The 142,388-nt window shown below is 49.4% G+C and overlaps 2 protein-coding genes across 4 annotated transcripts; one reads left to right on the top strand and one right to left on the bottom strand.

The window, feature by feature from the left end:
• The first annotated feature begins 14,583 nt into the window (after nucleotides 1-14,583).
• On the top strand, nucleotides 14,584-15,731 carry KCNJ1 (potassium inwardly rectifying channel subfamily J member 1). Its single transcript, XM_014891116.2, has one exon. The coding sequence runs from the start codon at nucleotides 14,616-14,618 to the stop codon at nucleotides 15,729-15,731; it is 1,116 nt and encodes a 371-aa protein (XP_014746602.1). The 5' UTR covers nucleotides 14,584-14,615.
• A 10,550-nt stretch (nucleotides 15,732-26,281) lies between these two features.
• On the bottom strand, nucleotides 26,282-117,655 carry FLI1 (Fli-1 proto-oncogene, ETS transcription factor). Of its 3 annotated transcripts, XM_088177778.1 has the most exons (10): nucleotides 117,040-117,655; nucleotides 115,123-115,204; nucleotides 67,320-67,528; nucleotides 55,101-55,255; nucleotides 51,237-51,440; nucleotides 45,304-45,369; nucleotides 32,771-32,836; nucleotides 31,558-31,620; nucleotides 30,428-30,475; nucleotides 26,282-28,842 (listed from the first exon to the last, which is right to left on the bottom strand). In XM_088177778.1, exons 2-10 carry the CDS (start codon nucleotides 115,159-115,161, stop codon nucleotides 28,313-28,315), a joined length of 1,380 nt encoding a protein of 459 aa, XP_088033904.1. In that variant the 5' UTR covers nucleotides 115,162-115,204; nucleotides 117,040-117,655; the 3' UTR covers nucleotides 26,282-28,312. The 3 variants fall into 3 exon arrangements, with proteins under 3 accessions (XP_088033904.1, XP_088033906.1, XP_088033905.1); XM_088177780.1 differs by lacking the exon at nucleotides 32,771-32,836 and having other exon boundaries at nucleotides 117,040-117,570; XM_088177779.1 differs by lacking the exons at nucleotides 115,123-115,204; nucleotides 117,040-117,655 and adding an exon at nucleotides 103,806-105,139.
• Nucleotides 117,656-142,388: the final 24,733 nt, after the last annotated feature.

A 142,388-nucleotide genomic window follows, 5' to 3' on the forward strand; every position in this document is an offset into this window, starting at 1 on the left:
AGGTAAGGGTTTATGTTCTATTGCTTCCCCACCATTTTCCTCTAGGGACTGTGCCTTCTCTCTCCTTGTACAAATTTGTCATGTCAGGACTACAGCAAGGGAACGAAAGATTTGGTTTTTGGGTTTTTTTGTGGAATAGCATGTGTGGATTCTAGTCTGCCTTGTCACTGGCTCACCTCTCCTTGGGCAGTCCTTTGCCAGTTCTCTGCCTCCATTTCTGCTCCCACTAAGCAGCTACTGAGGAGAACACTACAAAAGAAAAATTCTGCATCTGCTGGAGTCACCTCAGACAGCGAGTGCAGGTGATGGCGATTCAGGCATTGCTCCTCTCGGGGAATGCTGAATGGATTTCTGACACTGATATGGGGCTAGAAGGGCCCTAAACCTCAGCTCTATGAAAAACTAGAGTGGGATAAGCTGGTACAAGCTCAGAGCACGTTAGATCTGTGTGGGAACTGCCAGCACTGCTGTTTAACCCTGTGTTAGCAGCAGCCACCTGGGCTTCAGAGTGACTTAAGTAACTTCAGAGTAACTGAGGGGCTAATTAAGTGTGTAAGTGAACAGGTAGTGAGCATCAGCCCTGCTGAACTGGGAGGTGTTTCAGTTCCCCAGAAGCAACAGCTCAGAGCAGAAGTTCCCCCAACTCAGCTGCAGGAGATGCTCAGAGCTCCAGGAACAAGGTTGTCAAAACTTCAAAAGTTAAGAAAAGTAACCGCCCTTAAATTCTGTTCCATTTTGGGCAGGACAATGTGTAGTGCATGGTTCACTTCCTTAATCTCACAGTCAGTTGCTTTTCTCAACCCCTATAAACATCAGCAGGGAAAGAGAAAAATCTGCATATGTGTTAGTAATAAATTTAAAAATCAGGGCATACCACTTAAGGGTTGACTTGTCAGAAAATGGTAATTAAAAGTGTTCCAGCTGACAGTGCTGCTTTAATGAATTATTAGTAATGTTCTTGGAGAACATTTGATGAAAGACACCATAAGAACTCTTGCTTAAACAAACCAATTTTCTGCATCATGCAACTTCAGTGCACAAGAGGGAGAAAATGTCCCTTGTAGAATTACAGAAACAACCAGGTAATGGTTTGAATGATCATGAAGGAACAAGTGGCCATTCAAACTCAGCCTGTATTTGCTATACCACAGCCTTTTTCCGTAGGTGTTTATCTGAGAGCTGCCACTCTTGAGTTAAAATCTGTCCCAAAAGCCCAAAGAGGTGCAGTGTAAGAGCTTCTCACAGTTACAGGTGTTCTTCATGCACAGGGCAGTGCCCCTGAGCCAGAGCCTTGGGCTCTGGGTCCCTGGGCACAGCTGGGGCAGCTGGATCCCACCAGGCTTTGCCTGGCAGAGTCTGGGGGAGCTGGACAAGGCAGCGAGAGCACATGGGTGAGGAGATGGATGCAGAAGGCATGAAGCTCTAGGGATGGGCTCTTTGAGTACCTAAATCACTTGTCCAGTGGCTCTTTGTGCCTTTTACTGCTTGGCATCTACTACAGCTCCTGCAGGAGGTCCTTAATTCCAGACATAATCAAGGTTGGGAAGGAGACATTGAGGGGAGAGTGTGTGTGGAGACTTGGAAGCACAGCCCTGCTTGGTGGGAGCGATGTGTGGAGTGGGGAATGATGAGGGCAAAGGGCACTGAGCCTTAATCATGGATTTGTGTTTGGGTGGGAAGGAGATGATGGGGGGACAAGTGGGGGTAAGAGGCTCTCATGCCTCATTTCCTTGCCATGGGATTCTTGCTGTGTTCCACCTCCATCCAGATTTTTTTGTCCTTGACAGGAGAAATGTAAGAGTGCAGCTCTGGAAATTCACCTCTCTGGCAGAAGTCCCGTGGACCCACCCCAGCACTGGTGAGCAGCACATCCTGGGGAACTGCGGGTTCTGGCAGGGGTGGTGGTGGGAAAGGCACTTCCCAAGAGGAGTTCAGAGCTCCAGAGGGCTGTCCTGGGTTCAGCAGCTCACCTCAGCCCCCTGTGACCAAGGCACATCCCTAAATCTCTGGAATACAGCAGGAATGAGGGCAGTTTGACACTGGAATGGAACTTCCCCTGCCCCAGGAGTGCCCGCTGTGTGTTCCCTGGGCAGGCAATCCCAAAGCTGCACCAGCACCACACACCCTGCCTGGGCTGCAGCTCAGCCTGCCCACAGGGAAAAGGAGCTTTAGAGCTCATTTCCAGAGCTCTGGGTGCCCCCAGAGATCTTGAGGAGTGCTGTCCCCAGAGCAGGAGCTGATGAGGGCACAGCCTCCCTGCTGAGCCTCACTCAGGTAAGGGCTCGTTCCCTTCTTGCTTTCACCGGTGTGCTGGTTTGGAATAGTTTGGGGTGTGGTGAGGAGAAAAGCAGGGCTCGGGAATCTGCTTCCCCTGCAGCATTCCATGAGAAAGGCAAGGGAGTTTAACTTGGCTCAGGCTTTAGCAAACTCTCCCAACCGCTGTGTGTGCTGTGGGCAGAACTGTGCCCAGAGGAGCCCAGAGTGGGGAACAAGCAGCCAGGGACTGCTGGAAGCCCTTGGAATGCCCATCCCAAAGGGAAAACCAGTGTACATGTACAAGTGACATGTGCAGCACAGGGCAGAGCTGCTGCGCCCTGTGTGGCCACCCTGTGTGTGGATGTTTGTTCATATTGAGAGGAGTCCCTCTCACTTCCCTTTTTGGTTCAAATTTGGGGGCTGTGTCTAATCTTGGCAGCCTGGGTGAGAGGAGACACCCTGAAGAACAGCTCCTTCAGCCCTCAAATATAAACTGCAGCTCTGGTGCCTCTCTTAAATGAGCTGCCTGGGCTCTTCAAACGTTTGAAGGGGTAAAGTGAGGTGAGAGTAGATCCTTCATGGGTTTTACACCACTTTAGTAGAACTCTGGAAAGCTCAAATACCATCCCGAGGTCTGCTGCATAATTGAATCCTACATGAAGGGGCACAACTGATACAAGATTTTTAAAAGCTCATTAATGGCTGAGGTCAGAGCTTCGGTTTTGGAAGGAATTTAGTCCCAGGTTCAACTTAGGCACTTAACAGAAGCAGAAACTTAAAATAGGAATCTTGGTACCTAGAACTGCTTGTGTAGCTGCTGGTCCAGGGAAGTTTGAAGCAATTCACTCTGAGATTCCAGTTTCTGAGAACTGAGAGGAATTCTGAGGCCCCAGAGTCGCTTGAATAAGTTCCCTCAGGTTGTTGGAATGAATCACCACCATAGAAAATTCCATCGAGATTTAAGCTCCTAAATGAGTGGGAAGGATGTGAGATGCCTGGACAGGCTAAGCTGTTTTCCCCTGGAAATGCAACAGTGGGATATATGTAAAGGGAGTCCAAGAGGTCAGCATTGCTCTCACTTTTCTGTCTAGTTCTGTCTGGAACATAAGGAGCTCCTGCAGGAACTGCATCAGGTGCTGAACAATAAGATGCTGAAAAAGCCACTGGGCACTTGGTGATGGTGTAATTTAAATACAAGCCTTGCACAGTGTGGGAGTTCATCATAAATCTAAACTTAAGACTTTAATTTGCAAAAGGATCTGCAAATCAGCTTTATATTTGTCCCCCTCCAAAAGCCATTGTATATTCCCTCTGTTTCACTCCTTGTTGAGAGTACTGAGATATTATACACAGAGAACTTTTTTCCCTTCACAGATAATAAACAGGTGCCAGCCAATATAGCAATGGAGCATCTCTTACTGAGACTCTCCTAAAATCTGTGCTCCATTCCAACTCTGACTACAGCAAGCTGATGCTGTTACCACTCCACAATTCCAGACTCAAGAGGTCACAAAACTTTACAGTCATTGAATTTGTCCACCCAGCCCACTCATCCCTCTTCTATCTTATGAGCAGGTGGGAAAACAAGCACAAAGAGGAGAATAATTGTCCCATAGTACACCAAAAAAAAAAAAAAAAAAGGTGGAAAGTTGGGAATTCAGCTCAGCTATTTGGACTCTGGGGAATGCTTTATCACTTGACTGCACTTCCTAGGTCCTGCAGCCAAAAGCCATGTGATTAGGACAGATTAGTTTGGGTTTGGGTGAAGACAGAATCTATTCCCTAAGTTTACTCCTTGCTGTGAAATAGCAAGGAATGAATGTACTGAATGCTGGTCTCTGACCTTGGTAATAAGTTGATTTAATTGGATTTGATTTTTCAAATGTAGCATCTCAAGTCAGCCAGAAACTCTGGAATTAGCATAGCACATCTCGGCACAGGAGAGATTTTCAAGCGGCAGAAGGAGATGAAGTCCGTGCCCAATGAATTTCAAATTACACTGAGGATGAACTCAGCCATATGCATGTCAGACCCACATTGGGCAGGCTCTGAGTGCAGCAGGCAGCACAGTTATTAATGGCTTACATTTGCTATTAGGAATGCAAAGTGGCTGCTTTGCACCCAGTTTGTTCTGATGTCTCCTCACATCAATGACCCATGTGACGGGTCAATAATTCACTCCATACACTCTGCAAGGCAAGAATGTCTTGCAAGTCAATTACACTCATAGAAATAATTAGGAGCACAAAAGTAACTGGAAGATTGGGTAGAAAAAGCCTTGCTGGTGAAATATTGCATATCCCAGGCAAAGCTGAGTGTTCCTGCCTTTAGATCTGCAGCTCATGCTCCCCAGCACTTTCCAAGGGCACTGAGCATGCCCCTGGCAGCAGGAAATGGCCTGAAAAGGGGCAATTTTCAGTGCCAGTATTTCAGGGAATAATCAGGTGTCCATGTAACTAAAATCTATTTTCTTTCTGCAGGAGATGTATAAAAAAGTAGGACATTAGGCAAATAGCTGCCTGCTGAGATCTGATCCTCAAAATTGTTCCTGAAATTTGTTTAGCCTCCATGGCATTAAATTGTAATAAATCCCAGGAACATTTTAACCAATCTTCTGGGCACAAGCAGACTCTAATCCACACAGACAAAATCGGCTTCATCAGACCCTGTACCAAAGAGCACAAAATGCCTTTCCCAGCTCTGAGCTCATCTGGGAAGTTCTGGAGCCAGGCTTCTCACAGCCTAAGTCTTGGGCTGAGTCTAAAGGCCATGGCAGGGGCTGCAGGCTGTGCTGTGGTGCCTGGAATTAGGGCTGTTATCCACAACTCCTCATTCCCCAGGGAGAGCTGATGGATGGAAATTGCCGAGATGAGATTGAAATGGGACTAGGTGTCGAAAATCATGGGAATCAGGCTCAGGAAGCAGGAACAGGACAAAACCCATCAGTCCCAGTGTGGAGCACTTTGATGGACAGGAATCCTCCCAGGCACTGCAGGTTTGGTGTCTGATGTGTGACTGTGCAGCCTGGACTGGCTAAGGTGCAGCAGCAGCCAGCAGGGACCCGACTGCCAGGGAGCTGCTGCACCTCAGGAGAGCAGGGCCAGGCAGCAAAAATGGAAAATCAACAGGTAGTGGCTGATGAGCTTCAGTGCCAGCTCAGCTCGTCACATGGGCAGACACATACAGGAATTCATAGGGCAGAAAACCTGTATTATCCTAAGGAAAAGTGCATCTGTTGAGGAATGCAGCTAATCCTTTCCCTTTTGAGCAATTCTGTGGGGTCACCAGAGCTTTCTTTGCTTTCTGGATGTACAGTGAGAATGAAGAGGTTGCATTCTCACCCCCAGATGTTCCCATTCCCATGTGTTCCCATTCCCTGACTTTGACTGCAGATGTCAGGGAGGGTCTTTATGCTTCTGAGGTGAAAAGCGAGTTCAAAGGCTGAAGTACAAATTCTATTAATGGAGAGGAAATCTGGAATGATGTTCTTTTCAACACATGTGCTAGGAAACTCCTGAATGAGAGGTAGGACCCATTCAGAGGAACCTAGCACATGATCATGAAGCACAGGGTCTGTTAATATTCCTGTCTAAGAAAAAGTGATCCTATGTACAAAAATTCGGGAAACAAGGACAACTTGATTACAAAACAAAGCCAAATCCAAGCAGCAGCAGAGCCAGGAACACACAGAACAGTAGCAGGAGAACCAAGTGTAGAAAAGCTCTCTGTAAACAATGCATTTGTGGGATTTACTATCAGAGTACTGTTATTTAATGAAGGGGATGAGAGGTGCTAAGTAATGAGCAGCACAGAACTCAGGCTGCAGTGCAGCCTTTAATCCCTGGCAAGTGAGACAAGCAGAGCTGGAAATGTTTCACACACAGCTCAGTGATGTAAAGGATCCAAGGGAAGAGCTCCACACACACTTTGATCTTGAGAGAAAGCCTTCCTCACTTTGCTCTGTGTTTACGTGAAGAAAGGGATAAAATGTGAAAGAACTTCCTTCTGTGGGAAACAAATAGCAATAAATTCTATTTATAGCCCACCAGTGCTCCTGAAAGGTCTCAGAATCCCTGACAGCTGTGCCCAGGGATCACTGCAGTTACTACTGAAGCAACTGTAGTACTCTAACAGGGCAGGGCAGTAAAATAACACCTGGTGAAACCCCAGCCTCAGCCTTAAAATAGCCTCACAGTTGCATGTAAAGTAGAGAAATGATTCTTATTTCCTTTGCAGACAGGGTCCAGGAGTTAGAGAGAGATGGAAACATTTGAGTGCACAGTCAGAGCCCCAGATCAACAACTGCTGTTTCCAGGCCAGTGAATCCTCACATGAACCATCCATCTCAGGGGGGCTGGGGGGTGCAGCTACCACCTCCCACATCCTACTGTACGTCTCCAAGTCTTTCCTCCCCAGCCCTGCTGTGTGGGAAGTGCTCAGGGGCTGGCATTCCCAATGGAAACCTGGCAAAGCAGGGTTTGAGCCTGGCTTATCCAGAGCAGTGTGACAGACCTCTCTGCTCTGCTTGGGTCATTGGCACCAAACCAGCACAGCACGGGGGGAGTTTGGCCACTTCAGAAACCAAAGTCACCTTGATAAGCACCAAAGGCTGGGCTGCTGGAATTACAGCCTTAGGTGAGGACAGTGCTCTTCACATTCCACCAAAATATTCCCAGTCTGACTGGGAGAAATGGCAGCAGAGCAGGGATCCCCAGGGTGCCCTTCACCCCAGGGGTACCTGCAGCTTCTTGGAGTCTGTATCCTAAAAACACAGAGCAGCTCTTCCTGCTGCAGTCCCACCCAAGGCAGGGCCTTATTTGCCTTTCCCTGACCTTGCTCAGTCTCACACACAGGGAGTATCCCAAGGCACATCACAGCCTGCCCAGGGGATGCAGTTTGGCCATGGCAGGAGCAGCCAGGCTCTTGGGTGTGTTCTGAGCACCCCCTCACTGTGCCTCTGCTCCAGAGCTGGAATTGGCTGCTCTCTGAACTGCTGTGGAGACACTTTATGTCAAACAGTTTTGCTGTCTTGTTTTTGTCCTTGTGCAGAGCCCAGGCAGAGGAGCTGCAATGCCCCCCCTGTGCCCTGAGAAAGCAGAACCCTTTCCCAGCCCACTGGGTTCTCTGTGCCCGGAGCTGGGGCAGAACCACAGCAATGTCACCTTAAATCCACCAGCTCTTTGGAAAGGAAGCCTGTACAGGAGCAGAGCTTTTATCTGCCAAGGCAGTGCTGGGGTATCCTGCCAGCAGAGCAGGGCTGGACCTGTCAGTGCTCACAGGTGGCTTTGCCTTGGCAAAGTCTGTCCCCTGCTGTGTCCCCAAGCCCAGAGCCAGCTGCCTGCGGGCTCCTGCAGCAGCTGGTGACTGACACTTGACATTGCCAGCCTGGAGAAACAAAATGGGAGTTAATGATTCAACCCCTTAAATGCCTCAGCAAAGAACACCAGAATGGGGAATGTGCAGAATTGGCTCACATGACTCTGCCCATTTCCCCTGTGGCTTTTTGGGGGTGTTTATGCAGCATTTGCCTTCCAGCCCTCGCTGCTGAGGGTTCACTGCATTCAGATCAATCCCACATGTCCAGGTGAGAACCCATTTCCATCTGCCCTTCTCACACATTCACAGCGCAGTCCTTTTATCTGGCAACACAAAGCAGAAGTAACTACACAAAACCTGCCTTTCTCCATTAAAAAATCAGCTAAAAGCAAAAGGCTTTTTGTTCAAGGCTTCTCAGCCCATCAAAATCAATTCTCTTAAAGTAGAACACAAATCTAATACAACACTGGGGTAAGTTAAATTCCTATTTTTTTTCTCATGCAGCCACAAGATGTCACACACTACTACAACGAGAATTATTTGTGGGGATTTTTTTGGCCAAATTAAAAATCCCGAAAGATATAATTTGCTTGAGGAATCATTTCTCCTAGACAGCAATTTCCTACTAAAACTTGTATATTTTCAGTGGAAACCTATTTGTCTGAAAATAGAAATTAGTTCTGTTGAGAAATCCTGCTAGAAAGAGTTCAGCTCCCAGTTCTCTGTGTCCAGAGGTAACGTCCCAGCATGGCTGCACCCTGATCTGGTGCCTGGGAATTCTCTGTCCCAGCAGAGGGGCAGTGGGAGGTTCAGTCCAGATGTGGAATTAACCTGGCACTGCAAAAATATCCAATAATGATGTTTTTGATGTGAAGTGATTGTTGCTGAGTGCTGGCAGATGGTTTTGTGCAGCCAGAGGTGTTTCCAGAAGGACACTGGGCCAGGACAGGAGGAAATGCTTCTGTTCCTCCACCAAACCCTTCCCAGTGTTTGTGTATGGGATGTGTCCTTTGCTCTCAGTCAGCTGAAGCCTTTAACCCTCCCCCAGAAAATGCAGCCCTGGATTAATTTCTGTGCAGCATTAATTACAGTATTATTATTTGCTAACAATGGCAGTAATGTCTTTATGTTGTAAATCCTTTATTTATACGTCTGAAGTAAATATTTTAACCTTTGAGGACCCCAAATGCTCCTTAGCTTTCAGGAAACAAGATTTGCTTGAGTCCCCAGTGCTGCAGTGCCTGTGCTTTCATTTATTCACTGGCCTGTGTTCCCATGAGGGAATTATTTCTTCCCCTCAGATTTGTGGGGGGAACTGCAGCCCAAACCATGTGTACAGGGCACAGCATTCCTGGGTGGAATTAGTGACTGTTTGTTATCACAAAAATATGATTGAAAGGTGGCTCCAAGGGGCACCCAGGTCACACTGGAGCTGCTCAGCAGCAGCACATCAGGTGCCAAACCCTACAAAACAGGTACAAGGCACAGTGAGAGGATCTCATGTCAGGCAGAGGGGCAGAACCCCCCTGGCAGGGCAGGGCAGGGCAGGGCAGGGCAGGGCAGGGCAGGGCAGGGCAGGGCAGGGCAGGGCAGGGCAGGGCAGGGCAGGGCAGGGCAGGGCAGCACTTCTGAGGGTTCTGAGTCCCTTGAGCAGGCAGCTCCTGTAGAGTCCCTACACCCCACAGGTGTCAGAGCTGGCATGGCTCTGTTCCTGAAAGCCAGGGCATGAGCAGGGGAAGGGAGGGGACAGTGCATGTCCTGGTTATGTCCCTGCTGGGCTGGGCCAGCCCTGCTTCAGGCAGGTCTGACACTGGAGGATGGAACCTCCCCCCTTCCCCCACCTAAGGGAGACAGTTTGGCACTTCGGGGTTTCTTCACTGGGTGCTCTCACAGAAATCTGGGGTGGGAAACACCTCTTCTGAGGATATCCCATTTCCCAGTGGATGTTATGGGTATCCCATTTTTCCAGTGAATGCTATGGATATCCCATTTCCCAGTGGATATTATGGATATTCCATATTCCCAGTGGATGTCACAGCTGATGCCCAGCCCCCAGGCAGGCAGGTATCCCTCTGCCTCTCCTGCATGGAGAAGGGCAGCTTGGGCACCTCACAGTAATTCTGTTTAGCAGGAGAGAGGGCAAGGCAGGGGATAAGATCCTTTGGGGTATCCACTTGAAATTCCACTTGGGCTTTAGGCAAATGCAGTCACTTGGGCTGGAGCTGTGCCAAGGCTCCAGCTTAGCACTGAGCCGGATGGAAGGATCACATTTCCCACATGGAACTGGCATTTCAGGCGACACTCCGGAGGCACAGCCACAGTGCTCAGTGCTCCAAGCTGCTGCCAGGGATAAATATTCCATGGTGACACTGCCAGGGCCAAGAAGGAACCTTGCCAGTGCCAGCAGGTCTGGTCCCTTGGCAGATGTGTCCCTCAGGAGGATGCTCAGAGCATGGCTCAAAGCAGGTTCTGTACAGACAGACCCCAAGGCCAACTGGCTGCTTTAGGGACCTCAAATTTCCTTCCACTCCAAATTGATCCAGCTCTCTGTGACAGTCCTTGATTCTGATTTTGATATAAGAAACAAGACAGAATGATGCAACTGCTATCCCATCCCAACAGGCTCATTCCTGCTTTCCATCCCATCCCAACAGCCTCACCCCTGCTCCCCATCCCATCCCATCCCATCCCATCCCATCCCATCCCATCCCATCCCATCCCATCCCATCCCATCCCATCCCATCCCATCCCATCCCATCCCATCCCATCCCATCCCATCCCATCCCATCCCATCCCATCCCATCCCTCTCCTCCCCAAAGGGCTCACTAGTGAAGCAGCCAGCAGATAACACACCATGAGAGTAAGTGTTAGAGTTTGCTATTCTCATAAAAACGGATTTGATAAGGTATTAGGAATTGGATATTTCACATACTTTGTTCAGAGAAAGTTCAACAAAAAGAAAAACACAGAAAGGACTGAAAAAGATCTGAATTTTGTAAAGAACTGAACAGGACTGAAAAAAAATATAATCCTTTAACTCTGTATCCCCTTTCTTCTACCTAAGCTGCTTAGAACTTCCTCTGAATCCCTAACAAAGATGTATTTCTACAGCAGAGTGCAGGCTCAGGGAGCTGCTCTGTCTCCCCCTAATGATCCTGTAGTGCCAGCCTGGCTCCCACCCCCACTGCTGCCAGGGAGGGAGGGAGTGTGGAGCCACAGACACCAGAATTCAGGGAAAGAGCAGGAGAAGGAACCTTGTTCTTGTCAGGCCCCATCAAACATTCAACACCTCTTCCTTCTTCCCCTCTGATCTTCTCAAGGGCTGCACGTGGCTGGGATTAAAGCCAATTCCATGGACTAAAACTTACTCAAGGAACAATTGAATGTCATTATCTCTCACATCCAAAAATTTTCAAAACAGACCAGTTGAAAGGAAGTAAGAGCAAAGAGATGTTATTTACTCCTCAATAACATTCCTGAGGGAGCAGAGAGCTCCAGCTGCTCAGGAACTGCAAGGATTGGTGTCATCCACTTGCAGGGCTGCAGAGAACAGGCAGAAATACAGCTCTCAGATATTTGGGGTGGAGGCACTGCTGGAGTGCTTGGAAAGCTGAGGATGGAAACATGGAAGTTTCTGCTTCCTCTGGTGATCCTCTTGGGAAATACAAGACTGGGCCAGGGAAGTGGAACCTCCTTGTTTCCACAGCTAACCTTGACAGGTCATGTTTATTCATGGAGTTTTAATTGGTGAATATCCCCCTGTGAAGGAACTTGAGCAGTGCACCCTCTATAAACACTTCATGCCTGGGGACAGCAGCACCTTCCCCACATCCCACAACACAAAATTCCACACTCTAGACAGACAGCAGTGCCCTGTTTATTTGGGCCCAACAGGAAATATATCCTGGTAAACATTAGCTAGGATGTAGTTGGACACCTTTGCTGATGTGAATTAAAAGGCCTTTAATTGCTGTATTATATAACTTGCTTTATATAATCTTCTCCAGACAGTCGGTGATATACTCACAGCATGCTTATCCAGGAGGGAATTTTTCTCCTGCTGAAGCAAATCAACACATTTCAGCTGTGTGTGGGGGCAAGGGATTTGTTGAAAGGAGAATTCCTTTGTCATCCTGCCTGAAGAGAGGTGTAATTCTTCTGCCTCTTTGATCTGCTCGGGGGTAGCTTAAGCAGGGCCTGTAAAGGAGCCTCAGAAGGGACCATGGGTGATTTAAATAGGCAGGGGGAGAATGGTGGAGCTGGGGACCTGTTTTCAAGGATCCAGGCTGAGCATCTTGTTCTCAGCTCTTTTGTGGTTGTTATCTCTCCAGTTGCATGTCCAGATCCTCACTCAAATTCCAGCAGGTTTCCAGTGGAGGCTGGATCAGAACTGTGATTTAATTTATCATGACCCCTGCTGTGAGGACATGGGCAGATTAGAAACCAGAATTCCTGCAGATTTCTCCCCTTCCCACCTATTCCCTGAGGTTGGGAGCCTCTCTATGCCCAAGGAGTGCATGTGCAGCTCACCATGTACAAGGTGAGGCATCTCAAAATTTCACCCTGCCATTGTTCACACTCCTGCAGAAAAGGACAAAATGAGCACAAGAGCCAGCTGAAGTTAGGTGCTTTTGCACAGTAAGTCTAAGTCCTGGAAAATTTCTTGGAATAATGTGTTACACAGGAATATTTTATTTCTGCTCAAGCTATGCATTAACATGGACATATTAAAAGTGCATCAGGAAAATACAAATTGAGAATTGTTCAGGAAGATGTGACCTCATTCCCCTTTTCTCAAATACAGGTTTAAAGTTTAACCTCTCTCAGCTCTATTTGCAAGCAGTAAACGCAACAGCAAAAGGGTGAAAAGGTACAGTACAAAGTGACCTTCATTTCTTTCTTTTATTGAGCAGGGGAGGAAGGTGATTCAGACCAAGTGCAGAAAGAAGGCAGCTGTAAGAGGCATAGAAATAAGTTTATTCTTAGGGCTGCTGATACTAACAAGGACATTAAATAATAGAATTACTTCTGCCTTTACAAAATGCAATTAATTTGTACCTAGACTCCGTCCTTGATAATTTAATATTTTCTCTTTGCTACTGATTGACACATGTGAAGGTGTTTTCTGGTGCCTCTGACTGGGTCTGATGGGAGAATTACTGCTTTAGCCAGCTGAGACATCAGGCAGCTTCTCTAAGTTAATATTACAGGGCAAAGGGACAATGCCAAACAGCAATTCTTGACTTCATAAAGCTGTTGTGGTGGCAAGGGGACCCTCAGAGGGGGCACTTTGTCCTCTCTAGTGTCAGCTGCACAACTGGCACACACACTTCTTCACTGTTTCAATGGCTACAGTTAAATGAGACAAATTTCACAGTAAACTCCCAGCAGTGTCTGACTGCTCACTTGGGATTATCCTCATTTTGGATATATGACATTAGACCTTAGGAGAGGTAACCAGCTCTTGCCACAGTTACTTAAGCACATGAAATCAAGCAAAATATGGGCAGTCCACTTGCCACCAATTTGAGCCCAAGCATTTTTCTGCTGACCAAAAGGAAGCCTGGGAGGGCTGGTGATAGGAGCAGGGTTGGAGATAAGGGTGTAGCATCTTTAGCTTGCTCTAACAAAGTCATTCCTAAGGCTTGTTTTACTGTCCCTTCCTACTGGGAAGGTAAAGCAACAATAGAAACACAAAGCCCTCGATTTCTGATTCCAGGTGAACTCACAGGTTTTCCCAAAGGAAGCATCCCCATGGCAGCTGCAGGAACCCAAGCCTTCACTCTGTGTGGCTGGGGATTCTCCTCCTCAGAACACCCCCGTGTGAGTCAGCACTGGGAATATTTTCCCCTCAAGTTCTTACTTTGTTTGGAAGCTGCAGCATTTTGCCCCAGGGCACACGATCACAGCACACAGCTCATTCAGCCACTCCAGCGGGATTTTGTTCAACAAAAGCTAAATAAAAAGGCACACATGGATCCAGGGCAGGCTCACTGTGCACTAATCCAACATCCTTTCTGGCAATGAAACACATTTTATGCTTCAAGGCTGATAAACCCAGAAATCAATTATTTCTAAGAACTCCTAAGTTTTGGGTCAAAATCAGGCCCTAGGATGGTCCATGAACATCCCAGGCAGTGCCTGACTCTGCAGGGCATCAGCCTCTCCCCACATCTGTGTGTCTGAGCAACTCCATGACTGGGAATTTTTCAGATGTAGGTTGATCCAAATTCCAGTCTGAACACATCTGCAGCATTTTCTCCATCAATGATTCTTATTTCCTGTGCCTCTGGTTAGCATGGTCAATCATAAAGGACAAAATAGGAGGGACACAGAGCTACACCTTCCTTTAAAGGATAAGTTTCAAAATCCATTCTTAGCCTTAGCATCACCTTTGTGGTGAGCAAACACCCAAATTTCCTGCTGGAGTTTAATCTTTTCTTTTGTTCTCACTTAATAATCCTATTTGAGATGCTAGTGTGATTCCAGGGTCTGAATTTCACACATCCAAACCCCATCTCTAACCACGCTAAAAATAACTGTGTGTCTGGCCTTAATAAAGCCTTCTGCATCTGCTCCCCTTTGTCCCTAAATTTCCTATCCACATTTCATCCAGGGTCTCCTAATGTCGAGTTACACACAAAACTGCATCAGCAGGCCAGGATTCATCTCCTAAATGGCAGAAAGTTCTCCAAACTCTGCAGGTTTCCCCACACATGCCCACGATGGAGTTATTGCTGCTCCAGGCTTCACTTACACAACAGAGCACAGGACAATATTAACACTTGACTGACTCAGAGTTTATTGAGCAAGCCTAAATGATTATTTTTTGCTGGAATGCTCCTTAGGCAAGGAACCCTGAGTTTCCTCACCAGCTTACTGGAACTCTTCCCCACCAACTGTGGGAAAATATGCAAATTATATAACTTTGTCCTGAACAAGCGTCTTGAGCTTGTGTCAGAGTTTCCCCCTGGCCTGCAGGCAGAGATTTAACCCCGCTGGTGGTTCTCTGTCCCCCTGCAGAGCACTGTCAGCAGCGGGGATGTTCAGCTACCTGCGGGAACGCTTCAGCAGCCACCTCCGGGAGCGCAGCCGGCGCCGCGCCAGGCTCGTCTCCAAGGATGGAAGGTGCAACATCGAGTTTGGCAACGTGGAACAGTCCAGGTTTGTCTTCCTGATCGACATCTGGACAACCATCCTGGACCTCAGGTGGAGGTACAAGATGACCATCTTCATCTCGGCCTTCCTGGGCAGCTGGTTCCTGTTTGGGCTGCTCTGGTACGTCGTGGCCTACATCCACAAGGACCTGCCCGAGTTCAACCCCTCCATCAACCACACCCCCTGCGTGGACAACATCAACGGCCTCACCTCAGCCTTCCTCTTCTCCCTGGAGACCCAGGTGACCATCGGCTACGGCTTCAGGTGTGTCACGGAGCAGTGTGCCACCGCCATCTTCCTGCTCATCTTCCAGTCCATCCTGGGCGTCATCATCAACTCCTTCATGTGCGGGGCCATCCTGGCCAAGATCTCCAGGTCCAAGAACCGGGCCAAGACCATCACGTTCAGCAAGAACGCCGTCATCAGCAAGCGTGGGGGGAAGCTGTGCCTGCTGATCCGCGTGGCCAACCTGCGCAAGAGCCTGCTGATCGGGAGCCACATCTACGGGAAGCTGCTCAAGAGCACCATCACCCCCGAGGGCGAGACCATCATCCTGGACCAGGTCAACATCGAGTTCGTGGTGGACGCTGGCAACGAGAATCTCTTCTTCATCTCGCCCCTCACCATTTACCATATCATAGACAAAAACAGCCCCTTCTTCCACATGGCAGCAGAAACCCTCCTGCAGCAGGACTTTGAGCTGGTGGTGTTTTTGGATGGCACAGTGGAGGCCACCAGTGCCACCTGCCAGGTGAGGACGTCCTACATCCCCGAGGAGGTGCTCTGGGGGTATCGCTTCGCTCCCATCGTGTCCAAGACCAAAGAAGGGAAATACAGAGTGGACTTCCAGAACTTCAGCAAGACAGTGGCAGTGGACACCCCTCACTGTGCCTTCTGTCTCTACAATGAGAAGGAAGCCAAAGCCAAAGAGAAGAAAGGTTATGACAATCCTGGCTTTGTCTTGTCTGAAGTCAATGAAACCAGCGACACAAAAATGTAGTGCCAGGTATTCGTGGGACTGAGTTTTCAGAGAGAATGAAGTCTTGAGATGATTAATAAATAATTCAGTAAAACAAAACAAAAACACAGGTTTGGGTTCGCTCTAACCCAGCATTTGTTTTCTCAAAAGCCTCCAATCAAAGAGGAGCAGCAGACCAGTGATCATTATTTAACTACACTATATATATTTCACAGAATTTATATTTTTATATATATGGGACATTTAATGAAGCTGCTATGTTGGAATGTCCAACTCACCGAAGTTTTCAGGGGCATGCAAAGGTGAGCCTGAAAAGATGGAAAGAAATTTTAGGACGTTAAAAATACATGGCTGCTGGAAGGGGAATGTGAAAAGGTGAGACAGAAGGCAAAGCTAAGGAAACCTAAGAGACTTAGGAGCCAAAACCTCAAAACAAATTCTGGTTGCCAAAGTCCTCTATGCAAACAGACACTCTGGCCCTGCAACTTGAGCACCTTTGAATGTTCTGAAACAATTCCTTCCCTCTTTTCTTTGGGGCTGCTACAGCTGCAGGACAGAGAAGTAAGGGATGGGACAAGCTTAGGAAATGGACAAGACAGAGCTTGGGCCAAGCTACTGCATCTCCAACTCCAAAATGTGACTTCTCCCCTCTGGAACCCTTTGATTCTTTTCAGGGGAAAAGAGCCAAATGGAAATGAAAACTGGAAAACCAAGGAGAAGCCGAGACCCACTCTGGGACAAAAGAAATTTTGCAGCTTATTCCCAAGTGCCCCAGCCTTCAGCTGCTCTTCACTGCCCCAGGAGCTGCCTGGATGGGGAATAGGGAAACACGTGAAGACAACTCTCCAGAAAGGTGGGGAGATGGAGAACACATTGATTCCTTCACACCTGGCAGAAAGCACTCCACTGGGAGAACAGAGGAAATTCTCAGCTCTGGATGTATCCTTCCAAAAAATCCCCAATGCAAACTGAGATTATCTTCCCCTTTGAAGCACAAAGGTTTTGTTCAAACAAAAACACAGCCCAGGAGCCTCCTACCAACATTTGGCTTCAGATTGGGTTCCAAACTGTTCATTTCCCCACAGCCAAACGTGCATCCCTACAGGAAACAAGTTCTGCTCAGTGGGAGCTGAGTAGTGCTCAACATTTTCTGGGGATGATTTTTGACATAAATGCAACAAGAAGCTTCAGTACTTTTTAAGTGAATTTCTGCTTTCTCACAGTCAGGTTTTTTCTTCCCCAATTCATTCTGTTTCTGAGAGTTCTAGTGGCAGACCAAAGAGTTTTTGGGAACTCTTCCCAGTGATGTAACTCAGCTCATCAATTTTCAATGCTGTGGTAAAATGGAAATAGTGTTAAAAGCTGCTGGACTAAGTGGTTTTAAAAGAAAGGGAGAATTCAGCAGGTCAGATGATGCCAAGAGAAAGTTGTGCTGCAAATGAGCACGGTGTGAGTATGGAAATCAAATTCTGGGAGCCAGGAGTGTTCAGGTCCCAGTCCCAGTGTGGTGTGAACTCCTCTCTTGGGTCAGAACAACTCAGTTTACTCTGCATGTCTGATTTGCCATCTGTAACACAGAACATAAACACTGACATTGTACAGAGAGCGATGTTATGAACAATTATGTCACTAAAGCACTTTAAAAACCAATTCTCAATCTTTCCTCAGTGCACCACTGTCACACCTTTCTCCACCTCTGGATGGAAAGGTCGGCACACAAAGTTCTGCTCTCAGCACACATGAGAGCTACCAAAAGTGGCTGCACCAGGCCAGAACTGTGAAAAGAGAAGCAGGAGTGAGACCCTTGAGGTAACTCACAGACACTGCCTGATATTTTAATTGTGCTGGATTGCAGCCTTGCAAACCAACAGTGTAAAAAACACTTTACAGTTCCAATCACCACAGCACCTTAATGCCCCTCACATCATCAGCTTGAAGGACAGTTTTGACCCCCCCAAAAAAACATCAAGAAATCAGTGGCCAAGCACAGAAATCTCGGAGGGAGCAGGGAAGTGAAATGATGTGTCCAGAGTCCCAGAGTGGTCTGAAAAAGCAGCCAAAAGGCTCCTCCATCCTTCCAGAGCTGCTGCTGCATTTCCTCCCAAGGCTTCCTGTACAGTTCTCTGGGTGTAATGCCCCCAGAAAGTGGCACTGTCAGGGCTCAAGGCTTACAAGCTACACCTCTTACACCTCCAAGAAGATCAAGATGCCTTTAATAGAAGCAGAAAATGTGTCCCCACTGGACAAAAGTAGCAAGTCCAAGGCAAATCCATTTGAAAGGTCAAACCTAGCAGGGCAATGAGGAATCAGGGAATATTCCTGCTTTAAGTACAGGTTTGGGATGTTAGTGCTACTGGGGAAAATAAACCAAACACTGCAGTGCCTGTCCAAGAGGTGGTGCACACCCTCCAAAGCTTAGGGGGTCCCTAAAAAATGCACTTCCAGTACTGCCCTTGGAAAGCCTCATCAAAATCCTGAACCTCAGAGTTCTTGCTGAGGCAGTGATGGAACTCTTCACCCTGTGTCTGCAGTGTGAGCGTGGGGATGTGTTGGTCCATTTGCAGGAGTATGAAGTGCTAGCACAGCTCAAAGAGAAGACACCTGAACCCCTGCAAGGGTGTTTGCCTGGTGCTCCCCTTCCTGACAGTCACACCTGCCTGGGAACCTGCAGCACAAGGGAGCTGCACCAGGAAAAGGACAGCTTTGATCTTTTGTGTGTTTTGGTGTTACTGGAAGGGAACCAGGAGCAGAGGAAATTTGGGGGATGGATCCAAAGCTGACAGGGCCATGGCTGAGCTGTCAGGCTCCCTTAGAACGGGATCATACTGGGAGCTGACCGGGAATCCCAGAGTTAGCCTCTGCTGGTTGTCACCCCAGGAAGCCCTGCCAGCCCCACAGCAGCAGCAGATAGAGCTGGGGCAGAGCCCAGCAGCAGCACAGCAATGAGTGGAATTTCCTCTGGCTGTCCAGGGAGAGCTGTTTGTCACTGGGCAGATAAAGGTCCTGCCAGGAAGGAGGTTATCAGGGACAGGCCACTCCAGAGGAAAGCTATTTTGGGGGCTGTCACCCCTGCTGCCATTAAAAGAAAGTTCAGTTAAGAGGATGAAAATAAATTTAATCTTGCTGAGCAGAAGTGGCTGGAGGGAGCCACAGAGCTGATACTGGAAGACAAAGGATGGGTTTGGGTTCTTCCCCCTGACAGGGCTTTGCTGCTCCAGCTCTGCCCAAGCCTTGCAGGTCCCTGCTCCCTTGGCTGCCCATCCTGCCTTTGTCCCACAAACCAGGATACCCCATCGACAGCCTGGTCCTTATGCTGCAAAGGTCTAAGGAGAAAGTCCTGCCCCTTCAGGAGAGCAAACAGACCATTCCTGCTGGATTAAGGCCTAAAGGATTTCCCTGGCAAAGCCAAGCAGCCAGGCTTGGGAACAATGTGTCTGCACTAAACTTAATTTATCTTCTCATTTCACAAACAACATGTTTCTTCTACTGTATTTATTTTAAACATTCATTCAAGCTGTGCATAATATTTCAATCATTTTGAAATAGATTTACCCTCCTGCTGGCAAATGAATAAGGCATCCTGCTGACTGCTGGAGAAAGGGCCATGAATTAAAATAACTGCTTCTGGTAAACTGACATGTGCTGGTTTGCTGTCTGTCTGCACACATGCTCTGGGAGGAACTGGTGAAAAGACAACTCTAAATAATAATAACAACAATAATAATAACAAAAAACCCTGGCACACTGTTCAGACGCTCCCAATGGCTTGCACTGCTGGCTTGGGGCAGCCCACTGCTCACAGGCTGCCAGTGCATGCCTGGGTAGCTCCTGCCTGTACACAATTCCCTGGAAACTCTGCTGTTCACCCACAAACGAGTCAGCAGTGAGCAAAGACACCAGAGGCAGCAGCTGAAGCGTCCCATCCCCTTCCTTCTCCCCAGGCTGAGGTGGTCACACCTTGGGAACAGCCAGAATTTCTGCCTCATTTTCCCCCCCAAAATCACCAAATCACCCCAGCCTTGATCCATGGTCATGGTGCTCGTCCAGCTCCTACTCTCACAGGAGCAGGGAGAAAACAGCACCAAGCCAGGAATGTGAGCAGAGAAAGGGAAGCAGAGGGAAACTGTGCAAGATCCTAAACCCTTTGGTGAATTCTCCTGCTCCAGCTCGAGGAGCTTCTGACACTATCAGCACTGGCCCTAAATCACATTTACCCTGTGACAGCATCACTGGAACAAGATTGAGGAAGGCTGAAGCTCTTTCCGTGGCTGCTCAAATACACACAAAAGATAATTCCTGAGGCCAAGCTGACATTCCTGTGGTAGAAACATCTGCCTGGGGACACTTGAACAAACTCAAACTCACTGCTGCACATAAATTCTGCCTGCTCAGGGGAGGTGGATGAGAGAGGGGAGGCTGGAGATGAGACAAACTTACTTGGGGTCTCCTTTTTTTTATTCTGTTGGCCAAATTTAAGCACAGAAAGCATCAAACCCTCACTCTCCTGGGTAACCACATCCCAACCAGCTGGGCAAAATCACCATGTTAATCCATTGTGACAGCCCAGCATGGAGACAGGTGGGGAGCACGGGGATATTGGGGAGCATGGGGATGTTGGGAAGAACAGGGATGCTGGCGACAATTGGGGAAGCTGGAGAGCACAGGGATGTTGGGGACCATGGGGGATGCTGGGGGGCACAGGGATGCTGGGGACCATGGGGGATGCTGGGAAACATAGGGATGTTGGGGACCAATGGAGATGCTGAGGACCATCAGGGATTTTGGGGAGCACAGGGATGTTGAGGACCATGGGGGATGTTGGGGAGCACAGGGATGCTGGGGAGCACAGGGATTTTGGGGAGCACAGGGATGTTGGGAAGCACAGGGATGTTGGGAAGCACAGGGATGCTGGGGAGCACAGGGATGTTGGGGGCCCTCGGGGATTTTGGGGAGCACAGGGATGCTGGGGAGCACAGGGATGTTGGGGGCCGTCGGGGATTTTGGGGAGCACAGGATATTGGGGACCATGAGGGATGCTGGAGAGCACAGAGATGCTGGGGGCCATTGGGGATTTTGGGGAGCACAGGGATACTGAGAGCCATCGGGGACGCGAGGGATGCTGCGATGCCCGCGGTGTTTTCTGTGCCGCTGCCACAGGATGGCACCGCTCACCTGCGGATCAGCCGCTCCGCCGCCCCAAACTCCGCAGGGCCACCGCGGCAACCTTGAAAAGCAAAGCAAGAATTTATTGGGACTGTTCTGCGTTTTATTACACAAAGTTCAGTGCATTTAGTGGCTCGGTTTTGGCACGGGCCGTGCTAGCAGGATATATTTAGCCCCTTCACAGAAGTGCTGGGAATTCTGGGCGGTGAATTGGGAGGTGATGTGTGAGTGGAGGGCTGGGGGCTGTAAACATCGGCTGCTGCTGCACCCAGAGCCCAGCCGGGGGATCAGGAACGGCGAGGTCGGGGCTGCAGAGACCCATATTCCATAGGGAACTCTACTCTGGAACGTCTGACCAGACACTGCTCGCTGCTCTGTGCCTCAGTTTCCCCAGCTGTTAAAACCTCACAGCTCAGTGGTGCTGGGTTAATGCTTGGATTCCATGACCTCAGAGGGCTTTTCCAATCTCACTGATCCCTTGATTCTACCACAGACCACCTGGGCACTGCCCCGAGGCTTTGCTGTGTTCGTTGTGCAGCAGTGCCCAAGGTTCCTGCTCAGATGAAGCTCCCCCGAGCTCTGGAAGTGCTCCTGGTTCCCCAAGGAGTCACTGCCACTGGCAGAGCCCGCAGAGCCACCACATCCCTTGGGATGGGTCTGGAAGCAAAGATCACACCCCCTTGTGCTGCTGTGCCTGGAGCTCCACGAACCATGACTGTGGGACTATGGAACTGTGGAAATATGGAAACATGAAACTGTGGAACTGTGGAACTGTGGAGCCATGGAACCATGGAATTATGGAGCTATGGAACTGTGGAACTGTGGAACTATGGAACTGTGAAACCATGGAACCATGGAACTATGGAGCCATGGAACCATGGAATTATGGAACTGTGGAACTGTAGAACTCTGGAACCATGAAACTATGGAAACATGGAACTATGGAACCGTGGGACTATGGAACTATAGAACCATGGAACCATGGAACTATGGGACTATAGAACCATGGAACTATGGAACTGTGGGACCATGGAACTATGGGACTATGGAACCAGCCCATAATCCCAGGATGGTTTGGGCTGGTAAGGACCTTAAAGGTCATCTCCTTCCACCCCCATACCCGACCCCCTGCTCCCCTCTATCCCTCATGGAGAAGGATGCTGCTCCTCAAATTCTCACAGCAGTGTTGGGATGACAGTACTCTTGGGTCCTCAGAGCTTGGAATATGCTGGCTGAGAATTTTGGGGAGCTGCTTGGCTCCCTGTCAGCCTTGAGCCTCCAGAAATGGGGCATTAAGGGAAGTTTTAAAACCTCCACAGAAACATCTGGCCCAAGCTGAACCCCCTTCTTAATTTGTTTTACCTTAACACTACAATACACTATTATATCAAATATCAGTATATATACACACACAATTGTATAAATATGTATGTCTATATATACTGTTCTACACAATATACATAAATCTATATGGAATCACAGAGTGCTTTAGGTTGGAAGGGACTTTAAAGCTCATCCCATTCCACCTGCAGCCATGGGCAGGGACACCTTCCACTACCCCACATTGCTCCAAGCCCCATCCAGCCTGGCCTTGGGCACTTGCAGGGGTGTGACAAGTGTATATATGTGATAGATGGATAGAGAGAGAGAGAGAGAGAGAGAGAGAGAGAGATGTATGTATTATACATGGGACCTGAGGGAGACAGAAAACCCAGGGAAGGTGTTCAGGTTTCTACAGGTACCCTCTGCCAACACTCCCAGCACAGCCCCCTGCAGCCACTGCACAGAGACACTTGGGACACCAACCCTGTGCTCCCAAGGGCTGGAGATGTCCCTGCCCAGCCTGGCCTGCAGGGAGGAGGCTCTGCTGTGGCCTGAGCAGCAGCAGAGAGGGGAGGTGCATCCACACTGGACTTCACAGCTCCAGAAGACAGAAACTTAGGGAGAAGCCAAAGCAAATAACAAGTTTCCTGGAAAGGAAGGAACCAGCTCTGCTGGTGAAATCACACCAAACTGCCAGAGCCCCAGGCTCCTCATCTTCCCTCACCATTGCAGCTTCAAACAGGAGCTCCAGGACTGAATCCTGTAGTGCCTGGTTATGAGCAGCAAGGTCCTTTCCCCCAGAAAACCTCCCCTGCCCAAAGCCCTTCCTGCTGCAGTTATTGATGGGGGTTGGGGTGGCTGCTCAGCCTCAAACCCAGCTGTGCCCATCCCCTGCCTGCACTGAGCACATCCCTGGGGCTCCCTGGGGCAGCTCTTGTGGGGTGCAGGGCTGATGGGCTTATTGCTGTCATGGCCTCAAAACTGCTCTGCCTTTGGTCTTCACATTCAGTGGGTTCGGTATCAGGCTCTGTTTGCTGTTCTTGGAGCCTGAAGAGCTGATTTTTGTCAAGGATCTCTAACTCTGTTCTGATATAATAGAAGAATCTGAGCTTCAGGTGCAGGGATTTCTATCTCTGTAGTGGAAAAAAATCATAACACACAAGTTAAATGATGTGTTGTAATTCTCCACACGACCTAAATCAGAGGTCTCTCAATTCCTTTCTGGTACAACAGAAAGGTCTGAGATTTATTTGCAGCGAGTTCTGATTTCACAGATGAAAATTGTCATGTGTATGTTATGCTGGATATTGTGCAAAAATATACAAATAAGGTCTTTGAAGTGAATTTATAAATGCCAGGCCTTGCACTGCAGCTCTGATTAACACCAAATGCAGCCACGCTCGGTTTGATGTGGGAGAACAGACTTTGGTAGGCAGCAGGCTGAAGTCTCACTAACTAATTTCCCAGAAGTTATTAAAAATACTGGATCAGCACAGCAAAGCAGCCTGTAAAAACTATTATTGTAATAGGATAATGAAGAGAAGCTGGATGCCTTCATCCAGCAGTTACAGACTGATGGGTCTTTCCTTGTGACACAGAGGTGGGAAACAGCAGCTGGGTTCATCCCTCCTTTGAGCACAAAGCTTCAGGCCAGGGCATTTACTGCCATGGATGTGGATGAAACATTGCTGGGCAAGTCCAGCCTCACATTAAATATTTACATCCACAGAAGTCATGGCAGATTTCCCCCATAATTAATGTCTCATTTGGGCTGGAGTGCACTTGTTGGGCACGAGTATGAGAAATCTGTCTTTGTCTTTGCTAAGGGAAGGTCTTGGCACAGGGAAATCCCTCCCCTTTGCCACAGTACTCTGTTAGAAATCTGCAGCTGTCTGGAAGCTCATCCTCAGGGCTAAAATACAATTTTTAGGTGTATGAAGCAGGAAGGCACAGTGTGCACAGGGGGTGAGTTCTGGCCTACAAGGACTCTGGACAGGAGTGATCTCTGGAAGGATTTGCTATCCCCTGGTTTAGAGCATCTAACAAGTGCTTCAGCTGAGAGCTCCATCTTCCAGTGGGGATTAAAAATCTGCTTCAAAATCCAGTTCAAAGCAGGTTCTAAACCTGCTGGCTGTAATTAAGCAAGAGGAATTCACACACACAGAGGCAGGAGAAGCTCAAAGAGAGAAAAGCAGCACGGAGGTCCAGCCAAGAGAGCCACAGCTCTGAGCCCATAAAGCCATCACTGATTCTACTCAATGTACAGGCTGCATCTCTATTTATAGATAGAGGAGTGTCGAGTTAATTCCAGTTTGGCATGTTTGAACTAGATCCCATTCAGGGTGATGTGACAGAAATCCTGGGGAAATACCAGATCCCTGGAAATCAGCAGCTGAATTCACCCTGACTGCAACGGGAGCTGGGTTTCCTGGGGAGCTCTGAGTCCTGAACATCAGTGCAGAGAACATCGATGCTACCCCTGCTGACTCCTAGCTCACAGCCATGTGATCCCAACCATCTGTCTGCTCAACTTTCTGACTGAAGCCTGAAATACTTGAATTCCATCTGCCTTGTCCTCCTGGGAAAAGCAGAAAGTAGCATTAGGGCTGCCAAATTCCTTGTTTGCTTTGTCCCAGTGTGATCCAGAAGCTTGGGCTGGGAGGGGAGATCCCCCTGTTCCCACTCCTGGCACTTCCAATGTGGCAAAGCCAGGCTGGTTTTGAGGGGTACAAGTTATCTGCTCCAATCTCTGTCTTATTACTCTTTATATGAAGAATGTAAATTATTAAGATCCTATGCAAATGCTCTAAAAGGCGCCTGGGAAGTGCCCCAGCAGTGTGAGGCTGTCTGGCACTCTGGGGTGAGAGCTCCTTGCTCTAAGATCTCTGGATTCCATGGGAATGCCTGGAGTGGGAGGCAAAATCTGTCTAAAGCTAAATATTAGCAAATACTACAAAAAATTAATATCTAAAGCTAAATATTAGTGAATAGTAGAAAGGATTAATACCAGCAAATACCCTGAAGGGAAGGATGAAGGAGGCAGAGAAGACCTGAGCTGGGATGCTGCTGATCACCTCCCATCTCAGGGGGCTCCTTTGACACACTGGGCAGTCAGAATCAGATGCTTCTTAAATTGTTGGTTATTTTCTAATGTCTTTTTTTTTCGCCCCAAGATTCCTGCTGGCCAAATTTTGCTATCAGGGACATCTTTGCACCCTGATAACCTTCAGATTCTGTCTTTAGACGCTTTTGTGCAATCTCATCTTCTGATTTTCCTATTACTGGCAGGCAGGCAGGATACGGTGTTTAAATAAAATACTTGGTATTTCCACTGATGCTGCACAGCCAGAATTAATCTCGCTGGTGCTGCAGTGGAAAACAACGGAGATAAGCAACAAACCACTCGCTCTTGTGACTAAATTGAGCAACTCTGGTGGAATCCAGAGAGGGAGCAGCTCTGGGGTGCTGGAAGTGGCCCTTTTCCCGAGCCAGTGCAGCTTTGTCCTGGCGCTCAGCAACAAAAGGTTGTGTGCAGGAAGGAAGTGCTGTGCTTGTGCAGCCCTGGCTTCCCAAGGCTTTATCAGGTCTGCAGGAGCTCCAGATATCTCTCAGGACCACCGTGCAAAGCTGCAGGAAGTGCCTCGGCCTGACCTTTATCCACAATCAGAAGATTCCTTGGCAGAGCTTGTTTTTGCAGCCTCCACCTCAGGAATGCTGCGGAGCACTGGCTCTCCTGGGGTTTGGGGATAGGTGGGAAACAGGAGCGGGCTGGGCACACACTGACATTCCTGGGGGGCCCCGGGGCACCCCAAGAGCCCCTCGGCAGTTCAGCTTCTGAGCTTTGGCTGCCCTTCCACTTTCTCTGTCTCTCCCTGGACAAAAGCCAGAGCCTGGGTTTTAATCCCTTCAACAACCAAACCGAGTCTGATCAACTCTGGCAACAATTTTCTGGAGTGAGTGGGCAATACTACAGGGATCAGGATGGGTTGCCACTGCTGTGAAGCTGCTTTCTTTCCCTTTTTAGCTAAATTTAATTTCAAGTGCATGCAAGTGTGAGAGGGGAGGGAGAGAGTGGGACAATGTGATGCCTTAGTGAAGAAAACCACCATTTATTTTGTCACTTTTTTTTTTTTACATCATCTTCTTCATACAACTGTTTCTTTGTAACATTAATACATTTAAAAAAAAAAAAAACAACCCACCAAAATAGCTTGCAAAATTATATATATTTTAATATCCAAAAAGTACATTGCATATATATAGTAGCAAAAGCCCCATTTCCATGGGTAGTTCCTTCATACTTAAACTTTGCGATTATTGCAGAAATGTTACTTAAAAACACCCCGAAAGCACTAAGACCTAACTGTATTAGCTTGATCTTCTCTTCCCACTGTTAAATAATGGCATCAGTGCTTGTGTTCAACGTTCTGAGCAGACTCCAATGCTCTGGTTTCAGACTCCCCTCCTGCAATCGGATGCACATGGACCAAATCCCGCCCCCACAGAGTCCCAGGGGTTGGTCTAGACTAGATAGTTGTGATCCTGTTAATTGGCTGCCACTTAATACAAGTCAGCTAATGGGTTGTACATGGAAATCTCGCCCCCCAGACATCTGTTCCAAACCCCAAACACTTGTGGTTTACCCTCTGTTTATGGCACCAAACCGCTGCTTGTGCAGCGTCACATTCACATGTGCAGAGCTGGGGATGGCTGAGAGCTCTGGAAGGGGTTGGATTTCCACAGAACCCCCAGCAGAAGCCATCAAAAAGAGGAGTATTTCGTTGTTTTATCTATGAAGTGGTTTTAAGATCTTCCCAAAGTTCAGGATTTGGGTGAAAAGCAATCACAGAATATTGCAATGGCTGCCTGGAGATGTTGGGCCTGTTTTCAATCAGTCTCAATGCAAACCTGGGAGTAAGTGGAGTTAATTTGCAGACAGCTACAACAGACTAATACAGAAAATCCTCTCCTCTAGACAAACCCAGGGCAATCTGGAAGGTTTCTGGCCACTTTGGGGGTTAGTCATGGATCCAATTGCAGGACCAAGCCTATCTCCAACAGATACATTACTCATGTCTTATTTTTTATTTTTTTTTAGCAAAAAGTACAAAGCTACAGCCCAAATGTACAGATTGAAAAGATGTACAAATTACATTAAAAAAATAAACAAAAAAACCCGAGCTGATAGTAAAAAAACAAACCTGCATTTGTGACCGAGGTCAACTCGTTTTATTTACTCTTTCCTTTAAAACTGTGAGATATAGGGAAAAATAACTCTGCATAATTTATACAGTAATTTGCCTTCTGGTTTGTTGACCCTTGTTTGGACGGTCTGACAAACGCACAGCGTTCGCGAATCGGTGCTTCCAGAGCCCGCGGCTCGGGCGGAGCCAGGGACCTGCTGTCGATTATTCTCCTCACTTCTGCTCTCAAGGAATGTCTGTGCTTGACTTTGCCTCACACTTTGTTCTGGTTTCTGCTGCTTTCTGAGTTCACACACAATTGAATGAAGTTGTACTCTAGAAAAGTTCCTTCAATGCCCTTTACTTCTTAAAATATACATGTACATATATATATATATATATATATATGAATATATATATATATTTAATTTCCAGTTGGGTGAAAATCCTCCTCTGCCTTAGAGCTAAGATTCCAGTTGTGGTCCCCTGCAGCCCAACGTCCTCCACTGAATGGTAAAATGGCCAGTGAGAAAAAACCCATTGTGGTCATCTTCTCCTATGACCCACTGCTGCACCTATGCCTTGTCAAAAGCCTTTGAATCCTTAAAAATTCCTCTCATCCAAAAGCTAATAATCATTCCAGGGAATGGTGAACCATCTTCATTGTCATATCCTACAGAGGACATGAGCCTTAAACCCCAAAGAAAACGCTGAGTACTGGCCCACAGGAGCTTCCATCTCTCAGTTCAAGACACAAGAGTCAAAGTTACAAAAGTAAAAGGTTTGGTCCAGGAATAACAAATATCCAGTTTTAATTCTTCCCCAGAAAGGCCACAATTATCCATTGAGGGTCCCCCCAAACACCATAAAAATCCCAGGAGTAAAGAAAAAGTCCAACCAGACTGCTCAAGGCCACTGGCAGATCAAAGCATTTTAGTAATAGCTGCCCAAGTGTGGTGTGACGTGGGCATTGGGGTGGCGGGGCACGTTGGGGTTGGGGTAAATGCTTCCTGCAGGGGAGGTCCAATAGGGGGAGGCCGCTCCAAAGAAACTGGATGATGTGACAGGCATGGAGGAGGGGTGTGGGGGCACAAAGTTCACCTTCTGCTGGTGGGCATGGTAGGACGGCATGTAGGACAGATCCGACGGGTACTTGTACATGGAGGACTCGGTGGGGTGGGGCTGCAGGGCCTGGGCGATGCCGTGAAAGTCAAATTTGTAGGCATACCTCTTGCCATGCACTTTGGTCATAATGTTCTTGTCGTAGTAGTATCGCAGCGCCCGGCTCAGCTTGTCGTAATTCATGTTGGGCTTGCTCTTCCTCTCGCCCCAGCGCCGCGCCACCTCGTCGGGGTCTGTCATCTTGAACTCGCCGTTGGTGCCCTCCCAGGTGATGCAGGTGGCGTTGGAGCTGTCCGACAGCAGCTCCAGCAGGAACTGCCACAGCTGGATCTGCCCGCTGCCTGCACACACAGCCAAGGGGAAAGGAAATTGTAACAGCGGTGGGGATTTGCACCACTTAATGAGTGGTTTGTCTCAGTCTCTTTTGCCTTCACTCAGAGCCACGATTAAAAAATACACGATAGAAATGGTGTTTTCTCGTGTTTGGGCTTGGTTGTTTAATAAACCTTATCAGTAAGTGCAGAGTGTTCAACAACACTTCTAGCTACCTGCTAGAAGCGAGCAAAATGGAGAAAGATGCAGCTGCTACAAGGTCTCTTAAAGCTAAACAGTCCAATAGAGAATTAACACCTATATTATTTATACTTTTAACCCAATAACTAAATTCTCATGACCCTCAGTGTGACATTGACTGACCAACCAGAAACCACTACCTGAAATCGTGAAGCGGAAAGAAGATGAACAAAGAAAGAGACACCACCCAAAATCCTCCACCTTGTCCCATACCTATTACTGTACTGTAAAACCTCAAATTTAAAACCCTTCACCATGTGAAATCACACATTTCTATTTCACTACACACCTGTGATTTTAACTCCATCACTCAAATTTGGAAGCCTTATCCAAGGCCTCAGGTCCAAAGCAGTGTTCTCCAGGGGTCAGTGCCTGACAGCACAGAAAGCTCAAAATCCCCAGGTTTCTGGGATCCAGCAGGAAATGACTCGGGGTTCCTGCTCCGGGCACACACAAAGGCAGGAAACAGAAGGACTATCTCGATCTCGACTGGGAACTGCTCCTTCAGGCCTTAGAAAGGCAGCCCCAGGAGTGGATAAACTGTTCCCAGCAAACAAGTTACTCAGCCCTTTGTTCTGGGCCTGGGCCTGAGGTCACATTACCTTTCATAATGGTTGCCTTTGGCCTTAAAACCCTCGGGCTATTCATAAACAGGGCTTTCTGTGCCACTGCTCTGCAGAGCCTTCACTGCCTGCTCAGCACAGTGTGCTTCACCCCTGCACTGCTCACTCTTTGCCATGGAGATTGTTTTGGATACCTCCACCTCTCTTTCCAGTGGGTCATCTGAGTTACATAGGATAATTTGTTCCCCAGATGACTCCTAGTTTTACTCAGTGTAGTTGTGCAAGTGGTTAAGAGTAAATTAAGAGCCTTAGGAGGATGTTTCCTTACAGGCATCCCATGTTGCTCAAGCAGGATTTGCTTCAGACCTTACTCCCTAAAATCAGGGATTATTTACTGCAGATAATGTGCTAAGGACAGTTACACTGAGACTTTCAGAGATATTTTGTGTCTTTCTTCCTGTAACCCACAGCAGGCAGTGAAAAATTAATCTGTACTGCAAATCTGAGACCAGCACTTAAGTCCCCTATAAAACTCTTCTTAGGGAATGCTGGCTTTGGGTCAGAACATCCAGGATGGTGATTTTGTCCCGACAGAGGTGATGTTGCACCATGTTCCTCACTTTCCTGTAAGGATTTTGGCAAAAGCCCTTGTGAGGTCACAGCTATTGAGTTCAGTGGCTCTCACAGGTCCCCCCAAGGGTGCAGGGACAGCAGTGGAGGCTGGAACAGCAGCTCCAAAGGAAAATTCAGCTCTTTAATAAGGGGGGTCTGAAAAGTAAAATGAACTCACCTGGATTGGCAAGACGGCTGCTGGTGGGCCCCAGGATTTGGTAGGGATCTAAAAAATAAAATAAAGTAAAATAAAAAAATCACCCAACAAAATTTAAAGGATGTTTAATCAGAAAGAAACTCCAGGTCATTATGTTTTTTTCTAGAAACCAAATTTTCATTTTCTTTCTTTACTCTTTCTGCCCCTTTTCCCAGGGCCTGCAAGTGCTCCTTCTTTCTTTCTTTCTTAGCAAACAACCACCAAGTATTTCTGGAATCCAAAATGGCACAGCCACAGTTCCTGGCACTGCTCTCAGAGCTGCCTGCTTTTGCAGTCTGGGATGTCCTTGCACTGTGTGGCAACCAGAAAACAGCAAACGTGGAAAAAAACCCCTGTGGGATGGGAGAACAGCCACAACGCAGGAGCAAATGTATTTCTCCTAACAAGAAAGAGCTAAATGAAAGGAGAGCAGATGAGATTTTCAGATTCACTTGTTAGCAGCTGAGCTTGCTGCCCTGGGAAAGCAGGAAATATTCACCCAAGTCTCTCTCTGTGAAGCAAACACAGCATTAGAGAGATGAGAGTAACAGGAGTTTGTCACTGGCTCCACCAAGGCTGAGTGGTTCTTGAAAACCCCACAAAGCATTTATTAGGAATGAATTCCTTCCCTTTCTGTGGGGCCTCCTCAGCCCTAATCTCCACACTTTTCCTCTGTCTCTCTCTGCTTGTGGTGATTTGGATCTGCAGCGTTTGCTCGTGAATTGACTCGGTGCCAAGAGAACCAGAGGAAGGGGATGGAGAGCAGCTGTGGTGGGCAGGGAAGGTGGGAAGGCAGCAGGAGCACCCCCGGCCCTGCCCTGCCCTGCCCTGCCCTGGGGCTGCTTCCCTCCTCTGCTCTGCTCTGGGTCGGGGAAGCCCTGCTGGGATCTCTGGAGATGCTTCCAGAGGGAAGGGAAAGGTGGGATGCTCCAAGGGGACACTGCAGATCCTGGCACTGGGATGTTCCTTTGGCTGGGCAGGGCAGAGCAGCCACACTGAGCCCTTTGGGAAGGGCTGCTGGCACAGCTCAGCCTCTGCCCTGAGCCTGTCCCTGCCTGGGGCTGCTCCACAGTGAATTCCCCCAGTCCAGGGTTCCCAAAATCCACTCTCACCTGGCTGGGGCCGCTGCTGCTCCGTTGTCTTATTCACGTTTTGTGTCCCTGCCACAGGAGGGCCTGGAAAGAGAGAAGGGGTTTATGGGCACAGAGAACAGGTACAAAGTACAAAATACAAAATATGTCCCACACGAATCACAGCAACTGCAAGGGAAAGGTTTGCTCAGACTAAGAGCTGGTATTTTGGGGATTGCACCATAAAATTAAGAGATTCCATAGAAATTTAAATTTTCAGTGCAAAATGAAAATACACCAATAAGGAAAGCATTATACAGATATTTACAATTTGCCAAATAGGCAGTGAGACAAGGAAAATATTATGTATATACTTCATTAATTTTCTGTCTTTTATTGCAACTGAACTTCCACTCTAGTTTGCATCCATGTTGTGAACAAAAAATTGGGTTATATATGTACAAATTCCGACCTCCTTCCATGTTGGAGCTTTTCCCACATTTTGTGCAAATGCAAATTCTTTTTTAGGCAAAAAAAATCAGTTGAAAATATCATGGTGATTTGTATAAGTCCCTCCAGCAGGAATATCTGCTCCTCCTCTTGCTATCATTTCTCACAACAGAAAACTGTGACTCCAAGCAAAATTCTCACATTGGGGTGAACACAGCTCAGGAAGCTGCAGAGCAAGGGGAAGGGGCTCTGCCAGGTGCTGCCCCGTGGATTTCCAGCAGGAGTGCCTTGCTGAGGGTCAGATGTGCCCACCCTGCACAGGGAGCAGCCCCAGCAGTGGGGTAGGGGACAGTGGCTCAGAGCCAGCAGCCTGTGCCAGCTCCAACAGGGACTTTAGGGACACAGAATTGGTCTGGGATGTGACCCCCCTGCTGGGAATCCAAGCACTCCAAACCCAGTAAGAACAAGAGCTGGGCACCTCGAGCAGAGGGGCCCCATCTGCTGGACTTGGCCTTTCTGGGAAGTTGGCAAAAACTCTCAGATCTGTCCCTAAAACCATCCCAGCATGGGGCAGGCCTCTGTTAACAGGGTGCCTGTGAGAGGATTTGCTCCTGGCCCCTTAACCAAACCCTACAAGTGTTACTCTGTCCATGACATCATTCTACTTCTCATCTGTCCCCAATTCTACCTCTTATCTGTCCCCAAATCTTGTGCCCTTCTGACACTCCTAACACAAGCCAGCTGTGCCCAAGTCTAATTTTAATCGTCCATTGCACAGTTTGTGATTCCCATTGGGACAACTTACTTTTGGAGAGGCCAGAATTCCCATTACTGCCCCATCCTGTTCTCCTGACTGCATCATAGGAGGGATCTAATGACAAAAGACAACAGGCACAGAGGGGTTGAAATGAACTTCTACAAAAAAACTTTGTAAGAATCTGACTTTGCTCTGTGGTCCCAGCTAGCTTGGCTTCTGTAGGGCTGTGCTTTTTACTCTCCCACATCTCCAGTGCTCCCCTAGCCCCTCACAGAATATAAACAGGGCTGTAAATGCAGCAATGGGGCTCTTTGGGCAATTCTCAAGCCTGACATGTTTTGACCATGAAGTGCTATCATTGCACTCAGTGGAATTCAGTGTGACCCTTCCTACCCAAAAGGAGAAAGGAGACTCCTTTCTCTTAGCCCAAGATTCAGAGGAGGCAGAGGAGGAGGAGGAGATGAACCCTGTTATTAGTTCACAGAAATTAAATGAGGGGTTTAAATTTGGAGAGGCTGAGGATTGGAGGTCACAATAAGCAGGGGGTTTCAAGGAGAGGAAAAGGAGGAAAAGCATCCTCCAGGGACATGCCAAGTGCCCCTCTGGCCAGCACCTCCTGCCTGTGGGGCTGTGCAGCTCCCTGAGGATCCATCCCAGGCGCTGGCACATTCCTCCAGCGCTGGGAAAGCCGCTGAGGCTTTGAAATTACAGCCTTGCAGTTACTGGCATGGAAAGGAAAACACAGAGGGACGGGAGAGGGGAGGGTGGGGGAGCCAGAGAAGGAGGGAACAGAGGGGAATGGGGGAAAACAGAGCTCCTGTAATCTGCCTGTTTTTATTTTTATTTTATTTGTTTGCTTTTTTCCCTTTTTGCAGAAACCACAAAGCCCACTGCAAATAGATCAGACTGGAAAACAAACCTCTGTGGTTTCAGCTGGGACAAAGAGTGGGATGGGACAGCTGGGGAAGAGGGAGGTGACAGCCCCACCCCTGCTGTCCCAGCAGGGACACCTGCCCCATTCCAGACCCTGCCCCACTCCCAAGGACGAGGAGCAGGAGCACTGGGCACTGCCTTGGTGCTGTTGGACCTTTCCCCAGGCCCAGTGTCCAGCAGCTGTCCCTGCTCTGAACGAGCTCCTGTTCACAGAGGGGCATTTTCCTGACTGGAAAACCATCCTTTAATCCCAATTTATCCCAGTGAGACACAGCTCTCGCCAAATCAGGAGAGCAGTGATGGGGTCTGAGGCAGTCCCTGCCTTTTCCCATGTCCTCCCTGCAGCCAGGCTCTGACTTCCATTGCTCCCCTGGGATATCCCTCTGAATCAGAACAACCAGAGCTAGCAGAGCCATGTTTGGGGAAACGCTTTGAAAAACCCAAGTTCTGCACTGAGAAAAGCAAAACCTTCAGCAGTGTCCACCAATTGAGATGTTAATGTGCATTTTGGTTTGTTCAATCAATAAACAGTTCTTTAATGTACCATTAATGGAAATGCCATATGATGACTGTTAAAAGAAAGGCAGCAATTCTTTTTCCAACAGAAACATTCTTTTCAAAATAGGGAAAAATTTTCTTCCTAGAAAGTAGCAGAACTCACTGACAATTTTCAATTTTCTCTGATTCTTTTTGAGGCCAGATCATTGACTCAAGGAAATTAAATGCTGCAAAGAGGTTGCTTGATCCAGAGTCATCAGCGTGTTTTGAGTAAATAAATATGCCATGATTTGGAGAGATGATCTTCCTCCTCCGATTTAATCCAGGCTGACTGAGTCCCTTTGCCTCAGATTTTCCTCTATAAATATGGATTATGGAGCAAAGTGTAGGAATATATAGGGGCAGCCTTGTATTATAGGATGAGATTCAGCCCTGAGTGTGACTTTGCCACAATAAGAAGGGTTAAATATGATAATCAGCCATACAGGCCCTGCTATTGAAACACTGTGTGCACTCAGCTACTGCAAGTTTCCAACTCTTTCTTTCCTCTTAAAAAAAAAATTAAAAGAAAAAATCCAAATGCAGGAAGCTATTTTTATTTCACAAAAATCTCTGCAACGTGAAAGAACCACACCAGGCCTCCTGGCTTCCAGGGCCAGGCTCAAAAGCTGAATGTGTTTAAAGCAAAATGGAAAAGGCAGAGCCAGGGAACCCATCCAGAGACTCAGGTTCCTGCAAAAACAGGATCATTCCCAGGACCTGACACCCAGTGGCTCAAGGAGATCCTACAGAACTCCAGCCAGACAGTGACAGGGAGAGTCTTATCTGTCATTTAAACCATTTGGATTTTGCACCGAAACTTGCCATGGGATGGAAATTCAATTAAAAGACTTGGACTGGGGTTCTCTCCTGGTGTAAATCAGCAAATGGCTACAGTGGAATGGGGGCACATTTATCCCAGAAAGGATCAGGTCCCCATGTCTGGTTTAGACTTAAAAGGCCCTGTGGAACAAGAGCCCTATGACAAATGTGTGTTCAATACAAAATGGAATTAAAGAGCAGAAAATAAATCATAGATGCTTTCAAGAACTGTCATTCTGCAGCTGTCTGGTTTATGTCCAGAAATTCCCCAGCATGAATGCTCAGTCTATTAGGAGGAAGGTAAAGGATATTAATAATGCTTTGCACTTTCACAGCACCTTTCAACCGAGGATCTCTCAGCTTTGCAAACATTCGCACTCACAGCACGCCTGGGAAGGAGGTTAAATAGAATTGTATTTATTTGCAGGAATAACTGCATTTTCTGCAGCTTCAGCTGCCTTTTCCAAATGTACTGCCTTTCCCAGACATCAGGCTGTGTGGGGCAGGCTGCAGCACTGCTCTCTGTGCCTGGGCTCCACTTTGTCTCCCCAAATCTCCCTCCCCTTCTTCCTTGCCACTCTCTGTGCCCAACTCCCCAGACAGCCCCTATCCCCCCTGGAGTTCTGGGGCATATTTAGTCTGAACAGACTGATAGATATTGCTGGGGGCAGATGGACAGACACACAGACTCCTTTCCCAGGAAACCAGCCTGAAAATCCCCAGGTGGATTCCCACACCACGATCCCAAATCCTTGTCGGTCCTTTCAGCCTGAGTGCAGCCCAGTGAGCAAGGCTTTAGGGAGTCTGGGTTTGAGATATGATGTATAAGGGAGCAAACCCTCTCTGATAACCTTCAAAAAAAACCCCAAAAAACCCTGGTGTTTTATAAATCTGAGAGTTTGGGACTGAGGAGAGGCAAGGAGGGTTTTCACTGAACAATGGGCTCACAGTTCCTGAGCTGCTGGGAAGTGCTGACAGCCCCTTCATCCTGCTCCCTCCAGAGCACCTTTCTCAGTCAGGCACCACTTTGTGCTACCAGGCCTGCTGAGGCTTTCCAGGACAACAGTGAGCTTTGGGCCTGGAATATCCACATTTTTAAGGCCTTTATTTTTCTAGGATAGATACATTGGGGCTGGGTCATTTGTAGACGCTATAGGGGAATCTTATTTAGAATGCCACACATGCTGCCACTACAGGCAAGTCTGGGAAGGAATGGAGAGCCCAGGAATGTCTGGAGCTGGTACCTCCAAGGAAATTTGGCAGCTAGAGGATGGGAAGGGCAGAGCCAGGAAGGGAGACAGGGGGAAGGCAGACCCAGGTGTCCTGGGGGATCCAGACTTGTGAGGTGGCTAAGTGGTCACTGGGCCTGTATTTTGTGACAACCACTTTATAGGGAGAGAGGGGAAGGAGGGTCAGGTACCTGGGGAATTCTGTGGATCTCACAGACTGCTTCAGATTTGCAACCTTCTCCTGATTTGCTTCACTGAAATCTCTAAAGCCAAGTCCTGCCTGGAAATGCCTGTGCTCCCAATCTAGGTGATTCAGGTCATTCCAGAACAGCTCCTCCCGCATTCCAGGTTTGGCCCATGGATTCTCCAAGCAGAACACAGGCTAGGTTTTGCAAGGAGTCCTCCTGCTTCAGAAGGAGGAAAGGAGCCTGGTGTGGTGGCTGGAATTTAAATTAGCTTCACTAAATGGGGAAAGCAGACACAGGTGTCCTGGAGGCTGCAGACCTGTGATTAATCCCAGTGGTCCCTTGAGGTCTATTTGGCAGCAGTGATGGGGAGAGAGGGAAAGAAGGGCACAGGAGCCCAGGGCCTTTCCTGCCCAAGTGAGGCTGGGAGTGGTGGCACTGCCCCTGTGCCTTGGAAAAGTCCCAACATGGAAACAAACCCCAAACCCCTCTCCTGCTGCAATCCCAGCACATCAGCCAGGTCTGCCCAGGTCTGTGTGTCCAGCCCTGCTTATGCCCCTCTCCCCTCCTGGAGATCCCATCCAGGAGCTGGGGTGCTGCTCAAAGCCAGCTGGAGAGCAAAACCCAGACTGCAGCTTTGTGCAGGGACCAGGGAGCCAAAACCACCTCCAGCTCCTCCTAGAAACAGCCCATGGACCAGGTTAAATGGTGGCAGCAAACATTAAAGCTGTGTCCCTGCCTGGCTCCATGGACACGTTCTGAGTGCACCACATACACAGGAAAATGCTGACTGTTACACAAACACACACAGAAGACATTTCTGACTGTTACACACACGCACAGAGAATATTTCTGACTCATACACACACACACACACGACACCTCCTGCACACACACAGGACATTTCTGATGTTGCACACACAGAGGACATTTCTGACTGTTACACACAGGATATTTCTGACTGTTACACACACAGAGGACATTTCTGACTGCCTCACACCCAGTGCAAACCTCCCAGGGTCAGCAGAGGGAGCTCCAGCTGCTCTCAGCACAAAGCTGTGAAGGCTCTGGGCTCTCAGCTGTCTGTAGGTGTGGGCAGGGTGGGACAGGGACTAGAGCAGGGTCTGAGGATTCCTGTGGCCTTTTCCAATGGCTCTGCCAACTTCCCATCACATTTACCCAGGTCCAGGGACATGTGTGTCACAACTGAGCACACTGAGGACTCAGAACCTCTCAGCATCACTCCTGTGAGGAGCTGTTTTCAACTTACTTATATCTGCTAATTAAACAATTCATTAGCACACGTGCCACATGTCGTGCTCTTTGTCCTTCCAGGCCAGTGTTACTGTGACTGTTCCCATGGTTACAGGAGACTTCCCAGTCTTCCAGCACCAAACTCTTTCTCTTCCCCTTCAAGACACAATGTGCTGTTCCTTGAGCTAAGGAACCACCACTCCCAGGGTCAGAGGTGGAAATCAGTAATTCTAAGTCTCTTCACTAAGAGGAAGCAACACACTGAGTACAGAATGATTTCAAAGTTACTTCTATTTGACATTATCAGGCTATTTGATTATTTCACAATTGAAAAATATTATCAAGGCATCTTTTGCATCCACCTTGGTGCACTGTTGGACCCGATGAACTCAGAGGCCTTTCTAACCTGAATAGTTCTGTGATTCTCTGATTCTTCTACATTGCTGTTAAGCTGTTTCACAGATCCCAAATCCAGGCCTGGAACAGCACTGGGTTTTGACCTGAAGTCAACTCAAACCAAGTGAGAAGGGACTGCCTGCTGGATTTAGGTGAGAAATCTGCAGCAGAGATGGATGTGAAGAACAGATTTAGCTTGGGGAGTGTCTGAAAGTAGCTGAGAGCCTGGTTATGAATTGCTGCTTTTATAGAAATACAGATCAGAGGGATCAAACATTTCTGATTGAACTCCTGTTCTAAATCAGTGATGGATTAAAGCCCTGTGGCTGAAGCCCACTCATTGCAGACAAGATCTGGATGGTATAGAAACAGAACTGGGATTCAGTATTCCTGTCCCTGGCAGTGCCCAAGGCCAGGTTGGACAGGGCTTGGAGCAGCCTGGGACAGTGGAAGGTGTCCCTGCCATGGCAGGGGTGGGGCTGGATGTGCTTTAAGGTCCTTCCAACCCAAGCCATCCTGGGACTGTGATTTCCAGAGGGGATTTCCTGAGCTGGCCCAGGCAGGGTGAGCTCAGACAGGGCTGCCCTGTGCCCTGGCCCTGCTCAGAGCTGGGAGCAGGGAAGGAGCTCCCCAGGGCAGCCCAGAGCCCCAGCTCTGCTCCCCGTTCAGATTAAGGGAGCAGGGAAGGAGCTCCCCAGCACAGCCCAGAGCCTCAGCCCTGCTCCCCACCCAAACTCGGGGTCACTCCCTGCCTGCCCCCAGCCAGAGGAGTAGCCCCCAGTGGTGCCTGTGGCTGCAAAAACATCCCCGAGCCTGCAGCGCTGGCACTTCCTGAGCCACGTCTGCCTCACCCCTGCAAGCCTCACAAAGACACTTTATGAAGAAAAGGAGGAAGTAATGGGAAGATTTTTTTTCCTTGTTGTTGCTTTTTTTAATATCAGCAGCAGAAATCCCAATGCGCAGTGCACAGAGACTGAAGAATGTGTCCTGAGGATCCCTCCCAGAGCCAGCTTGGAAAAGCAGATGCTCTGCAGGCAGCAGAGATGTTCCTGAGCTCTGCAGGGCTGCAGGCACAGCCAAGGCACAGCTGCACATCCTCTGCACACCTACAGAACCACCCAAACCACGGCCAGCAGCGGGCAGGAATGTGCCCACAGCCCTGCGTGGGTTTTGCCCCCAGCACTGGGGTAAAACAAACAACTGACAGGCCTGGAGGTGGCTCTTGTTTGAAAAGCGCTCAAATGCAGAAGTAAAAAAAGCCCAAACCTCATATCCATGGAGAAAAAGGCCACGCACACATGAGAGAAAAGGGAAGACACACATGCACAGCCGTGGCAGTTTTACAGCTTTTAAGTCATCATCAGGAAACAAATTAACTCTTGTTTTAGGAAACAGCCCCAGCACTTCCAAGGCTCTGGGAGGGAGCGCCTGGCACCCCAGCAAACACAGGACCTCCCCCCAGTGCAAAAACACTCCTTGCACTGCACCCCAGGCAATAATAATGGCTCTTTTGCTGGGGGAAAAGGAAGGATAATGGTTACTTAGAAAGTGCTCCAGACAAGCTGTCAGGTTGAATTCAGAGAACTGGAGTCTACTCTGGGACAGCGCTGGCTCGGGGTGATCCCTTGTGAGTTGGGTTTCCTGCCTGCTACAGCTTAAAGACAACGATTCTTTGTTTCCAGTTTTTCTGGTGAAAAAACACACGCCTGCCTCCGAAGAGGGTCAGGGAGAAAGCAGACAAAACACTAACTCTGGAATTTCAAAGGAAAACAATTAAAAAAAAAAGAAAGTATAAAAAGCAAAATCCGAGCACGCTGGCTACTGTCTCCCCTGAACTCATAAATCCCTGCTTGGCCACACAGCCAAAATGAAAGGAGACCTAAAAAAGCCTCCCCTTTTTCTGCTGCCGAGCTAAAAATGGGATATTTCATCACCAGGCACACAAATATCATCGAGAAATGTTTTAGCAAGTACAGACAATTATGGGGGCACAAAGCTGCAACTGCTTTTCCTCTGCCACAACTGAAGATGGAGAGTTTAAAACCTTTGCTGGAAAAGGGGCTGCACTGACACATTCAGAGGAGAGTTTATTGAACGTGGTCAATATTTTTCACTTTAACCTTTTAGATCTGAAAAATGGCCTTTTCAGGAGAAGGGTTTTACGCAGGAATTGGAGAGTATTTTCCTGAGGGAACTCTGCTTATGCAACCACATTCCCTGTGGTCTCTGCCCTTCTCTCCCCAGTCCCTCAAAATCTGAACCTGTCACTCCAAATTGTCACTCAATTTGACAAGTGGGAGAGAAGAGTTTTGAGGAGTTCCTACAAATTTAAAGGGAACAGAGGCTGCAGCCCTAATGGTGAGACAAGCAGCTGCACAGACTCGTATTTTGTGAAGTACCAGGGAATTGGAGTGAGAGAGATTTTAATTGATGCTCCAACGCCAGGAAACTTTCTTAGGGCCCCACAATGAACATTGGGACAAAGCACCAGGAAATCACGTTGGATTTCAGAGTTCACTCTGAAATTTATTTATCTTCTTAAATTTGCCAACAGCCCCACCAAACACACACCTTGTACCCAAACAATGTCATTGTTCACACAACTTCTATAATGTGAGCATAAAGATGGGATAGCCACAGAATAAACCTTTCAAATTCCCCCCTCCATCCCTGTTCATTCATTCACACGGAGATTTCTTCCCTCTTTGAAAGGTACCACATCCCTTTTTCCTGTGCTCTGCTTGAGTTTGGGCTGGATTTCTGAGACTTTGCGCTGGTTTGTCACTGCTCTCAACCAAATCTGAAAGGTTCAAGAAGGATCCCATCCCTTTCTTCAGCTCCCTGGCAGGAGCCAGGTGGGAGTTGGGATTTTTCCCAGGAACAACTGGAGAACAAGAGGAAAATCCTTCAGGCTGTGCCATGGGAGACTCAGGTTGGAATTTCTTCATGGAAAGGGTTGGTAAACACTACCCAAGGAGGTTTGGAGTCCCCATCCCTGGAGGTGGCACTCAGTGCTCTGGGCTGGTGACAAGGAGGGGATTTGGCACAGGCTGGACTCGATGGTCTGGGAGGGCTTTTCCAATTTAAATCTTCTGGGTTTCTGGAGTTCTATTGCCTTGGGCTGAGCCCAGCATGTGCAGAGGATAAACCTGTGCAGAATGCAGCTTTTGAACTGAGATCCTGAATGAGCTGGAGACAAAGAGCCCCAGGAACCCCTCTGGTTAATCCTCACCTGTGATGCTGAGTCTCCCTGTACTAACCTGGGATCACCACACATCCCAGGCCAGGCATTCCCACAGGTTCATGGACACAGAGACTTCACACATCCACACACCAGGATTCTGCCTCCTTGGGAGCCCCCAGCTCTGCCCTGGCTTCAGCTCCTGCACGGCATTTTGCTCATGTATTAAACACATGAATTACACAGACCCCAACACACTAAAAACTTTAAAACCGTGCTGGAGCGAGGCCAGAGAGCTCAGAGCCCTTTGGGGACACGGCCCTTTGGCCTCCCAATGTTGTTGTACCTGAATATTCTTTCCATTTCCCCATGGAAACCTGCTCAAATGACACCATTCTGCAGGAGAGCAGTTTAAGGTCTCCCTGGGCTCAGATTCCTGTCCCTGTCTCCAGTACCCACAGCAGATCACTCACTGCTCCAGACAGCCCCAGAAAATGCCCCAGACCATCTCTGCAGTGGGAGGGGGACACAGCTCTTTCCATTCAGCCACCAGAGCAGCCTCCTTTCATTTTCCAGAAAACTGCTCTCCAGCCAAAAAATACTGGTGATTTTCATGAGAGCAATTTACTCCTCAGAGGCAGCTGAAGACAATTTGTCCCAGGGACGCTCAGTCCCATCCTCTGGAGTGTTCCTGAGGCTGGGAAGGGGAGAAGCTGAGGCAGCAGGAGCAGGACAGGGGTTCTACCTGTCTGCTGTGAGAACACTCAGCTGCCCTGGGCCCCAGCTGGGAGCCTGACAGGATCTGCTGTAAAGATTCCCAAGATTCCTGCTGCAGAGATCTGCACTCCAGCTCCCCTAGAGCAGAGCTGCATTCCTTCTGTGTGCAGAGCTGGCACTGCAGGGAGGAGAGGGCACAGAACAGAAGGGAAAAAGGGACTCAAGTCTGCAGCTGCAGCCAGGGCAGCAAACCCAGCACTGGGACATGGGCCAGGCTCCCTGTGCTCCCCATCCTGCCATGTGCTGCATCTGGAACATCTGTAGCTGTCTGTGCTGCAGCTGCACCTTTTTTTTTTTTTTTTCTTTTTGACGTGTGAATTCTTTTTCTCCAGCAGTGGATGGAACATGTTGTGTGAAGCAGATTGTAAATGTATGCAAAGGGCTCCTGTCTCTCCCTGGAATCTGCACAAGCAGGTTATCTGCACTAGTTATGTAGAAAAATTACAGGAGGAGTGAGGGAAATGGAATTTTTTTCCTATCTTTGGCATGTTTGGTGCTATTTCATCACCTGCTTTTGAATCCTCAAGGGAAGGTGGTTAGAAAAACTCGTCTGTTTTTATTCACAGGCATAGAGAGGAGAAATATTTACAGGATTGGTAGATTCCAGATGCATTGACATGAACAAAACTGTCTAATCTTTTGAGGTGTTAAAAAATTGCAAAAAAATCATAATTTTTAACCTGAAATTCCTTTTCCAAAAGAAGATCATCTTTTGGAGTGAGAATATCAGCTTGAAGTGAGCCCATTAAAAAGGAAACAAGGAAAATCCTGTTTCCTAAAAAAAAAAAAAAAACCAAACAGACTGAGGAATTCCAAGCCCAGTTTTATGAGCATTGTGAGTTTGTGCTGTGCTATTGGATGAGCCATTTCATTCTGCTCCCCAGCTCCTTTCCTGCCAGCCTGTTGTGCTCTCCTGTCTCTTTTCTCAGCAGTAACTTCAGAGGGTTGGAGTGGGGCAGTTTATGCTACACCAGCATCCAGTGTGGAAGGAATGATGGAATTTATGTCTTATAGGAAGAAATGGGGGAGGAATAGATGGGATTTCAACATTTCTACGTAGTTCTTAATTTTTATTTGCCTCTCCCCTGGGTGTGCTTTGTCCTTTATTGACACATGATGAAAGTTCCATGTGAAGCTGAGGGCTCCACGCTGACAGCAGTGAACCCAGAGCTCTGTCAGCTGCACTACAGAGACACTCTGGAGGCCACTAAAAATGCAGGGGGAGGGACATGTTCCCCTCAAATTTCTTTTAGCCTGAGTCACTCAAGGCCCAAGTCACAAAGTGTTTACAAATTCAGAGGAGTGCAGTTCTACACAGAGATTTTCTCTTTAAGGAAAAAAAAATTAAAAATCAGACTTTTCTTGGCTTTATTTTTAGCAACTGCCTGGCCTGAGACAGAATGAGCAGAGGTTTGGGTGTAGGGGGAAATTGTGAAGGAGCACATGTCCCTATTTGATTCACACAGGAGCAAGCCCAGCTTGGATGAAGTTTAAAGAGCTGATTTTTAATGTCAGAGCAGGGCCCGAGTGGCTGTGTCCCTGCAGTGCCCCTGTTTTCATCCACTGATGCTGCTCAGAGGACAGAGCAGTGGCCAGGGAGTCAAGTGGGCATTTTTTTACACACTGGACCAAAGGAGCTGTGGGAGCAGCAGCCCTGATCTGGTGTGCAGGGCCATGGGGATGAAGTGCAAGGAGGAAGGAGCACAGAGAGGAGGCAGCCAGACCCTCCATGAGGAGCTGGTTCAACCTGGGCTCTGTTTGCTGCAGCCTCTCCGTGCAAGGGGAGGTTTTGTCTCTCCGGCTGCTGCAATAAAAGAAAACTTTCTGCCTTTCCCCACTGCTCTTTAAATCCAAACTTGTGGCTCGTCCATGGAGCCACGTTGTCCTGAAGAGCAGAGAGGTGTTTGTACCTCACAGTTCATTTGTGACAGTGACATTTGGCACAGGGACAGGCTGGCTCCAGGAGGGGTGGGCAGATTTCAGCCCTTCCCAGAAACTTCTCAAAGGAGGAACTGAACAGAGCACAGGGAACAAATCCAATGTCCCTGCAGATGAGAGGAAGGAAAGGAAAGGAAAGGAAAGGAAAGGAAAGGAAAGGAAAGGAAAGGAAAGGAAAGGAAAGGAAAGGAAAGGAAAGGAAAGGAAAGGAAAGGAAAGGAAAGGAAAGGAAAGGAAAGGAAAGGAAAGGAAAGGAAAGGAAAGGAAAGGAAAGGAAAGGAAAGGAAAGGAAAGGAAAGGAAAGGAAGGAAAGGAAAGGAAAGGAAAGGAAAGGAAAGGAAAGGAAAGGAAAGGAAAGGAAAGGAAAGGAAAGGAAAGGAAAGGAAAACCCCATTTAAGGCTCCTGTCCCTACACACTTAGTTACAGACTCTACACAGGAGTTAGAGAGCACAGAACAGATTTTTGCTCTTTATCACCCTACTTGGCCTTTATCAATTCAATTTCTCTGTAGGTAAGGGATGTGCTTCATCCTGTCCCTGCCCATGGCCATGGACTGGAACCAGATGATCCCCTCCAGCCCAAACCACTCTGGGATTCTGTGATCACACCCATCACACCAACACTCACAACTTCATCCTGACTGAGAGTCCAGTTTGTCAATAAAAATAAGACCAAGGAGCAGGGCTGGAGCTGCAGAGGAAAACCTGAAACACCTGACTGAAGGACACACAAACAACTCCAAAGCCTGAAGGAGCCTCAACAGGGTTATTAACTTTCAGACTTCAAGGTTTCTAAGCTATAGCTGCATGGTCAGAATTTCTACTGGACAAAAAAAATAATAAAAAGTTTTACTTGAAACAAGAAAGAAAAACTATTCCAAAATCAAAGTCTCAAAAAGATATATTTGGTCTTCCTTGCTGGTTGAAACGAGCTACAGATCCATGGATGGGTTTGGAACACCTGAGTGGCCTTTACAGTAGTGAAATTTATTGTGAGAAGATTTTATCCTTTCAACTGTGAACCCAGAGAGAAATAGTATCTCAGGCCTTGCTATCTGTGTGAGATTCCAAATCTCCACATCAGGAATAGAGAATGTGCCAGCAGATCACCAGCTCAGCAAAACACAAGTGTGACAGTGACACGTTTGGTGCCACGGTGCTGGCTGGACAAGCAGAGATGACATTTCCAGCCTGGGTGGGGCTGCACGGTGACAATTATTCATTTTTAACTGTGCTGTGAATGCAGAACTTTTTCATGCCAAGGATATTATTGACAAGGTCTAGTTTTAACCCAGTCAAACCCAGGACATTAAAATGCAAACCACTGACCTTCTTTGGTGGCCAGACGTGAGGAATCTGTGTGGGATGGAGTGTTGTAGACCAGCAGTGAGCTACCTGCAAGGCAAAGAAATGCAGTTAGAGCAGTCTGGGCACACTCTGCCGTGGGGAACCATGAGGGCAGGTAGGAAATGTTTTTAATGGCATGAAAAAAACTTATTTTGATGCTAATTAGACACATTTTCTATGAAATGAATCTAAAATCTTGGTGGCTGCAGGTCACACATGCTGCTGTTTTCTCACTTGCAAAAAATAAAGATATTTGTCTCCTTCACCCAGTGCCTTGATGTCACCCATTGGAAACTGATCTTAAAGGGTGAGGCTGTAGAGGTACAGAATCTATCCTAGAAATGCCTGTGGCACAGATTGGGTGACAGGATAAGGAAGAAGCTTTTCTCTCTCTGGCTGTGATAGAGAATTTTCCTGTTTGAGGAACAGGCAGGAGAAAAGACACGAATTGCAGTGTCAGGACCTGGCCATTTTTAGAGTGTCACATGCTTGGTTTGGGGCCAGCAGCTGCACAGCTCCTGCTGGGATTCCAGCATCTCCTGTGCTCTGGGGAATTTGGGAGCAGCTCTGGGTTCAGAGAGGCCTTTCCATGCAGCTCCACTGACACACAAGTGCAGCACAAAAATAACCCCTTGGAAGGGTGTGCTCTGCTCAGCCTGTAGGGAAATGTTCCTTTCTAAGCATTTCCCTCCTGCAAACTCTGGTGCAAATGGAGGACGAGATGCTGGGGGTTCAGGGCAGCCAGCATGAAATACACATTTCATGGCTGTCTGGTTAAGTGTGCTCACATAACCCCTGGGCTCACCTTCCTGCAGCTCCTTGGAGCACCTTGTGCTGGGCCAGTGACAGCCCTGGTGTGGCTGGAGCAGCACCAGTGCTGCCCTGAGCGTGCTTTTACAGCTCTCAGATAAATGGGATCCTGCCCCTGAGCATCCCCAGCCCCTCAGCAGGGCAGGAACAGCTCTGCAGGTACCAGAGCACCAGCTGGGCAGGATCTGGTGGATCTCGAGCAGGATGTGAGCCCTGCAGGCCCACGTTCCTCTGGTGCAATGATCCCACATGGCCTCAGCTGCCCCTCAGAGCATCTCTCTGTGCTGTGGGAGCTGAGCTTTGGGCACTTCCTTGCCAGATCTGAGCCACTGCAGGTGCTGGGTGCTGCAGTGGAATTCTGTCCTTCCCCAAAGGCAGAGGCTGCACAGGACAGTGAGGACACACAGGCAGGAGATGTTGGGAAACAAAGCTGCTCGCAGGGAGGGGAGAATGGATGGTACCAGATGCTGCGAGCCAGGGGATGTTTCCAAAGACCAGGATGGATGGTGAACCAGGAGGTGAAGAGTTCAGAGGGATCCCAAGGGCACCCTGGCTCTGAAAGCTGCCAATGGCCAAAAGGATTGGCTGAAATATTTGGAGAGATTGGCTGCTGGAGGAATTGAAACAACTCTGTCCACGCAACTCATGTTTTCATCAGATGGTTTCTGGCTTTAGCATTTCTCTCTTGAATATCTGTGGGGAAACTCCTGTCCACCACTCTCTCCTTTCCAGGTTATTTAAAGCAATCCTGAGTGCAACGCCCAGCCCAGCTTCCCCCTGCCAGACAGGGAAGTGCTGGGGAATTCAGAAACGTGGTTTTCTATGACTAAATGGGCTGCAAATGAGTGGCTGGGGCGGTGGGGGTGGGGTGATGAATAGCACTGAGAGAGCAGGATCAACCTATAGCTACTTTAGGCTAAAAAATGCAGCCCGAGCCACTGGAAAGGACCGGCGCCTCCCCCGGTTTAATTGCTCCAAGTTCTCACCTTTGCCCGGCAGTCTGAGGTTTCTGGTGGGAACACCACAGAGAGAGAAATGTGTTTCCTATTAAGAGTTTCAATGGAGGAGGGAAAGGGAGAAAGGCAGACCTAGATCAGGACAGAGGGAAGCAGACAGACAGACAGACAGACACACGCCAGGCTGCTCCTCCCTCTCTCCTTCGGGGGCAGAGCTTTGGCTGTGATGAATTTTCATTTTTGTTCCTGTTCCCCCTCCCTGAGTCAGCGACACCATGGATGGATCAGCCCTCTCTGGCATGGTTAATGCAATAATTATTCTCCTATAATTAATGTTTAAACACGTTATCCTATGGCACCCTCACCCTTCCCTTTCTTTTATTTCCCTTGTGTTCATTACAAAAAGATGGAGAAGGACTGAAAACCAGGAGATTTTTTTTCCCATAAACCCTTCCCTCTCACAAGGCAGCTCATCCTTCAGAGGGGCAGCAACATTTTGGTTCCACAGACTCGGGGTCTATTTAATTTGAAAGTCTTTTTTACCCTCACCTTCCCCAGTCCTGGGGCCCTCCCTGCACAGCTCCTGCTGGAACCCAGGTTTTGCTGAACATTAACACACGGTTCAGAACCACTGAGCACTTTTCTGCTTCTCACCACAGCCTCATTCTTTCCCCTTCAGGCTCTTCTCCTTGGCCCCCAGCACCGGGGGGGGGGGGGGGGGGGGGGAAAGGATGGAGGTGGCAGCTCAGCATCCTTTGATCTTCATCCCAAACACAGCATGGATGCATCCAGAACTCCCTTCCCCCTGCCCAGCAGCTGCCTGGAGAGGATTCACCAGGCAGAATGTGCTGGAGAAAAATCAGTCTGGAGCCCCAAGGTGTGTGGGGATGGACAAAAAGAAGACAAATCAAGGTGTGGTTTCACGATTTCGGAGAGGGAACTAAAATAAACATGCAAAAAGAGATGATTGTTTGAGGGGGTGGACAGGGAGCTCCCTGAAAAAGCCACTGAGATGTTTTGGGAGGCTCCAAAGAGTAGAGAGTCCTGCAGGACTGGGCTCTGCACTCTGAAATCTGAGGATCAGAGATGCCGGAATTCCTGCCAGCTTCAATGGCAACAGGAAACAACTGCACCCTTCTGATCCCAGCCTAAGGCAAAGATTAAAGGTGCTGTGGGATGAGTTTGGGTTACTCTCAGCTGCATTACATAGCTCACCTAGAACCTTCCATTGCTAAAACTGAGACTGAGCTTTTGTTGAGGTCATGCAGATGTTGTTGATTTATTTTTTCAGTCTGGACTCAGATGTGCCAAAATAATGTATTTCATAGGCAGCTTTAAGCAAATTTTCACTCTGATCAGGAGTGTAAAATGCTGAAAACCTTTTGGGAAAGCTCATTTTCAGGGGATCTCCTTGTTGAGTGAGCAAACAACTCAGAAAGTTCAGATCAGCTTTGTTTCTTGGAAAACAGACCCCAAAGCTGAGGGTTCATGAATCATCACATATCCAGCTTAACATCCCAAGAGCACAAACACCTTTAGAGAGCCTGGGCAGAGGCAATCCAGCCTGCAGGTCTGCAATTCCTCCAGATCTTCCTGTGCTTGTGGCCATCACCTCTTCCCTACCCTAAACAGGAGCAGAGCTGAATGTCTGTGTGACAAACACCCTTCCAAAAGGGAAAAACTCATGAAAATAAAATCCCACGTCCCCATGGCACTGAGCTGCGGGCTCAGCACTGAACATCCACTGGAAGCTGGTCTGGAAAAGCCATCAGCCCCTCTGGAAGGTGTCACTCCACAGGGAGACACCCAGCACTCCCAGAGCAGCCTGTCCTGGGGCTGGGAATAGCTGCAGGGAAGGAGGAATGCTCTGCCCAGCTCCAGACAGGAGCTGCTCTAATGAGCACATCTGGGGCTCAGCACACACAGATTCATCATCCTAAAGCTGGGGATGCACTGGGTCTGAATTCCCTGTGAAAAAGGAGTGAGTAATCTGCCTGAATCCAGCAAAGTTCCTCGGGTTTTGCACTCAATAGCACAGAAATCACTGCAGGCACCGCCCTGGCAGGACAGGATATTTTGATGGTCATTATTGCAGCAGCACTTAAATATTGCAGCTGCAGCAGGGCTCCAGAGCTGGGCTATGGCACAGCCCCTGCTCCACACATCCACCACCCCAAAGGAGGGAGAAGGCAGGATGGCTGGTGCCACCTTACAGAGAGCAAAACCTCCTAGTTTCAGGTGTCTAAAGGCAAGGTGTGAGCCAGGGGCTGCTGTCCTGAATGTCAGCGTGCCCTGGTGCTGCCTGGCTGGACACGGAGAGCAGTGTGACCAGACTGCAGCATCCAGGGCTTGGTGGCATCAAGCAGGAAGTTGCTCCTGAGCAAATGGGCAGCAGCAGATGGTAAAGGTGGGCACTGAGCCCAGGTTTTTGGGCTCACACCGTGAAATCAACACTGCATTTCCTCTGATAGTGCCTTTGGACAGGCCAAACAATGGGACACAAGCACTGGGGATGATCGTGGAGATGCCACCTAGAGAATTTCACTCCTCTGCCAAGCTTTCCAAATTCAGCCTGCTCCTGTGCTTTGAACCCATCCAACTCCATCTCTCTGTCAATTCTCAAGCCTTATCAATAAGACAATTCAAGTGTCTCACTTGCACGTTTATCTGGTGGGAATTCAGAAGAGTTTCTGGTTACAAAGTGCCCGATTTCCCCAGCCCCAGTCTGCAGGTTTGGCCAGAGCACTGCTGCTGCACAGAACTGCCTTCCCATCCCAGCAGTGTGCAAACCTTTGAAAGCTTCCTGTGGGCCAGCAGCTCTTTGCTGATGAAACAGAATTAAATTTGCCAATGATTGTGGATGGGAAATTATTTTATTGGGACAGAAACTGTTCAAATCCAAGGTTTTTTGTTGTGAATCATTTCCTTGGCTTGACTTCTCAAGAAAAATAAAGGTGGGGTTTCCAGAGGCACCCATCTGTGATCTAACTCCTGTGCTGCTGGAATCTGTGAAACTCCCACTGATTTTAGGTAGAGGGAGATCAACTTTCCAGCAAAGTTGGAAAAAGTGCCCTAAATTCTGTATCATTGCTTCACTGGCCAGAAGAGACACCTTCAGCTGCCTTTCCATCACAATTGGATTTTCTAGTGGAGAAAATACACTTCTTCCTTTCTCTCCCTGCACTTCCACCTTGATTTATGGCACCTTCTCCTGATTTTTGAGTGCTTAAATAACGATACTCCTATGAAAGCTGTTTCACTTGGAAAAACAGCAGAGCATGTGGGGCCCAGATCCAGTCCTCTGGCTCATTACAGCACCATTACCCTTAGCACACCTTGGTGAGGGAAGGAAATGCTTTTAGCTCCGTTTATAGATGAAGAGGAGACATTTGGAAGCTGTGAATGTGATGATGATTGCACAGAAGTCTTGGAAAAGCTGAAATCTAAGACTCTCAGCACCCATCAGGTGCATGTGCCATCCCTGAGGTGATCATTCCTGTTTGGGTGCTGGGATAAAGCTTTTACAGACTGCTCACAGCTCCTGGGTTTGGGGCTTAATAGAGCCAAAAGGGGAATTGGATCCATCCCATACTCAAGTGTGGGGCAGAAAGGAGCAATACAGAGCTTCCATAACCTTTTTCTCAGAGTCCTGGGTCATTTGCACAACATCTGCTCCAGCACATTTACATACGGGGAATGATTTTTGGGTTTTCAACTCTCTCCAACAACCCTGGGCCTCCAGGAACATGGGAAATCTCCAGCCCTGGCCAGTTGTGGGTCCTGTTTATGGGGAGGGCACAGCCCTCTAACTGCAAAGCTATGGAATCATCTGCCTGAGACAAATCAGTTAATGTCAGCTTTAATCTCCATGGCAAATATGTGTATTTTTATCACATAGCCACAGATGCTGTTATCTGTAAGACTTATCTAATCTCCTCCAGGGCCCTGCTCAGTTCTTCACCTCCCTGATAGCACCAGTAGCTCCCTCTGTGTTCATCGGAACTTTCCAACCCAATTTTGTTCCTTGTTTCCCAGTTGGTTCTCTCTGCCTTTCTATGATCATTTCCCCCCCTACTCCTGCAGGAGGAGCCCTGGGGGTTCCACAGCCCTGGGCAGTGCCAGGATGGGGCTGGCATGGGCAATACTCACTTTCCCTGAGGTAGCTGAGGTGAGACAGCAGGATTTCCGTGTTGTAGGGGGAGGTGGTGCGCAGGAAGTCGTCCTTGTTCATCTTGCAGAGCTCTTTGCCATCCATGTTCTGGAAGATGGTGGTGTCGATCTCCATCAGACCGTACTCCTTGATAGCCCATTCCAGCCACTGGCGCACGTGCTCCTGGGTCCAGAGCGTGGGGTCTGCCAGGAGAGAGCACGGGGTGGGCACGGGGTGGGCACAGGGTGGGCACGGGGTGGGCACACACAGGATGGGCACACAGGGTGGGCACACACACACAGGGATGGGCACACAGGATGGGCGCACACATAGGATAGGCACACACAGGATTGGTACACACAGATGGGCACACAGGATGGGCACACACAGGATGGGCACACACAGGATGGGCACACACACACCCCCCCAGACTCCCTGCAGCCCTGGCAGAGCCACTGTTTCCCCAAGCAGATACATTGAATTTACCCACCCCCATCCCACTGTGGCAGGGAAACAGTGCTGTGCAGGGAACCCACAGCTGGCACAAGAAACCCTGAGCATGATCAGCAAAGGGACTCCGAAAATTAAAATAAAATAAAATAAAATAAAATAAAATAAAATAAAATAAAATAAAATAAAATAAAATAAAATAAAATAAAATAAAACAGTGTTGCTAAAGCAGAGCAGCTTGTCTGGGTGTGAGTCAGTTATTCCCCCTGGGGCAGGAATACAGTTCTATCCCCACTGTCCCTGTCACCCCCCAGCTGTGGGGGCAGGGTGGATTTGTGCTCTCTGGGCACCCCTGGCTGCCAGCACAGCTCCAGCTGTGGGATCTTTATCCAGCTGTGCTGACGTAGGAGCGCTCTGAGCCTGGCTGCAGCTCTGGGCCCAGGAGATCAGTGCCTACAGCAGTGGTTGTTAAAAAAAGCAATCAGCCTTTGAATTTGGAGAGGACATCAGATCAGAGAGCCCCAGCAAGAGCTGGTACCACATTCCCCTTGGCAGAGTCCTGTCAGAGCTATCAGCATTGCCAGATGTTTCCTGTGCTGCTGCTGCTCCCCACCTATCCCAGCCCCAAGTCTGAGCTGCACATTCATGTTTTGCTGCAGCTGCAGAGGGTTGCAAAAAAGTTCAAACTTTGGAGATGTCTGATGTGTCATGAACAGCTGGGCCAGCTCTGAGACAAAGCTCAACCACCTCAGATCCTGGGAAGATGAGAGCATGGATCAGGAACATGCACAGGGCTCTGGGGGAGCAAGAAATGCCTCAGCCAGGATTTTAGGGGATATAAAGCAATGCCTCAGCCCAGGGCTGTGACACAACGGCCAGAGCTGCTCTCACTCTGTCACTAAAGTCCTGTGCCTAGAGTGGGTCACACCCCAGGAACAGGAGGCCTTAGATGTGCCTAGAACTATGGCTCCATGGCTCCATGTCACATTGTGTTTGAAGGAGGCAGGGAGGAGGGAGAGCTCTTTTGTACAGGATAAAAAGGATTTATTACTCTGGGGAATCCGGGGGGCAAAAGACAAAAGAGCAAGGGTGCAACAACTGCAATATGGGGGAAGTTCAAGGGGAAGGTACAACTTAATAGCAAATTGGAGGAATTATTGGGAGGAATAAAGGGTAGGGTTCATAAAGGCATTGTCTAATGAGGGAGGTAGGGGGGAAAAGTGGGTGACATGGACTAATGAGATGTCCAGTTTTAGGGGATTTCCAAAGGGGAATTCCAAGCAGGGGGCTGGCACAAAGCAGGATTGACAGGGAGTTCAGGATAGATTGACAGGGTGGGTAGGAGGGGATAATTTTGGACTAAATCATTAGCTTGGACAATAACAGAACACACTGCAGCAGGGCTGGACGTTGTGTGCCCAGGCTGAGGGCATCCCTGGGCACACAAGCTCAGGAAGTGCCCACACCTGATTCCTGGGCACCTGAGCCCGGGAATACCAGCACCAAACTGGGAACTGAGACCAATGGAACTGAAATTATAACTGAGACCTTTCCCCAGTGAATCTGCAGAAAACCTGGGCTGCTGAAAGCTGAATTCAGAACACGGAATTTACGACCCCACACCTTTGCAAGTCTGCTCTGGGAACAACAGATGGATTTCCTTCAGGTTTTGGCAATAGTTAATTAAAATTCTGCTTTCTAAGCACTGGCAAAAGGCTGTAAATTTTACAATGCAAGTATTCAAGGGAAGATTCTTTTTTATTCTTTAATTGAAAGACTTGTTTGTCTTGAGTTTTGAAAACAACCCAGTATCTAGAGGGCAGAGTGAATTTGTGGCCTTCCTTTAAACACTGTAAAAGACATTGAATGGTGTCTGAAAATCTGCCTACTTGAAACAGGGCTTAGAGCTCATTATTACTACTATTGTAAGCCTAATGTGACATTATTCTTGCTTATCTTTGCCCTAATGCGCTATAAATCTCCATTCTGGATTAAATTAAAATATCCAAATGCCTTTCTTGGATGACTTGGGCCTCGTCTGTGCAGCCAGAGATCTGGGATGATGTTCATTATTGTCTTCCAAAGTCTGGTAAATCTCTGCTCTTTCACAAGTATCTCAAGGCTTTGATTTGTGGATGCTCATAGGGAAAAGTCCTTTTCTTCATTTTCCTTCAAAGAGGAGATTCCAAAACTTCTCTTCCACTGGGGGCAATGGAAGTAATTTCCCCTATTTCAACAATGTTAAACTTTAGCTCACTCTTGGGTTTTTTAATATGCAGGATAAATGCTCCCCCTGGAACATCTTTAATGACACAGGGGCTGGCTGGTGCCAGCTTCACCTTTCCAGGCAGGGTGACACTGGATTGTGCTGCTGTCCCCAAGCAGCTCAGCCAGTCTCCCAAACATCAGCTCCAACGGGACTTAGAGATTTGCCATCAATCTTCTATTGGCTTCTCCTCACTACATTCAGTTTGAGCTTTTCCTTTTCATCCTAAATGGCAAACAAATGCTTGGGAATTGTCATCTGCTCAGAGAAAGGAGCTGAATTCCACGAGTGCATTTCCTTCTGCCAGCTCTGTCTGCCTGGGCTGGCCCCAGCTCCTGCCCTGTGAAACCCTCAGAGCCAGGGCGAGTTCTGGGTTGAGCACTGGGCCAGCCCTTGGCTCCTGTGCTGGAAACTTCCTGGCCCTGTTTGTGTGGATATTGTTTATAAACTTCACAGGGAAACAGCTCCTCACTGCAGGTCAGCCTTCACCCTTGAGCTCCCCCCACAGCAGCTCTCACCCCTGAGTGTCCAAATGCATCCAGAGCATCCTGCCAGCTCCAGGCAGCAGATGTGGATACCAAACACAAACAAAGCTGGACAGGAATGTTCCTGTGTGACAATTTTTGGAAGGATAATGCAGTTCCTGCAAAATATAATTTTTCTTGCTTTCTACTTCTAACAAAAAAAATGGAAACAAAATAGCTCGTTTTGAATCAATCAGTGTGACTTGAAAGTGCAGCTGGATCCTGAGAGCACCAGGGGAGTTATAACTCGGGCCCACTTCTTTCCTCTTTGATCATCCCCTGCGTGTCCCAGGAAGCAAATTCTCCTCTAACACATGGCAGAAGATGGATTTGATTCAGCACACCAAAACAACACTTCATTCCAGGAAAAAAATTAAAATAAAATAAAATAAAATAAAATAAAATAAAATAAAATAAAAATAAAAGTAAAAGCACTAATTATCTGCTGCCCATCCTGATTCAGATCATGCACTGGGATATGGGGATTCCCACTACCCAGAAACTCTTTTGATATTTTTTACATGGTTTGTAAGAGAGAAAATTCCTCTGGGAGCAGATAAACAAAAGAAACAAAACTCTCTTGCAGGCAGAGCAAGGAGAGCAGCCCCAGAGCTTGGCAGTACCTGCAGGGACAATGACCCTCCTCTCGTTGGTGGTCATGTTGGGGGGAGGCCCGTTCTTCTCATCCATGTACGTGCTGTAGCTCATGGGCGTGGACTCGGTGCCTGCTCCCACCAGCTTCCCACACTTGCTCACACTGCAGTCCACGGGGGACTCCCTGCAAGGAAAAGGGAAAGCTGGGTCAGATCAGAGCCATGGGTCAGTCACCATCAGTGTCCTGGGCCACCCTCACTGCCGTGGGTCACCATCACTGTCCTGGGTCACCATCACTGTCCTGGGCCACCTTCACTGCCCTGGGTCACCCTCACTGTCCTGGGTCACCCTCACTGCCCTGGGTCAGTCACCCTCACTGCCCTGGGTCACCATCACTGTTCTGGGTCACCCTCACTGCCCTGGGCCACCTTCACTGTCCTGGGCCACCTTCACTGCCCTGGGCCACCCTCACTGCCCTGGGTCACCCTCACTGCCCTGGGTCACCCTCACTGCCCTGGGTCACCATCACTGCCCTGGGTCACCCTCACTGCCCTGGGCCACCCTCACTGTCCTGGGCCACCCTCACTGCCGTGGGTCACCATCACTGTCCTGGGTCACCATCACTGTCCTGGGCCACCTTCACTGCCCTGGGTCACTATCACTGTCCTGGGCCACCCTCACTGCCGTGGGTCACCATCACTGTCCTGGGCCACCTTCACTGCCCTGGGTCACCATCACTGCCCTGGGTCACCATCACTGTCCTGGGCCACCTTCACTGCCCTGGGTCACTATCACTGCCCTGGGTCACTATCACTGTCCTGGGCCACCTTCACTGCCCTGGGTCACCATCACTGTCCTGGGCCACCTTCACTGCCCTGGGTCACCATCACTGCCCTGGGCCACCTTCACTGCCCTGGGTCACCCTCACTGCCCTGGGTCACCATCACTGTCCTGGGTCAGTCACCCTCACTGTCCTGGGTCCTGTGTCACCATCAGTGCCCCCTCCAGCCCTGCAGCACAGGACAGGTCTGGCTCACACATGGACATGGGCCCAAGGGGGGACATTTGGGGATATGGGATGTAGGTACAGGCCATTCCTGACCTGTCCCTAGGGGTCATAAAGGGGTCTGTGGGGCACAAGTCCCACAGGGGATCTCTGATAATGCAAGGTGGAGTCTCCAAGGGAATGACTTCCAGACAGGGCAATGTGTGCAGAGGCTGTGGAATCCCAACATTCCCAAAGCAGGTGAGGAGCCATCGCCCATGACACCGGTGTGTTATACCCCACCCCCTCCTGCCTGGCTGCTCAGTTCATCCCAGCAGTCCTGCAGGCAGGCTGGGTGCTCCTGGGAGCCCTGGGGAGCTCTTCCATCCTTTGTGGTGCTAAAACTCCCCTGGTGTTTCGGTGGAGCCTGGCAGTGGCACACGGGTGCTCTGCTCACCTGCCCTGAGGTGTTTCTGCAGAGCTCAGGGACACGGGAACAGCCCTTTCATGGCATTAACAAAAAACCCAAAACAGCCACCCAAAGTGACAGAGCTGTCCCCAGAGAGCATCCAATGGCAGCACAGAGTCTGATTTATACAAAGCTTGTCTGTCCTTGGAGCCTGCCAGAGCTCCAGGAGCATTTGGATAATGCTCAGGGACATGCTGGGATTGCTGGGGTGTCCTGTTGAGGGACAGGAGATGGACTTGGGGATCCTTGTGGGTCCCTTCCAACACAGCCTGTCCAATTATTCTATTGTTCAATTATTCAATCATTCTGAAGTTCAATTATTCAATTATTCTGTTATTCTATTAGTCTATTATTTAATTATTCTATTATTCTATGATTCAGTTATTTTCTGATTAATAGTGCTGGTGAGGAAATCTGGGAATCTCGATGCCCCAGGTATGAGTCAGGAACTTCAAATGGTGTGAAAAGGGCTCTGGCCCCAGTTTAACTACTGAGGTGCTGGAACGATAAAGAGGGCACAGCCAGCAGCTCAGGTGTCCCCGTGCTAAGGCCTGGCCCACTGCAGACCCTTGGGAAGACTCTGGGAGAATTGTGAGCCTCCAAAGCCCAGAGAGGGAGCAGGGACTGAGCTTTTCTGCAGCTGCAGGAGCAGCTCCTGCCTTTAGTCCCTTCAAAGCCCAGCTCTGAGCCTGCCAGGCACACACAGCACATCCCATCTCGAGGGACTTCCAGGGAAGGGAACATTGCCCTCACCTTCCCAAGGGGGGAATTACTGCACAACCTCTGCACAGAGCAAGCCCAGGCTTTAATCCAAAGCCATTTCCAGGGCAGTTTAGGCCATGCTTTAATCCCAGAGCCATCCTCCTCCTCTGCAAGAAGCCAAGAGGTCTGGGAGGGAACCATTCCCTGCAGGGTAAGAACAGTGACATGCACAAATCCCACCCTCCGAGCTCAGCTGACAAGAATTCCAAGCAGGATACTAAACAAATTTGTCTCTTAACCTGAACTGGGGCGGGGGGGGGGGAGAAGTGCCTGAAATTCAGTTATCATGGCCAGGAGATAAATGCTCCACCGAGATATTCCAAGGCAGATGGTAATTTTTTCCTCATGTCTGACGAAGGGAATGTTGCTTGAAAATGGAAATAAGATGTATAACTTACACATGTTTGAATTTAGGGGTTTACTATTTCGCCTACTGTTTTTCCAGGCAGGGAACCAAAATCCGCCTTCACAGAGGCAACTGCTGAAGGCTCAATGTCCCCAAGGCAGCTGGGGACAGGCTGAGGAGCTGCAGGGACATGGGGATGTCACAGGGAATGCAGCAGGGATGATTCCCTGTGGGAATGCTCCTGCCAGGTGTGCAAGGTGCCTGTGCTGGCAGGAAATGGCCCTGGGGCAGCAGCGAGGAGCTGAGTCCTGCTGGGCATGGCTGGGCTGGGGAGTGACAGGGGACAGCCGAGATCTGGGTGTGACAGAGAGATCCAGGTGTGACAGTGATCCAGGTGTGACAGCCATCCAGGTGTGACAGAGTGATCCAGGTGTGACACCATGATCCAGGTGTGACAGTGATCCAGGTGTGGCACCATGATCCAGGTGTGAGGCTGTGCTCAGGGATGTGACGCTGTTCTCCAGGATGTCAAATCCTCCCCCAGGGTTTCAGACTGTGCTCCAGGGTGTCACACGATGTCCCAGGGTGTGTCACTGTGCTCCAGGGTCTCACATTGTACTCCAGGCTGTCACACTGTGCTCCAGGGTTTCAGACTGTGCTCCAGGCTGTCACATTGTACTCCAGGCTATCGCACTCTGCTCCAGGTGTGACACTGTGCTCCAGGGTGTCACACGATGTCCCAGGGTGTGACACTGTGCTCCAGGATTTCAGACTGTGCTCCAGGGTGTCACACGATGTCCCAGGGTGTGACACTGTGCTCCAGGGTGTCACACTGTTCTCCAGAGTCTCAGAATGCTCTCCAGGGGCTTAGACTGTTGTGCTCATTGCTCATTGTTCCTGGCGAGTCCCAGCCTCCTCTCCTGTCCTGCCTGGGCACCAGGGCTCTCTTCCCATCCTGCTCTGGAGTAAATTTCCCTGGAAATGCCCCCGCCAATGGACAGGCACTATTTATGATCAAATAATTCTGTATATTCCACTCATACAGTTCCATGGGGAACTGTTCCAGCACAGACCCCACTGCAGTGCTGGGTCCAGCTCTGGGGATCCCAGCACAAGAAGGACCTGGAGCTGCAGGAGCACATCGAGAGGAGAACATGGAAATGCTCTGAGGGCTGGAGCCCCTCTGCTCTGAAGCCAGGCTGGGAGAGCTGGGGGTGCTCACCTGGAGAGGAGAAGGATCCAGGGAAAGCTCAGAGCCCCTGGCAGGGCATAAAGGAGAGCTGGAGAGGGACTGGGGACAAGGGATGGAGGGACAGGACACAGGGAATGGCTCCCACTGCCAGAGGACAGGGATGGATGGGATATTGGGCAGGAATTGTTTCCTGGCAGGGTGGGCAGGCCCTGGCACAGGGTGCCCAGAGCAGCTGTGGCTGCCCCTGGATCCCTGGCAGTGCCCAAGGCCAGGCTGGACAGGGCTTGGAGCAGCCTGGGACAGTGGGAGGTGTCCCTGCCCATGGCAGGGGTTTGCATTTGGATGATGTCTAAGGTCCCTTCCAGTCCAAACCTCTCAGGGATTCTGTGCCTCTGTGGCAACAACACCTTATAAAGAGCCTCTCCGTGTTTCTGCTGGCATGGAAGGAGCACAGGGACAGAGCAGAGTCCTTGGCTGGCTCTGCTCCCTGCTCACACCCTGCACACCCACAGGACCCTCACAGTGAAGTAACTAAAATAACCCCGAGGCTGTGACATCCCCTCAGTGGTTTTGTGATGATCATTCTCTGGCATTCCACACCCTGCTCATCCCTTGCTCTGTGTCTCAGCAGCCAAACCCAGAGAGCCAAGTACCAGAAACATCTGGCAGAAAGGTCTGAAGAGAACTTTAAGGGACTGAGGTGCTTCTACCAGGCACTGTGGGCAGAGGAGCCACTCCGTGAATCCTGCAGGACACTGAACGTGCTCCAGGCACCTGGCAGGGCCGTGTCCCTGTGGCTGCAGAGCTGCCTTGCTTCCCTCTGGGGAAATTTTTGGGATGGCTGCATCCAGAGCTAACCCTGTTGGACACACACAACTGGGAATAGCATCACCCAAACTGGACTGGGCTGGAGACTGAGCTGTCCCTTAGGAAACACCAGGAATCTTCAGTGACAGCAAGTGAGAAGATCCTTTACATTGTGTCCTCTGGAACCCAGCATTTCCTACCAAACACAGCCTTTTCTTGGGAATTGAGACAGTTCTGCCAGTCTGGGTCACCCCTGCAGCCCCTGCCCTGCCCGAGGTGAGGGATTTATCCCGGCAGGAGGGAGGTGGAGCTGTGGTCACACGGGGAAGGATTCAGCCTGGGGAACAGCAACACTGCCAGAGGACAGCAGGGAGCTGTGGATGGTGCATTCATGGAATATCCCTCCTTCCTCAGTTCATGCATCACCCACAGCCAGGCTGGGATTCAGAGAAACACTCCCTCATCATTTGAGGGCATCTCAGATGCCAGATCAATCCCTGACTTCTCTCAGAGACTCCAGCCGTTCCAGTGGCTGTCCATGCTGGATTTGCCCAGGCTCTGGCAGGAAGCATTGTGGATGCACACAGGCAATGGGTACAGGCTGGCTTCACAAGCACAGTCCCTGTGGCAGGGGCAGAGTCCAAGGAACACGAAGCACAGCTCATTCCCACTGTCCAGAGGCTCCTTGTTCCAGCAGCTCTCTTCTCTGGGGGTGCCAAGAGTTTGAAGTAAGGAAAGTTTTTCCTAGACTGGCCAAAATGGACAAGCAGCTGTCCTGGCACGGGCCAGTAAATCCTCTGTACAGCTCCAGCCTGGGCTCCAGAGGTGTGGAATAAAACAATCACTGTCCCAGGATCTGTCTAGGAATCACCTTTGGCTTCTGCTTGAAAGAGTAAAATAATGAATTTCAGGAATTTCTGAGCCTGACTCAGGGGAATATTTCCCTCTTTTCCTATCCTTTCATTCTTCCTTTCTTTTCTTTTTAAATTTGCTGCTGTTTGGTGCGGAGCCCCATTTTAATTTGTTGTTGTTGTGGAGTGAAGGAAGGAAGAGCAGACACTGGGATTCTGCTCGTGGACCCTGTAACAGAGTGAACAGTCAGTTCCTCCAAACTTGCACCTGCCTGTGCTTCAACCGTGCTCACAGGAATGCCTTGGGAGGAGGGAAACTCCCACTGGAAAAGGCTGCATGTTGGGAAAGATAAGGATTCGACAGGAAGGTCTCACAGATATGTATGTTTAGCAGACAAATCTTTGAAAGAAGGAAGTGGAAAAAGGAATAGAAATGAAAGCAAGTTTCAATATAGAAGAAAATAATTGCTGAGCCAATCTTACTGGATAACTAAGAAACCAAAAGGTAAAATGAGTTGGAAGGGGTTTTTATGACTCTGAGCAAAGGATAAATCCACCTCAAACAAAAGATGCTTTTATCAAGCAAAAAGATTTTCACTGGCAGACAATAAGGCCATGTGGCAAATAGAAAGATCTCAAAATTTTCCACTTCAAAAAAACTGAAAAACAACTTCTAGCTTAAACTGTAGCATACTATTTTTTTGTGATTGGAATATGGTAACATGAATATGTATATTAGTAGTTATGGTAGCCTATAGGTAATAGTAAAGGTATGGATTGGTTGTCATGTTTTAAGATGCTCTGCAATGAAAATTATCTAATGCATTGTAACCAGAACTAGAGCTGGCTTCAGACGAACCCACAGCTGATGCTGAAAGCTGTGGGCTGGGCTCTTGTCACCCACGACCCGTGAATTGCTGTGTCCTCTGGATACAATAAACAGCATTTTAAATAATAAATGAATTGCTGTATCCTCTGGATACAATAAACAGCATTTTAAAGAACAACTAAAGTCCCTCGTTTAGCTTCTTACAGGAGGTGTCCCTACCCTTGGCCCTCGTTTGGGCTCGGAGGCCCAAACCCCTCTGTGATTCTGTGCTTTGGTGTTTCTCTTGCTGCATGAAAACATGAAAACACCACCAAGGTTCGTGGACCCCCAGGTTCTGGTGCCCGGGGCTGTGTCAGACCAAGCCAAGCCTCAGTCCCCGGGAGCAGGGGGAGCCCTCTGGGGGATTGTGCCCCAGCATCGCCCTCCTGCTCGCCTTTCCCTGCCTGGGACAAACACCCCCAACTCTGCCATCCCTCTGCCAGCTCTGCAGCTCTAGGAGCTGAAATGAGGGATGGGGGCTCCAGGTTGCTCTTTAAAAAGCTGTTTATTGTATCCAGAGGATACAGCAATTTATTTATTATTAAAATGCTGTTTATTGTATCCAGAGGATACAGCAATTCACGGGTCGTGGGTGACAAGAGCCCAGCCCACAGCTTTCAGCATCAGCTGTGGGTTCGTCTGAAGCCAGCTCTAGTTCTGGTTACAATGCATTAGATAATTTTCATTGCAGAGCATCTTAAAACATGACAACCAATCCATACCTTTACTATTACCTATAGCCTATCATAACTACTGACATTACCATATTCGTGTTATCATATTCCAATCACAAAAGGTTAGTTTGTTACAGTTTAAGCTAGAAGTTGTTTTTCAGTTGTTTTTTGCAGTGGAAAATTCTGAGATCTTTCTTTCTACTTGCCACATAACATTTTTGTTTGCCTGTGAAAATCTTTTTGCTTGGTAAAAGCATGTTTTGTTTGAGGTGGATTTATCCTTTGCTCAGAGTCACAAAAACCCCTTCCAACTCACTTGCTCTTTGCCCTCTAGTTATCCAGTAAGACTGGCTCAGCAATTCTTTTCTTCTATATCAAAACGTGCTATAATTTCTATTTCTTCTTCAGATTCTACATTCAAAGATCTTTCTCTTGCACATACATATTTGTGAGATATCTTCCTGTCAAATCCTTATCTTTTCCAACAACCTCCCATTATCCCAGGATTCTCCAAGCCCTGTCCAACCTGGCCTTGGACACTTCCAGGGCTGGGATGGCCACAGCTGCTCTGGGATGTCTCTGCAGAATGGTTCCAAAGCATTTCCAAAGCACCAGCTTCATTCTTTCAGCTGGACAAAATCTGTGTCACAGCTGGCATTGCCCAGGGAAGTTTGCCCACATCCATCAGCAGAGGGGAACTTTCTTTAACATTGGAAGATCAGACATATTTTGTAATATTTTTTAAAAATCTTTCAGAGTTTAGCTGCAGATGCAGATCTGGTAAAGCTCAGTAAATACAGGCAAGATCTAGAATTCCTGTTGCTTTGTTCATTTGGAATTGATGTAAAATATAAGAAAAGCTCTATTATTAACATTGGTTGTTAATTGGGTTCAACTTTACCCAGCATTTCTCTAAATAATCCTCCTCCTTTATTCAGAAAAATTTCATATGTGAATTTTTTTTTTGTTTATTTATTTTTTGTTTTGTTTTAAAGTATAATTTTAAATGGGTTTTGCTCTGAGCAAGGTGCTGTCTGAGGGCAAGGGCAGATTTTGAGGCCATAACCTGCCTCAGGGTCTGAGAACAGCAGAGGAGTTCATGAAATTTCTACATGTGAACCTTAAAATAATTCAGAATCCCCATCATCTCCCCTAAACATCGATCTCTGCCTCAGCATGCCCTACAGATAGTTAGGATACACTTGGAAAATTCTTTTGAGGATAAACCAGGGGATCGTGACACAGGGGGGCTTTCCATGTTATTTAGGATTTGGAGAGGTCCTTCAAAGACCCTTCTGCCACCCTGCTGAGGAGCAAACCAGCTCACCACAGCCTCAGCCCTTCTTCTGGTCCCTGAGACAAAGAACAAAGCTGGGCTCTGTCCCTGCTGTCCCCAGCTCCAGCACTGCCAGGTCCCCAGAGCTGTGTCCCTGCTGGATCTCTGTCCCTGCTGGATCTCTGTCCCTGCAGGAGCTGTGTCCCTGCTGGAGCTGTGTCCCTGCAGAAGCTGTGTCCCTGCTGGAGCTGTGTCCCTGCTGGAGCTGTGTCCCTGCAGAAGCTGTGTCCCTGCTGGATCTCTGTCCCTGCAGGAGCTGTGTCCCTGCTGGAGCTGTGTCCCTGCAGAAGCTGTGTCCCTGCTGGAGCTGTGTCCCTGCTGGAGCTGTGTCCCTGCAGAAGCTGTGTCCCTGCTGGATCTCTGTCCCTGCTGGAGCTGTGTCCTTGAAGGAGCTGTGTCCCAGCTGGAGCTATGTCCCTGCTGGAGCTGTGTCACTGCAGGAGCTGTGTCCCTGCAGGAGCTGTGTCCCTGCTGGATCTCTATCCCTGGCACAGCACACAGACCCCCCCCAGCAGTCCCCCAGCCCTGGTGACAGCACAACAAAGGCTGATCCTGGAGATGTGGCAGCTGCAGCAAGGGGAGAGGGCACTTGAGGAACAAGATAGGCAGGGACAGAGCCAGGGGGGCACTGGGGGGTGTTCAGACTGCAGGTCGATGTAAGTGGGATTGGGATTGGGATTGGGATTGGGATTGGGATTGGGATTGGCATTGGCATTGGCATTGGCATTGGCATTGGCATTGGTGTTGGCATTGGCATTGACTTTGGCACTGGCATTAGCACTGGCACTGGGATTGCCATCGGGGTTGGCATTGGGATTGGCAATGGCATTGGCACTGGGATTGGCATTGGGATTGACACTGGGATAGGCATTGGCATTGGGTTTGAGGTTGGGATTGGATTTGGTTTTGGCATTGGAACTGGGGTTGGGATCGGGGTTGGGATTGGCATTAGCATTGGCATTGCCACTAAGATTGGCACTGGGATTGGAACTGGCACTGGGATTAGCATTAGGGCTGGGATTGGCATTGGGATTGGCACTGGGATTGGAACTGGGATTGGCATTGGGGTTGGGATTGGTGCTGGAATTAACGCTGGGATTGGCATTGGGATTGAGTTTGAGATTGGCACTGTCATTGGAATTGGTATTGGGGTTGGGATTGGGGCTGGGATTGGGTGCCCACACGTGTGTGGGGTTGGCCAGGCAGCTGCTGGGCAGGCAGTGAGTGGCTGGAGTGGCCCAGTCCATCCCCAGGGACTGGGATGGATGTGCAGGGAAGGGAGGAGAGGATGGGGGAGTCAGGGGAATGTTCTCCTGTCCTGGCTGCCCTGGAGCTCCCATGCTGAGGAGGCATCCAGAGGTAGGGTGGGAGCTTTGGCAGTGCATGGCCCTGACATTCACAGCAGCCTTTTCTTCTCTCCTGGCAGGGGTTACCTCTCTTTAGGGACACTGAGCACACGTTTTGTGTCCAAGAACCTCAGAGCCTTGAGCAAGTCTGTAAAGAAGGATTTCCTGTTTGCCCAGAACCAGCCCACTCCAAAGGCCTTTTCCATGGCTCCCAGGGCTCCTACATCTGTTCATGAATCAGTTTGTCCAGGCAGAGCTATTTCCCTTTTTTCTGAGCAGAGGAGGAAATATCCACACAGGAGTCACCACAGAAGGACAGCCCAGGACCTTTCATTCCAGAGCACATGGAATGCTCAGACAATTTGAGTGTGCAAGCATGGACACACTCAGAATGATGCAAAGCCTGTGTTTACAGGACCTGCAGAGCACAGACACGTGTGGTTTATAGCAGCTCAGAGGATGTGAGGGCTCCTTTTCCCTGCCAGGTTTCCCTGGGACAGAGGAGTGGAAAGGGAGGAACCCCTCTGTATTTGTGGGTCTGGCACTGCAATCACAGAATCCCAGGATGGTTTGGGTTGGGAGGGACCTTAAAGCTCATCCCATCCCATCCCCTGCCATGGGCAGGGACACCTCCACTACCCCAGGTTGCTCCAAGCCTCATCCTTGATTTGGGCAGCCTGGCAAAGGTTCCTTCCTCCTTTCCCTAAGAAAACCATCCTTGGTAGCCAAAGGTAGCCCCCATAATTATCAAAACCCCAGGTACTTTCAAGATCCATCCTTTTCTCAGTGTTGTGCTTTTTCAGGAAATAACTCATTTTCCCATGTTTCACCCTAATTCTGAGATTGGGAACACAGCAAATACCCACATGGTTTTCATGAAGTCAAGAAATGCTACTGAGGTACAATCAGGGTGAGATTGAGTTCAGCCTGCAAATGATCCCCAGGAGAGAGCAACTGCCACAGAGGCCTTTATCTGAGAGTAAAATCAGCATCTACTGTACACTCACGAGGAAAAAACAGCACACTGCTGTTTGATGTCTTTAACAGCATCACCTCTCTGTAGAGGCCTGAAAGTGCAAGGCTGCTTTCTGTTTCCAACTCTGTGCTCTGCTGTGTTCTCAGAAACCAGGAAAATGTGCTGCTAAACTCACCCTAAAGTAGAAGAACCCTTGAGAGTTTCACTGTGAAACACTAGAAATGCTAGAGATGTTAGTGACTTTGAAATTCAAATCACATTTAAAATTAATGTGAACTCTAAAAGCTTTTGCTAAAAAACAAAAGTGTATCTATAATATATCTATATTTAAAACTGAAATAAAATTGACATTTTTACACTTAAAAATTATGTTCAAGAAGGTGAAATTTGTTTCCAGGCTGTAATAATGTTTCTAAAAGGGGCTACTTGAGCTGCTATAACAAAATGTTTTCAAGCCATTCAATTTCCCATTGATCAGGGAAAAGATTCACCTCTAAGTACAAATGACAGGGCTGTCCTTTGGCTGTGAGCTGGGCAGGTTACACCACCCCAGCCACCCTCTGGGGGTTCACACCTCTGCTCCAATTACTCCTGAATTCCCTGAGTCACCTCTGTCCACTCACAAGGGGTGGGCACAGGACTTTGATTTTGTTCCACCTCACAGACTCCCATAAAGTCTCCTTATTTTTCCTTCTTCATCAAAAAGCTTTCCATTTCCAGAGGTTTGCTCATGCCCTGGTAGAGCAAAAATAAAAAATGTCCTTCAGTGAAGCCCTTGCAGGCCAGCAGTGCAGCTTTCAGTGCCTTGCTGGCAGAAAATCTGATTATTGCTGCACGTTCCCCTGTGTGAGCACCTGGAACCACAGCACATCCATGGAGTGAAATGTGGGATCTCCAGCAGCATTTACAGCATGAGCTCTGCCCTGGCAGCCTCATGCCCAGTCTCTGGGGTGTTCATGGAGACTGGGAGGGACACATCCTGCAGAACTGCATGAGAAGGATGCTCAGACTGCTAAAAATGAGTCACAAAAGAAGGAATTGCAGGAGAGTGGGACATGGTCTTGCACAGAGAGGTTTGTTGGTGTGCAGGACATGAACAGGAATGGACAGTGTGTGCTTTGCCTTTGTGTGGACACACACATTTAGAGAGCTAGGGAATTCCAGCTTGGAAATTCTTTTCAGGCCTGGATTTCTCCTGACTCTCAGCTCCATTCCCAGGCTGACAAGCTGACTGCAGCTTCAGTTAGGGAGGAGTCTCCCAGGGTGAGAACATGGTGACAAACAGAGTGGAATTCATCACCAACATTAACCCCTGGTGTCTTTCCCGTGGGACACATCCTGAGGTGCTGTCCCAAGGATGTTTTTCCCAATTGTCCCATGAGCTCCTGTCCTGTCCTGGCTGCACTAACACACTTTAAATCCGGGCTGTCTGTACAATAAATTGGCCTTTTTTCCCCAAAGAGCTCCGTGTGTGTTGCTGTCCTTTCTCTCTCTTTTCAGCACAGTAACCACACCTTTGGACTGGGGGTTTGGATTCAGGAGTTTGGTCCAATGATCCCTGCGGGTCCCTCCCCACCCGGAAATTCTGCGATTCCACGATCGAGGCTCTGTGAGCGTGGAGAGGCTCTTTCCTTACCTGGATCCGTTCATGTGGTCATACTCCCGTTTGACACTGACCCTCACGGGCTGGTTGATCCACTCCTGCTGGGGGGGCAGGGGGTTGATCTTGTGGGGCTGCCCGAAGTCGGGGCTGCCGGAGGCCGTCATGTCCTTGGGGAGCTGCGCGGCCGCGCCGTACGTGGGGTCAAACAGGGACTGGTCGTCGCTCACCACCGACAGAGCCTCCTGGGGAGAGACACAACCAGCCCTCAGAGCCGTGCCTGAAGCAGGAACTGCCCTCTGCTTCTCCCTGCGAGCTGGGGAGCACCTGCAGGGCCCCACAGCTGCCCCACCGCCACCTGCCAGGGGAAGCAGGGCCCCGGTCCAGGAGCCCCTATGCAAACCAGGCCTTGCTCTGCTCTGCTCTGCTTGGCTGGCTGCTGGCTTTGGGGGGGAGCAGCTTTCAGCTTCACTGGAGCTCTGCAAGCAGTGCAGGAGCTGCTGGGGCTGTCACCTCATGGGCTGTGTCACCTCACAGGGCTGTGTCACCTCACGGGCTGTGTCACCCTGCAGGGCTGTGTCACCTCACGGGCTGTGTCACCCTGCAGGGCTGTGTCACCCTACAGGGCTGTGTCACCTCACGGGGCTCTGTCACCCTACAGGGCTGTGTCACCCCACAGGCTGTGTCACCTCACGGGGCTGCATCACCCTACAGGGCTGTGTCACCTCACGAGGCTGTGTCACCTCACAGGGCTGTGTCACCCCATGAGGCTGTGTCACCCTACAGAGCTGTGGCACCTCACGAGGCTGTGTCACCCTACAGGGCTGCGTCACCCCACAGGGCTGTGTCACCTCACAGGGCTGTGTCACTCTATGGGGCTGTGTCACCCCACAGGGCTGTGTCACCCCACAGGGCTGTGTCACTTCACAGGCTGTGTCACCTCATGGGGCTGTGTCACCCTACAGGGCTGTGTCACCCTACAGGGCTGTGTCACTCTGTGGGGCTGTGGCTCCTCACAGGGCTGTGTCACCCTACAGGGTTGTGTCACCCTACAGGGCTGTGTCAACCTACAGAGCTGTGTCACCTCATGGGCTGTGTCAACTCACGAGGCTGTGTCACCCTACAGGGCTGCGTCACCTCATGGGGCTGTGTCACCCCAAATGCTCGCTGTGAGCAGGTCCAGCCCCAGTCCCAGTGAGTCCCTGCCCACCTGCTGCTCCCAGCCCACCTGGTGTGTAGTGGGAGCACCTCTGCAGTGCCATCTGAAGGTCTCTACGTCTCCTTTCGGAGGGTTTGTGCCCTGTTTGTGTTTTGAGGTTGCTGCTGAAGGAGAAGCAGCCAGAGCAGGTCACAGTTATGGGTGTTCGTGGTGGGGAAAAAAATGCATTACTTTACACTTTTTGTTTATTTTGTGGGAAGTCAAGGCCTGGTGTGTTACCAAACTCTGCATTTCTAGAAATGCTTAAAAACAGGAAATTGTTATCCTTTTTTTTTTTTTTTTAATTTTTTTTTTTTTTAATTTTTTTCTCCCCTCTTGCTGAAACTCCAAATATTGACCAAAAGTTCTGACTATCAGTTTCCTTGTGTGGATGTGCTTGGGTTTTCCAAGCGAGGAGTGCTGGGCTCCTGATAGCTTTGGCACAGCCCTGCCTGACTCAAAGTGCATCTGGCAAGGGCTGCCTGCTCTGGAGGGAGCTCAGTTAACCACACACAACACAGCTGCCTTTGTGAGTGGCAGGGCAGAAACCGAAGGAGGAACCTCCCGCACTGAGAGCAGCCCCCACTTTAATGTGAGCTGATGGAGCAGGCTCCAAAACAAAGCTACAGAGTCACCTACTCTGGGCACTCAGTGCTCAAAAGCCACCCAGCAGTGGTGTGTGGTCACTGAGCACACAGCTGAAAGATGGTGTGTGCTAACCTCCCCTGCTCTGAACAGGGAGCTCCTAAAATAATAGATTATTGCTCTCTCTCCATCCCCCCCACCCTGCTCCCCCTCCCCCAGTAGTTGTTTCAGAGGTTTGTTTTGTAAATTCTTCCATAACCAGGGAGGGAAACAGAAATTCTGAAACCTTAGAGAAGTGCAGCTTCTGGAATGACACGAGAATCTAAGCACAAATCAGATACCACCAGGCTTGTGATATCGTCACAAAATCCGTCAATAATTCAGAGTCTGCTGGGTAAACACGAAAATCCCCCTCAGCCTGAAGTTAACCCATTTAGAGAGACCAAGGCCTACCAAAATCAGCACTTTTCTATCTCCGATCTCAGATCATGTAACAAACCCAAACAAGCCCAAGTGGCCTAGAATTGGAGTGAACCTAAGCTTGAATTCAGAGGAACCCTCAAACATCTGCTGAAGTTCCAGCATCTGCTGCAGTTTGTGGTCAGCCTCTCACACTGGTCACAGCCACTAAAGAGCAGAGCAAGGTTTTACCCCACACTGCCCAGGGATGGCTGGTGAAAGGAGTTCAATCTTTCCTGCAGCTTTTCCTTGGTGGATTCACAGCCTTCCAAAAATCCCCCTCCCTTTTTTCAGCTTTAGAGTAAGGGAGGGAGTGGAAGGTGTCCCTGGGAAGGATGGCTGTGAATTGTGTCAGAAGGCCCTCGAAGGGCTGGCATTATCTCCAGGCTGCAAACTTTGCCTGTGCAGGAAGGTACAAGAACAAGAGATGATTCAGGCTTAAAAGGGAACAAGCCTTTCCATCAGAGATCAGGATTTGCTGCTCCTCTGATTCACTGAGGATTCCCCTCAGGCAGGGGTTCCCTCTAACACTGATGGGAGTTTTGCACTACTTAATTAGTGGTTTTAGATTTTTTTTGCTTTCACTTAGAGCTAGGATTAAAAATATATGAAGGAAATGGTTTTTCTTGTGTTTGGGCTTGGCTGTTTATTAAATTTTATTAAAAAGTACAGAGGGTTTAACAGCACTTCCAGCTACTTGCTAGAAGCGAGGAAAATGGAGTAAGATTTAGCTGCTACAAGGTTTCTTAAAGTTAAATAGTTTAATAGAGAATTAACACTTATATTATTTATACTTTTAACTTGATAACTAAATTTTCATGACCTTAGTGTGATATTGACTAACTAGAAACTATTACTTGAAACTCATAAGAAAGAAGGAAGAAGAAGGAACATGAACACCAGAAAAGACACCACTTAAAATCTTTTATATTGTCTTATACTTATTACTATACTATAAAAACTTCAAATTTAAAACCTATTACTATGTGAAAGCACATACTTTTATTTCATTACACACTTGTGATTTCAACTCCATCACTCAAATTTAGAATCCTTTTTTAAGGCCTCAGGTCAAAAGCAGTGTTCTCCAGGGGGTCAGTGCCTGACAGCACAGAAAGCTTAAAACCTTCAAGTTTTGGAGATTTAACAGTTCCCAAATGACATATTTTCTACAGGCTCCTACTTCCTCTCAGTACAAAAAGTGTCAGGTTCCCCACCTGAGGTGGTGGGTGAACCCCACACTGGGCTGCTGGACTGGCTTAGGGCCCTCCAGACCCAGTCTCAGCTGGGCAGAGACAAAGGAAATGTGAGTACCACTGCAAATCCATCAGATAAAGATTCTGCCTGTTTGGGCTTGGAGATAACCACTCTAAAAACATGCACAGAATTGGGATTTTTTTAGGGAAACAATATCTGGGAAAAGAACTATAATGCCAGTTATGCCACAAAATCAGTGTGAGAGGTTGCTCACAAGATTTTTACTGTCAGTTCAGCAGGGCTTAGGCAGGGGTTGGGGGGTTCTTCTGAATTCAAGCTTATCAGGCACTCTTAATTCCAGGCTGCTTTTTCTGCCTAAGCCATTTTTCTTTTGAATAAAGGTTCTGGGGTAAAGAAATTGGAAAGACATTTTTCTTCTGAATAAAGGTTCTGGGGGTAAAAAAATGGGAAAGCAGGGATCTCTCTGGCTGTCCCAAAACCCCCCAAAGTGAACAACACTGCACAGGATAACCCTGGACCAAGATCAATGGCTGGGGCTGCACCAAGTACAACCTTACATACACAAGCAAGTACACACTGCTCTGTGACACAGAACCAGAGAACCTCCCCAGATAAGGATCTTCCTTGAAAGACAGTGGCTGCTCAGCCCTGCCTGCATGCAACTGGTGTTAACTGGGACAGCAATAACCTCACTGGGGTGCTGGGACTGAGCTCTGACTTGTGCTGCATGAGCAGTTTCAGTCCTGAATACAGGAGAAGGAATCCAAATGCTCCAGCTGCTCCTCGCAGCTCCTGGGCCAGGAGTGGTTTGAGCTAAACCTGAGTGGGTGGCAGCACAAGGGCTCAGCCCTGAGCTGAGCCACCCCAGCAGATGAGGAGATATAGGGCTGGTGTCACCTGCTCAGCTCCAGGAGCACAGCACGAGCAGCGCTGGTTACATGCAAGGCGAGTGGGGTGGCAGTGAGCCAGCCCTGCTGCCACCAGCCCAGCCCTGTGCCCACCTCCACAGCTCACAGGAAAAACAGGGACAAGCAGCAGGCAGCCCTTGCTGGCTGGGGACCGCCAGGATAACGCCAGTGTGAGATGTTACACAGTGGTTTGTGTCATCATGGAAACACACCGCGGGATCAGTATAAACAAGAATACTGAACTTAAAGTGTGGACATGAGACACAGGAAAATATAACGATTTCATATTTGTTAAAATCACTTTGCTGTGAATTGCTGGCTTTTTGCTGTTATGTATTTTTTGCCACTATAATTATGAATTGTATCCACTTTTTATGTACAAGGAAAATGCGGGCTTGTGTGAATATGAAGAGACTTGTTACTGCTGTTACCTGCTTGCTAGGAGTGTAACCTGAGCCTTGTCCAGACCTGGTGGGGGCTTGTAGCCACTGCTGCCTGAGTGCTGGCCAACATGTTCAGGTTTGCTTAGACTTGTGCCCCAGCACAGTAGGCATGACACAGCCCACCAAGGAACTGCCTATAAAAGGGGCAGTGACCAGGGGTGGGATGGACGTGTTGGTGGAACATGGACTTCCCAGCGCTGCTTGCCCGTCCCTTATCAATGAATTAATAAACTAATTAGTATCAATGAATTAATAAATTGCCTTTTTGATGGACTACCCGATTGTGGTGAGTAATTTGTAATATCAGCACTGCCTGGGACTCAGGCTAGCTGTCCTGGAAGGGGCCAGGGCTCGGCTGCAGGCTGCAGGGAATGTGTACAGCCTTGTCTGGGCTCAGTGTGGGGCTCAGCTCCCCGGGCAGAGCTGGCCAGACCCACCTTCCAAGGGCCAGCCTGCTCAGGAGGGGTTTGGAGAGCAGCAGCTCCATGAAACACCGAGCCTGTCTCCCCTGGAATCGAGAGCTACTCAGTGTTTGGACACTGGGAAAACACTCTGAGGTGTCCCAGGTGCCAACACAGCCTGGCCAGACAGGGCACAGCCCGCCAGGTCCCCCCACGCTGCTGCTCAGCCTGTGGCCTTGGGCTGGCCAGCCTGGCTGAGACAGGGGCTGTGTGTGCTGCTCTGGCATATATGTTACCTTATAGTGCCTCTGGGAATAGGCTGGCCTCAGTTTTTCCAGGTTTTAATCACATTCCTGGCATAAATGTGGCCGTGGCAGCTCGCAGCACGTCCAGCTCCTGGGCAGCTCAGCCCCAGGCTCTCCAGTGAGTGCCACAAATGAGGAGCACACACTCCTGCAGCCCTCAGGCAGGGATCTGTGGTGTGGCTTTTATTTATACAGCAGTTTCCAGTCGTAAGAGAGTGAATTATCAGGTTTGCCTTTATTTGGATGAGCCATCCTGACCCAGGTCCCAGGTGTGAGTGGGACATAGTGGGAGGCAGAGTTTGGTTTTGCCCTGAGGGCAGGAACAGCCAGTCTGAGATTCTGGGAGGGCTGACGAACCACCAGTGCCTCAACCTGGTGTTTTCCTGATCTCCTCACAATGAGAGATGACACACACACCTTAGCAAAGGTTTCACTCAGCTAATGAATTGAACAGGACATTTGAGAAAGGAGAAAGGGAACAAGGGCTGGTGAGGTGAGCAGTCAGTGCTGCCACCCCAGGTGTCCCCAGTAACTGAGGTTATTCCACGTGTGTGCAACGAGATTTCCCTGAACATCACCTTTTAGCTCTCTACATTCACTTTTCTGGCCATAACCACATTTAAAAGGCATTGCTAAAGATCAAAGCTTGATCCTCCTCCACAAAGGCTGACTTAGAAGAGAAGGCAGTGCTGAGTACCTGAACCGTTATTCTGCCATGGAGAGATGATTCCACCTCTAGAGGGGTGGTTGTTTGCCTTCCTTTTTCCCCCTCCCCAAAATTTCAGCACTCCTGCTCCTATGAGAAAATCACTCCTGAAATATTTTTGCAAAGAGAATGTTGCCAACGCAGACCTGAAGAGCCCAGACCTAACAATGTAAAACACCAAAATCCGAGGTCCTGCAGCCTCACACAGGGCCCAGGGTTTGCACTGAGGAGCAGCCCTGGAGCAGAGATGACTTTGGCACTGCAGTATTACAAGTCAGCATTTCTGCTGCCAGCATCTCATTCGAGCACAGAGATAACATCAGACTTACAAGAAAATGAGTCAAATAAGAAATTCAAAAAGGAGCAGGGTCTGTGCTGATCTTGGGGCAGCACATTAGGATGGATCAGGCACTGGATTGGAAGACAGAGTGTTCTCATCCCTACCCTCGATGTTTGGCACCACCTTTAGGGAGCATTCCCCTCTCCCTGCCCTGTACTGTGCACACTGTGTGGCACTGAGCCCCGGGCAGTGCTGCTCTGGGACACAGACAGGAACCCTTTGGACACAGTCTCACATATCCACTCTTCCCTTGCTCCTAATCAAACCAAGAATTCCCTCTGCAGCTTCTCCAGACCACTTTTCCTGAGCTTTGCTCCTGCTATTCCACCTTCCTTACAGGATGTGACTGGGGCAGGGACTCCCCAGAACTCCCCCTAGAAAACTGTAATCATGAACACTGGACTGCCAACAGCCACAACCCAATCCTGTGTCCTTCACAATCCACTGAAGTCCTGCTGAGAATCTTTTCCTGGCTGCAGCTGGAGATCCAGCATCCCCCTGGTGGGCCCAGCAGGATGAGAGCTGTCACTTCAAGGAGCACTGTTCTTGTCCCTTGTACCCCCCTGCAGCACTGCCCACATTGTGCTGCTCACAGCATTTCCCCACTGAGCTGCTGATGCTGGGGCTGGGACACCCCAGCTGCTGGAATCCCTGCCCAGGAGGGATGGGATGAGATGCAGGCTGCTGTCACAGAATCATGGGATGGTTTGGGTTGGAAGAGACCTTAAATCTCGTCCCATTCCACCTCCAGCCAAGGGCAGGGATACCTTCCCCTACCCCAGGATGCTCCAAGCCCTTTCCCTGCTGCAGCAGCACTCAGGGCTAAGAAAGCAGCAAACCTTTAACACTGTGTCCAAGTCTCTGCAGATCTGAGGATTTCGGTGCGTATAAAGGAGGGGTTTCATTTAGTTATTTTAGGGCATCCCACACTGCAGGTTTTTGCCCCAGTCTGCCCTGGACACGTGCACAGAGCCACAGAGCAGGACAGCGACCTGACAGAGAGCCACCCACTCAGCCCAGGCTGCCTTTCCTTCCCTTTCCTTCCCTTTCCTTCCCTTTCCTTCCCTTTCCTTCCCTTTCCTTCCCTTTCCTCCCCTTTCCTCCCCTTTCCTTCCCTTTCCACCCAGGCTACTCCATCCGAGGGTAGCTTGGCAGCCTTGGAATACACCATAATTCCTTCACAATTCAAATAAACGGGAAACCACAATGTGGTAACTCGTGTTAGGGGGAAACAAAGCAGGAGTAAAAGCAGCAGAAACAGCAGAAACGCTGAAAAACACCAAAACCACACTGAAATTAGACAGCTCAAAATTGGGGCAGAATGATTTGGCAAAACTCCTCAGAAGGAAAAAAAATATATATCTTTATCTTTTGGGGGTTATTTTTATATTCATTATTCCCATGAAATTTTGTATCAAGTGGGTAAAAGAAGGCTGCTAAAATCAATGTTCTGTTATTTTCATCACAAGATCCCCAAAAGCAGACTCAAAAAGGATAAAAATATAAATAATTCTTCTGTACTCCACTTCTCAGAAAAGCACTTTGCTTCAGGCACACTTTTATAGGATCTGAACAAATTATTTTTTTTCCCTCAGTCTAGACTTCACATTAATGGTTTCAGGGCCTATTTTGGTTTGTTTCCAGCCAACTGGGAATAACCAGGTGACAGTTTCTCCTTCCCAGCAAGTTGCTGCATTAAGCATTATGATAAGGAGGCTTAAACCAGACCTGGAACTGTGGGAAATCCCAGGAAAAGCCTCTGTGAGGTCTCAGCACAGGCTCAGGAATGGAGGTAGAATTTTAAAAGAACCTGTCTGGGTTATCTCTGTGGCCCTTTGACATCTGAAAGTAAATGTGGTGAAAGCTGAGGCTGGAGGGACCATCCCATCCCCGTCATATCCATCCTGAAATCCTTTGGAACAAGAGCAGCAGTGCCTGGAGCAGGGAGCAGCCCTGGCAGTCCCTGGGCTGGGCACAGCAATTCCCCAAAGTCTCCTGCCTTCCCCAGGGCTCCCCACCCTGCTGGGACTGACTGGCATGAGGTGTGTGTCCTCTGGGACAAAGCACAGCTTCTGGCTGCCATTCCCAGAGAATTCCCTGCCTTCTGCTCCCTGCCCAGTCCTGCCAACACATGAGACAATTCAGGCTGAGGGCAGAGTGTGACACCTGTCCTGAGTGCTGGGAGCTTTACCTTTGGCATGCCTTGGGCCAGGATTCTTATCTTGGCAGGTGATTTCACTGAGTCACTGGGAATCTGGTATCTGATAAAAGCCAGAAAATGGCTCTGGCTGGGATGGACAGTCCTGAGCTGGAGATTTTCCCAGGAGCCTGAAGTCACACAGAACACAGAAGGATTTACCTCTATGGTTTAACCAGCCTGACCCTGCTCAGGCTGAGGACTCTATGATCTCACAAGATCCTTTCCCAATTTTCTGGGATTGATTTTCTGATCCCGGAAAATCAATCAGCCTTTGCCAGGTATTAACACTCCTCTCAGTCACTTTCCTGTGCTTGTATCTCCACTCCTCTGTGCTTTTTTCCTCCAAGGCTGGATCCCCTTCTCACTGGGGCTGACACTGTTTTGCTTCCCAGAGCTGAGCACCCAAATCCACCCAACTCCAGCTCACTTTCCTTCTCATTTCATTTCTTTTTCCCCTCACGCTTTTAAAATAATTGCCTTGCTCTGAGCAGATGTGTTTGTAAACAAAGACACATGTGCCTAACTGCGAACATGCACCCTTCAGTAAATATTATTGTAGCATTTTTATGGTCTTCTCTGCTGAAGAAACAGGGAGGGAAACTGCAAGATGGTTTCAGAGTCTGGCTTGCTGACAAACCCCAAGAATCCTGGAGCACAAATGCAGAAATGCTGTGCTGACCTCAGCTCTGTCCTGGAGCACCCAGTGCCCTTCCCCTCGCCTTGATGTGCTGCCAGAGGCTCTTCCCAGTGGCAAATATTGGCAAATATTCCATCAGGGCATTGCAGACTGACCCAGCACTGTGTGTCAGCAAAGCTGAGCTCACTCCCAGCTGCATCTGCCATTGCAGTGGTTTCACCTTGTCCCTCAAAGCACAGATTCTGGGGGTATTTTTACTTGTGTCAGAAACTGAGACTCTGACAATCCTGCTGGTTTTGTTTCCAGAGTGCAGAGATAAATTGAAGCTTTTCTCTATAAATGATTTGCCCTAGAAAGGAAAATAACAAATGGAGAAACCCAAAAATGCTGGGGGTTTGCCATGAGAGGTTTATCCCATCTCTGGGCCTACTCTCAGGTGTTGGATCTTAGAAACCTGGGGTTTTTGAGCTTTCTGTGCTGTCTGGCAATGATCCCATGCAGAACACTGCTTTTGGCTTAAGGCTTTAGAAATAGCTTCTAAATCTGAGTGATGAAATTAAAATTACAGGTGTGTAATGAAATAGAAGTGTGTGCTTTAACATAGTAATGAGTTTTAAATTTGAAGTTTTTGTATTATAATAAAATATAAATATAAGACAATATTAAAATTTTTAAGTGTTGTCTCTTTAAGTGTTCATCTTTTTTTTCCTTTTTCTTCATAAGTTTAAAGTAATTTTTAATTAGTGTCACACTAAGAATCATAAGAATTTAATTATTAAGTTAAAAGGATAAATAATAAAGTGTTAATTCTCTATTAGACTGATTAGCTTTAAGAAACCTTGTAGCAGCTGTGCTCAGGCTGCCTTGGAAAAGGACACAAAGCACAGTCTTAAAAGCACGAAGGAATAGGTGCAAACCACAAAAACTTGTCTTTTCTCTTTGGGTTCCTACAGCCAAAGCACTGGACACTGTAAAAAGAGCGTTCTCCCAGGAATTCAGGGGGTGGGAGGTGGTAGCTTCGGGAGACACAAATATTTCAGGTTGTGACTCAAGGCTCCAGCAGTGCCCATTCATTATTTTTATTCCACTTTGATACCATTGTCCCGTTACATTCACAAGCCCGCCGGGTATCCTGTTTTGTTCCCTGACACCATTCCCTGCACAATCGCAGGAAGCCCATCAGGAAGGGCCATCGGGGCTGTTTTGTTTCCATCCGCAGAGAACAAAACAAGCTCCTCCAGCCCAAGATGACTTATCCCAGACTGGGGAAAAACAACAGCACGAAAGGATCCCAGCAGCATCTCCAGGAGTGAGCACAGCCTGCCCTGCTCCCTGTCTAGAGCCTGGAACACCTCAACACCTCTTGGGGAATGCTCAGCCATGGGAAGGCTCAGCTGGAAGGAAATGGAAGGAATAATCCATCACTGACATCTAGAGTGCACAGTGAAGCTCTGGAAACTCAATGGGGGGGGGGTCAAACACAGTCCTGCAGCTGAATCCTAAACCAGATGTGCCTTGGGTTTTCCAGAGTGAAGGCTTGAGTCCATTTGTGCCCTGAGACACAAGATTTTGGGTTAAATCTGAGCTCAGGGTCTGGGTTAAATCTGAGCTCAGGGTCTGGCTGACCAAGACACCCACAGCACAAACTCGGGGTTTGAGGCCAGAGCTGGGTTTGGGTTAAATCTGAGCTCCAGAGCACAAACTCAGGGTTTAAGGCCAGAGCAGGTTGCTTGGGCTGGGTCAGAACCTGCATTACACAGAGCCCAGAGATAAGAGGAGGGGGGAGGTGGTCCAGGACTCCCAGGAACCTTTTTGTTCCCCAAGGAGCACATGCCTACTCCTGATCCAGCACTGGGAGTCTGATCTCTGCCTCTTTGCCAGACAAATGGCTCTGACTGGGATGGACAGGTCCTGAGGGGGATTCCCAAAGAGCCTGAAGTCACACAAATCACACTCCCACTTACGGGTGCTGGGAGCCACAGTGCCTTAAATCCCTCTCAAAGATCAGGTTTAAATATCGAGATTAGCCCAGGTTCGCATTTCCCTGGCCCTGGGCACACTCAGGTGCCCCTGTGCATCACTCCAACCTTTGCTGGCTGCTGACCCACACCCCAGCTGCTGTGCTGAGCCTGGCAGTGGAGCTCAGGGCTGCCACCCTGCTGGGATGGCAGGGATCTGTGTTTTCCTTGTGCACCGAGCCCAGCCCCTGTGGCTCCAGTGACAGGATTGTTTCTGCCTACGCCTATAGCAAAAGCAGAGATTTTGTGAACAAGCCTGCCCGTGGCATTCCAAGGAAAACAGCTCAGCTGGATTGCACTGAGATATTTTCTTTGTCAATCTTGATCGAGATATTTGAACAGGAAAACACAGTTTACACCAGTAGAAGTTCCCAGGGGCTTTTGATTTCTTTACAAAGGAACACTGATGTTTTAACTTTGGGGCAAGAGGAGGTCCTGGAAGGACTCAGGGATTGCCATCACTCCTACCTCTTGGACAAAAAGGCTGAATCCTATCCTGGCACCTGGGCTGGAACCCAAAGTTAACATTGCCGTACGAAAAGGAGCTGACAAGGTGCTGTTCTTCCTCCTGATATCAATGACCGAGCAAAGACCACCCCACCAACAGTTCCAGGGAGCTGCAGCAGGGAAAGCTCCCTGCATAAATGTAGTGAAACTCTTGCTGAGGACAAACATTCCCACTAAATAAAAACATCCAAGGCTTTCTCTGGTGTTACACATACAAGAACCAGGCTTGAATCAGCAAGAATCTACAAGAACCAAGCAGTGAATGCTGGCTCCTGGCTCACCCAAGAGCAGATGTGAGAGTAAAAAATAAAAAAGGGCTCTTTCACAGCTGTATTAATGTCCCCATGGCTCAGTTCCCTTGTCTGTGTGATGCTACCTCTCAAAGAGCTCAGATTTTGTAAAGTCATCCCCTGTCCTTGGAGAAGGAGGCCACAGAACATCCAAGTGTTATTCCCAGGGGTAGGATTGATAGACAAAGCAAAACTGACTTTCCTCTGAGACTGAGCAAAAAACCCTCACCAAAATCTCTTATCAGTGATCATTAACAGAAAGGCTGTTGGCTTTATCAGCGTGGTACTGAGAAGGGCTTTGAACCTGGCTCAGATAAATGAGGTCCCTTGCCACCTCCAGAAGTCCCAGAATCATAGAATGGTCCAAGTCTGTGCCCAGGGATAGTTTTCCACACCTGGGAGATCCGATGTCAGGTGCAGCAGGGTCCATGAATGAGCCCCTGGCAGGGATTTTGGATGCTCTGCTGCAGGGAGGGGAGGCAAGAGCTGCAGCAGAGGCTCCTGGTGAGTTTGGGAGGGGCTGGGAGCCAGGGCTGCCAGGAGGCAAATCCCAGCCCGGAGCCCACTCAGTGCTGTGGCTTTGGCCACGTCACCCAGCTCTGCACCCTTCTCCTGGACTGGACGTGAGGCTAAGAACGTGTACCCAAGAGCCTGTTTGGGGCTGATTCTGCAGGTTCCTGCCATCCCCAGGACATTTGCTCAGACCTTTGTGGGATTCATGTTATCCCTCAGCAGTGTGATGGGTTTGTTCTGGTTTATTTTGCTGTATTTTAAATGAAAATCATTAGCTCTGAGTTGATGACTGAAGTAGGGAGCTGTCAAGTTCTGTCACAGCAATGATCCCAAAAGACAAAGCCATCATCTCAGGGGTGCCCTGCAGACACAGATGAGGCTATTCCAGTGATTTTGCATCATGGGAACTAACACAAAGCACCCAAACACTGCTCCAGGTCATTGTGCCAGTGTAACTAAACCAAGACTGGACCCCAGGCTGCCCCCAAAGCTCTCTCTCCTACAGAACAGAGGATCTGCTTTTCTCCCCTGCACTTTGGGATGTTTTCTGAGCTGACTGCAGCACGTTTTCCTTTTGCTGGAGAGTTTCTTACACTCAGACCGTGCTCAGTAACACAAATAAGAAGCAGAACCCTCGGCACATCTCCATGTTCTCAGCAGAGCCGATAGCTCTGCTCTTATCTCCTGCAGGGCAAGTCCCCTGAGCTGTGTTGAAAAGCCTTTTATCAGATGCAATGTAAGGAGAGTTCTCTCTGAGATATAGCTCTGCAGCTTTGGCAGCAAAGTGGGGCTTCTGACTGAACTCCTCTGGTTTTGTTTAGTGTTGGGGTGAGGGAGCAGGACAAGGTCCTGTTTGTGGGGCTGGCAAGACAGGGCTGCTCCTTGGCCTTCCCGAAACAACTCCCCACTCCCTGAGCCAGAGGAAAGCCCTGTCAGAAATGGCTTAACGATCTTCTAATATTTCCCTGCAATTAAAGGGCACATCTGTCTTGCAGACCCTGTCCTCCTTTGCTAAAGCACAGACATGAACTAAACAGTCTGTCGTGTCGGGCTGGGGTAACAAAGGGGCCCATTCATAACACAGCACTCGGTCACTTTGTGTGTGAGAAGTGAAAGAAAGTTTGCATTTGGAGAATAACCTGTGCTGGAGCGAGCAAGAGACTTCTGCTCTCATAAATCAATCAGCTTTCCCTGCTAATAACCCAGCCTGCCTCGCAGTCCTGCCTGCAGTGAGCAGCAGCCACCCTGCAGAGCCCCAGCTCTGCCTGCAGGGCTCGGGGAGACCCTGCTGGCTCTGAAAACTCCTGAGAGGATTTAAAAATTGGTGTCAACTTGGGGTTTTCCAGGCATGGAGGAGAAGGGGCAGTCCCAGCCCAGGAAAGCCGGGGGACACCTCGGTGGCCTGAGCTGTGCCAGTCCCTGGCTGGCATTTCACACTGTCCCAGCCTGGGACACTGCGGCACAGCCTGGGAGGGTCCTGCTCTTATCCTGGCAGGGGAATGGGAGCACTGCGGGGCAAACTGAACTGAACTGAACCGAACTGAACTGAGACAAACCAAACTGAACTGAACTGAACTGAACCGAACCGAACTGAACTGAGACAAACCAAACTGAACTGAACTGAGACAAACCAAACTGAACCGAACCGAACTGAACTGAGACAAACCAAACTGAACTGAACTGAGACAAACCAAACTGGACTGAACTGAGACAAACCAAACTGAACTGAGACAAACCAAACTGAACTGAGACAAACCGAACTGAGCTGAACTGAGACAAACCAAACTGAACTGAACTGAGCTGAACTGAACTGAACTGAACCGAACTGAGACAAACCAAACTGAAGCGAACCGAACCAAACTGTGCTGAGACAAACCAAACTGAACTGAACTGAGCTGAACTGAACTGAACTGATCCGAACTGAACTGAACCGAACTGAGACAAACCAAACTGAAGCGAACCGAACCAAACTGTGCTGAGACAAACCAAACTGAACTGAACCGAACTGAACCAAACCAAATCAAACCAAACCAAACCAAACCGAACCGAACTGAACTGAGACAAATCAAACTGAATTGAACTGAACCAAACCAAACTGAACTGAACTGAACTGAACCAAACCAAACCGAACTGAACTGAACCGAACAAAACCAAACTAACAACCAACCACCCCTCAAAGACCCATTCCTGATTTAAGTGAAACAGAGAGTTTAAAACCAAAGAAAACCAACTGAGGCTCACGTTGGCACAGTCCTAAGCCAAGGCCGTGTTTAGTCCTGGCTGAGAGGGTCAGGCAGTCCCTGCAGGTTTATCCAGGTCCATTGTTTGATATTAATTTGGAAATGCCTTGGCAATGGGCTCTTGGGTTTTTTTCTCTTTTCTGAGCCTGGCACCTTGGTCATGGGCTGTATCTCTGTCTCCTAGTGCTGTCCCCATACAAACAAACAGAGTTCACACCTCAACATACCTCATTTCCTCAGCTTTCAAGCAAGCAGGAAATGGCCAGGAAAGCGCCTACAAGATGGTCCTGTGGTTTCAGTGCTACAGTGAGTTTGGGAGATGGGGGCTCATTTACCATCTCAGCTGCAAAGCTGTTTGTTCAGCTCTAGCCAAAGTTTTGTGTGTAAAATGAGGGGTAAAAAGGGTGTCAAGACCATGGGGTAAGAGATGGAAAAGCCTAGGATGTGGTGGGAGAGCCTTGTCGTATCCTGAGAAAATTCTGGAGGTAGGGGGAAAAATTGCAATACTAATGTTGGACTGAAGGTCAAAACAATTATCCAGAGAATTCCACCTTAAATTAACCAAAGTATCTTTTGGATATTCTGAGTTTTTCACTGCAGTTTTAACCTTTTTAGTTTCCTTAAAATATTGCAATTGGTTTCCAACTAAAGTGGAGTTTCAAAAGAAAACCTGAAAAACCTGAGAAGGCACCAAGTAGGGCAGCCTATCAGAACTCAGCTTTTCCAGGGAACAGGAGGGCTTGGATCCATTTGCATCTTTCTGAGTAAAATACACCACATAGGATAAGGTCAGACTGTATCTCAGAGGATTCTCCTGTACATGTCCCTGCTGCAAACACAGTGAGCTCCGACACAGCCTTTGGGGACAGGGCCAGATTGAGGCTCCCTGTGCCAGAACAGGGAGCTTTGCCTTTGGGGTGATGTGTGATCCAACCTTCTCTGCAACTCTTTTATATTTGTGTATTTGTATTTGTATTTGTATTTGTATTTGTATTTGTATTTGTGTGCTTTGTGTGAATGCAAGAATGATTCCAACTCACACAGGATCTGTCCTGGAAAACTTCCAATATCTAAGCAGTTGTAGTCTGTAGACTTTTAATTGTATTTTTAATACTCTGTACAAACACCTAAAGGAGCAACTGGATGCTTAGAAAAAATTCAAGAAAATTATTTTGTGTTTGGCTCTGGTTGATGCCATTTGACTGCACAGGTACCTCAATATCAATAACATTTGACATTTTGATATCATGGTGCCTCAAACTACATCAGATTCTTATCCTGGCAGGACAATGGAGGTCCCAGAGAGGCCAAAAGAAAAGTGGATCTTCCTGAGATACCTGACACAGACTGGCCTGAGCAGCTCTTGCAAACCTGAGTTGAGTTTTCTGGGGGTCTGATTTTCCTCCCAGCACTCAGGGAGCTCAGTGGGGCCCTTTGAAGGCACAGGCTGTCCCTGGTTGGGAAGGTCACTCAGGAACATCCGAGGGAAGAGCAGCAGTGCCTCATGGCAGGTCTGGCAGTCACCTTCCTCATCAGCATCCTCTAGGAGTGAGATTTCAACAATTCTGCAGTGCCTCCCTGGGAGCTGCCCTGCCTCCCCCTGGGGCTCTGAGGTGATGATGATGGTGGAATTTCTCTTCCATGGGGACAACAAAGAGATCCCAACCATTGCTTCAGATAATGTCTATAGGGTTGTCAGTTAAAAAAAAATCAGCCTCTCACATAGAACACAGCTTTGAAAGAACGTGGGGCCTGTTTGGGGACTTGCTGACAAAACACCTGAGGAGCTACTACAAAAGAGGGGGAAGAGGGAAAATGGGTAAAGCACTTCAAAATTAGAATCACAGAGTCAGAGAGGGGTTTGGGAGGGAAGGTCCTTAAAACCCATCCAGTCCCACCCCTGCCATGGGCAGGGTCACCTTCCACTATCCCAGGTTGCTCCAAGCCCTGTCCAACCTGGCCTGGGACACTCCCAGGGATGTGGGAGGAAGAGGTTGGAAATAGGAGTCAGCTCCCAGGAGAAGCTGGTGGGGCAAAAGCCTCTATTGGTCACATTTTAATTACACAGATAAATGTAGGTTGGGGAGGGCAGAGGCTGTGGAGATCATGGCCAGATCATTTTACATATCTTACACTGATGTAATTACAGATGTTCTACTGTCCCCTCCTCCTTCTCCATGTCACCCCAGACAGAACATGTTTGGGAAGGCCAGGGGACCTCAGGGTCAACCAGGGAAACAATTTTTTCAGTGTCATCAAGGAAAAATGTTGGTGGGGGTAGTTAAACATGTCAAAATATTGCCTGCGTCTCTCTCACACTCTAAAGGTCACCCTTAGGGGCAGATTTCACACTGCTTTTCTCATCTCTGAACAACTTTTCTGAAACACACAGTCACAGGAGGCCCAAAGACATCACTCACTGGGGGTCACACAGCACAAACTTCAGCAAAATCGGGCTGAGAGCACCAGAGTTTGGGTTCTCAGGGCACTGCCTCAGGTGCTGAGCCACAGCGGGATGTGGAAACAGGGGATTTTCTTCAGGGGCATCTTTGAAGGAGAAAATCTGAATCAGGCAAGCAAACACATCTTAACCTTCATTTAAATCTTCTCCAATCCTATTCTCTGCCTTCACTCAGCTCGTATAAAACAGCATGGAGGTGAAGTCTCAATCAGCCAGAGCAGGGACAGAACATTCTGTCTCTGGTTCATTCATTAGGCCTTTTCTGCCCAGCCTTGCCTGCAATTCCCATTTCCTTCCTTGCCTCTCACACCACAGAGCTCCACTGCACACACCCACTCTGCCCCACTGCTTTGCAGGCACAGGGAAATTGGTTTGCAAAGATCTTTTAGAAGAATATTCTGCTTCTGAGCATTTCTGTCTGTGTCTGTGGACACGAGCAAAGGGATCAGTTGGTTCCTTCCCCACTGGGGAAGTTTCAGTCTGTCCATGATTTCCTGAAAAATTCTCTTCCCATTTTCTCATGTAAACTTTTATATGAGAAACAATTCATAATTTCTGTAGTTTCACAGAGATGGAATTGACTCTTTGATTAAAACCGACCACAACAACAGATCCAAGCTTAGTAAGTCTGGGCAATGTAAATCTGGGTTTGTTTTTCGCTTTGGGAAGGAACTTCTAAAGACTCAAACAGCACAGTATCTTCTTTGGATGTCCCCAAGTTATCTTTAATGTATGACCCTAAGTTTTTAGCTCTATTTGGGTAGAAAGCCTAAGCCAAATATTTATAACACAGGCTTTCAGTTCATTCTATTTAGAAAAAAGGACATTGTCAACGCTACTTTAAAAAAAAAAATATCACTGGTTTGAATGAAATTGCTGAGGTAAAAATTCTGTAGTTGCAGGAACTTTCAGTCTGGTTCTCTAAAGACTTAATTCATACATGAGGATCCAGGGCCCTCCCCTCTGTTTCCTTTCTCCTTGATGTATTTCTGTGATTAACAAGCACATGGGAGTGTGACTTTTGCTTCCATTTTCACTGAAATAACAAATCCACTTAAAACACACAAATCAGTAAATATCAGGCATAAAACAAGCCAGGAGGAGTTTGCATTTCTGCTTCTCTCAGTTCAGGTTTTAATGTGCTCGATTTCCTTTGACAGTCAAAATTAAGAATGGATATAAACTGAAATAGCCTGGAAGGAAATGTGGATGAACGTGATAAAAGTGACATAGGATCCCTGATTAGTTTGAGTTGGGAGACCTTAAAAATCATCCTGTTCCACCGCATGGGCAGTGACACCTTCCACTACCCCAGGTTACTCCAAGCTCCATCCAACTGGCTTGGGAGACTTCCAGGGGTGGGAACTGTATATTAAAGTGTAATTAAGTAATGAAGTGTAATTAATTTGACTGTAATTAAGTGTATATAGACATTTAAGTCAACTAATCTCAATAGCAGGAGAATTTACCATTTTGCTGCCCTGAATTCCTTCCATAAAGAATATTCCTGGTTCATTGAGGATGGATGTTCAGCTCAGTGGCACAAAGCCCAGAGTGGCTGATTTTAGGCAGAAAAAGGCATTTCAGTGGAGCACAGAGCAGGGGACATGTGTGTGACTGTGTGGATTCAGTCACACCCTCAGCCAGACACAAACCCTGTGCAAGCTGCAGAAAGAACAACAGGAAATGGCCGGGGGTATTTATAGCAGGATTGTGTTTATCCTCAAGTGATGTTCTGCACAGATTATGATGAAGCTTTTCGTGGGAGAGGACACAGCTTGTGTCAGCTGGAGGTTTGCATGCACTTCACCCCATGTGCTCCTGCCAGACTCCCTCAGCCCCTGGGCTTTCCTTTGCCTTCTCCAGCTTTGCTGAGCCCCAGGCGTCCCCAGACCCCCCTTTCCCAGTGCCAACAGGAGCTCTGGGAGCCACCGGGGTTGGCCCAAACTTGGTTTCTGCAGGTTTGTAAATGCCCCCTGAGATAGCACGAGAGAAAAATAACCTCTCACACATCAGTGTCCTGAGTCACTGAGAAATGCAGGCCCTGCTGCAACTGCATTAAATTCTTCTCACATTTGGGATCCTATTAACAAAGAAACTGATGGCACAAAATGCCTTTTATTAGAGCTCAGCTCTCCAGCACAGACTCCTCCTTTCCTGCAATTCTCTTTGGGGAATCATTTCTGTGTCCTTAATTTTTAAATGGAGTATTGAAACACCTCCCCATTTATCCCTTTTTCGCGGGGAGGCATCCAGAAGAAGTAATAATTTTCATGGACAGATCATCTCCATATCCCCAGCCTTGCCTTTGCCATCTCTCTGTGAAGAGACATTTTCTAATTCATTCCCATCATCTAAATTTCCCTGAAGAGGCAAAAAAACCCCAGATATGGGAGGTGAAGTAGATAGTGCAGCAATTTAATATCTCTGTGGGGTAAAGAGCCCTCCACCCTCCCACACAACGTGTCCATCCCTGCCGAGCCGTTTATCTCGGCCACAGATATGGAATGGGGAACGCTAAAATAGTAATGATAAAGAGTGGAACTCGAGCAGCAAAGACCCTGCTATTACTTCATTGTCAGAACAGTTTTTCTTTATCTGAGTCACATCTCCTGAGGTTTGTTCAACTCATGAGCGCTCAGCTCATTTCTCTGTTTACACCCCATATCTGAAAACCTTGATTAAAAGCAATCAGAAAAATCCATCATATGACACTGAGACCGTTTGCAGCCTGTGACAGTTATTAGCAAATGTTAACCTTTCCTTTGAGAAAACACAAGGAAATCCTGCTTTAATTTCGGCTTTCAAACATCATCCCCCTCTATCTCTGCAGTAAATCAGAGCATCTCCACGAGGCCATTGTTTGCAAATATAATAAGCCCCGGGTTTGTGTGTTTAAAAAACAAACAGCGAGAGCAAAGCGCCAGGAAGTGCCTGTGAATGGGAGCTGCGGCTCGGGATGGGCGCGTTCATTGTTGCGATGGAGCCAATGCCCGTGAATGCCGTGCGAGGCATTATCGCTGCTATTAGCGCTTCATTAGGGCAGCTCCCCGCGCTCATTTGCATCCTGTTCTGACAGGTGCTGCTCCAGGTGTCCCATTGTCATCCCGAATTAATAAACGCGGCCCGAGCCCCGCTCCTTCTATCGTCTGCGGGAGAGGGGGAAGAATAGAGACCCACAGGGCTGCCGGGGGAGCAGAACGCGTCTGACCTCTCGTCCCAAAAAGGCTTTGGCTGGGGCTTTCATTTTGAAGAATTTTTTTTTTTTTTTTTTTTTTTTTTTTTTTTTTTTTTTTTTTTAATGAGTTCGTACCTGTCAGACAGCTCGCATCCCTCTCAGAGCAGGCGGGTGAGGACTGGGAGCCACCGGGGTTGGCCCAAAACTTGGTTTCTGCAGGTTTGTAAATGCCCCCCGAGATGGCACGAGAGAAAAACAACCCCTCACACATCAGTGTCCTGAGTCACCGAGAAATTCCCTGCTGCAACTGCACAAACTGCACAAAAGTGCAACTGCACAAATTTCCTCCCAAATTTGCCCTAAAGCAGGACACAGGGCTGGCCCCGAGCTCTGCCCCAGGGCTTCTTCCTCCATCCTGCACATCAGTGGGGCTCGAGGCACCCCAGACATGTCTGGGTCCCACTCAGATCTCCTTTTGAAAGTCATCCTTGTCCATTCCTGACTCCTCAGGTTCTACCTGACCCTCCCTTGACAGTTCATCACTCACAGACTAAAATTAGATTTTCAAAGCCATCCTGCTGTTGGTTTTTACACTTATTCACGTCAGGTGCTGATGATCCTTAGTAGGATACACACGACAAGCCACGAGGGGCTTTGCTTTCCAGTCCCACGCTTCAATTAAACATAATCTTAATCGAGCATGGAATTGTATTTATAGCTGGTTTTTCAAACTTTTTAGGATATAATTTCAAGCACTTCCCTGCAATCTTAAGAAATTCAGTTCTATTAAATAAATGGTGATATTCTTATGCAATTAGAGTATAATTCAGGCTTTCCAGATGAAAACCAAATCCCACACGAGCTGGCAGCAGCACTGCCATGTCACCCAGCATCCCTCTTTCCATCTTTCTGCAGCAGCTGATTGACCCCACACTGTCCCTTTCCTGGTTCTCTTCTGTGCTCCCTGATTTCCCAGAGCCTCCCTGGCCATGTGGTGTCCAGATCCCATCTCCTCTGGCTCGTGCACTGCCATCACCCCGGGCCTTTGGGGTGTCACCAGCTCGGTGACACGGGAGCAGTGGCTGCCTGATGGCTCCCCCCAGCTTGTCACATTCCTTCTGGCAAACAGGGAATGCATTCCAGCCTCATCCCAGGGCTTCCCTCTGCGCTTTTGGGGGGTGCAGAAGCTTCATTGAACCTGCAATATTATTGTCCATAAAAATCACAATTTCCAGGCTGTCTTCCTTTCCTTCACTAAAGTAACAATTGAAGCGCCTGCTGTTTATGTGCAAAGAATATTCCTGAATTTCCTAATATCCCAGAAATTCATCCCACTCTGCCTCTCTCCACTGAGGTACAACCAGAGGAAGGAAACCTGGGCTTTATGGCACCTTTCCCAGCTCCTGCACTAACAAATGTCCTCGACCTAGTGAGATAACGGGCACTTTTCTAAAACACACCAATTCATGCCCAGAAGAGCAGGTGAATGACCTTATCAGGGCACCAGGTCCTTTAGGCTTCAGGTTGCCTGCCTGGCTCACCTTTTTATTTACCCTGGGCATTTTTTTATACAGCTTGAACATCTTTTAATTTACCTTGTGCATCTTTTATTTAGGATCTACACCTTTCTGTTTAGCTTGTGTATCTTTTTGTATAACTTGTGCATCTTTTTATACAACTTCAGCACCTTTTCATTTGCCCTTTTGTTTAGCCTGTGCATCCTTTCTCTCTGGGTGATGAAGCCTCTCACACCTGCACTCCACTCTTGCACTGCCCCCGCACCCAACCAAGGCTCTGATCTTACTCAAAAACCAAAACTCATTTCAGCTGCGTTTTTTTTCACCCCTTTGTCTTTTAAGAATCTGCTTGCCACAAATGGCACTCGCTAAATGACTGTCCAAGCAGACACAAAGGTGCAGCAGAGGGGAAAGGCCCTGTCAGGTGCTGCAGAAGAGCCCCTGGTTCTATGGAGCATTGAGAGACAAGAGCTGTTTCTTGTTATTGCAGCCTCTCAGCAAAATTTGCCTGCCATGTACCCGGCTGTGATCTGGAAGCAGATTTGCACCTGTCCCAGCAGCCCAAAATCAAACAATGACAGCGCTGAGAGAGCCAAGGGTGCAGCAAAGGGAGTTGTGCTCCTCTGCTGCTCCCAGTTCTGGTCACCACATCAGCAGAGCACGGATTTTCTGTGCTCACAGAAATGTTCTGTGCCTCCCTGACACCTCACACACGTCTGTGCCCCGGAAAAGCAGCCCATGGCCAATGCAGCCTTTGCATCTCTCACTGTTGGGACTGGAAGGGGCAGAGGTGCCCCCGGGGATGGGCAGGGCTGAGCAGGCAAGGCCAGCTCCATCCCAGGAACTCGGGACACACTGTGGGATCTGCTCCCCCTCCCCTGCTCGGGCTGGGACCACACAAACCCAGTACAACGGGTCCCACAAGGCTCCTATAATGCATTTTTAGGCTTTAGGTTTAGGCTCAGGGCTGCAGAGCACAGACTGTTTCTCTCTGTGTTTCACAAGTACCAGAACACTTTATGTCCTATAAATAGTTCTTTCCTACTTTCAAAAGCTGCATCCAGCTGCTTTGAACTGGATTTCAGAGAGATTTTCTGCTGACATTTCAGGCACCTGCACGTTCTTTATCCAGGGCTTACAAAACTCTTTGTGGAGATTTGTCACTTCTCAGCTTTACTTCAGAAGAGCATTTCCCATTATTATTTTACAATTAAGAAAATCAAGGCACAGAAACCTCTGATGATTTGCTCTGGGTTTCATGGTAAGGAGAAGGAATAAAGCCAAGGAGACTCCACTTGTAGGGTTTGATTCTACCCAAAGTTGTGAGTTTTTAAAGAGGGCCATGTGAGCTGATTGTTATCTGCTGAGCAGAGCGGATACCAGCTGAGAGATCTCTCCTTGTTATCTTCTCACTAAATAATAGATGTCTGATTAGGATCTCATATGCTTAGAAAACTTTGTCACAGATAATGGCAGGTTTCTGAACATGCTTCTCTTCTAGAAGTATCCTTATCTCCATAACCCTTTAACTGAGTCATAACAGAAAGTGAATATCCAAGGGCAGGTCTTGGACACAATTCCTGGGGAAATTCCCATCTCCCAACTCAGGATGAGCGACATTCAAGTTGCCCCTGTGCTTGTGCTGAGCAAGTACACCCTGGGGGATGGCTTCTACTCCAAGCAGCTCAAGGAGTGGGCAGGCAGGGGATAAACAGGGGGATAAATGAGCAGGCCTGTCTGAGAGCTCAGTGCCTTCTCGAGGCTGCACAAAGAGCCAGGAATGAATATCAAGTGTCCTGGATCATAAATTCCTATTTTGGCACAGATTGCCCAGGGAAGCTGTGGCTGCCCCATCCCTGGAAGTGTCCAGCCTAGTCTCGTGGAAGGTGTCCCTGCCCATGGTAGAGGTGGAACAAGGTGATTTTTTAGGTCCCTCCCAACCCACCCATGCAGTGACTCTGTGATATTTGAAATTAGCATTGCCTGAAACTGAGCCATTTTCGAGCTGTTTGCTTAACTGCACCACTTTACCCTGCTGTTTGCACAGGGTGAGAGCACAGCCTCCCTCCTTTAATCCCTGAGCTGGTGACACTCCAGAGCCCTTTGTTTACTCAGGGCACTGCCTTCCACTGAGCCCTGTGTGCACAAACCCTGCAGTGCCCACCTGCATCAGACACTGCTGCAGTTACAGGCACCCCAAACACCCCGGCAGGGTGAGAGGAGCCTGGGGAGGACATGAGGCACTGATGGAGATGTGGGGGGACCACAGAGTGGTTCTTGTGTGGTAGGACAGGCTATGAAGGCAGCACACACCTTGTGGAGGCTCAGCTCAACCAAAATGGAGCCCTGGAGACCTGAAAACAGCTGAGGTCATGACCTGGGTAAGGAGAGGCCTTGGTGGCACTAGGGAGAATGGTCTGTCAGGACTTGGAGGGATTTCTCTGCCAGCTCTCTCTCTGCTGCTCTGCTCTGTTCACATTTCCCCTCTCTGCTGGAGTGCACACACCTTCCACATCCCACATTTCCCAAGGTTTGCCCGGCCCCCTGAACTCCCCCAGCCTGGCACAGAGCTGCACGTGGTGAGCAAAGGGCTGCTCACAAGCTGGAGTTTCTGTGGCTTAGGGTTATGTTAATTAATGAATTCTTCTTTTATTTTTGGAAACCTGCAGCTGTTAGTTTTGAAACGACAGAACCTCACAGAGCAGTAGGGTAAGAAACAGATGAAGAGAGAATTAGAGCAGGGTCCTGAGCCTGTTCTGGCTGCTGGGTTTTAAACACATTAAGTTTGGCTTATGCAAGAAGCCATCTGGTATTTATGTGTGTGGATCCATGGGACAGCTCCACAGGCACACTCATGGACTTTGCTTCCTCCTCCTCCTCCAGGGCACTTGCTGCAAACTCCTGGAAAACCTGCAGGCCTTCACACCCTGCCTCCTCCTCTGGAATGGCCTTTAGTCCGTGGGAAAACATCCCTGCCATTCTCCAAAGCCACACTGCAGATATGTGCAGGACCCAAAGGTTGGGAACTACACCCATCTCTCAGCACAGGCAGAAAGTTGTGAGGTGTTAATGAAGAACAATGATGGGAATTGATCTCTCTGTCTCATGGCACTGCAGGACAGCCTGCACTGAGATCTCTGCTGCTCCTGAACATTCCCAGCTTGGGAGAGCATTGCTGCAACCAGACCAGAGCAGGCAGGGAGGGAACAGAGGATTTGTGAATGCCATGGATGAGAAGCTGAGGTACAGGGAGGTGAGATCCTGCAGTGGCACAAGTGACTGAGGCAGGCTGGGCACTGCTGACACAGACACTGGAGTCAATTAACAGCACAGATTTTTCTGATTCACCAGAACTTATAAAAGCCAAAGCTTCCCAATCCCAGGATTGCATCAGGAGGACACTTCCAGCCAAATCCTGAGAACAGCATGTGCCACTCCAGTGATGGTGAGGAAAGGCAAATTCAGATGGGATCAGGTGCAGCTGAGGGCTAAGGAATAACCAGGAGAAGGAAGGTGTGAAGGGATCAGAAAGGCTTTGTTTGTCCCAGCAAAAGCAAGAGGGAGGTATGGCAGTGGTCTGTAAATGCACTGGGGACATTTCCTGGGGAGGGAAAGTGCTGCAGTGGTGCTGGAATGAGAAAGGCATGAATCAGTCATGAGCAAATGCCAGGCCCAAGTCAGAAGAAAGTGTCCAAACCTCAGAAGGAAGAAGTTCAATGGGGAGCAGTGGGGGTGGAAAGAAAATCCTTTACAGAAACCTTGGAGATTTTGGGAAAGGAATGAGAGGACGTGGTCCTGTCTGACAGCAAAAGAGAGCTCTAGAACTGATCCCACTCTGCAGTTCCAATTAAGTGCCTTAACTTTTCTTCACTGTTCAGGAATTTTGAGGAAGACTCTCCTGTTACACACAGCAGAGACCACACTGGTGTCCAGGCATTGCTGCAGCACAAATAATTCCTCACACTAACAACCAACCATAATTACATCCTTCCTGCAGCAGGGATGACATAGGAGAATACCAGAACCGAGGAGCAGGGAGCAAACTGCAAGTTTATTCCATCCATTTGTGACCAGCCTGTGTCCTGTGAGGATGAGAGCACGTCTGCTCTCAGATGCCATGGTGCAAATCCAGAGGATTTCTCGTGAACTTCAGGGCATTGCTTTCCCTTTCTGAAGGGGATGAACTCTGCCCCTTTGTTAAAACCTTTGCTGCTCTGGGAGTTCTGTGCAGGGAAAGCATCCCTGTGGCTGTGAAGGTTTGGGATGCCCTGTGGACACCAGCAAAGGGGAGAGACAGAACTTCAACACTGACAGACAGAAAAATATTGTCCCTGGCAGGAATGAGTTTGGGTTTGGAGTTACAATTGAATTCACATTTTTCCTGCCACAAAAAGGATGATATGGGGCTGCACATGCAATAAGGTTCTTACACAGCCTTGCACACTGTGCTCACACTCCAGAGCATCCAGTCTCATTGCCAAGGGCAACACAGAGGGGTGCCAGGGCCAAGTCCTGCCCTGCATCTTCTCTGTCCAATTGCTGGGAGGGTAAGAACTCTTTCCATCCTGGACCTGCCCGTGCTCCTGCTCCCCTTTCTGCAGCCCAGCCTGCAGGACTAAACCTGGGAGGTTGTGCCAGAGGCTGGATGAGCATGGGCAGGGCAGGAGCTGGGCCCAAGCCATCACATTTGTCCCTTGCCTTCTGGAGACATCTCGGATTTCCAGCACAATCCAGATGTCCTGGGGGAATTCACCATTGCTGGGGCAAAATGTGACACACGTGAAACTTGCACACACATTTGTCTGGCAGAAAAAAGGGTTCAGGAGAATTGCGTGCAGTTCAAAGCACCCAGACCCTGATCAGACACTGCTCTCTTTGTCCCTCACCTGGGCTCATTCCTTCTCCTGTCACTGGAGCTGTTAAAGACAATTATGGTAATATTTGCAGGATGATACTGAGAGTTCTGGCCTAACAAATCACTCCAGCGAGTGCTTATTTTAAAGCTTGGTTGGTTCTAACAAAGTCAGATGGATCAGTTTAGAAATATCAGCAAAATATAAATATTTGTGCTGTGGAAATATATACATAGGCATATTAGATCTAATTAAGGAAGGCTGTTATGGCTCGTGTCATGTGAATTCTGCTTTGGGTTGGGAGTGTCATCTGCAGAAAAATTGTCCCTGCTGCAGCAGAGTGGCCCTGAAGGACCTCGGGCTGCCCAGACTGGTCTGGATCCCCAGTGCCTCAGAGACACCCACAGCAGCTCTCAGGCTTTTGGGATCAATGCTGAAGTGATCTGTCCCCTTTCAGCTCGTACTGTATCAATAATTTCTGCCTCTGGTGATTTTTCAGTGGTAAAACCATGGAAGGTGTTTAAAATCCACCAGTCCCTGGGCAATTCTGACGCCAGGAACTTGTGAACAGAATCTTTGCATCTCTGCCGGTGCCTTGCTGAGTGACCAGATGCTTCCTGCATTTCATCTCCTGGTTGTTTTTCCTTTTTCCCTTTGCCTGCTTGGATTTTGAGCCCTTATTCCATCTACGTGCCAGGGTTCTCCTTGATGGGAACCTCTGGGGACAACTCCCATAATGCAGGGAATTAATCATAGAGCCACCACTTCTGGTTCTAATCAGGAGTCAGTCCTAAAGGCTGAGCTGCAGCACAACCCTCACAGACAAATCCTCAGAATTTAATAGGGATTAAATCAAGGGAGTTTTTATGGAAATTGAATTACACTGTATAGAAATTGCTCCATAAACAGAACACAGAAGAAGAGGTAAAAGTTCCTTGATTTTTCCCCAGGATTTTACAGTAGGGATATAATTTTCTGATGCCTTTTTCTGGGCAGTCCAAAGCGATTTGATTAAAAATGATATTTTTGACCGTAAAGGTGCATGAGAACACCTCAAAGCAGTGCACAGAAACCTGCAGAAAGGCAGTTCTGTAGGGGGGGAAGTGATGTTAATTCTTTTCCTGGATTAAAGTAATGCACTTCATGCTGATTCCTTAGTCCTGGGTGCTCAGGATTCCCTGGAAACTCTGCCTGTCCCTGGAGGTGGAGCAGGAATCCTCTGCTGCCTCAGCCTGGTGTAACCTGGCCTTGCCCTGGCCACCCTTCCACACCACAGACACAAGTTCAAGCATATTCAGGAAACAGCCAAGCCCAGAATCTCCAATCCTATTCCATATTCTGTCATTCCTGAGAGCTGATGGTCTGAATAAATTATTGGAGTTCAGCTGCCTGCTCTGGGCAGGCTGAGTTGGCAAATTCCCTCTGCCTCTACACCCAGGTGGCCAAGGGGCTGCACAGCTCAATTTCCCTTCTCCTTTGTAATCCTGCTGAGCTCCTGGGCTTGGATGATGGATAAAATCTAAGCATGAGCTCTTTTCACTGGTTTCAGTGGGAATCCATGTCTGTTCCTTGGAATCAGGCCTTTGCTTTGCTCTAAACTCTGCACTAGCATCAACTCCACACTTTCCCACTGGATTCTGCTTGTGTTTGAAGGATTTTTATAGGCATCTACTCAGTCCTGCTCTGAGCTTGTGTTCCTCTGTCTGAACAGGAAAACAAGGGATTCTTGTCAGTCAAGTGAACAAGAACTTGGGATTTTTCTGCAGAAAAAGCCTCAGCTCTGAGATATGGGCATTATAAAGGGATGGAGCATCTCAGCAGAAGAGCTGGAGAAAAAGGGCTTTCCCAAGGAAAAGGATCCTCCCTGCAAGGCAGAATTTGGATTTTGCAGTCACAGGCTGCTCCTTTTGTGAATGGCAGGACTGAAAAAGAACTGCAGCCCCTCACAGCTGAGGGAAAAACAGTGCAAGAAGAGGGTAATTGTCCTTCAGTGTGGTGGTTTGAAAATAATCCAGTTTAAAATATAATATACAGGGCTGCCAGTTCCACTGTGCATGGGTGACCTTTTTGGGGGGCATTTCCACACATCTTAGGACACAAATTCCCAGGTTCAAGTATCAAAGTTCACAACATCAGCCTGAGCAAATCACTGAGACCTCAACACCTGATATTTGCTTCAGCAGGACATTAAAAATCCCAAATCTCCAGTGACACACTGAGCCTTTGGGTGAAGAGTTTCCCTTTCTGCTTTACTATGTTTTAGCTACTAAAAGCTGCTGGTTGTGGCTGCTCTGGCAGTGGTTTCCTTTCAATACCACCGAGTTCTTGCCCCTCTGCAGCTGGCAGAGAGGAAGAGGGCACTGGAACTCCAGGCAGAGAAAATACAAGGCAAAGGTTGGATGGTAAGAGTGTGTGGAGCCCCAAGGAGATTGGGAACAGGAGCAGTGGACGAGTTACAGTTTCCTTTGTTCTGTTAAAAGGAAAAAGGAAACACATCAGGAAACCAGACTGTGGAGCACAGGAAGTCTCACTCTGGCTGATAAAAAGGAACTGATGTGAGGTTGGTTCAGATGCAGTTATAAGTCAATCAAACTTGGAACAACAAGAAGAGATATTCAGAAAAAACCAGAGAGCCAAATTCTGTATATAGCTGTAAAAGGACCCCTAATCTTTTCCTTATCTTCTTCTTCTTCTTTTTTTTTTCTTTTTTTTAGAAAAGCTGCTATAAAAAGCCATTCAAATAAGTGTTTTCTCATCATACAGAAGTCGGTTTCCTGAACTCACCACACCTTCCCCTGACCCCACCATACCTTACTCCAGTTTCTTTCTTTCACTCATCAACCAACTTAAAAAACTGTATTCTTGCTGATTTATCTCTTCCCCTCAGATCAAAACCAGCAGTATTAAGAAGGGCAGTCTTTTTGCTGAATGAGGAATCAGCAGATGAGTAATGAGAGGCTCTGCTGCCCGCTGGGTTATTTTTCACTGCCCCTGCATGACTGACAGGGATGGTAACGTTCAGTTCCTGGGTGTGCAGCTTTGGCAGGCTGGGCTTAAGGCTTTCTAATTGATTTCAATTGTTTTTGACTCCTTCACAGCCCTGGTGGAGTCTATGCTGTAAGAACAAGGAGATAAATGCAAATAAAGCAGCAAGCTTATCTATGACACTACCTCTCCTGTGCTTCTTACTGGATTTCAGTGAAAAATCAGGAAAAGAAAGAATTCTGGACACACATGAAGGGTCATTTTCTGTGTCCTGAAGAGAAGAAAAGGCTGGGATTTTGCACAACCCCTTTGTGATTGAACATTCTTCTATTTCCCCTGGTCCGTGTCAGGGTGTTATTCCCAAATTTTGCCTTTGGTGCTGTTGGGAGAGGCAAGAGCTTTGTCAGGAGAGCCTGAACCTCCTGCAGCCACTGCTGCACATCCCTTTGGTTTGGGGCTGTGCCTCGGCTGATGGAGAAGCTTCAGGTGGGGGAGGAGGGCAGGAGGGAGGCGCCGTTTGCGGTAACTTCAGTACCAGAGCCAGGTTTGCCGGTGGGTGGTACCGGCGGAGATACACATCAGTAATTACGTGGTCTGGTAATGAGAGGAAGGAAGAAAACAAGCGGAAAATGCATCAACATCTTGAAGGCTTTGATACCTGGAACTCAGCAGAGCAGCTCAGGCTCTGTCCTGGCACACAGGTTGCTCTTCATACAGCTTGAAGGGTGATAAGGACACCTCGACTGCCTGGGATTTAAATAATTTAAATCATTCTCAAAGGAGGCAGAAACCCGCATTTGGGGGGATATTTTAGTCTCTATTTCAAACCCAGCTATAAATGTGCAGCCACAGCCTTGTCTGAAAACATTTGTTGGCTCAGAAAATGTCCCTGGCCCTTGCCCAGGGATGTGTGACAGTCCCTGTGTCACTGAGGTGCCCTCAGGCAGCTCCTTTCACTGCCAGAGCTTTGTGTGCACCTGTGTTCAGGTGTGCACCAGAGCACAGGAGAGGCACAGGCAGGGAAACAGACCTGCTGTCCAGTTCAGGGAGACATCTGAAGACAATTGCACATTTCTGGTGCAAATTGGCCTCAAACCAAGCTGTAGAACTAAACTGGATGTGTTAGACTTGCTTTTTCTAGGGGCACACCAGGCTTCTGCAGCTGTAGGGGTTCAGCAAACTCACAAATACCCAAATCCCTGAAGTTAATGCTCCCTTGGCTCCTTTAATTCTTCTGCTGGTGCATGATGTGGGACATGGGGTCTCTCTCTAAGTACGCAGGTGAACTCAGGTACAAGGAGAGACTTTTGTTTTTCAAGGGCAGTTGATGAGGGGCTGAAAACGAACCTCAAACACTGATGGGTTGTGGGGAAAAAAAAGACTGGGAGATGCTCTGTGCTGAGGCTGTACATTCTTGTGTTCTAGACCTGACCCTTCCGAGCAGGTGGGAGCTGAACTCAAGAGTAAGTCCAGGAAGGGGAGACCCAGAGGAAATAAACTCTGCAGACCTTGCTCCAAGTGCCCTGCCCCCAGCATATCTCACCTCTCAAGGTGTCATCTGAGAGCTCAGACCGAGGGGCAGCCTCCCCTGAGCTGCTCCTGATGGTGACACTGAAAGGAACAACATCCTGCACCCCACAGAACTCCAGAGGGAGAAGAGCTGTGAGCAGGGACAGAAGCTGTTCATTCCCCCATCTCACAGAAGGAATAGCCCAGAATTAAAATCAATAACTAAAATAAAAGCATGAAATCTTCCAAGACACGCACTGCTACTCCTTCAAGTGACCACATCCTGTGAAGGTGAAGAGAAACTACACCAGGCTCTCAGCACTCCTCAAAGCCTCGCAGAGAAACCCCAAGGGCTTCAATCCAAGCAGTCGCATTGTTTTGTTGGGTAAAGGTTTTCTTCAAAGCAATCATCCTCTTCTAAGCAAGAAAAAATTCACTACAGGCTCAGAAAAGGCTTTGCCAGTGTTTGCTGGCAAGTGGGAGTCAGCACTGAACACTCTGAGCTGGCAGCACCCAGCAGGACAGCAAGGCTGGAAGTTCATGCTAAGGCAGGAGATGCCCCTTTGCACACAGATCTTGAAGGGAAAATCAAACAGCAGCATCAAAATATCGCCATCATAAAACCTTTCTAAAAGGTTTTTGATGTTAGAAAGCTATTATGCAATATAAATATCTTTGAATGGGGATTAGGGTAGGAGGGAGTATTGCTGTTCATGCCCTGGAAATTCCAGATGGTTCTGTTCCAAATTGCTTTTGAGGGACAGCAACATGGAAAGTTGTCATCCCTCAAATCTTTGTGATTTATTTATTATTTTTCCAATGTGGAGATTAGGAGCCTTGCCCCACGAGTCAACACCCTTCAGCCAGGAAAGGCCATCCCCCAGGGGCCAAAGCTGGAGTGATTAAAAAGAGCCAAACAGACACTAAAATTGCTCAAAAAGGAAATATTTTCTTAGTGTGAGAGCCCGATGGCCAAGTTTGAGAGCACAGCAAACGCCTCCAGCTCACAAACGACAGCGATTGCTCCAAAACTCAGCCCCACCCTTTACTATGGCAACGCCAACACACGAGTCCTCCACTCAAGGGCACGGCTGTCCTCCACTTGAATAATGCAAAATCCTCACTGAACGTCCCTCAGAGGGGCTCTCTGGTGGCCACAACAGCAGGATAAATTTGTTTTCATGGAATGAAGGCAACAACCACACAAAATCTGCTTTTTCATCAACAGGCAGGCTCTGGCAAGGATGTTTGCTTTAATTGTTCACACATAAAGTGGAACTGAAACAATTAAACCAGTTCGAAACCACACCATTTGTTATTGTGAGGAATAATGCATGAGCATCTTGCTGTTGATGAGATGTGCCCTTTTCTGATGTATTGTATGACAATAAAACCCAAGTTCCCCAAACACAATCCCAGCCAGCCAAAGTGGGGTGTTAACCCAAAGAAGATGGGATTTGAAAGTCTAGAGAAGCAATAAAAATGTCGGTGACTATTTAAAATTAGTGCAAACACAAGAGTCAAGAGTTTCACTGGCTCCCATCATCATCTGCCAGCGCTGTTCACAGAATATGAATAGAAGGTGGAAAGAACTCAGAAAGATTTCCTGCACTTCTTTCTCCACAGAGCTCTTTGAGCATTGCTCCAGGGGGCTCTTCCCAAGGCAGCCAGCTCCTCTCATGGCAGGTATTACACAGATTATTTAGAGAATGCAGCAAAAATTGCCACCAACCTCCTCACCAGGTGATCTGATTCTCTTCAAGATAAATAATCCTTTGTGAATAAACAAAAATGTGTTCATTTTTATGGTGCATTGACTCAGCACTGTCACGTGTGATGTCAGTCAGTGCATGGTGGGGAATGATGACTTAAAATCCCAAGCTGGTCCTGTGTTTTATGTTTATATCCATGGAATTCCCTGTTTGGGTTGAAAGCCTGAGGACAATTCAACTCACACTTGCACACAATGTCCACAAGGGATCCATGTCCACATCCCAATCACATTTATTGTCTGCCCTGTTTCCCCAGCGTGGCTCTGAGCCCTTGGGACAGCTCAAGGCTTCAGTGGATTTTTTCCCTTCACCTGCAGCTGGGCAGGTGTGAAGTTAAATTACTCCAGGGAGGTAAAACCAGCAGTCAGAGAATCATCAAGACCCTTTCTGATAAAAGGATGAAGAGAAGATTAAAAGGCAAATATTGGAGATTGCAGGCCAAGGGAGAGATTTGCAAAGTAGGCTGGACCCACATCCCTGCATCTGCCAGGCAGCAGTTGAAGGCTTCAGCTCAATTAAAACAATTAGTCTGTAAAATAGTATTGCATAGGCTTAAAAAAAGTCACTTGTGATATTTTAATTGCTCAAGAAGAAAATCATCTGGAGGGCAAGCCCTGTCCCAAATCTAGCACTTGTCCTCTCCAAGGACAGGAATATTTCTGAGTTTGGGGGGAAGTGCCTTTCCCCATGCCGGAACTCAGATTTCATCTGGGCCCACCCCGTGTTCTTGCTGTAGATGATGAAAGAACCTCTCTCAGTGTTTTCTTGCTCTCCAGTCACTGATGTGCATCTTTGTGCCATATTTTTCCCAACACAAATGCAGAGCCCTGAGATAAATCAATGCCTACATGGGAGAGCAGAGCTGAGGGCACAATTGCTGTTCAACTGCTTTGCTCTGGATGTGCCCGGGTTTGCTTTGCTGTGCCCTCAGAGTCATACCCACCCTGCAGCACCGGTTCAATACAGAGCTCAGCACACCAAAAATATTGCAGCATCTCAAGCCACATCCTCTCGTGCTGCCCTTCACCTGTGACAAGCCAGGCAAGGGGGTCTCACCCTTCCCTGCAGCAAATCTCAGTGTGGGGAGTTGGCACTCCCTGGAACCCTCTGTTTTCTGCCTGTATGAAAATGTACAGCTAATCCTTTGGGCAGGACAGGATCTCAGTGCATGGCACAGAAAGAGGAGACATTGTCAGAGGGGACCTGCAGAGCGCTGCTGATCCTGGAACGGCTCCATAAAGGAGCCCAGGAGGAGATGCTGTCTCTGGATCCTGTTCCTGCCTGCCCCAAGCGTCAGGACTCCTGCACAGGGCAGCAGGGCAGTGGCAGAGCTGCTGCAGAGCAGCTCCAGGGCAGCCCCAGCCCGGGACAGTGACCTGGGATGTGGCCGAGTTCCTCCTTTGGCCGCAGCCTCCAACGTGACTGAGCCAGCCCGGGGGGAGCAGTTCCTCATCCCCAAACCGCAGCCTGGGGGGAGCAGCTCCGAGCAGGGGGGAGAGCAGCAGCTCCCGGGGGAGAGCAGGAGGGCAGCAGTTCCCGGGACAGAGCAGCAGCTCCTGGGACAGAGCAGCAGCTCTTGGGGCAACGCAGGAGTTCTGGGCCAGAGCAGCAGCTCCTGGGGCAGAGCAGGAGCTCCAGGGGCAGAGCAGGAGTTCCTGGGGCAGAGCAGGAGCTCCAGGGGCAGAGCAGGAGTTCCTGGGGCAGAGCAGCAGCTCCTGGGACAGAGCAGCAGCTCCTGGGGCAGAGCAGGAACTCCTGGGGCAGAGCAGCAGCTCCTGGGGCAGAGCAGGAACTCCTGGGGCAGAGCAGCAGCTCCTGGGGCAGAGCAGGAACTCCTGGGGCAGAGCAGGAACTCCTGGGGCAGAGCAGCAGCTCCTGGGGCAGAGCAGCAGCACCGGGGCTCAGGAGTTCCAGGGTGAGGAGAATGCCCAGCTCTGCTCAGGGGATGGGGCACGGCGCTCCTGGCCTGTGCAGAACAGCAGGTCCACGTGTGCAGCAAAGGCACAGATGGGGAATTTCTGCACTTTCACTGCACAATATTTAGGGCTCCACAAATCAAAGAAGGTTGTGGTGCATTAAATGTATCCTGAATGAGGCCCAAGTTACTTTTGCTACAGATCTGAGGAGGTGGAGGGGAAAGCCTGTCTTATTCCAGCCATACCTCCCAAATACTGTGCTTTCAACACTCCTGCTTTCCCCTTTCCTTTCTAACATTCACCCTTTCATTCCCTCTTTCTTTCCTCTTTCTATTTTCTATTCCTGCCCATCTCCTTCCCTCCCCCTTCTCTTGAGACCCTTCCAAACCGTGCACTTGTCACAAGCTGCAATCTAAGGGAGACAGTTTCAGTTCCTGCCCGTTTGCAGCTTCGTTCTACCCAGGTCAGCAAAATAAAAAAATAAAAAAAAAAAAAAAAAAAAAAAAAAAAAAAAGAAAAGAGAAAAAAATTTAGAAAGAAAAAAAAAATAGAAAAAAAAAAGCAGCACTTTCAAGACGAGCTCGACACCCCACCCAGGCAGGCGATAGGCATCTTTCGAAATCCTCCAACCCAAACACACCCACAGCGTCTCTCGCTTCAAGGCTCCTCTGTTCCAGCGGCTTCTGTTCCGCAGCGCTCCCCCGAGAAGAGCCCGTCAGAATCACCCAGTGGTCCCCCAAAGCCAGCCCGGTGCTGCCGGGGCTTGGAGAAGCGCTCGGGGAGCCTGGCAGGGCTCGGTTCATCTTTGCAGGGACTCGGGGAGCGGCCGCTTGGCCCGAGCACAGGAGGGGAACTGCTCCGGCAGCCCCAGCAGCGTCCCCGCTTGCTCAAGGCCACCAGAGGTTGGTTATGTTGGTGGTTTATTTGCCACACTCTGCTTCCCTTTCCCCCAAGCCAGGGTGATGTTTCTCCTCCAGCCCGGGGCTTTTTCCCCGCCAAAAAAACCCTTAAAAAAAGCTGCTGGAGGGAACGCAGCAGAGCCAGAGCGGGGACCAGGGCCAGGCGAGGGAGCAGGGCCAGGGGCACCCGCACAGCTCCGAGCCACACCGGGGGACAGCAGCTGGCACTGGCACTGCCCCCCGAGCTGGCCCCTGGCCCAGGGCTACGAGCCGGCTGCGAACCCCCGGGCACCGGGGAGGCGACGGGAGAGCCCCGGGACGCGGCGGCGGCAAAAGAGGAGGAGGAGGAGGAGGAGAAGGAGGAGGAGGAGGAGAGAGCCCGGCCAGAGCCGGCCCCCAGCCCCGCGCCCCCTCCCAGAGCCCCCCCAGCCACAGGGGACCCCCGGCCGCTCCTGCCCCCCTACCTTAATAGTGCCGTCCATCGGGAAAAACTTCCAGCCGGGACCAGCAATATTCCACACATTGACCCGGTTTAGCCTGCGACTGACGCCTCCTGAAGTTTTTTATCCTTCTCTCTCTTTTCGCTCTTCTCGCTGCCCTTCCAGCGGTTTTGTTGCTCTCTCCGTAGCCTCTCTCCCCCTCTCTCTCTCCCTCCCTCCCTCTCTCTCGGTCTCTCTCTTTTTTTAACTTTGGTTGTTGCAGCAGAGCGAAAAAGAGACAGTTAACCGGATGAAACGTTTTTTTCTGCTAATTTTGGGAAGTGAAGTCACTCGAGGAGGAAACCTTCGTCTCTACGCTGGTCCTGCCTTCTTGATGAAAATATATATATTTTACATACAGGATATTTGCTCCATTTAGATAAGAAGGGGCAGAACAATAGCCACCTCTGTCACAGCTCTTGTTTGTCGCTGGGACAGCCCGGCCAGCGCAGACCTTGCCTCGCACCCCAGCCCGTGTTAGGCAGTCTGTGTCATCCCACGTTTAGTTTAACGTGGGGTTTTGCCATTTTTTTTTTCTTTTGGCTGGAGCAGCTTTAGCCTGACTCACTGAATTTCCGTCTCTTCCCACAGATTTTTTCATTAATGCGTTTTCCAGTCAACGGGAAAAATTAAGGGGAGAAAACCGTAAATGCAATTCAGGGACGGCAGGCGGAGAGAGGAAAGAAAAAAATCTGGCGATTAAAACGTATTTAAAACATGTTTCGAGTCCCCCTCCTTCACGCCTCCCAGCACGGAGCGTGAGCCGAGGGGACAGGAGCGAGCGGTGAGTGCAATAATGCAGGACAGACAGACAGACACACAGACACACAGACAGCGGGCCCAGCGATTAAACCCAGGCTGAGGATGGGTTTAAGCCGAAGCTCTCGGCCACTCTCCCCCCTTCCCCACACCCCGCTCGTCTCTCGGGGTGGGATGTGGGGCTCGGAAGGGAAAGCACTGCCATGGATGGTTTCCCGTCATTTCTTTCAGGTGCCGGGAGTCCTTTCCCAGCCTCCTCTCACAGTGCGAGATGAGATGTTAAACCCCTCAGAACGGGGGGGACACCTCCCAACTGATAAAAATGTCAAAACCTCACAGTAATTATCAGAACAGCCGAATTTACCGCCCCGGTAAAACAAAACCCCTCAGCCAGCAGCCTTTAAACTTCGCTTCAGACCTGGCGAGCCCCCGAGTGCAATTCTCCCTCTCATTCAAAGCGGAGCGAGCCGCGGAGGAGAAACGCGCGTTTTCCTTTTTCCGGGAAAAGCCGAACCCTTCCAAAGGAGCCGGGGAAAGGAGACAATACCCGCCTGTCCGGCTCCCCCCTCCCCGCCCGTGCCAAAATCACCACTTCGGAACACATCATGCAACAGGGGCGGCCCTTGTGCCCCACTTCCACAAACCGGGCACAGAGCAGAGCGGGGAGAGGAGGGGGAAGCCAAGAAAGAAAAGTGCCAAGGCAGGACGACACCCTGCCCGTGGGTGGAGAGCGTTACCTTGTCCGGTGCCAGTCGTGTCCAGGCTTTTTGTTCCCCCCTGTCTTTAGTTGAGCCACGGGGAAGGGGATGAGGGGAAGCAAAATGATATCCGAAGTTATCCTGCCCCTTCCAAAAGGGAAATGCAATAATGCCACCAGTGTTTCTCCCCGGCTGCGGCAGGGATGCTTTATTAATACTTTATTTCTCCAAGCCCGAAGCTGGCAGGAGAGCCGCAGATCCCCCTTGCCCCTCCCTCCCCTCCCTCCCCCTCCTCTGAAATTAGCCTCATCAATTCAGCTACAAGTTTGCAGTTCGGATGCAGACACGGGGCTGAACGTGACCAGACCTGGAGGTTTTTTGGCTCGCTGCTCGCCAGCGATTGAGGCCGCCTGCAGCCGGGAGGTGAAGGGGGAGCGCAGGGACAGCCCCGCAGCCCCGGCCTCTCCCGTCTGCTCCGCGCTCCCGGGGTCTGCGCCGGGGTCCCCCGAGAGCAGCACATCTGGATGCTGCTAGCGGGGTCAGGTCCCCCCTCGCCTAGGGCCACAAAACTGGAGTTCAATTAAAAGAAATCACGGTTAACCCTTTGCTTTCCTCATTCCTCTCGTTTTTCCCTGCCCTCTGTCCTGCCCACCCCCCGGCATTGCTGCGGTCCCGGTTCCCCCCTCGGCGTTCCCACATGGCAGGAGGTTGCAGCGACCAGAAAAGCGAGAGGTTAAAGGGAAGAGTAAAACGCATCCTTTCAAAACCCAAATGGTTTCCTCTCCAGACAACGCTCCCCACCAGCCCCGACAAACAACGCAGGTGGGGGGTGAGGAAGAGGACAGGTTGGGGATCTCAACCGCGAAAGGAAGGGGAAAAATCCCCTGGAATCGTCTGTCACCCACCGACCTCACAGGGCACTTTGAGTCGGGGCTGCAGGACTGACAGTGGGGGAGCCGGGGATCCAGGACAGGCGGGGAGAAACCACCTGAAAACGTGCCCAGCTCACGGGAGAGGAGCCCAACACCTTCAAACCCCCTGAACCCAACACCCCCCAAACCCCTGAGCCCAACACCTTCAAAACCTGAGCCCAACACCTTCAAACCCCCTGAGCCCAACACCCCCAAAACCCCTGAGCCCAACACCTTCAAAACTCCCTGAGCCAAACACCCCCCAAAGCCCCTGAGCCCAACACCTTCAAAACCTGAGCCCAACACCTTCAAACCCCCTGAGCCCAACACCCCCAAAACCCCTGAGCCCAACACCTTCAAAACTCTCTGAGCCAAACACCCCCCAAACCCCCTGAGCCCAACACCTTCAAAACCTGAGCCTAACATCTCCAAACCCCCAGAGCCCAACATCTTCAAACCCCCTGAACCCAACATCTCCAAAGCCCCTTTGCCCAGCTCGGGGCTGAAGGGACAAACAGATCCAGCTCCGGCCGCGCATCCCCGGCGCTCCCAAAGACGGGAAGTTGCCAGACAGACCCCCCGTCATCCCACCGGCAGATATTTTAGGAACCCAACTCTGCATTTTATGACCAGACGGGCACCGTGACCCGCAGGGGCTTATTTTGCATGTCTGGGGATGACTGGAACGGAGCCTGCTCAGGTCACTTAGGATACCGGCTCTGCCAGGGATGCTCCGTGCTTTTCCTCCTGTGTTTGGTCTAAAGCAACATTTGGGAGAATCCAAGAGATAAGGGAATGAGCGAAGGTGTTGCCTGCTCTAAAGACAAGACGAACAATCTCCTATTTTCCTCCCAAATAACGAAAAATAGAAGCTTTGCTTTATTTTTTCTTTCTGTTTTTGTTTTAATCCCCCACCCCCTCAAAAAAAACCCCAAAACCCTAAAAAAACCAAAACAAACAAAAAAACCCCCCAAAAAACTCAAAACCAAACCCAAAGCCATCTTTGAAGTTATGCCATACTTTTTGGAAAAAGCTGGAATATTCATAACCTCCGTACGCCAAGCTCTGAATCATCCTAGGTGGTTGTGCCGTGACTCTGGGTATTTAACTGCTATTTGAGTATTTGACGGAGGTTTTAACTGTTATTTAACTGAGTATTTCACTGTTATCGAGCTTCATTTAACCAAGAAGGGAGCCGAGACAGGCAGGGCAAAGGCGGGCACGGGGCTGAGCAGTGTGAGCCACTCTGGGTCTGTTGCTCGCCCTTGGGGTGCACATGTACGTACAGCAGAGGAATTAGGATCTGTTTAATGTGGTCGCCACCAGACATCTGGAAAATCATTTGATCTTGGCAACCACGGGAGATTTCAAATGCTTACATCAGGACAGGCTGGTAGAAATCAGTTACTCCTCAATTATTATTATTTTTTATTATTATTTTTTCTTTCTTTCTTTCGCTCGGTTAATGAACGGAACGGAATTGTCGAGCGGCGTTTTTAATTAGTTCAATTGATCTCGGGCGCTTGGCACGTCCCCACCTCCTGTCCCCGTCCTTAGGGCTGGGTCCCACACGGAGAAGGTGAAAACGCCGCGATCCGAACGAAAGGAATGAGGAGCCACTGAGGGACCTGGCCTGGAGCTGTTTCGTGTCCAGACCCAAATGAATTAACCCTTGGTGTAGTTCGGTGCCAGTCCCTTGCAGAACCGCAAAGATTTGGATTTTCTCTCTGTTACCCACGCGGGATTAGCGGGCATCACTTTATAATTAAAACCGTCCGGTTACTCCCTAGGAATAAACACAATGAAAACCTTCCCGAGCCCCATTGCAGGTTGGGAATCTGATTTTCCGAGGATGGGAGAGGGGATTGGCTTCTGTCACCCTCTCTGACCCCAAGAGCATCAGCTGAGCTGTCGTTGAGCCCAGCCTGGAAATGTCGCTGTGAACTAACGCCGTGATAGGGGACGGGAGCTCAAAAAACCCCCAACATCCACGCCCTGGCTTTGTCGCTAGAAAATGCCTCATTTCCCACTAAATGTGACAAAGTTTCCCTTTTTTAAAACGAGCTTTCAACACATGTGTATTTATATAACCCGCACTGGGTACATTGTGTATTCTATATCTGATATTACTTTCTAGATAACTGTAATACATTCTATTCTCGCTAAACCTGTGTATAATTCCCATCATTCCGTACTTGCAGAGGGCCAGAGTTTATCCCTCTCCAACCTTCACTGGACGGAAATTCTCCCCCAGCTCCCGTGAAGGTTTAAAATCCCCTGTTCTGACTTTCCTCTGGCACCGACCCCATGGCAGAAAGAAAAACGCGACGTGTTTGTTTATTTTCTAAGCCCACATTCTTACGAGCAAAAAACCCCAAACTGCAGCCCTGGGATTTGATCCCCAGAAACGAATCCCAATTTTAGACCCAACTAATTGGGCAAACCTCCGCAATAAAAGGGAATCGGGAGAGTGTTCCAGGCGCAGGACTGAAGGATCGGGTCCCTCCTCCCTGCAGGAACAGCCCAGGAGATCTGGGAACCTGAAGCCGGGAAGTTACTCCCCGCTAATCGCTACTAAGTAAAACATAAAGTCCTAAAAGTGGGGTGGAGAAGATGCAGCAGCTTTGAAGCTGCATCGCAATGAGGGGCGAGCGGGGCGAGCCAGGGGTGTCCTGGCTGCTTTTATTTGAGTTCCATGTCCCAATAAAACAGCCCCCGCCTTCCCTCCCTCCCCCACCCCACAATTATTGAAAAGCTGAGGCACAAAAAACAAAAATACTGAAGGCCAAAAAAACAGACTGCAGTGCACTAGCTCCGAACGTCTGGCCCCTCGCTTGAGGCCATAATTAATTTGAGATTTATTTTTATTGGAGAACCCAGTCTCGTCTGACCTTAGCCAAACAAGACTTCAGCGAGACCCTTGATGCGCTTGAATGGAACAGAATATTTCTCTCTAACTTCTCTTCAGGCGGCCGTGCCTGCTTTGAATTTGTTCCTCAGACTTCATATATTTGGAGATTTACAGGAAAGATTTAAAGCATTTTTCCCCCTTAGCATTCACTCTCTCTTTTCTTCTCTTTTTGCTCTGCCTTCCCTCCACACCTCGTCTCCTTCTAAACACAGGGCTGGGAAAGCACAGGGAGGGCTGGAATACAAAATTCCCCGGGTCCAGCATATTGGGAGGGGGGCATTTTTCTGTAAATTGGGAAAGAATGGAGCCATTAAAAGGTCGCAGAGCTGGGCAGGGGGATTGCTTGTAGCTGCCTAAAGGCGGAGGTCACTGGAAAAGCTCGCCTCTCCTGCTCGGTTTATTTTAGAAAGTTCCAAAGTGCCACAATTCCTGGAGAAAAACAACTTTTCTCCCACCTCGACTTCAATTCAAGCCACGTCTTGAAGGTAAAGCGGGGAAGGACAATGCCAGCCCTTCCCCACGCAGCTGAAAAAGGCAGGACACGGGGACACGGAGAGGGATTTTTCTCTTTAAAATAGAGAGGTCGGTGCGAACAAGACCTAAAATCCTTAAGCACCAAGTTGTCATAAGGCGTTAATCAACGACTTGCCAAAGTCCGACAATTACCCAGCGTTTATGCCGCGAGAAATGGGTGCCAAAAAGGGAAAGAAAGAGAAATGATTTGGTATAAACGTAATTAGTGATTGCGCAGGGGGAGTGACGTAGGAGTTCACAGCAGCTCTGCCCCCGAAGCCACCGCAGTCCCCTCCCCTGTCTGGAGGTGCCTGTCCCGTCCTCCCCAGCCCAGGGGACAGGACTGGAACCCTGCGGATGCCAGGGATGGGGAAAGGGAAAAAAGAACAAGCAGAACCGGAAAAAGCTGTGCAGGATGCGCTCAGTAGGAACATCAGCACCCGGACCGGGGTAAAACCAGCCCAGGGAAGTTTTGGGGGTTTTTTGCAGGGCTCAGGTGCTCCAGCTGCTCCTGGGAGCACGGGCAGGTTTCTGCCCGCTCCACCCGCGCATCCCTGGGCACCTGCGGGCTGAGCCCTCACGGATCCTCTGCAGAGCCTCCCCCTCGCTCGGAGCACCAGGCACCCACCAATCTCACTGAAAACAACGAAATGCCGGCATGTTCTTTCCGGGGAACCTGTCCCCTGCTCCTGTTCAGCGGGAAAGGGACGTGTCCGTGCCAGGCTTTGGCAGTGCCCGCTCCAAAGAAAACTTCACTGTTTTGTCCTTAAAAAAAGAATTTAGCCCCTCTCTCCTTAGGGCTTCTGTAAACTTTCCAGGCTGAGGGAGAGCAAGAACAAACTCAATATTGTTCCCAGCCACGCAGCCCCTTATCCCTCCATGAATATCCTTTTTGTGCTGCAGCACAAACCTTATGGCTGCGTTAAAGCCGAGCTTAAGGAGAGAACCCCGCGCTCTCACAGAGGTTCCTTCCCGGAGCAGAATCCATCTCGGTGCCCTTCCCAAGGGCTGCGCTTCCCGCAGGAGCCGCCGAGGCAGCAGGGTTTGGGTCAGTCCAGGCACGGCAGAGGGAAAGGAAAAGCGGGGGTGAAGTCGGGACAGCACAGCCCATCCTCACCGCCCGCCCTCCCAAGCGGCTTCCCCTGCAGGGTCTTGCCTGGAGCTGGGAGTCCGGTACCTGGAGAGGAAACTGCCCCGAGAGCAGAAACCACAGGAGCAGGAAAAGGGGCTCCGGGAGCAGGAAAATAGTTCCAGGAACGGAAAAGGAGTTCCAGGAGCAGGAAAAGGGGATCCGGGAGAAAAAAAAAAAAAAGATCTCCAGGAGCAGCAAAGAAGCTCCAGGAGAAGAAAGGGACTCCAGGAGCAGAAAAGGAGCTCCAGGACAGGACAGGGTCTCCAGGAGAAGAAAGGGGTTCCAGGAGCACGAAAGGGGCTCCAGGAGAAGAAAAAAAAATCTCCAGGAGAAAAAAAAATACCTCCAGGAGAAGAAAAGAAGCTCCAGGAGAAGGAAAAGAGTTCCAGGAGCAGGAAAATAGTTCCAGGAGAAGAAAAAAATCTCCAGGAGCAGAAAGGTGCTCCAGGATAGGACAGGGTCTCCAGGAGCAGAAAGGGAGAGAGGCTCAGCCAGGCTGCCTCGGGGAGGGCAGGGCACGGGAAGCGAAAGCAGAAGTGAGGACGAGGAGGTAAAAGGGGACACGAAGCGTTTGGATGTTGCCCAAGGGCAGAAGAAAAGCGCGGGTGAATAATGAATATTGAATAATGAACCACCAAAATGATCCTTGTGCCACTTTATACACGTCTGAAACCACAGACTGGCAGGGCAGGAGGGGACCATGAACTGCTGTGACATGGAAGAGCTCGTTGCAATGGTAATAATTAAAAAATCTGAATTCAGACATCATGTTGCTTTGCTTGTGGCCCTAATTCTTTCCACATCCCTCCAGTTAGGATTCCAGTGCTCTCTTATTTTAAAATGAAATTTCCCAATTATATTCCATGTTTCATTCTCTAAAGTCAAGTCCTTGTGCTTAGATGAGATTAGCACCCTCTGACACACTGTGAATTATTAAATACCTGCAGATCAGTCAGTCCCCGATGGTCTGACGAACAGAATTTCTTTAACAGTTGTGCAGAATAAGCCATGAAGGATCAAAAAAAATTTTTTTTCTATGAATTCCCAGCCCTCCATTGAATTAAGGGCCTGATAAGAAGTGGGTATGGGAGAGAAGCTTGGGTTCCCCTGGCAGGAGTTCTGGGGGATTGGGTTCCCTGGAAGATTGGGTTCCTGTGTCAGTTCTGTAGGATCTGTGGGATCTGTTATCAGTGTTTTCAATAACCCCTCTGCACCGTGATGGAAATCGAGGTTTCAGCACTGAGAAGTTGAGCTCCAACCCGAGTGACTCCACAGAAAAATCCTTGTTAAAACAAAGCATTTTAGAATGAAATCCACCTCTGCCTCCTGCAGCTCCCTCACCTCACCTCACCCCTCAGCCTGCGTCTGAAAAGCCATGACAAGAACCCCGTGGCCTGAAGGTGCTCACAGGATATTTGGTGAATTTGTTCCCCCTGGGAATTCCTGTGGAACACCCTGCAGCCTCCCCCTGTGGGCTCCAACCCAGAGAGACGAGGCCTTTTCTGCCCCAGGCACAGAGGAAAGCTGAATTTGAGGCACACTGTCCATGTGCTGGGGAGGATCTGCAGAAAAGATCAATCCAAATCTCTCTTTCTCTAGTGGGGATGGTGTAAACATCCCTCAAAGTAATGAAGAAAATACTTCTCCCTTCCATAAGACAGCAAATAAGGTTTTGTGGGAGAGTGACATGAAGAAATAATAATAAGCAGAATAGACACAGAAAGAGAGAGGAATTGGGACTCAATAACCTTTCAATCTTCTGCTTTTCCAACTTCGTGCTCCCCAGAGCTGGGGAAGCCTTCCCAGGTCAGTGTGGGGCAGCAGGGAGGGAAGGAAGGCAGGGGAGGCTCAGAGGGACCTGGTTCAGCTGCACCCACACTCTAAAGATGGGGAAATGCAGCAGTGGAGGTTGGAGGTGCCCTGCTCAGGAGCACCGAGCTCACTCCAGCACGGAGGGGATCCATACCCACATTTCCTGGAACATTCACCAATCCCAGGTCTCTGTGAGCAGGCCAGGCACTGTCAGAGCCTCTCTGCTGCCTCTGGATGTGTTTGAGTCACTGGGAGCTGCCACCAAACTCAGAGACTGACCTCAGCCATGTGTTCAAGGTTCAAACTTCCCTGGATTTCACCACATTCCCACCTTGATGAGCAGCTCTCAGTGAACTGCCCAGGTACCATTTGGTCCCACTGGGACAGCTCTGCCCAACTCAAACCACCCAGAATCAGTGGCAGACATTTCCTTTGTCTCCAGGAGATTTTGGATCAGACTTCATCGAAATCCTGGTGACTTTTTTAAACACAGAAACGAATCATTTCCCCAGTGCCATCAGTGTGGGAGAAGCTCTGCAGACAAAATAGCCAAGACAGTGTCCTTGCCCAAAATGCCACCAGCTGAGGAGGAAGGGCTGTGTTAGAGGAGAGTCCAGCATCCCACTGCTCATCCCTCCCTGCACACTCTGAGTCCCACCTGGGCAGCTTTTCCTGCTGGAAGCAGCACAAACTTCTGGGAACAGAACTCTGTCCCAGCCCCGTGCCTGCAGGACTGCACCTCCTGAGGAGGCTGACACAGACAGGGATCCCTCAGTCCTGCTGGAATGTTCATTTATTCAGGCCTGGGTCTCAGTTCCACTTGATCCCAAAGGAATTTTGCAGCCCTGGATCTGCCTCCCAGCCCAAGGCAGTGACAGGATGTGAGGACATCACCTCACAGAGCCTTCCTCTCCTCATTGCAAACAGAGCACCCCAGGCCATTCCCACAGCCCTGGCTCCACAGCCAGGCACACACTGGGGAACATCTTCCTTTGCTTGAGCTCAGGGGGGATTTCCCTTCCCCAGACTTGAATTTCAGCTGTTCCCCACAATTTCTGCTGTTCTAGAGCCTGCTCCAGAGCGATGCAAACTTAATGAGCAAAATTAACTCACCAGCATTCCCTAAAACACCAACGTGGGAGTGGGATTTTGGGGGATATCAGCCCAATGGGGAATCCTGCCCATTCCTGGCTGGATTTGTTGTAGAAATGTGGAGCAGCTCACCCAATGCCACATGGCCTGGGATCATCCCAAACGTGCATTTCCACTAATTGTCCTAACGAGCTGCCCAAACTGAGCCATAACCTCGGGATTATTCCCAGGAATCATTCAGTGGATCATCCCCAATAATGAAAATCCCAATTGGGGCACAGACCATTGATAGAGGGAAAGGGGGGGGGGGGAAAGAGAGACCAAATTCCTGTAATAAATTATTCATTACAAATTATCCACCCAGCTCTAGTTAACACCCTCCTGTGTTTCTTCACGGACAGGAGAGGCTTGTGGTTTAGATTTTCCCTAAGTGCTGCAGCATGCAGGGTTTGCCTCAAACGTGTAACCCAGATGTCCCAGCTTGGTTTATTTACATTCTTGGGAGCTGTTGTGAAAAAAACCCCATATGATGTCAAATATAACATAGAGCTCAGCTGAGGTAAAAAGGGACAAGGCTGTGCCAACCCTGCTTTAGTTTTTGTTTTAGTCTTTAAAAAAAGAAGAGGCAGAAGTGGCTCATCAAAATACATTGTAAGATCCATTTTTGAACTTAAATTAAAAATGGAATAATATATATATAGATAGATATAGATATGTACAAACAAATATTTAAAGTGTAAGATCTGGTAATATCAGTTAAAAACCAAAACAACAGAAGTTAATTTTCCCACTAAATTGCATGGAAACATTCAAGCACAAAAAGAAACTTCAGGAGCACAGAAAGAAATCCCAGCGTTACACAGGACTGCCTGGTGTGACAATCCATTGCTTCAGAACTGAGAGAGAGGTTTGCCTTGAACTCATTCACAATTTCCCCCTCTAAATCCACTCTGAAATGGACCTTTCAGAAAGCACACAACTCCACAGATCATCTTGCACATGGAATTCAGGAGCTGGCACAGCAGAGAAATGAAATTTAGCTCTGCTTCAGGACTAAGGGAGCTGGGAAAGCAGAAAATTGGAAGGAAATTCAAGGAACCACTATGAGACGTAGCACAACCCCATGGCTGTGTTGGTTCCAGAGTTCCAGTCAGGACCAGACTGAATTTAAGACAGCCTGGCCATAGGATAACCCAGCAAACCCAGCAGCAAGGAGGGATCAAAGACAAGCCCACTTGAACTCATTGCTTGTCCCTGATGATGCAACTTCTGACTCAACCCTGCACATTTCCAAAACGATAAATTTGATATTTCAGTCTCTGACTCCTCTCCCACTGAAAATCAAGGGATTTTTTTTTTCCTGCTAAATTCAGTAAGAAAGGGAATGAGATTTTTCAACCAATACAAACGACTGTGAATTTGGGAGGATTGGAATTTTTGACATTACCTGTTTAAAGATGCTGTCATGTCTTACCTTGACGTAAGACGAAGTGTCTGGTACAGTCTGAAACATCCTTACTTGTTTATTAGATATATTTAAAGGTCCTAAATTTGACCTGAAATAAATCATAAAAATACTCCCAGTCACATATTTGCATATAGAAAAATAAAGGAATAAAGCCTAGTTTAAATAATAAGATTGATAATAAAATTTAGACGGGAATGATTTAAGTGTAAATTTTAAAGGATAGGGAACCACATCAACAAAGTAACTAAAATCAAGTAAGAGAGTGTCGGAGCAGGGGTTTATTTCTCTTTTTAAACACCAGAATCCTTTGGATTCTCCCTCCTCTTTAGGAAAAGAGCCTCCTTCACTTTTGACCAGAGCAGAAGGGAAATGTTTGACATTTGATTAACTGAATTTCTTAGCCAACAATTAAAAGCCAGCTGAAATACTCGTGTTTTCATGTCGAGCCTAGTTAACCCCATTGACTCGTACCCCAAGGTTTCCCTCGGCTGAGCGAGGGGCAGTTCCTGGCTCATTGAAACCATCCCGAGCCATTAACCCGCCGGCCCCGGCTGATTTAAGGAACCTTCCCCACCAACAATAATTAAACCATAAATTAAAAAATATTCCGAAAGGAAGCATCGCTGCAAATATTAAAAGAACTCTCAGGGTTGTCATCCCATTTCTATTTCGGGTCCTGCTCAGACTTTATCTCACACTCAAGGCACCCCATCTGTTTTTCTGTACTCCGAAGACTTGACGAGCTCCTGATGAACAGAGGGGTTTTTTTGCCTGCAACCCCCAAAATCGTCACTACAGAGATGCAGAGATTAACAACCATGGTGAAAAATGTGATGGTGTGTGGGCAAACAGAGCAAAACATCCCACAAAGCCATTTTATTTGTCCTCCCCGATCCTCTCGGGGTCTTCTTCTGGAAAACAATTAGCTAAGTGTAATTAGTTAGGTGTAAGTAGTGCATCATGAAGAATCATGGGCAGCCTCACACATGCCCAGCCTGCCGCTCTGCGCGGTTTTCTCGGGATGGAGGAGTCAGACACGGAGCCGGGAATTGTCACAGGACAATGACCCGGCAGGATGCGCCAGGAGCGCACCGGCAGCCCAACTCCAAAACTCCAGAACTCGCGGATTTTTTCCAAGCTCTCGAGGAAAAGCTGTGGGGTCCAGACCGCGCCTTTAGCGCGGGTCTAATCCGAGCCAGCCCCGGGTTTAATTACAGAACTGCGTTAATGAAGCGGCGCGGCCGCTGGAGCTGAGAACCCGCAAAGCCCGGGGGCACCCCCGCGTCCCTGGAGCCACCGAACCATCCGCGGAGTTAAGGGAAAGGAAAAAAGAAAAAAAACCCCAAACAAACAAACAAGAAAAAAACACCACAGTCCAACAACTGGAAAATAAAAGTTCGCTATCTGCACGTAACCCCCCTTTAATTGATTTTTAAAGTATTTATTGCCCGTCCAGCTGGCACGGGAGGGCAAGCGGCTCTAAAGCGGACAATGTGTTTCTGATAAGTACAATTCTTTTTTTTTTTTTTTCCCCTGTCGTCCTCCCTCCTAACACATTCCAGTTTCTTTTGCTTCTGAACTTGCGACGGGGGATGGGGGCAGGCAGAGTGAAGGGACAAGGTAATTTTGCCTCGCCAGTAAATTTTCTGGGGTCAAGGATTCCCATATTGGTTTCCCCCGCTCTCCTCTTTACCCCTGATTAACGTCCCCACCCCCCCCCCCCCCCCCCCTTTACCTCCCTGTTGTAATTACGCCTGTGCATGTAAATAAATACATCTGCATATTTTGGAGCCGGTTCTCAAGAGTCTGCAGCGGATTATTTATCAATCGTCTCCCCCTGCCAGCGTCAGCCGCGATATAAAAAGGCCTCTTAAACTACTTTTCGAATCGCTTATTCCAACTGCTATGATTGAAAGGACTCACCTTTTAGACCCTTTCCCCTCAGCCAGTGGCAGAGCAGTTTGTAAAGATCCAGGTTGAGACCAAACCCGAAGTCCCCACCAGCTGTGGAGCTCTGCCCTTGCCGCTGCAGTTTTGCGGGGAGAAGAGAGATTTAAACTTGTTGGATCCAAAGCAGCGCTGAAGTTAAAATTCCCAGCCCATGCAGACAGGCTGCATCAAGCAGGCATTTCCTCAGGGGGCTTCTGTGCTGCTCGCAGCTCCAGGACGTGCTTTGCTTTCCTTTCCCTTGCTTCTCTGCCCTCTACTTTTCATTTGATTTCCGTTTTCCCCCCTTATCAATATTCCAGCTGTTCCCTCAGATTATTCGTGGCCATGGGACATCCTCGCCCCATGAGCCCTCCTGGCGCTATGAGCGACTTTAAACAACACACCAAAAAAAGAAAAAGAGAGGGAAAAAAAAAAAAGGAAAAAATTCACAACTTTTAAAAAAGTATTGCTGAGGAGTCAAGCCAAAAAGAGACGCTGAGTGGAGCTCAAGTGCTACTTTAAATCCCCTTTTTTAAATAAGGAAGTTTCAAATATCCGTTTTTAAATCATCGTTCCTTATTTTGGGGCTTTCTTTCCTGACTCGTACCTAGAAAAGAGTTAACCCATTTCCCCCTGCAGCAGGACCGAAAGCATGACGGAGCACGCTGCAGATGCACACGGCTGGGAAATGGGATGGAATCGGCTCCAAACGATTCCTTTGGATAAAGAATTCCGCATTTCTCCCTGCAAGCCGAAACCCCCAGCTCTTTTTAGCTATTTCATAAGAGCCTATCAAGCAGTAACGCGTTCAGGAGGGAAAGGAAACACATCTTCAATCCAGGGATGGATTTTTCCCCATCGGAGTCACGTTCCTGGTGCATTTTGTCATCTCAGAAGCCTTCACAGATAATATTTTGCGCTAACCTGGGCAAAAGCTTCCAGGGATTTTAGTACAACATCAATTTTAAACGCAACCCTCAGAAGGGTTACCAAAACTATTTGGAAAATGTTCTTCCATTCTCTATTCTCTTTCTCTCCTCCCCGGCTTTGCCCCAAATTCCAACATATTGAAACATTTTTCTCCTTAATAAGAGGAACATATAAAATGAAGGGGTGAAAGGGCAACCTGGGAGCCGTGCCTTGAGCTCCGCGCACAATTTACTCCCTGGTAGACGAGGCGTTTAGCATTCCTCCCAATTTCCAAGGAAAACACACTCAGACCTGGACCCAGCGACCAGGGACCTCGCCGCTTTTTAATATAGAAATTCTTTGGATTCTTTGTTGTTATTATAATTGTTGTTGTTTGTGGCGAGAGAAACCCTTTCCTCAGCAAGGTGAGGGGACGGGGGTTTTAGGGAGAAACTTCCTTGGGATGGAAGGAAAAGCAAGGCGACAGGAGGAACTGGCGAGGTGCGCAGGGCAGAAGGGATCGGGGGAATAATCAGAGGAGAAGGGGAATAGGAAAAAAAAAAAAACAAAAACCCTTTAAAATTAAAAGAAACGTTGTCATCATTAAAGGCTTTTTAAAAATCGCGTGCACGGGGTTAAAAACGCGCTTTCCAAGCCTTAATCTCATTATTCTGCGAGGATGGGAAGGACTCTCGGCACAGCAGAGCCAGCCGGGGATCGAGCGGGCTCACGTTTCAAAGCCGTGGCTCGTTCTTTTCTCACGTTTCCACGTGTGAATTACACAGAACACGGAGCACGGGAGGAGCCCCGAGGGCTCCGCTCTTGTGTTCGCTGACGCCTCTTCCCTTTTTCCTGGCGGGGCAGGGAACCACCAGCGCATCTCTGCCCCGTCCTCTTATTTTCCTGCACTTTTTAAGCAAACTCCGCCCGGCTCCGGCAGGGACCCCTGAGCACACGCACAACCTGCACTGAAATAACCTTTAAAGGTTGGCGTTAACAGGAATTGGGGATGTAAAGCGCTCCCAAGTTCAGGGGAAATGCCTGCCCCGAATCCCGAGCTGCGTTTGCTGCCCCTTGTAACCAAACCCCAGAGCCGAGGGGAGAAACCCATGTGGCCACTTCCAGCCATCCCGGGAGCTTTACTAGCCCAAAAGAAAATTGCTGGCAAATTGGAACCAGCTGTAGCGTCGGAGACTGAAAAAAAAAAAAACAAAAACCCAACCCCACCACCCCCTGCTCTGCCGGGCAGGGAAAGTTGCAGGAGTTTTGTTTACACGAACATCTCGGAGGCAAAGCTCGCTTTTCAAATTTTCCTGCCCAAACCGTGGTTGAGTTGTTCGTAAGCAACATTTCAGCGTCCGTCAGCGGCGGAGATTTTTTAAAGATGCCAATGAAATCCTTGCCTGGGCTCTCGGAGTCCCTGTCCCCTTTAACGGGGTGCGAGCGACAGAAAACCAGCGACTTCAACCCCACAAAGGGATTTTTTATCCAGGGCACGGGGACCTGCCAAGTGCCGAGCTCCCACCAGCCCGGCAGACAATTGCTGCAACAAACGGAACGGTGGAGAAGCTCCGAGCTCTGCAAAATGTGCTCTTTTCATGTTTTCTATTTATTAGCTACGTTAAGAGAAAACAGACTCATATGAGTCCCAAATGGAGGCAGGGTATTAAAAGAGGCATGTGAATGCTCCAGCAATTACAGCTGAATTTGATTAAAAACGTCATGAGGGCTGCAAAAGCAGGAGTTACCTGATACACTCACCCCGAGGTTGCTTTAGGATGAATTATAACACAATTCATTTTATTTTAATAGGTCACTATAAGATTAACTGTTTAAGGATGGAGCTGCGCTATAAATGTTTACATCAAACCGGAGAGAAGCAAGCTTTCCTTTCGGGTTGTTTAGAAATAATGTTTATTACATTTTAAAATTCCTCAACATGTTAATTAGGAATAAGGGGAAAGTCTGGGAAGGCAGATGGAGCTCCAGTGCTTGACATGGAACCACACACACACACACACGCTGCTGTGCTTCAGTTCCTCTTTCCTGGCAGGGAAATGTGGGGTTTTGAACTGTTCCCACATGCTATGGGGAAATAATAACAATTTGTTGGCCCCTGCTCCTCTGCCGGGCTTGGCCCACAATTAAATGGCACCTCCAAACCTGGGCCTGTGGAGCCCCAGGTGAGGTGGCCACTGGCTCAGTGAAATTGGCCACCACAACACCCAGATTTGGGTGTTTGGGAGGGAAAACCGGGAAGATCCATCGGTGACCAAGGGCAGAACCTCCCAGGAATGAAGGATTCCAAACCCTGTCCCCACTGCAGGGACCTTGTGCTTTAAGGGACACAAATTCATATCTCACAGGTGAGTCCAGGATAAAACCAGGCTCCTGAATTCCCCCAGATTCCTGGATTTAGGAAGAAATGGTGAAACAACTGCCATGGATAAATGCCCATCTGGGTTTGCATCTGCTGGGGAGTTTGGGGATGAGATAAAAACCCTCGTGGCTGCAAGTTCTGCCTTTTCCCTTTGCTGTCTTTAAGCAGCATCTGATACAAAGGTACTTTTGCATAGCTAGAGCTGCAAAGAGCAGTTCAATTGAATGAAAATTAGCAATATTCCTGAAATTAAATTATTAGTCTGAGAGGAAAATCCTCCCTGTTAAAAATTATTTTCATTTTCCATCGGTAAGAAGGGCAAATTTAGAATTTTAGCATAAAAATATAAATTATAAATTACCAGTGCAAAACGTTTTCATTCAGAGAGCTCAGCAAGCCCCATTTCAGCAAGGATCTGCTCCTTAATTTCCACTAATTAATTTACTCATTAAGGGCACTTTGATGAAGCTCACTGAATATCAGCAAACCCACTATAAATATTTTTGGGACAAATATTTCAGCTTTTCTAAATCACTCTCTAACAGGAAAAAAAAAAGGTTGAAATAGAATATGCTTCACCCTAATATTAGTGATGGATGTGATCAGTGCATTCAAATAAATAATCATAAATTATTGATAAAATCATTATCACAACACGGGGAAAGCTTTCATTCCAGAGATAAAATGAGAGCATAGGAAAAAAGGGATTGCTGTCATTGTTGGATGCTATATTATTCCTGGAAAAGGAATGTTAGGTGAAGGTTCATGAATGCCCCAGGAATTTTAATTTCCTTGTTCCGTCTCTTTAATGGGAACGAGAACCTTTCTCTTCTCACTGTCTGGATTTCAGGACATGTTTGGAGTATTTATTTCGAGGAGTGTTTATTGTGGAGTTACAAAAATGGGAGTTGGGTGTTGTTGTTAAAGTCCTGATCATTTACAAAACATCGGGGTTTCCACTCCTGTTGTTTACAAACACCCAAGGAAATGATTTCGTGTCTGTGGGATGTTGTGGAACTCCCCTTAAACCAGTTTGGGTTTTGGGGACTGGTGTGAGCCTCGATTCATGTGGGTTTTTACCAGTCCCTAGAGGGACCCTCCCGAGGTTGTGTGGGGTGACAGTGACATTTCCTGGACAATGAAATGGACAAAAGGCAGGAAGGAAAATTTAGGGATGGGGTGACAAGACCTCAGACCCCATGGCAGTGGGGTGGGCAGGGTGGGACAGGAATTCCTGCAGCAGAGGGGTCTAATCCCAGAGGGGCAAAGGTGGAACGGGAATTTCATTCCTGTGGCAGAGGGATTTAATCCTGCAGGGGCAGAGGTGGGATAGGAATCCCTTTGGCAAAGGGATTTAATCCCTGTGGCAGAGCTGGGAGAGGAATTCCTGTGGCAGAGGGATTTAATCCCAAAGGGGCAAAGGTGGAACGGGAATTTCATCTCTGTGGCAGAACAGGGACAGGAATCCCTTTGGCAGAGGGATTTAATCTCTGAGTAGCAGAAGTGGGACAGGAATTCCTGCAGCAGAGGGGTCTAATCCCAGAGGGGAAAAGGTGGAACGGGAATTTCATCTCTGTGGCAAAGGGATTTAATCCCTGAGTGGCAGAAAAAGGACAGGAATCCCTGTGGCAGAGGGATTTAATCTCTGAGTAGCAGAAGTGGGACAGGAATTCCTGTGGCAGAGGCAGGACAGGAATCCCCAGGAATCCCACAAACCCTCACCCCACACTGAGCAGTCCCCAGCAGGAGCCTCCACTCCCCTGGGACCTCTCTGCTGGACATGTGGAGATTCCTCTTTTAGCCCAGGATTTTTGTGTTCAAGCCCTTCAGCGCCCATTTAGTGAGAGCAGAGGCAGGGCCATGCTGTCACACCTCTCAGTGGCACCTGCACAGGCTCACCTGGGTGGTCCCTGGTGACAGCACTGCCACCCCCGAGGTCCCTTCACCACGGACATCCCTGACCAGCTGATGCTGACTAGAAAAATAGAAGAAAAGAAGGAAAATAAATGAAAAGCAAACCTCTTCCTCCAGCAGAGCTTTGCCTCTTCAGAAAAGAGAAGTGGCCATGACCTCAAGTTCCTTGCAAGATTTGCTATTGTTTTGCTTTTCAGTAAATTTTACATGAAGCACCTCTTCTAGAAGAGATAAAAATCTTCTTCTTTTTTTTTTTTTTTTTTTTTTTTTTTTTTTTTTTTTTGGGATATAAAACTCAAGGTTGCCCTTGCCTCTGGTAAAGTTTCTCTTCCTTGTAAAGCTCATCTCCACAGCTTGAGGGCTTTGCTCACTCTGGAATTGCTTCTTTCCTCCTTTTTTCCTTTTTTTCCGTTTTTTTTTTTTTTTTTTTTTTTTTTTTTTTTTTTTTTTTTTTTTTTTTTTAAGTAAAACCCTAAATTCTTGTCCTGATTCTCCCTTGGAGCTTCCCTGGACCAACCTGGACTTGAGCTCTCCAGCTCAGGAAACACCAGGCAGCCCCTGGAGACCTTTCTGGAGCTCTAAAGGGGCTCCACCTGCTCTGATCTCCACAGAAAAACAACCAACCAAGCAAATACATCCATTATTTCTTCCAGAGATTAATTCCTTGAAAATATCTCATCTCATGAGATTCCCTGGGGATGGTACAGGAGGAGAGCAGGAGGGAAGGGAGGGAGAAGAAGGGCAGCTCCACCAAAAACATAAACAGCAGGAGGAATGAAAAGCATAGAAAAGCCCCAACCCCGAGGTGAATTAAAGGAAAATAAATGACTAAAGCAGGAGCTTGATGCCATTCCAAGGGTTTGACATGAAGTGTGTTTCCCATTCCACTCCTCCACTGAGAAGGTTTCTCTTTGAATCAGATGAACCATAAAATAAAGAGGAAATTTAGATCAACCCAGAAGAATGATGTTTTACAGCCCTTCCCACACCGGGCTTTCCCTTGGAGAGCTCTGGTACCTCAGTCCTTGTCCCCACAGTGTCCCCAGAGCTCAGGGGACTCCAGGCACATTAAAGGGTTCCTGTACCCACTGCTGGAGCAGCCTTCCCATGGGAAAGGGCTTTAGGGGAATAACTGCTCCCAGCTGGATTGGGGAAATCTCCCTGGCCAGGGCAGAGTTTGCTGCACCACCAAGTGGCTCCGTGCCAGGGCTTTGCTGTGCACTGCCAGGACCTCCTGGGCATCCCCACCGGAGCAGGGACAGCAGGGAAGGCTGAGTGCAGCTCCCACAGCAAAGAACCTGTCTGGGACAAGAAGGGAATGCTGTTCCCTGTAGGAATGTGCTGTTCCCTGCTCCTCCTGCAAGGACAGGAGATGGGAGAAAGGCAGACCTCACAGAATGGTTTGGGTTGGAAGGGAACTATATTGAATTTCAAAACCATAAATTCCATAAATTTCCTTATTTAATTTCAAAACCATTGTATCAAGAGATGAACTCTGTATTACAGAACTGGAGATCATCTCATTGCCATGGGCAGGGAATCTTCCCCCAGCCTCAGGCAGCAAAAGTATGGAGGGGATGAAACCTGGATTGAAAACATCCCCAGGGAAAGGTGTGGGGGTGAAAGAGGGGTTTGTAGGAAGGGGGAGGGAAGGGTTGGGTTTCTCTGTGCCAGTGATGGAAAACACCTGAGGAATATCCTGGGATCCCTGGCAGGGATGGAACTGGATGAGCCCTCAGGTGTCTGCAACCCAAACCATTGTGGGGCTCTGTGAATGCCCTCGGAGCTGCCTGGCCAGGGGCACTGCCTGGAGCCCTGCCCAGCTCCCATGGCCTGGGCACAGCCAGGGGCTGGCACAGCCAGGGGATGGCACAGGGACAGGCACAGAACGGGGGATGGCACAGCACAGGGACTGGCACAGCACAGGGGATGGCACAGGGATGGCACAGCACAGGGACTGGCACAGCACAGGGGCTGGCACAGCACAGGGGATGGCACAGCACAGGGGATGGCACAGCACAGGGACTGGCACAGCACAGGGGATGGCACAGCACAGGGGATGGCACAGCCAGGGGATGGCACAGCACAGGGGATGGCACAGTACAGAGAGTGGCAGCTGGAGCTGCATGTGTGCCTGGGCTGCAAACCAGACCCTGCTGGGGCAAGGTGAGTGCAGCATCCCAAGCAGTGAAAATCCCCATCACCAACCAGGTGGAAACGCTGGGAACTGAGTTCAGCCAGAAAAACCTGGGCCAGGGCAGGGCTGGGGTGCCCAGGGGGCTGCAGCTGGACGCTGTTGGACACCAGTGACACTCTGCCCTCCAGGAGGGGCTGCCTTTCCTCTCAGTAGCTCAGATACGAAGGCTCTGGCATAAATTACAGAATTTAAGGGAAAACCAGAGCAGCTGCCCCAAGGAACAGAGTTTGCAGAAGTTTTCCTGCTTAGAAACAGCCATCAGAGCATGAAAGCTTCCTCCAGTTGGCTTTCCAGAGGAGAGCAGACAACCTCATTTTCCATTCCACAGCCATGCTTACGACAGTTTTTGGGCTGCCAGAACAATGTGAGCTGCTGTTCTTGGATATAATTAGCCCAGATATTTTTGTGTTTGAAATACATTACAGACAAAGCCCACACGCTTTTCCAGTTACCACCAAAGCCCTTGTGCACATGGGGATAACAGGTGATTATAAAAATAACATGGTGGTTATAAAAATCTTCTGGTGCCTGTGTGAGCAGCTCCTGCCTCGTGCTGTGGGTTCTGAGCCACACTGGTGGCACATGGACAAAGAGCAGGTGATCCTTTGGGGTCCAGGGAGCTTCCAGATGTACCCAGCAAGTTACAAACCTGGCTGTGACCCACTGAGCTGGGAGTGGCTGCTGGGCCCAGCTCACACTCCCACTCCTGCCAGACCAAGGGGTTTATTTCAGGGGCTGTAAATGTGGTAACTGCACCGCTGAATTAGTGCCTTATCTTAATTTTCTTCTGTCTTCATTCAGAGACAGGATTAAAAACACAAAGGAGATGAATTTTCTTGTGTTTGGGCTTGATTGTTTATTAAGTTTTATCTAAAGTACAGAGAGTTCTGCAGCTAAAAGTGAGCAAAATGGAGGTGAATTTAGCTGGTTACAAGGTCTCTTAAAACTAAACAGTCCAATAGAGAATTAACACCTATATTATTTATACTTTTGAGCCAATAACCAAACTCCTGTAACCCTCAGTGTTACACTGACTGTCCAACCAAAAACTACTGCCTGAAACCATGAAGAAGGAAGAAGACAGAAAAGAGACAATACCCCAAATCCTCCATCGTGTCCCATACCTATTACTATATTCCAAAACCTTCAAATTCCAAACGCTTCACCATGTGAAATCACACACTTCTATTTCACTACACACCTGTGATTTTAACTCCATCACTCAGATTTGGAAGCTTCTCCAAGGCCTCAGGTCCAAAGCAGTGTTCTCCAGGGGTCAGTGCCTGACAGCACAGAAAGTTCAAAATCCCCAGGTTTCTGGGATCCAACAAGGGACCTGCCTATGGGCTGAGGAGCTTAAAATTGGGCTCTTCACTGGCAAACATTCCAAGTGTGTGAAGAGATCAGGAAGTTTCCCTTCTCCATGGCAGGCATGGAGCACTGCAGGCCAATCTGCTCTGCTCTGGGGAGCTGCAGTCGTGACAGAGTCGTGACACTGAGTCGTGACACTGAGTCACATCCTCGCCACTCCGGAGGTGTCCGGTTGCTCGCTCAGTTTGTTGACTCTGCTCCAGTCACCAGCCCTATTTCCTGGACTTATCTGCCCCAGCAGATTTCCCCTCCTCTCCCTCCCTCCCTCCCGTGGCCCATAAACACTGAAATCTCCTGCAGCCCAATCTGGGCTCGCAGCTTGTCGGGAGCAGATAGCAGCAGATAAGGGGCCAGCCCACATTGTCTTTTTCCAGCCTGCACCCGGAGTTCACTTTTAAATCTGAAAATTGTTTGCTTAAGGAAAAGGAAATGTGCCTGTGTGTGCTGGGGGGCAGCGGGAGGGGAGGGGAAAGAGGAAGGGAGCTGGTTCAGAGACAAAACTGGGGCACACGAGAGGGAGGATTGATGGAGATTGATGAGGGAAGTTCAGCCAAGGTCCCGGTGCAACAGGCCCTTGGAGCCCCTGAGCTCCTGTTACCCTGCCCTGTTCCCAAACATCATTTTGGGCCGTTCCCAATGGGAGGGGGCATTTCTGCAGCACAGCCCTGGGGTGAGCATCTCCCTCTAGCAGAGTTTGGGATATTTCTACAGCACAGCTCAGGGGTGAGCATCTCCCTCCAGCAGAGTTTGGGATGTTTCTGCTGCACACCCTGGGGTGAGCATCTCCCTCCAGCAGAGTTTGGGATGTTTCTGCTGCACAGCTTTGGGATGAACATCAAACTCGAGATGAGTGAGTGACACTCAGCTCCTCACACCTTGGCAAGGACACCCCATGTGAGGAGTTCTGCCAAGTCCCATGGTGGGACTTGATCCCCAAACCAGCCAAAAATCCCAGAGTAACACATTTATACCCACTGCTCAGAGTGGAGTGGGTAGGAAACCTCTATCCCTGCAGTCTGTCATCCTGTCTGGGTGGAAAGTGCTCTATATTCCATGTCCCTGCAGGGCTGGGTGACACCTTGTCATTGTCCTCATCAGCAGAACAAACTCATTCCATTTCCCAGCTCCAGAGCAGGTCAGGAATCACTGCAGGATTTGGGGAGCACAGGAGGAGCTCAGGACTCATTGCAGGATTTGGGGAGCACAGGACAGCTCTGGGGCTGTGGGGTGTGGGAACACTCCTGTGCTGGCAGAATGCTCAGGTGGAGGGGAGCTGGGGAGCTCTATGGCTCTGATCCCTTTTATCCAGTGTCCCTGTGCAGGGCAGGGATGTCCCCTCACCTGTGTCACTGCAGCCCACGAACAGAGATTTCCAGCACAACTTTGGTCACAGTGACAAAGGTCCCACAGAAGTCGGAGGGAGCACATCCAGCCGCCCAGAAGGCTTCTCTCTGACCCGTGCAAAGTTTCCTTTTGATCTCTGAGGTCCCAGATACCCCGGGTTCCATGGATCAGATAATGGCTCAGGCCCCGAGGCAGCCCAGCTCTGAAGGGAAGGATAAAGGGAGATCCTGAGCCCTGCAGGCTGTGCTAATTTATGGATTGATTCCCTGGTGGTGCTGGAGCCAACAAACCCCACTGTCACCTCCATTGGGTGTGAGGTTCAGACCTTCCCTGGGGTTAAATTAGGAGATAGAGATATGTATTCCCTGAGAAGCTGAGATACAGGGATGCAGCCAGCACAGGGAAACCTGAGGGGCTGCTCCTCCTCTCAGGACACACTTGGGATCCAGGCAGCCCTAAGGTGCAGGAAACAGACACAGTTTTACACAGCTTTGGGAACAGACATCTTGGAAACAACCAGAAACAGGGGGATATTATCATGGAATCCCAGAAGGTTTTGGAACAAGCCCATCTTGTTCCAGCCCCTGCCATGGGCAGGGACGCTTTCCACACCTCATCCACTATGGGGCCTAAAAAAACAAAGAAGAAATTGGGCTGGCCATTGATGCCTTCTTTATGGATGGGCTGGGCCTGCTTCATTTGGAAAACTCATTTCCTGGGATCAGAGAGGCTCTGATGAAGCTCCAGGAGCTGGGACAGGAATGTGAGCTGGTGACCAAGCAGTGGCTCCTCCACCTGCAGCAAGTTGTGTGCAAAGAAAAGCCTGAACCTCTGGAAGTAAAGGGTTCCTGGTGGGACTGACAGAACCCTCTGGAAGTAAAGGGTTCCTGGTGGGACTGACAGAACTCTGCAGCCAGGGAAGGGCTGTGGGAATGGCTCTGGGAATGAAGCACTTTGTCCTTTGCTTTGTCCCAGGTAGTTTTCAGGCTGCTCCACAGGTCTGTCCTTCAGGCTGGAGAGGAGAGCAGGGCTCCATTCCTGAATCTCTGAGGGGTAACTGTGCCCAGTGCCATGGCAGCCATGGCTGGGTGCTGCTGCACATGGGAATGCTGAGGGCAGAGCTGGGGAAGAGCAGCAGAGCATCCCTGCTCCGTGCTCTCCCAGCAGGGAGTGGCTGGAGCACCACATGGGGCTATTTTAGGAAGGAAGAGCAGCTCAATCCATGGGGATTCTCTGCTCCATCACCTCCCCACACCACCTTTGGCCTCTCCCAGGAAAATCCTTCACCTGCTCATGTTTCCACAGTGCCATTGAGGGAGGAGGGCAACGAGAAGAGATGGCAGCTGCAAACTCCCAGCTTTTATGGCTGAGCCATCAAAAAATGGCCTCAAAAATGCCAAGGTGGAATTCTTGGAATTCAAGCTGCTGGAATCCCACCCTGAGTCCCTGGGTGAAGCCAGATGAGGTGTGTCCAGGTTTCCCCCTGTGGCAGAGAGGTTTGAGCTCCCGTTCTCCATCCCGGCCATTTCCTGCTCCCACACTTTGATTCACGGTGCCCGGCCACCCGTGACCACCCAGGGAAATGGGAGCTGGCCTAGGCAGCCAGGGCCCTTCATGGTCGCCCCAGGGGGAGGAACAGAGGCCACGATAACATCACTTCATTTCAGCCAGAGCCCATTTGTCACTGGCCATTCCTCAGTGATCCTTCCGGGAGGAACAGCTCGGCCACCACTGTCCCAGCACAGGCAGCACCCACACTGGGGGGAGCAGGTGACCCCAGAGCCACCTGTCCTGGGCTGCATCCCAGGCTCTTCCTGGGATCAGCACATCCAGCTCTGGGCCTGTGCCTCAGTTTCCCCATCCCTGTTCATTGGGACCTTGGGAATACAAAACCATTGGGAGTTTCCAGGTGTCTGAGGAGCCCTGGGCAGAGCTCCTTTAACTCTGGGACCAGACAGGCTCTCCCACCTCCCATCCCATTATCTTCCTCATAAAAACTCTCCTCAGGCCCATTTCCCAATGTTTGGGTTTGGTTTGCTACTGGAATCCTCAGCCATGAGCAGCAGCCAGATGGCAAAGGCAGCCCCAGCCAGCTTTCCAAGGAGCTTTCCAAGGAGCTTTCCAAGTTCCTGGCTAAGACAAAGACACAATCGAGGACAAATAAACAGGAACAGAGGAACAGAACATCAGTGAGAGCAGAGCCCTGGGAGGGGGGAGCAGGAGGGGCCAGCCTGGACTCAGCATTAAAGAAGGGGAAGCTGCAGCCTCGCCCTGGTCCTGCCCCCTCCTGCTCCCAGCAGAAGATGCTTCAGGAAAGGTACCAGGAGTGTCCTGGAGAAGGATGTGCACCAAGGAAAGGTTTCCACATTGCACATTGCACATTTCCACTTGGCTGGGCACCATCAGATGGGCCCTGCTGGAGGTGAGCAGTCCTGGCAGACAAGGAGAGGGATGTGAAACTTCCCACACTGGGCAGAGACAGGACAGCAGCACCCACAGAAAGATCTGCTCATTCCTGCTCCCTGAGCATCCTAACTCTAATTTTCCTTATTTATTTTACCTATATATATATATATATATATATATTTCACTCATTCCAGGGGGATTCAGTGATGCACAGATGAGAGTTCTGGCCTGGGCAGGGTGGCAAAGAAATCAGGTTTGTTGGGGCAGAGAAATGTCTCTGCTTTTCTGCCTGGGCCTTTTCAGATGGCTGTGGAGGAATGAGCAGGACAGGCTGCAGAGGGGCAGAGGGGCTGGGGAAGGCTCCAAGGGGCTGCGTGTTTGAGCTGGAAGCAGCTCTGCTGTCACCTTTCCATTGCCCCTGAGGTCACTTGTGAGCACTGAGGCTCCTGGAGGCTCCCTGGCATCCCATATGAGGGATTTTCCTTTGCATCACCAGCCCTTGGTGTCTCCAGGAGAGCTGCTGGAAAGCCAGAGCCTGTCACCAGGGCAGAGCTCCAGCTCTGCCAAGTCATTAATTCCTCCAGACTCCAGACATGCAATGTATTTACAGATAGGCATTCACAAATGTTTTTACATTTGACATTCGCAGATGTCCAGCTGGGAGGTGACTGGGAGGTGTGAGTGTCCTGCTGTCCCCTGGCTCTGCTCCAGGGATCCCTGTCCCATTCCTGGGGCAGCTGCTCTGAGCAGGGTCACAGGGTTGGCTTCAAATCCCAGCTGCAGCCCAAGCAAGACCAAGCGCCCCTTCCCTGCCCCCAGCCCCACCATGGGGCTCAGAGGGGCAGAGCCCACACTCCTCTGGGCTGTGGACATGGTGCAAGAGGGTCCAGACCCTCCAAAGACTTTTCCAACAGGAGTGATTCCACAATTCCAGGATTCCATGAGTCTGTGTCCCAATCCCACCCTGCCAGCTGTGGTTGCTGCGCTTTCCTTGACCAGCCAGGTGCCCTGATGTAAAAAATGGAAGCAGAATCAGGGCCCTGAGGTGGCCAGGGCTGCTGTGAGCACACAGAGAGAGGGGCAGGGCTGGGTTTGATGTCCTGGGACCTGTCACTGATTGGTGAAGTCAGGCTGGGGAAGAGATGGGAGTTTTTCCATGGATTTACACCTGGAGAGCTCAGGGGCTGAGCTTAAATCAGTGACTTTGAACCAGAGCAGGAGGTGGGCTGGGGGTGAGGCTGAGAATGGGCCCCATTCAGTAGGGCTGAGGTCACTCAGGGGAGGACACCAGCCCAGGATGTCCCCACAGGGGAGGACACCAGCCCAGGATGTCCCCACAGGGGAGGACACCAGCCCAGGATGTCCCCAGAGGGAAGGACACCAGCTCAGAGTGTCTCCAGAGGGGATTGCCCCAGCTCTGGTGTAACCCAGCACATTTCCCTTTCTGTGTCCTCCTGCCTCTGGAATGGGGTTTCTTGTTTTTCAGAGCATCCTGGATCATCCCAGCAGGACCCAGGCCTTGGCTGGACACTCCTGGTTGGTTTTCTACTCATGGTGGATGATCCTGGGCAAGGTTTGGGCCAGGAGCCACCAGGGTCCTGCTGTGCCCTGCTCCCTGGTGACTCCCAAATGACATTTCCCTGGAGCAGCACGGGCCTGTCTGCACTTTGGGATCAGCCTGCAGGAGGGGATGAGGACCCTTCCTCAGTGCCCAAGGATGCTCCAAGTCCAGAGCCCATCGTGTCATGTGCAGATGGAAGGGGCCCTGAGTGTCCACCCAGGAGGGATGCAGGTCCCCATGGAGTCACCCTTTGGAGTGTCCCCATCCCTCTGGAGTCACCCTTTGGAATGTCCCCATTCCCCTGGATTCACCCTTTGGAATGTCCCCAATCCCCCTGGATTCACCCTTTGGAATGTCCCCAATCCCCCTGGAGTCACCCTTTGGAGTGTCCCCATCCCCCTGGACTCCCAGCCTGCTCACAGGATGTCCCTGTAGGATCCTGTGAGTTCTGTCCCTGGGAGCAGGGATGTCACTCCCAGCTGAGCTGTCCCTGTGCCATGAGCCTTTCCTGGGAAGCCCCACCACGTCACACAGATCCTGCACCCTGCGGGATCCATGCATGCTCCTCCTTTCCCTTTTGTTTCAGTTATTTTTTGTTGTTGTTTTTGCTTTGGGGGTCTGAGCAGATGTTCCACACATCTGGCCACAGCATGTTTGCTCTGCAGGCTCGTCTGTGCTGTGTTGGTGACACAGCAGCAGGGACAGGAGCGGGGATGTCACATCTGCCACATCTTCTGCTGCACAATCCAGAGGATTTGGTGCCTCTGCTGCTGCTCAGGAGCACCCTGTAGCAGGTCCCAGTTAAACTGGGCAGCCTCCTGGGTTCCCAGTGCCAGGCAGCCCGGATTTGTGCTGTGGTACAGAATAATCACTGGGGTTAGGGCTGCTCTGCACCATGACCTGGGGAAAATCTTTCCAACTTGCCACGTACCAAAGTTCTGGTGGGAGGTTTTCCCTGAGGAAAGGTGATGATGAAATACTCCTTTATTTTCTGAGTGCAAAGACTTCACAGCCTCAACTGCAGAACGGAAATATTATCAGGAAACTACAAATCAATGATTTTTTGTTGCTTAAAGAAAGAGAGAAGTTGCTCTCTAACAAAAATAAATTAGGAGCATACAGTAAAACATTTGGTTTTCCACTCTGGAGCAGAGAAGTCCGTTTTATGTGAGTGTGTGTGGAAAGAAGAGATCAGTTTCTGAGCATCCTTGTGTTTCACAGGCCAGCCCACGCTGTCAGCTCCAGCTGAGGGTTTGAACTGCCAGCCTGTGGTGAGCAGGAAAGGAATTATTGCACAGCCCCATTTCACAGCTCTCTTTTATGGAGACAGCATTGTCTGCAAGCAGTGTCTGCCTCCCTAAATATTCCCTGATAAAACTGTGGCTCTCTGCTGCAGAAGTGAAACAGGAAATTTATCCAACACCTCAGTGGAGGCGTGGAAAGCAGAGTGCTGGAAGACTGGGAAGTGTAAAAATCGTGGCAAGGTACAAAAAGTCCTTGGCCTGGGCTCTGGGCTGTGAAAATTGAGTTCTTTGCTGACACCAATCCCGATTTGCTGTAGTGAGGTGAGGAATTTCATGATTACAAAGGCAAATTCCCAAGCAAAATTGTCCTCCCGTGCTGTGGTCTGGGTAATAAAACTCCAAACCAGCTGGCTGCCCTCAAAGCAAACGGAGATTTGGTTTTTTAGTATGTTATCCATCTTTTCCAATTATCTGCCTTATCCCTCTGGGTGGGAAGGGAGATCCATGAAGCAAGGAAAAAAGGGAAAGGAATACATTTATTTATAGAAACAAACAGGAACGAAGGTGTTGATTCTCCCAGCTCCCCATCTCTGGGGGAATGGACAGAAAAGGGGATCAGGACTGCTGGGTCTTATTGGAGAGATTTGGGGGATGCCAGGGGTGTCTCCAGCTCCCTGCACTGTGGATGTGCTGCCAAGGAGCCACAGAGGAACTGTGGAGCCCCGAGGGTTTCAGCTGCCCTGGGCAGTTCCTGCACCCCCTTTTTTCCCATGGGCTCATCCCCTGCAGAAGGGATGGGCTGGGAGGGCCCACGGGCGGTTTTGGATGTTTGGAGGATTAGGGGAATTACCCAGGGCTTGCAGGGTACACAAGGGGGGGTCAGCAGGTTATCAAGGTGAAGGAGGAGCTGTATTTCTTCTGTGTCTTTCCACAGGAGGAAAAAATCTGAATTAGAAAAGCCCCTTCAGCTGCTCCCTCTCAGTGGCACTCTGAGGTTTAGGGATATCCAGGAGTTTTGTACCCCAGGGCAGTGCAGTGACTCCTGGAGGAGAGCTGGGCCCACAAAGCCCTTCTCCTCCTGCTGGGACCTGCTGGAGGGCTGAGGGTGGAGCAGGTGGGGCAGGAACAGAACTGAAAGAGAGCTGGGAGCTGCCCAGGGCTGCCAGGGATAACTGATAGGAGAAAATGGGGAACTGCTTCACTTGGCTCTCTGTGTTTGGGGAAGTGAGAGGGACAACTCCCACTGCAAGTGCCTGTGGATGCTGAGGAAGGATCCAGAGAAGCACTGCACAGTTCAGGAGGAGGAGGAGGAGGAGGAGCAGGTTTCCTTTGAGCATGGAAAGAGGCAGCCTCAGCCCAGGCTCAGGGTGCCCTTCCCTGCATCCATAAACCCGGGATGTGCCCCATGGCAGGGGATCCAGGGCTGGGCACCAGCAGGGAGCTGCTCTGCCCGCAGCCAGACAGCCACGACTTCCACTCCCAGGAAGGGCTTTCCTCCACCCCCAAGATCTTTCCTCCATCTCCTTGGGAAGATGTTTTCCCTCCCATGGACATGTTCTCCAGAATCTCCCATAGATGTTTTCCCTCCTCTCTCATGGAGATGTTCTCCTGGATCTCCCATAGGTGCTTCCCTCCCCTCCCATGGAGATGCTTTTTCCCATCTCCCACGGAGGTGCTTTCCTCACCTCCCAAAAAATGCTTTTCCTCCACCTCCAATGGAGATTCTTCCCTCTCCCTCCCAAGGACTCGCTTTTCTCCACCCTGCCTATGCTCATCCCGTGTCCAGGAGGGGACAGAGGGGTTCTGACATCCCGGGGGGAGCTGGGGGAGCGCAGGGGGCTCAGCCCATCCCGGCTCCTCCGGGCGCTGCGCTCCCTCCGCCGGGCTCCCAGCTCAGCAACTCTGAAATGCTGGCATCTTGTGGCAGCTCGGGAAAACAACATTTCTACTGAAAGCTGCTGCTTTGAGAAATCCCTGGTTGTTTCGGATCCCGATGGATAGGGATGGAATTCTGGAAAGCAAAGAGAGGAATTGGGTGCGTTTGCCCGGGAGAAGAGGGGATGTGAAGTCCTGCTCCTCCCACTCCCATATCCCTTTCAGAGGATGTGGTTATCAAACAACGAACTTCCCAGATGGATTTGGATCCCCATTCTTCCTCCAAGCCACATTTTGCCCTGCCTGTGGTCCCTGGGCTGGGAGGTTGTGTCAATCAGCCAAGGAGCTGAGACCACATGAGACATTTTCCCTCATCCTGGAGATTTCTCTCATCTGATTCTGGGAGATCTAAGGGAGCTGAGATTTGATGGCAACTCTGTCCCCTCCAGTCAGTGCCAGATAGGGGTGAAAAATCTCTGTGGGTTTGGCTCAGATCTTCTCCAACTCCTTTTGCCAGATGGACTCAGCCAAGCTCAGCTGCAATGCTGGGGATCCTTGTCCTGTTTAATCCATTGGAACAAGAGAGTTCCCACAGCTGCAGCTTCAGGTGGATTCACCGAGGCTGAATTTTGGCTTAGTGGGTGACAAATCCCCTCCTCAGAGCCCTCCTGGATGCACAAATTCTTATCTCAGAGCATTAAATCACCAGGAGCAGCTCCCATCCCTCCCTCCCCCTGCTCCTGGCAGGGACACTCTGGGATGTTCCAGGAGCTCCTGTGGCCCTCGCTGCTCTGAAAAATGACCTGGGGACCTGGAGCCCTTTAATAAAACAGGAAACATCAAATATTCCAGGGATGTAAATCACCCAGGAGAAGCAGGCTACGGGAACATCTGGTTCTGCAGGCTCTGCATGGTCTGATGGCACCAGGACAGGAGCTGGGAGAGATCCCAGCCCTTGTGCATGGCAGGACAGTGTGGGGTGTCAGCAGGCTCCTGTGAGCAGGGGCAGGCTCCAGTTCCCTGTCAGCTCCACCAGGAATCGGGGATTGAGATGAGTCCAAGGCAGGAGCACAGGGAGGGGCCACATGTCCCACCTCCACTGCCAGCAGCTTTCCCAAACCCTTTCCCTGCTCAGCAGCTCTCCCCAAACCCTTTCCCTGCTCAGCAGCTCTCCCAAACCCGTGCTCAGTGTCCTGTCCAGCTGAGCTGAGCCGTGGCTGTCCCATTCCAGGGCTGAGGGATGTGAACTCAGAAAACCTGGGAAGGATGAGGCAGCCCCGGGTGTCCCTGTGTGTCCCAGCAGGGCTGGGAGCAGAGGGCTCCTCCCTGCTCTTCCAGGAGAATGGAAAAGAGACAGGAGAAGCCGTGGATTGATAGAGATTAATGGATTAATAGCGACTGGGGGATTTCTGGGACTGTTTTCTGCAGAACTTCTGGGGACTGGAAGGACCAGGGTGGCTGAAGGCTCCCAGGAATGATTTCTTGTGTGCATTGGCAAAACGTGCTGGGATTTTTTCCGGGAACATTTTTTTTTTTCTGGGAAAAATAGCCAGCTTCTAAGGAATGTGCTGAGGGAATGTTTTCATAGCCACAATGGACTTCGGAAGATGATGCTCATAAAGACCAACTTAAGTTACATCAACTGCAACATTGGAGAGAACAGACACACTTGGGGGCAAATCCTTCTTCTGGGAGTGCTCTGTGCTTTATTGGAGGGGGGAGGCAGCCTGGGAGCCATCCTTTACCCAGACAGGCTTCTGACATATAAGCCCAGCTCTAAATCACTTCCTCCTTTATTAGAAAGAACCATTGGCACAAGCTGCCACGGGAAGTGATGGATTCTCCATCTCTTGAAGTCTTTAAATCAAGACCGGATGCCATTTTGGAAGAGAAGTGGGGCCAGGGAGGAGCGCTCAGAGCAGGAATGAGGGGATGGGCTCATCTGGGCTGCGTTAGGAGGGAAGTCAGCCTGGATAATCTATGGTCCTCTGTGCCTCGCAGGGCTGGGAAGTTCAGATGTGCAGCCAAAGTGGGAGGCTCCTCACGTGCCTCTGACAGAGCAGCGCCCTGGGGTGGGGGAAAGTCTCTGAACTGCCTGGAGAGCTCCCAGTGCCTGCACATTTACCCTCACTGGTACCTTGTAACAGCGGTGGGAGGTTTGCACCACTTGATGAGTGGGGTTTTTTTTCAGTCCCTTCTGCCTTCACCCAGAGCCAGGATTAAAAAATACACGATAGAAATGGATTTTCTCGTGTTTGGGCTTGGTTGTTTATTAAATCTTATCAGAAGTACAGAGCATTAGACAGCACTTCTACCAGCTAGAAGTGAGGAAAATGGAGGAAGATGCAGCTCTATAAGGTTTCTTAAAGGTAAACAGTCCAATAGAGAATTAACACCTATATTATTTATCGTTTTAACCCAATAACTAAATTCTCATGACCCTCAGTGTGACACTGACTGACCAACCAGAAACCACTACCTGAAACCATGAAGCAGAAGGAAGATGAACAAAGAAAGAGACACCACCCAAAATCCTCCACCTTGTCCCATACCTATTACTGTACTGTAAAACCTCAAATTTAAAACCCTTCACCATGTGAAATCACACACTTCTATTTCACTACACACCTGTGATTTTAACTCCATCACTCACATTTGGAAGCAGTGTTCTCCAGGGGTCAGTGCCAGACAGCACAGAAAGCTCACAATTCCCAGGTTTCTGGGATCCAGCATACCTGAGGAGGTGTCATTGCCCAGGAAAGGATCCCTGCTCTGGACTTAACTTGGTTCACTCCACCCCCAAAACCCCTGGAATGTTCCAGCTTCCTGCTCCCAGGTTGGGCACTCAATGATTGCCCATCCAGGCCCTTCCCAGCTTTTCAGCACTTGCAGGTGGCTCTCCTCCATCCTCTCATCTCAAGCAAACTCACAATAATTAAACTCGAGCTAATTACAGCAGCAGGGGAAGCTGGTGCAAACCTCCCAGCCCTGCAATAGAGTGACCAAAAGGAGAAGAGCTTGGAGAAATTATTTTTGGCTCTTTCCAGCACTCAGGAGATGGATGTGGAAAATAAGCGAGGAAAGCCAGGAGGGAGGGAATCCACTGAGCTCAAAATGAAGATGAAAAGCCCAACCCAGGTCTGTTAACAGCGACTTTGTGCTCCAAGTCTTGCCCAGGTGAAGAGAAAAGCACAGAAACCAGAGTTTGGGACTTTGGGAGATTTAATCCTCTCAGACATGATGCCAAGAACATCTCACTTGTGACTTCTGGAGGAGAAAAGGGGAGAGAAAAGGAGCATTTATCCAGCCCTGAGACTGTCTGCACCTGCCAGATCTCGTGATGGAGGCTGGTTTGTGCTGCTCTTGGGCTAGCTCATCCCTCCCTTCCCGGAAAGTTGGGAGGCTCCATCCCCATCCCCTCGCTTCCTGAGAAGTTGTGGGGCTCCATCTCCATCCCCTCCCTTTCCAGGAAGTTGAGGGGGTCCAGCCCCATGCCCTCCCTTCCCGGGAAGTTGGGGGGCTCCTGCCCATCCCTCTCTTCCTGGGGCGCTAGAGGCTCCATCTCCATCCCCTCCCTTCTCAGGAGGTCGAGAGGCTCCTGCCCCATCCCCTCGCTTCCTGGGAAGTTGGGGGACTCCATCCCAATCCCCTTCCCTTTCCGAGAAGTTGGAGGCTCCATCCCCATCCCCTCCCTTCCAGGAAAATAAGGGAGCTCCTGCCCCATCCCCTCCCTTCCCGAAAAGTTGGGAGGCTCCATCCCCATCCCTCCCTTCCCGGGAAGCCGGGGGGCTCCATCCCTGCCTTGCAGTGCGGCCGGACGGCGGCAGGCGGCTCCCAGGGATGCTGCTGGCCTTAAAAAACTCCAGGAGCACGGGGGAGCGGAGAGTGTCACTTCAGAGAACAGCAAAATGTGAAGTCTGTGCATACATTTAGCCCCGGAAAAAAGGAAAATGCAGCAAAAAAATAGCGGCAGATGCTGGGAAATGCTGCGAGTGATGAGATGTACCTGGAATTCTCCCGGCTTTGCTGCAGCTCGAGGCTTTTCATGTAGGATCAAGTCTTTAAAGTGAAGCCGACAGCTCAAAACTGCCTTAAAGAGCTCAGACCCACCTGAACCTTCCAAACACGCAGCTCCATCAGCGGAGAAATGCCTCTACATTTCCTCCTCTTTTTCATTTAATTTAAACAAAACCATAACGTTGTAAGCCAAGCACTAGTGCTGATGGATGAGAGCTTGGAAGTGGCACTGACGGAATGCTGAGAGCAAGGGGAAGGGAGAGGGGGTAAAATGTGTGATTTCATTACCCGGGAAGAAAAGAAAGAAAGAAAGAAAGAAAGAAAGAAAGAAAGAAAGAAAGAAAGAAAGAAAGAAAGAAAGAAAGAAAGAAAGAAAGAAAGAAAGAAAGAAAGAAAGAAAGAAAGAAAGAAAGAAAGAAAGAAAGAAAGAAAGAAAGAAAGAAAGAAAGAAAGAAAGAAAGAAAGAAAGAAAGAAAGAAAGAAAGAAAGAAAGGAAAGAAAGAAAGAAAGAAAGAAAGAAAGAAAGGAGAGAAAGAAAGAGGGAAAGAGAGAGAGAAAGAAAGAGAGGGAAAGAGAGAGAAAGAGAAAGAGAGAAAGGATGGATCGATTGTGATTTTTCGGTGTAGGAATGGAGGGGGTTGGCTGTAACACCGGTGATGGGTTAATTTGCTCTTGCTCTGAGTTGGAAAATGGGCTTGTATCGCCATTCCAATCCATGTCAGCGATGTGTGTGCGTTTGCTGGAGGGGAGCACTGGCAGCGTCCTGCACCAGCCCGGGGGGGGGGAGGTTTGTGGAGCTCAGGGAACCCAGCAGCGACTCTGCCAAGCCATGGGTGACAGCGGGCAAATCCTTCCTTTCCTGTGCTCCAGTGTCCAGCTGAAGAACGAGGAAAACACAGCCCGTAAAGGAGCCCCTGGCTTGTGCTGGGTGAGAATTGCAGCAGAACTGGGGCTTTGTCCTGTGCTGTGCTCATGGATTCTGCTGTGTGTGGATGTCCTGTACGGACCTGGCCAAGCCAGTGGATCCCTGGCAGTGTCCCAGGCCAGGCTGGACAGGGCTTGGAGCAGCCTGGGACAGCGGGAGGTGTCCCTGCCATGGCAGGGGTGCAATGAGATGGGTTTTAAGGTCTTTCCCAACCCAACACTTGATAAAGTTCTGGAATTGTCTGCCCGGGGAGGTGGTGGAGTCACCATCCCTGGATGTTGTTAAAAAAGATCGGATGTGGCACTGGGTGCCGTGGTTTAGTTGAGGTGTTAGGGCTGGGTTGGACTCTGATCTTGAAGGTCTCTTCCAACCTGGTGATTGTGTGAAACCCTCTGTGATCCCTCGATGTGCTGGGCTGCTCCAGCACTGCTCCCTGGAGGTGCCTGCCCTGGCACTGCTGTTCTCCCTTGACCTCTCCCTGCAGCTCAGCTCCCGACATTCGGAAAGTCAATCCCCTCCTTTCCGACGGAGGGCTGAGAGCACTTCCCTGCCCTACAGATGTGCTGCGGAGATAAACAGCCCTGAGCTTCTCCAGATGCTGCCAAGGGGGAAAAAACAACCCAGCAGAGCAGGACAAAACCCCACCTGGGCGCTCGATCCCCGGCAGCACAGGGAGTTTTTGCCAAAGCCGGGATCCACTTGGGCACAATAAATTTCTTTTGTCTGAGGAGTGCGGAGCCTCTTTGATCAGCCCCGGAGAGCTCAGGGGAGCGGGGGAAGCCCAGGATCGCCTTCGGGAGGCGTCCTTGTGCTTCCCCAGCTGCTCGGGAGGCGCGGCAGCCGCAGCTGATGGAGCAAAGCCGCTCTGGACCGCGGAGCTGCGGCTTTCAGGGAGGCGCTGCCGCCCTGAGCTCAACTAAAGCAGCGCTTTCCATGGGGAACTACAAAAGGTTTGGGGCTTGGAGGACGCAAACTCAGTTTTTAGGATGCCAAAATGGGAGCAAACTCGGGGCTGCAGTGCTGCCAATGACTGCGCTGGGGGTCTGAGCTCGCTGCCGGTGGGATGTGGGTCTGATGTGAGATGGGGTCCCTACAAGGGTGATGTCCCCTCATTGGGTCATGTCCGCTCCCCACGGGGCTTTGCAGGGCTCTGGGTCACTCTGGGTGTCCCAGCAGTGCCTGCCCTCTCCTCACCGGCAGCGGAGAGAGGGGCAAGGGGGAGTGGTCGGGAAGGACTGAAGGAAAATAAAAATAACTTGGAGAAAGTATAAGTCTCAGCCCCAAACCTCCTTATTTCTCTCCCCAGGGCTGCATTCCCTCTTGTCATCCCCTTGCCCAGCTTGGGAAGCAGCTCTGGCAGTCCTTGGATCCTTGCTTGAGCCTTACAAATTTGTGATGTTTCTGAGCAGGATCACGGAATTCCAGAATGGTTTAGGTCAGAAGGGACTTAAAGCCCATCCAGTGCCACCCCTGCCCTGGGCAGGGACACCTCCCACTGTCCCAGGCTGCTCCAAGCCCTGTCCAGCCTGGCCTTGGACACACCCTGGGATCCAGGGTCAGCCACAGCTGCTCTGGGCACCCTGTGCCAGGGCCTGCCCACGCTCTCAGGGAAGAATTTCCTCCTGATTTCCAATCTGAACCTCCTCTGTCTCAGTTTCAGGACCAGATGGAGCTGGGGGACACAGCTCTGATTGAACTCAGCCCTTGATATGAACCTGTGGGATTCTCACCAGTGAGGCCGAGTGAAAGCAGGGCCTTGGCATTGGCTCCTCGTTATTAAATTGCTTCTGATTCTCGGCAGTGTCCCAGGGCCTGCCAAGGGCTGTGTCCATCACACAGTAAGATAACAGCCATCACAATTCATAAACTCTAATGGGAGTGCACAGAAGCCAGAGCACAGGTGAATGTCAGGAGCCTTTTAACATCCCCAGGACTGACTCTTCATGGCCCTCACAGCCAAATGCACCACAAGTATTTTCATGAAATTCGGGAATGGTTTGGATGGGAACTTAAATCCCATCTCATTCCACCCCTGCCATGGGCAGGGACAACTTCCACTGTCCCAGGCTGCTCCAAGCCCTGTGCAACCTGGCACAGGGATCCAGGGGCAGCCACAGCTTCTCTGTGCCAGGGCCTCATCCCCCTCCCAGGGAACAATTCTTTCCCAATATCCCATCCAGCCCTGCCCTCTGGCAGTGGGAGCCATTCCCTGTGTCCTGTCCCTCCATCCCTTGTCCCCAGTCCCTCTCCAGCTCTCCTGGAGCCCCTTTAGGCCCTGGAAGGGACTGAAAGGTCTCCCTGGAGCCTTCTCTTCTCTAGGCTCAACAATCCTAATTCTCTCACCTCTCCTTGCAGGAAAATGATTTCCACATTCCCTTGCACTGCATCCCCACACAAACAGGGAGCTGAGATTCCCGGGGCTGGGGACTGGGAGCATCCATGGATTTGCTGTTCAAGGTTAGCCTGGAATGGGCCAGATCCTGCTGTGGTGCTGGGTTGGCCTCTCCTTCCCTGCCAAGCCCATTCCAGAGCACCCCTGGCCTCTGTGTGAGCCAGAGGAGATGGGGAGGATGGGAGGGTTGGTGGCCACTGGGAGAAAAGAGTCAATCAGGGCACTGGAAATAACCTCAGTGCACAGTGAGTGTTATTGCAGCCGGGCTGGGTGGGGCTGGGGCTGTGTCCCTGGAGAGGAGTGCTGGCTGCCAGCAAAACTCCTCTTAACAACAATTAATGGCACCTAATTACTCTTTCTTTTGTCTTTTATTTAGCAACGGGGCTCAGCCCAGGAAGCCCCGGCTTCCACTGTCGGAGTGTTTTGACTGCCAAGGGCTCATTTCTTGCACAAACACGACCAGCAAAGCCCCCAAACTCCTGCAGGTCCCCTCCTGCCCCCGTGTACCCCCAGGGTGTCACAGGGACACATCCTACACCATCAGCACCCCCTCCACTGCCTTGTGTCTTGCCATGGCCCGGGACAGAAAAATTCCCTGCCCAGATCCCTTTTCCCCAGAGTTTTGTCCCATGGAAAAGAGTCCCCAGCTCAGAGAAATGTTTCTGCTGAGCCAAACCAGCAGCTCCACTCTTGGCTCCTACTGGGAGCCAGAGATAAAAGCAGGAGAAGAGGGGCTGATCCATCCCTGGGATCCTCTCCGACCTCCAAGAGCCACAGCACTGGGATTTCCTGACCCAAAGCTCATTTC

Source organism: Sturnus vulgaris, chromosome 23 (assembly GCF_052056855.1).
Source record: "Sturnus vulgaris isolate bStuVul1 chromosome 23, bStuVul1.hap1, whole genome shotgun sequence".
NCBI lineage: Eukaryota > Metazoa > Chordata > Aves > Passeriformes > Sturnidae > Sturnus > Sturnus vulgaris.

What these genes read in the sequence shown, in the direction of transcription:
- KCNJ1 (XM_014891116.2), top strand. Translation starts at nt 14,616, where the DNA reads ATGTTCAGCTACCTGCGGGAACGCTTCAGCAGCCACCTCCGGGAGCGC.
- FLI1 (XM_088177778.1), bottom strand. Translation starts at nt 115,161, where the DNA reads ATGTTTCAGACTGTACCAGACACTTCGTCTTACGTCAAG. An exon ending in CCTCAGCTACCTCAGGGAAA is followed by an intron (nt 45,370 to 51,236) that starts GTGAGTATTGCC and finishes TTTGCCTTGCAG; the next exon opens with GTAGCTCACTGCTGGTCTAC. An exon ending in GCAGCAGCGGCCCCAGCCAG is followed by an intron (nt 30,476 to 31,557) that starts GTGAGAGTGGAT and finishes TTTATTTTTTAG; the next exon opens with ATCCCTACCAAATCCTGGGG.